This window comes from Fomitopsis serialis (genome assembly GCF_022376445.1).
Source record: "Fomitopsis serialis strain Sig1Antser10 chromosome Unknown B0H18scaffold_110, whole genome shotgun sequence".
Classification (NCBI taxonomy): domain Eukaryota; kingdom Fungi; phylum Basidiomycota; class Agaricomycetes; order Polyporales; family Fomitopsidaceae; genus Fomitopsis; species Fomitopsis serialis.
The window spans coordinates 1-126,621 of record NW_025955070.1 but is presented as its reverse complement, the minus strand read 5'-3'; the positions used below and the strand labels follow the sequence as shown (position 1 = coordinate 126,621).

General features: G+C 56.3%; 45 protein-coding genes across 45 annotated transcripts in view; 22 read left to right on the top strand and 23 right to left on the bottom strand.

Moving 5' to 3' along the window:
- B0H18DRAFT_1123957 (uncharacterized protein) overlaps nt 1–204 on the bottom strand; it is a gene marked incomplete at both ends in the record, with an annotated part of 1,397 nt that extends 1,193 nt beyond the window's left edge. The window contains one exon of the mRNA XM_048034781.1: nt 1–204. This exon is cut by the window's left edge and continues 235 nt beyond it. Coding sequence (XP_047887980.1) covers nt 1–204 — 204 coding nt within the window.
- Nucleotides 205–3,815: 3,611 nt separating this feature from the next.
- B0H18DRAFT_1137929 (uncharacterized protein) lies at nt 3,816–4,972 on the bottom strand (the record flags this gene model as incomplete). The annotated part of the gene is made up of 5 exons (XM_048035607.1): nt 3,816–4,190; nt 4,224–4,385; nt 4,636–4,659; nt 4,696–4,807; nt 4,935–4,972. The coding sequence occupies 5 exons, from the start codon at nt 4,970–4,972 to the stop codon at nt 3,816–3,818; spliced, it is 711 nt and encodes a 236-aa protein (XP_047887979.1).
- Nucleotides 4,973–7,602: 2,630 nt separating this feature from the next.
- On the top strand, nt 7,603–9,029 carry B0H18DRAFT_1036795 (uncharacterized protein). The gene is made up of 2 exons (XM_048030378.1): nt 7,603–8,505; nt 8,571–9,029. Exons 1-2 carry the CDS (start codon nt 7,996–7,998, stop codon nt 8,940–8,942), a joined length of 882 nt encoding a protein of 293 aa, XP_047887978.1. The 5' UTR covers nt 7,603–7,995; the 3' UTR covers nt 8,943–9,029.
- Nucleotides 9,030–12,786: 3,757 nt separating this feature from the next.
- On the bottom strand, nt 12,787–14,353 carry B0H18DRAFT_1214889 (uncharacterized protein; the record flags this gene model as incomplete). Its single annotated transcript, XM_048036603.1, has 2 exons — nt 13,199–14,353; nt 12,787–13,140 (listed from the first exon to the last, which is right to left on the bottom strand). Exons 1-2 carry the CDS (start codon nt 14,309–14,311, stop codon nt 12,787–12,789), a joined length of 1,467 nt encoding a protein of 488 aa, XP_047887977.1. The 5' UTR covers nt 14,312–14,353.
- Nucleotides 14,354–14,685: 332 nt separating this feature from the next.
- Nucleotides 14,686–16,797, bottom strand: B0H18DRAFT_1036788 (uncharacterized protein). The gene is made up of 3 exons (XM_048030377.1): nt 16,719–16,797; nt 15,519–16,651; nt 14,686–15,458 (listed from the first exon to the last, which is right to left on the bottom strand). Exons 2-3 carry the CDS (start codon nt 16,629–16,631, stop codon nt 15,060–15,062), a joined length of 1,512 nt encoding a protein of 503 aa, XP_047887976.1. The 5' UTR covers nt 16,632–16,651; nt 16,719–16,797; the 3' UTR covers nt 14,686–15,059.
- Nucleotides 16,798–16,988: 191 nt separating this feature from the next.
- On the top strand, nt 16,989–19,733 carry B0H18DRAFT_1123953 (SecY protein; the record flags this gene model as incomplete). Its single annotated transcript, XM_048034780.1, has 7 exons — nt 16,989–16,998; nt 17,049–17,116; nt 17,166–17,445; nt 18,484–19,106; nt 19,162–19,377; nt 19,435–19,626; nt 19,689–19,733. The coding sequence occupies 7 exons, from the start codon at nt 16,989–16,991 to the stop codon at nt 19,731–19,733; spliced, it is 1,434 nt and encodes a 477-aa protein (XP_047887975.1).
- A 569-nt stretch (nt 19,734–20,302) lies between these two features.
- On the top strand, nt 20,303–21,679 carry B0H18DRAFT_1123952 (uncharacterized protein; the record flags this gene model as incomplete). Its single annotated transcript, XM_048034779.1, has 4 exons — nt 20,303–20,935; nt 21,001–21,231; nt 21,279–21,398; nt 21,473–21,679. The coding sequence occupies 4 exons, from the start codon at nt 20,303–20,305 to the stop codon at nt 21,677–21,679; spliced, it is 1,191 nt and encodes a 396-aa protein (XP_047887974.1).
- Nucleotides 21,680–22,947: 1,268 nt separating this feature from the next.
- B0H18DRAFT_56965 (uncharacterized protein) lies at nt 22,948–24,034 on the top strand. The gene has a single exon (XM_048038635.1). It carries the CDS (start codon nt 23,135–23,137, stop codon nt 23,921–23,923), a length of 789 nt encoding a protein of 262 aa, XP_047887973.1. The 5' UTR covers nt 22,948–23,134; the 3' UTR covers nt 23,924–24,034.
- B0H18DRAFT_958624 (uncharacterized protein) lies at nt 23,989–24,488 on the top strand (the record flags this gene model as incomplete). The annotated part of the gene is made up of 3 exons (XM_048042713.1): nt 23,989–24,155; nt 24,178–24,274; nt 24,342–24,488. The coding sequence occupies 3 exons, from the start codon at nt 23,989–23,991 to the stop codon at nt 24,486–24,488; spliced, it is 411 nt and encodes a 136-aa protein (XP_047887972.1).
- Nucleotides 24,489–25,102: 614 nt separating this feature from the next.
- Nucleotides 25,103–27,157, bottom strand: B0H18DRAFT_1123950 (uncharacterized protein; the record flags this gene model as incomplete). The annotated part of the gene is made up of 21 exons (XM_048034778.1): nt 25,103–25,171; nt 25,225–25,288; nt 25,343–25,367; nt 25,447–25,510; nt 25,575–25,602; nt 25,671–25,730; nt 25,791–25,891; nt 25,945–25,990; nt 26,043–26,058; nt 26,124–26,138; nt 26,199–26,223; nt 26,281–26,324; nt 26,376–26,401; nt 26,451–26,476; nt 26,528–26,545; nt 26,604–26,613; nt 26,685–26,737; nt 26,793–26,829; nt 26,890–26,903; nt 26,958–27,036; nt 27,087–27,157. 21 exons carry the CDS (start codon nt 27,155–27,157, stop codon nt 25,103–25,105), a joined length of 891 nt encoding a protein of 296 aa, XP_047887971.1.
- A 310-nt stretch (nt 27,158–27,467) lies between these two features.
- Nucleotides 27,468–29,166, bottom strand: B0H18DRAFT_56925 (uncharacterized protein). Its single transcript, XM_048038634.1, has 3 exons — nt 28,347–29,166; nt 27,869–28,283; nt 27,468–27,772 (listed from the first exon to the last, which is right to left on the bottom strand). Exons 1-2 carry the CDS (start codon nt 29,022–29,024, stop codon nt 27,924–27,926), a joined length of 1,038 nt encoding a protein of 345 aa, XP_047887970.1. The 5' UTR covers nt 29,025–29,166; the 3' UTR covers nt 27,468–27,772; nt 27,869–27,923.
- Nucleotides 29,167–29,655, bottom strand: B0H18DRAFT_56864 (uncharacterized protein). Its single transcript, XM_048038632.1, has 2 exons — nt 29,612–29,655; nt 29,167–29,536 (listed from the first exon to the last, which is right to left on the bottom strand). Exon 2 carries the CDS (start codon nt 29,519–29,521, stop codon nt 29,309–29,311), a length of 213 nt encoding a protein of 70 aa, XP_047887969.1. The 5' UTR covers nt 29,522–29,536; nt 29,612–29,655; the 3' UTR covers nt 29,167–29,308.
- Nucleotides 29,656–30,302: 647 nt separating this feature from the next.
- Nucleotides 30,303–32,332, bottom strand: B0H18DRAFT_56917 (uncharacterized protein). The gene is made up of 3 exons (XM_048038633.1): nt 32,150–32,332; nt 30,901–32,086; nt 30,303–30,845 (listed from the first exon to the last, which is right to left on the bottom strand). Exons 2-3 carry the CDS (start codon nt 32,065–32,067, stop codon nt 30,519–30,521), a joined length of 1,494 nt encoding a protein of 497 aa, XP_047887968.1. The 5' UTR covers nt 32,068–32,086; nt 32,150–32,332; the 3' UTR covers nt 30,303–30,518.
- Nucleotides 32,333–33,441: 1,109 nt separating this feature from the next.
- On the top strand, nt 33,442–34,088 carry B0H18DRAFT_1036751 (uncharacterized protein). The gene has a single exon (XM_048030376.1). The coding sequence runs from the start codon at nt 33,855–33,857 to the stop codon at nt 34,059–34,061; it is 207 nt and encodes a 68-aa protein (XP_047887967.1). The 5' UTR covers nt 33,442–33,854; the 3' UTR covers nt 34,062–34,088.
- A 1,706-nt stretch (nt 34,089–35,794) lies between these two features.
- On the bottom strand, nt 35,795–37,584 carry B0H18DRAFT_1036748 (uncharacterized protein). Its single transcript, XM_048030375.1, has 4 exons — nt 36,692–37,584; nt 36,165–36,631; nt 36,054–36,107; nt 35,795–35,991 (listed from the first exon to the last, which is right to left on the bottom strand). The coding sequence occupies exons 1-2, from the start codon at nt 37,577–37,579 to the stop codon at nt 36,167–36,169; spliced, it is 1,353 nt and encodes a 450-aa protein (XP_047887966.1). The 5' UTR covers nt 37,580–37,584; the 3' UTR covers nt 35,795–35,991; nt 36,054–36,107; nt 36,165–36,166.
- A 3,377-nt stretch (nt 37,585–40,961) lies between these two features.
- Nucleotides 40,962–42,625, bottom strand: B0H18DRAFT_1036738 (uncharacterized protein). The gene is made up of 10 exons (XM_048030374.1): nt 42,604–42,625; nt 42,294–42,540; nt 42,183–42,240; nt 41,801–42,131; nt 41,736–41,749; nt 41,641–41,683; nt 41,524–41,585; nt 41,452–41,465; nt 41,256–41,400; nt 40,962–41,198 (listed from the first exon to the last, which is right to left on the bottom strand). Exons 2-10 carry the CDS (start codon nt 42,537–42,539, stop codon nt 41,164–41,166), a joined length of 948 nt encoding a protein of 315 aa, XP_047887965.1. The 5' UTR covers nt 42,540; nt 42,604–42,625; the 3' UTR covers nt 40,962–41,163.
- Nucleotides 42,626–44,754: 2,129 nt separating this feature from the next.
- B0H18DRAFT_1123945 (uncharacterized protein) lies at nt 44,755–46,536 on the top strand (the record flags this gene model as incomplete). The annotated part of the gene is made up of 4 exons (XM_048034777.1): nt 44,755–44,782; nt 44,896–44,944; nt 45,005–46,058; nt 46,183–46,536. 4 exons carry the CDS (start codon nt 44,755–44,757, stop codon nt 46,534–46,536), a joined length of 1,485 nt encoding a protein of 494 aa, XP_047887964.1.
- A 673-nt stretch (nt 46,537–47,209) lies between these two features.
- On the top strand, nt 47,210–49,237 carry B0H18DRAFT_1036714 (uncharacterized protein; the record flags this gene model as incomplete). The annotated part of the gene is made up of 12 exons (XM_048030373.1): nt 47,210–47,257; nt 47,314–47,366; nt 47,436–47,511; nt 47,565–47,682; nt 47,744–47,818; nt 47,871–47,978; nt 48,031–48,061; nt 48,115–48,256; nt 48,317–48,409; nt 48,464–48,572; nt 48,625–48,765; nt 48,816–49,237. The coding sequence occupies 12 exons, from the start codon at nt 47,210–47,212 to the stop codon at nt 49,007–49,009; spliced, it is 1,188 nt and encodes a 395-aa protein (XP_047887963.1). The 3' UTR covers nt 49,010–49,237.
- A 2,184-nt stretch (nt 49,238–51,421) lies between these two features.
- B0H18DRAFT_1123943 (uncharacterized protein) lies at nt 51,422–52,960 on the top strand (the record flags this gene model as incomplete). Its single annotated transcript, XM_048034776.1, has 9 exons — nt 51,422–51,721; nt 51,774–51,831; nt 51,883–52,321; nt 52,375–52,388; nt 52,441–52,483; nt 52,539–52,600; nt 52,658–52,671; nt 52,724–52,868; nt 52,926–52,960. 9 exons carry the CDS (start codon nt 51,422–51,424, stop codon nt 52,958–52,960), a joined length of 1,110 nt encoding a protein of 369 aa, XP_047887962.1.
- A 1,551-nt stretch (nt 52,961–54,511) lies between these two features.
- B0H18DRAFT_56601 (uncharacterized protein) lies at nt 54,512–55,205 on the top strand. The gene is made up of 2 exons (XM_048038618.1): nt 54,512–54,716; nt 54,777–55,205. The coding sequence occupies exon 2, from the start codon at nt 54,793–54,795 to the stop codon at nt 55,114–55,116; it is 324 nt and encodes a 107-aa protein (XP_047887961.1). The 5' UTR covers nt 54,512–54,716; nt 54,777–54,792; the 3' UTR covers nt 55,117–55,205.
- B0H18DRAFT_1036683 (uncharacterized protein) lies at nt 54,928–56,701 on the top strand. Its single transcript, XM_048030372.1, has 6 exons — nt 54,928–55,266; nt 55,287–55,837; nt 55,897–56,314; nt 56,375–56,547; nt 56,604–56,612; nt 56,670–56,701. The coding sequence occupies exons 1-3, from the start codon at nt 55,224–55,226 to the stop codon at nt 56,311–56,313; spliced, it is 1,011 nt and encodes a 336-aa protein (XP_047887960.1). The 5' UTR covers nt 54,928–55,223; the 3' UTR covers nt 56,314; nt 56,375–56,547; nt 56,604–56,612; nt 56,670–56,701.
- Nucleotides 56,702–57,105: 404 nt separating this feature from the next.
- B0H18DRAFT_1137879 (uncharacterized protein) lies at nt 57,106–58,154 on the bottom strand (the record flags this gene model as incomplete). Its single annotated transcript, XM_048035606.1, has 3 exons — nt 57,494–58,154; nt 57,159–57,388; nt 57,106–57,122 (listed from the first exon to the last, which is right to left on the bottom strand). Exons 1-3 carry the CDS (start codon nt 57,970–57,972, stop codon nt 57,106–57,108), a joined length of 726 nt encoding a protein of 241 aa, XP_047887959.1. The 5' UTR covers nt 57,973–58,154.
- Nucleotides 58,155–58,523: 369 nt separating this feature from the next.
- Nucleotides 58,524–60,325, bottom strand: B0H18DRAFT_1107477 (uncharacterized protein; the record flags this gene model as incomplete). The annotated part of the gene is made up of 5 exons (XM_048032715.1): nt 59,774–60,325; nt 59,591–59,707; nt 59,342–59,549; nt 58,888–59,132; nt 58,524–58,625 (listed from the first exon to the last, which is right to left on the bottom strand). The coding sequence occupies exons 1-5, from the start codon at nt 60,116–60,118 to the stop codon at nt 58,524–58,526; spliced, it is 1,017 nt and encodes a 338-aa protein (XP_047887958.1). The 5' UTR covers nt 60,119–60,325.
- Nucleotides 60,326–63,254: 2,929 nt separating this feature from the next.
- B0H18DRAFT_1137869 (RNA dependent RNA polymerase-domain-containing protein) lies at nt 63,255–67,146 on the top strand. Its single transcript, XM_048035605.1, has 3 exons — nt 63,255–65,801; nt 65,862–66,067; nt 66,117–67,146. The coding sequence occupies exons 1-3, from the start codon at nt 63,728–63,730 to the stop codon at nt 66,972–66,974; spliced, it is 3,138 nt and encodes a 1,045-aa protein (XP_047887957.1). The 5' UTR covers nt 63,255–63,727; the 3' UTR covers nt 66,975–67,146.
- Nucleotides 67,147–67,257: 111 nt separating this feature from the next.
- Nucleotides 67,258–68,698, top strand: B0H18DRAFT_1036676 (uncharacterized protein; the record flags this gene model as incomplete). The annotated part of the gene is made up of 5 exons (XM_048030371.1): nt 67,258–67,366; nt 67,416–67,516; nt 67,606–67,761; nt 67,800–67,937; nt 67,958–68,698. Coding segments are annotated over exons 3-5 (1,035 nt in total), but the record flags the coding sequence as incomplete, so codon positions are not given.
- Nucleotides 68,699–70,346: 1,648 nt separating this feature from the next.
- Nucleotides 70,347–71,656, top strand: B0H18DRAFT_56443 (Alpha/Beta hydrolase protein). The gene is made up of 2 exons (XM_048038615.1): nt 70,347–70,561; nt 70,626–71,656. The coding sequence occupies exons 1-2, from the start codon at nt 70,396–70,398 to the stop codon at nt 71,477–71,479; spliced, it is 1,020 nt and encodes a 339-aa protein (XP_047887955.1). The 5' UTR covers nt 70,347–70,395; the 3' UTR covers nt 71,480–71,656.
- Nucleotides 71,657–71,702: 46 nt separating this feature from the next.
- Nucleotides 71,703–72,786, bottom strand: B0H18DRAFT_958613 (Alpha/Beta hydrolase protein; the record flags this gene model as incomplete). Its single annotated transcript, XM_048042712.1, is given in 5 exon segments — nt 71,703–72,013; nt 72,033–72,227; nt 72,251–72,367; nt 72,448–72,567; nt 72,621–72,786. 5 exon segments carry the CDS (start codon nt 72,784–72,786, stop codon nt 71,703–71,705), a joined length of 909 nt encoding a protein of 302 aa, XP_047887954.1.
- Nucleotides 72,787–73,828: 1,042 nt separating this feature from the next.
- B0H18DRAFT_1036667 (uncharacterized protein) lies at nt 73,829–74,443 on the top strand. The gene is made up of 3 exons (XM_048030370.1): nt 73,829–73,993; nt 74,072–74,222; nt 74,288–74,443. The coding sequence occupies exons 1-3, from the start codon at nt 73,952–73,954 to the stop codon at nt 74,389–74,391; spliced, it is 297 nt and encodes a 98-aa protein (XP_047887953.1). The 5' UTR covers nt 73,829–73,951; the 3' UTR covers nt 74,392–74,443.
- A 335-nt stretch (nt 74,444–74,778) lies between these two features.
- Nucleotides 74,779–78,555, bottom strand: B0H18DRAFT_1123934 (RNA dependent RNA polymerase-domain-containing protein; the record flags this gene model as incomplete). Its single annotated transcript, XM_048034775.1, has 8 exons — nt 74,779–75,651; nt 75,704–75,784; nt 75,840–75,907; nt 75,965–76,049; nt 76,112–76,207; nt 76,245–76,303; nt 76,360–77,512; nt 77,557–78,555. The coding sequence occupies 8 exons, from the start codon at nt 78,553–78,555 to the stop codon at nt 74,779–74,781; spliced, it is 3,414 nt and encodes a 1,137-aa protein (XP_047887952.1).
- A 2,146-nt stretch (nt 78,556–80,701) lies between these two features.
- B0H18DRAFT_1036661 (uncharacterized protein) lies at nt 80,702–83,782 on the bottom strand. The gene is made up of 6 exons (XM_048030369.1): nt 83,605–83,782; nt 83,287–83,535; nt 82,959–83,236; nt 82,362–82,906; nt 80,883–82,304; nt 80,702–80,830 (listed from the first exon to the last, which is right to left on the bottom strand). Exons 1-5 carry the CDS (start codon nt 83,630–83,632, stop codon nt 81,059–81,061), a joined length of 2,346 nt encoding a protein of 781 aa, XP_047887951.1. The 5' UTR covers nt 83,633–83,782; the 3' UTR covers nt 80,702–80,830; nt 80,883–81,058.
- Nucleotides 83,783–86,760: 2,978 nt separating this feature from the next.
- B0H18DRAFT_958610 (uncharacterized protein) lies at nt 86,761–87,151 on the bottom strand (the record flags this gene model as incomplete). The annotated part of the gene is made up of 2 exons (XM_048042711.1): nt 86,761–86,972; nt 87,037–87,151. The coding sequence occupies 2 exons, from the start codon at nt 87,149–87,151 to the stop codon at nt 86,761–86,763; spliced, it is 327 nt and encodes a 108-aa protein (XP_047887950.1).
- Nucleotides 87,152–88,213: 1,062 nt separating this feature from the next.
- B0H18DRAFT_1087217 (Aldo/keto reductase) lies at nt 88,214–89,548 on the top strand (the record flags this gene model as incomplete). Its single annotated transcript, XM_048032148.1, has 9 exons — nt 88,214–88,244; nt 88,305–88,409; nt 88,469–88,611; nt 88,672–88,784; nt 88,838–88,919; nt 88,979–89,050; nt 89,107–89,249; nt 89,308–89,360; nt 89,436–89,548. The coding sequence occupies 9 exons, from the start codon at nt 88,214–88,216 to the stop codon at nt 89,546–89,548; spliced, it is 855 nt and encodes a 284-aa protein (XP_047887949.1).
- Nucleotides 89,549–89,648: 100 nt separating this feature from the next.
- Nucleotides 89,649–90,251, bottom strand: B0H18DRAFT_56259 (uncharacterized protein). Its single transcript, XM_048038614.1, has 4 exons — nt 90,235–90,251; nt 90,061–90,174; nt 89,758–90,010; nt 89,649–89,706 (listed from the first exon to the last, which is right to left on the bottom strand). Exons 2-3 carry the CDS (start codon nt 90,070–90,072, stop codon nt 89,801–89,803), a joined length of 222 nt encoding a protein of 73 aa, XP_047887948.1. The 5' UTR covers nt 90,073–90,174; nt 90,235–90,251; the 3' UTR covers nt 89,649–89,706; nt 89,758–89,800.
- Nucleotides 90,252–90,800: 549 nt separating this feature from the next.
- Nucleotides 90,801–92,811, bottom strand: B0H18DRAFT_1123930 (uncharacterized protein; the record flags this gene model as incomplete). The annotated part of the gene is made up of 3 exons (XM_048034774.1): nt 90,801–92,049; nt 92,107–92,180; nt 92,689–92,811. 3 exons carry the CDS (start codon nt 92,809–92,811, stop codon nt 90,801–90,803), a joined length of 1,446 nt encoding a protein of 481 aa, XP_047887947.1.
- B0H18DRAFT_1036642 (uncharacterized protein) lies at nt 92,697–93,492 on the bottom strand. The gene has a single exon (XM_048030368.1). The coding sequence runs from the start codon at nt 93,371–93,373 to the stop codon at nt 92,921–92,923; it is 453 nt and encodes a 150-aa protein (XP_047887946.1). The 5' UTR covers nt 93,374–93,492; the 3' UTR covers nt 92,697–92,920.
- A 193-nt stretch (nt 93,493–93,685) lies between these two features.
- On the top strand, nt 93,686–94,902 carry B0H18DRAFT_1107469 (uncharacterized protein; the record flags this gene model as incomplete). Its single annotated transcript, XM_048032714.1, has 3 exons — nt 93,686–94,230; nt 94,302–94,549; nt 94,615–94,902. 3 exons carry the CDS (start codon nt 93,686–93,688, stop codon nt 94,821–94,823), a joined length of 1,002 nt encoding a protein of 333 aa, XP_047887945.1. The 3' UTR covers nt 94,824–94,902.
- A 107-nt stretch (nt 94,903–95,009) lies between these two features.
- Nucleotides 95,010–95,813, top strand: B0H18DRAFT_56241 (uncharacterized protein). The gene is made up of 2 exons (XM_048038613.1): nt 95,010–95,412; nt 95,465–95,813. The coding sequence occupies exons 1-2, from the start codon at nt 95,189–95,191 to the stop codon at nt 95,631–95,633; spliced, it is 393 nt and encodes a 130-aa protein (XP_047887944.1). The 5' UTR covers nt 95,010–95,188; the 3' UTR covers nt 95,634–95,813.
- Nucleotides 95,814–98,538: 2,725 nt separating this feature from the next.
- Nucleotides 98,539–99,707, bottom strand: B0H18DRAFT_1036630 (uncharacterized protein). The gene is made up of 3 exons (XM_048030367.1): nt 99,184–99,707; nt 98,841–99,109; nt 98,539–98,783 (listed from the first exon to the last, which is right to left on the bottom strand). The coding sequence occupies exons 1-3, from the start codon at nt 99,627–99,629 to the stop codon at nt 98,584–98,586; spliced, it is 915 nt and encodes a 304-aa protein (XP_047887943.1). The 5' UTR covers nt 99,630–99,707; the 3' UTR covers nt 98,539–98,583.
- Nucleotides 99,708–100,381: 674 nt separating this feature from the next.
- B0H18DRAFT_56144 (uncharacterized protein) lies at nt 100,382–102,213 on the top strand. The gene is made up of 4 exons (XM_048038609.1): nt 100,382–100,804; nt 100,862–101,349; nt 101,405–102,043; nt 102,109–102,213. Exons 1-3 carry the CDS (start codon nt 100,588–100,590, stop codon nt 101,756–101,758), a joined length of 1,059 nt encoding a protein of 352 aa, XP_047887942.1. The 5' UTR covers nt 100,382–100,587; the 3' UTR covers nt 101,759–102,043; nt 102,109–102,213.
- A 327-nt stretch (nt 102,214–102,540) lies between these two features.
- On the top strand, nt 102,541–103,950 carry B0H18DRAFT_56103 (Alpha/Beta hydrolase protein). Its single transcript, XM_048038608.1, has 3 exons — nt 102,541–102,641; nt 102,707–102,883; nt 102,942–103,950. The coding sequence occupies exons 2-3, from the start codon at nt 102,718–102,720 to the stop codon at nt 103,781–103,783; spliced, it is 1,008 nt and encodes a 335-aa protein (XP_047887941.1). The 5' UTR covers nt 102,541–102,641; nt 102,707–102,717; the 3' UTR covers nt 103,784–103,950.
- Nucleotides 103,951–104,076: 126 nt separating this feature from the next.
- B0H18DRAFT_1036617 (uncharacterized protein) lies at nt 104,077–106,783 on the bottom strand. The gene is made up of 22 exons (XM_048030366.1): nt 106,706–106,783; nt 106,361–106,640; nt 106,226–106,304; nt 106,146–106,159; nt 106,053–106,089; nt 105,940–106,001; nt 105,861–105,870; nt 105,785–105,805; nt 105,700–105,725; nt 105,627–105,652; nt 105,524–105,567; nt 105,446–105,470; nt 105,368–105,379; nt 105,290–105,308; nt 105,193–105,232; nt 105,032–105,135; nt 104,924–104,983; nt 104,844–104,871; nt 104,716–104,785; nt 104,633–104,657; nt 104,452–104,583; nt 104,077–104,383 (listed from the first exon to the last, which is right to left on the bottom strand). The coding sequence occupies exons 2-22, from the start codon at nt 106,594–106,596 to the stop codon at nt 104,188–104,190; spliced, it is 1,266 nt and encodes a 421-aa protein (XP_047887940.1). The 5' UTR covers nt 106,597–106,640; nt 106,706–106,783; the 3' UTR covers nt 104,077–104,187.
- Nucleotides 106,784–110,147: 3,364 nt separating this feature from the next.
- On the top strand, nt 110,148–112,787 carry B0H18DRAFT_1214858 (uncharacterized protein). Its single transcript, XM_048036602.1, has 22 exons — nt 110,148–110,287; nt 110,343–110,399; nt 110,458–110,536; nt 110,591–110,604; nt 110,663–110,699; nt 110,749–110,810; nt 110,864–110,873; nt 110,923–110,940; nt 110,989–111,014; nt 111,063–111,088; nt 111,138–111,181; nt 111,232–111,256; nt 111,309–111,320; nt 111,388–111,403; nt 111,463–111,505; nt 111,559–111,659; nt 111,716–111,775; nt 111,828–111,855; nt 111,915–111,969; nt 112,026–112,050; nt 112,111–112,194; nt 112,272–112,787. Exons 2-22 carry the CDS (start codon nt 110,383–110,385, stop codon nt 112,336–112,338), a joined length of 849 nt encoding a protein of 282 aa, XP_047887939.1. The 5' UTR covers nt 110,148–110,287; nt 110,343–110,382; the 3' UTR covers nt 112,339–112,787.
- A 1,890-nt stretch (nt 112,788–114,677) lies between these two features.
- Nucleotides 114,678–116,002, top strand: B0H18DRAFT_1123922 (uncharacterized protein; the record flags this gene model as incomplete). The annotated part of the gene is made up of 5 exons (XM_048034773.1): nt 114,678–114,701; nt 114,758–114,785; nt 114,856–114,995; nt 115,298–115,709; nt 115,767–116,002. 5 exons carry the CDS (start codon nt 114,678–114,680, stop codon nt 116,000–116,002), a joined length of 840 nt encoding a protein of 279 aa, XP_047887938.1.
- Nucleotides 116,003–116,381: 379 nt separating this feature from the next.
- Nucleotides 116,382–118,261, bottom strand: B0H18DRAFT_1123921 (uncharacterized protein; the record flags this gene model as incomplete). The annotated part of the gene is made up of 4 exons (XM_048034772.1): nt 116,382–116,396; nt 116,452–116,532; nt 117,987–118,019; nt 118,067–118,261. The coding sequence occupies 4 exons, from the start codon at nt 118,259–118,261 to the stop codon at nt 116,382–116,384; spliced, it is 324 nt and encodes a 107-aa protein (XP_047887937.1).
- A 4,010-nt stretch (nt 118,262–122,271) lies between these two features.
- Nucleotides 122,272–125,923, bottom strand: B0H18DRAFT_958600 (uncharacterized protein; the record flags this gene model as incomplete). The annotated part of the gene is made up of 13 exons (XM_048042710.1): nt 122,272–122,349; nt 122,692–122,767; nt 122,809–122,947; nt 123,140–123,336; nt 123,388–123,480; nt 123,648–123,805; nt 123,855–124,079; nt 124,138–124,518; nt 124,567–124,800; nt 124,891–125,003; nt 125,055–125,186; nt 125,240–125,569; nt 125,626–125,923. The coding sequence occupies 13 exons, from the start codon at nt 125,921–125,923 to the stop codon at nt 122,272–122,274; spliced, it is 2,454 nt and encodes an 817-aa protein (XP_047887936.1).
- Nucleotides 125,924–126,621: the final 698 nt, after the last annotated feature.

Here is a 126,621-nt window from a genome sequence, read left to right as displayed (position 1 = left end):
CGTGCGGACGTGTATGATACGGAGCCAGTCCTTCATGTGCTCGTGCCATCTTTGATAGGTCTCATTAATGGTGAGCGGGCCATATGCTGAACCGATGGGAGTGAGTTCCTGTAGGAACTTCTCCGTGTGTTTGGGGATCAGTCGGATGAGCGCGGCAGCCTCGAGGATCACCCGAATGCGGTCAGACCATGCTGGACGGTCCATGGCGACTGGTGTGCTGCGCTAGCACTGAGTGCTGCGGGCGGGGACATGGTGGGAGAGACAACGTACCTGGCACACACTGATGGCCTGAGGATCGAAGGGAAGGGACTGGTCACGCCATCGTGCAGCCACACCAGTCACATGTGTCAAATAATATTGCACGTGACAAGGTGGACGCGCGCGGTCGTGCACGTTCACACCTTGACCATGGGTCTGGGGTGCGCGCACCATGTCATGCACGTCCAAACACCACTCACAAGGTGATCGCGCGCTATCGCGCGCGATCACCTAAATGGCATCTCTTGAGTGGACATACATGTTGCACGTCGAGAGAATAGACGCTGGCCTACATACCATTTAGGTGATCGCGCGCGATCACCTTGACCATCATATGTGCACGCACCCCGGTCAGTCATGTCCAAACACCGATCTCAAGGTGATCGCGCGTGGTCGCGCGCGATCACCTAAATGGCACAATTTGAACTGACATGTGCAGTACAGGTCCACTTAAACAGACGCCGATATAGGTGCGTCAAGGTGATCGCGCGCGATCACCTAAATGGTATGTATACCGGGTACACAATAGTAGTGTTTAGGTGATCGCGCGCGATCACCTTGAGGGTACTTTGTCAAGACACCTCCAGCATAGGGTTTAGGTGATCGCGCGCGACCGCGCGCGATCACCTTGGAGGCACATTTTTGTGCACATGCACCATACACACAGGGGAGAAATGTCAACACTTTCCTTATATGGTTATGCCCATATATAGTAATTACTATATTGGGCACCATAACCCCACCCTAAGCCTGCCATGTTTATCGAAAGTCACTATAATGCGCAGGTACGCACATCACCCCAGGGCGTGGTGGGCTTGCTGGATGTAAAAGAGAGGGAGGCAGGAGGCAGGAGAGGCGGGAGATCGTGGTTGTGGGCAGGAGATCGTGTGAGCGCCCGTCGGTGGCTGAGCAGGTGGCTGACGTGATCTCGCCTCCCCTGTCACTGCACATCACTGACGCACAACACGGAATGGACGCCGCATGCGGAGGGTGTAATGGATGATGTGGTACACCACAGATGCATGCCCTCTGTGGCACACGAGCAAGTCGGTGGGTGCCTGTGAGATCGGGCGGGCGCTCGGACTTGCCAAACAAGGCAATGGATGTGCGGACTCATCCGCAATCGCGCCATAGCGCGATTGCGGGTAAGGGTGACTGGCAGAAGGCAGTCGCAGACTCAAATGGAGACTGCATGTTACCCGCGTTCGCGTCATGGCGCGAACGCGGGTTATGCACGCTGAGATTCATGCTGCGAGGGTGAGACGTTTAATGCTCAGAACGTGAAAATGCCTTCCTCACCCATCCTCACCCCATCCTCACCCTAAGGATTGGTCAAAAAGCCCCTATAATCCTGCGGCTCTTTGCGAAGCATGCATCGCAGCACTCACTCCTTCCCGAGCGGCATGGCGAGAAGCGAACAAAGGATGATATCCGCCGTGATGCCGTCGAGGAGATGTACCGGCATTGCGAAGTCAATCATCTCTGCGAGGTGTGGGCTTACCTGTGGAATTCGTGGTATTCACGGAAGCGATGGCCACTGTGGGCACGCGGTGCGTACTCCGCGAGCATTCCTTGCAAGCGTACGACCATGATGGTCGAGGCTCTCTGGCGAAACTTGAAACAGCTCGTACTTCACATGTACAACCGCCCGCCTGTTGACCTCGCTGTTCACGTGATCATCACGAAGGCGCTTCCACCCTACCGTCTCACTCTCCGACGTCTCCTGCGAAGCGACCGCGAAGGCCGCGCACAGGCACTCACGACCATGCAAGAGCACTTCAAGCACTCGTGGGAGCGACTCATGAAGGTCCCGATCAAAGGCGCGTACACGACGGATGTCCACCGCTGGACATGCGACTGCGGCGCTCAGAAGTACCATGCCTACCTTCTCTGCAAGCACCTTGTTCGGGCCGCGGGAAACCCACCTGCCTTATGGTGGGTGCAGGTACACATCAGTAAAACATGAAATCCGTCTGACGGCGCTCTCAGGGACTTCAGAGGCGCTCAGATCGCTTCAGATCGCTCCAGATCGCTCCAGATAATCAGCCCTCATGACCTCGGATTTTTGCAACGTAACTTCGTCAGACACGATCCTCAGACACGTCAGAAAGCCTCTCAGACATCTCAGCTCAGCAGACATCTCAGCCAGGACATTAATAAACGAGCTAAAAGATATATTGTTATACTGATCACTGTAATACTACACAGACACTACACTATGTTCGTGCGAGCTACTTACATGCACGTCGAAGCTTCTGTTCGTCCGATGCGTGGAGGGTCGGCCCTCGTCGTGTCAATACGTATCGGTGCGTGATGCCCTTTTGGCCATGTGAAACCGATTCTTGCTAGCTGCCTATGCACGGTGTATTGGAGCTCGTCCGGTGCATGTGTATGTTCCTGCTGGTGGGCTGGTGTCACTCGGGCACACGCACGTCGGCGTTGTCTTCGTTGCGCTTGCGCTTGTTGTGCGCATGCACGCCGGGGCCGTCTTCGTTGGGCCGATCTTTGTGAACACCAACTCACCAGTGTCGTCTACGAGTAGAGGCCACAAGGCGTACTCACCTGGTTTTCGAGCCCTACTAATCATTGATCCATTCGGTTCCTGAACTCCGAACCACGTCTCACCCCTTTCCCTCATCCATCCCCATCTTGAATCGTGACGCACTGGATGGGTGAAACACAGTCAGAGTGGTGGTTTCTAGACGTGGTGAGTCTCGTGCCCATACAGTACTCGGTGTACCACTGACGCGAATGCTGCCTCGTTCACCCATGTGCATCACTGGAGTCAATGCACAGCAAACCGGTCGACATCGGTCACGCTTGCCATCCATGTACTCTCGCTTGTCTACCTACTGCGTCCACCTCTGCCGCAATCCCTAGTACGCAGACGTCTTCGCTGCAGGTTCTGACGCGTACTCGCGGTCGTCTGCACTCCTCGTGGTACTAGTACGTGTCTCGTCCTCTTCCAAGACGCAGCTCACAACGTCGTGTGCGGCCCTGCGTCTTGCGTGTATCGTCGGCCCCGAGCGACTCGATTGTGCGTCGATACCGGACGCGTCTTCAGTGTGCCGGTGAGTGTCCTTCCTTGCTGCTCTCGCATACGCAGCTGACTTTGTTCTCCCGCGTCCTGCAAGCGAGGACGAACCGGTCAGCACGGAGCACCGCCTTGCGGCGTAATGGAGCTACGAGTCGTGAGATACAGCAGCGGGTACAGGCACGGAATGTACGTACCTCGTCGTGCTGCATCTCCTCCACTCACGAACGCTCTGCGTGCGCGAGAGCCTCTGCAATCCGCAGCGTCATCCGTCCCTTCGCAGCACACGACGGTGTTTCCCGACGCGAGACGGGGCGGCCACGTCCAGTCCTGGCGTCGTCACCGGACACGTCGACTCCGCGGCACCACGAGCTGCCCTCCGTCGTTCTCGGCATGTCGGGTGGTGTTAGCTCGGTATGGAGGGTCCATGCGCACGTCGAGGGCACGGGAAAGCGGGGAGAGGCGGGTTGCTGGGGCTCTGGGCGTCCTGAGACACAGACGCCGTTGGGTGTTCGAGAGGGAACTAGACAGCGCGCATCAGGGCGGGGTCTGCAGGACCTCCGCGAGCCTCCAAGTCTGATCTTGGGACGTCACCGGAGCTTGTCACGGGTCTTGCGGCTGCGTAGTGGACGGGGATGAGGACAGGCTGGCCGCCGCCGTCTGCGCCTATGCGGGAAAAGGACATGCGGGCGTCGGCAGCGCGGATGTCGAGGGTGTTGGGATTCGGGATGTGGCTGAGTCGAGGACGTCGGTGTTGCGGAGGACGTCGAAGAGGAGCGAGGCGAGCTGGTTGGGCGACTGGCTCCCGAGGACCATGGGGCCCTGCGATCTTGGGGCGCCTCCGTTGTGTTCGTCTCCGTCCGGTCGTCCTTGCTGGGCATTTGCTTGCCGGGGTTGGCTATGGGGTCGAGGTACAAAGCGGCGGACTCACCTGGTCGTAATCCCTCCTCCCTACGTGTGCATCCCTTCGCGAGCCTCCAGCGATGCTCTTGGCGCGTCGCTGGAGCTCGTTGGCCCCGGTCGCGTACAGCGTGATCTTGGGCCGTGGTCCGGTGCACGCGCCGTCTCTTGCGGACGCGCCTGCCCGTGTGTACTGGAGGTCGGCGGCGAGCAAGCGAGGGCGAAGTTGTGACAGAGAGGCAGGAGGCAGGAGACTCGACGCTCTGAGTCGAGAGGAGCGGCGAGCGCGCGTGACGCGTCGTGGCTGAGGCGCTTTGAGGCGCTTAGCACTTGAAGTTTTCACGCCTCCTCCTTGCCTCCTCCACGTCGGCGTCGACTCGACTCCACCCTCTTGCGCACTAGCTCGCAGCCTCGCCTGTTAACCTACTCGCTCGCACGCTTACCCGCATACTTGCTCGCACGCTCGCCTGCCCACCCATCAGTGCTGTCAGTACAATACGCACGTAGCTCTGCTTCAACTTCCACGGCGATGACGACGCCGTGCCCGAACTACTCGCAGCAGGTGCGGATGCTGACGCGGTCCCCGATGCCTTCGCGGACGTGCTTCCGCTGCTACTGGAGCCCCGGACGACTTAGACCCAGACGACCCACAGACACGGAGGCAATCAATAAACGAACATCTGGTGCAGCACTGAGAGAACCGGATGAATATCGAGGTTAGACACCAGGGATGACAGCTCACAGTTCTTCGATGGACGTAGACTTGGCCACCATCTTCATGGTCGGGGAACAAAGTGCGTACGAGGACTGACGATAGATCTGACCGCACTTTCACGCTCGACATGTCGTGGTATGGCAAATATGGTGCAATAGCATTTGCATGTGCCCTCGATCCTGAATGTACCGTTTCGCGGACATAAACGGATAGATTACTAGGGCGAGGCATATTCTCATGCTCGGCTCTCCCCAACGACCACTACGTCCTGCTGCTGAGCGCGCTTTCATCTGACCCACGTTTTTGTATATTCCGGGAACGTCGCTGACAATTCATCCCTTTCGCCCGCAATCTCGCCCGCCCGCCTGCTCGCTTGCCAACCATTCGCCCATTCGCCCCGCTCTCGCTTGCTCTTGCCCACGCTCCTTCCCGCCCGCTTACCCGTGAAACCACAAACCCGCCTTCACCCGCGCGAAATCTGTACCCGGGCGTGTTATGGGTACGAGCTGAGCTCGGTATACCCATGCTCGGCCCTACGACAGTCCAAGTAGGGCACTGGTGACGCGTCAAGAGGGTCACCATGGCTGCGCGGTAGGTGAGTCGACCTCGTCAGTTCCGCGCAGAGCCTACCAACAACAACCCAGCGCCGACGAGCGCAATGTGTACCAGCCCGCCGAACACGTGTTCAACGAGCTCCAGCGGAATGAGCGAGAGCCGGCCGAGGATGAGCCCGGCAAGCAAGATGAGCCTGCTGTCGCCCGGCCCATACGAGTGGGATAACAAACGGCGCAAGTGGGATGGCAGACGAGACGGCAGACAGCGCGAGAGGGTGAGTACATGGGGCGGGAAAGACGACAGACGGGGCAAACAAGACGGCACACGGCGCAGACGAGACGGCACATGGGTCGAGAGAGGGTACACGGGGCGGGCGAGTCGGCAGATGACACGGTCGAGATGGCAGAGACACGAGCGAGGCCCTGTTAGACAACACGGGCGAGACGGCAGACGGTGCGATCCATGAGCCTGCGTCGACAGCAACTATCTACTTTAGTGTAGTTCCCCACTATGTATTCTCTGTGTACAATGCTCTCGAGTTGTCAATATACCAGTGGTGATTCTATGGCTACTGCAATTATTAGGAATTGAATAGATGAGTTTTGAGATGCAGACAGTACTACGACCTCGTTGGTTCATTGAGCTGTCTGACAAGATGAGGAATCTGAGCTATCTGATGCTCTAGTCACTCTAAGGGGTCTCCATCAGCCTCTCAGATGCTCAGAAATTGCCCAGTTTGCTGATGCCAGTGGTTTCATATTCCACCCTTCTACACAGTCCCCATCGACGGCAAGATCGCGCCACCCCCAGAACTGACGACGAAGCACGCATGGCTCAGTCGAATGCCCAGGGTGGATACCAGTACGTCGGACTCGGATGACTCGGACTCGGCGATTGTCACTGGCAGTGGTCATGGCAAGCGTGCGGCGGCGCCTCCCGGTTCGGTGAATATGTCCCGCGCATCTCAGGCGCAGGTGCCGGTGGCGGATACTTCAGAGGAATCGGGAGAGGAAGATTCAGTGCTGCCCGCCTTGGCAGTCACTAGTAGGTCATCACCGGTGAGTATCAATGTGCACTTCGGGATTACATGACTCGTATTCATTGCCGGGCACACCTACAGATAGATTCGTCACCTAACAAACCACCGCCTACCGGACGTGACGGGTTGTTGCGCGCGCGGGCGGGTGGAAGTGCAGGCTTTACAGTAAGCAATGCCACCCAATTGCAATGGTGCGCCAACACTAACACGATCGACAACGTCCGTGTCAGCTTGATGACGAAGACGACGTGGACGTGGACGAACATCTCCGCCTGTTACACCGCGCCGCTGATATCATTGAAGAACAATGCGACGCCGGTGCAGAGGGCCGCTTCGTCCAAAACGCCCTTCGCGCGACCCGCCCAGCCGTGCGTTGGGTCCGAGACATCGAGAAGCATGAGCGCAGACGAACCATGCCCATCACGAATACCCGCGAACGCGGGCAGGCGGCTCCTTCAAACGTTATAGGTTACAAGTATATCGCACGGCGCTGAATTGAAAGTCGTACTAGCTTGTTTGTTAGTATGTTATGCTTATCTTCCTACTTACTCGTCCTTACTACTCGGAGTCCTTAACTGTGGCGTGACTCTAGTAATCAGTATATTGCATAGTAATGAGTCGGTACAAAACAGTTGTAATGTACATAAGTATCCGTATAAACGCAGTCTACTATTCGCGCTGTAACGGGGCGCGACGCGACTTAGAGACGTTCGGGGCGATCGCGCCACAGCCGCCACAGCGGGGCTTGAAATGCCCTGCAAACCCGCTGGGATATTAACCCCAAGTGTTTCGAACTGGCGGTGTACCTCGTCCATCATAGCTGCACTCTGCTATCTTTTCTAGGGATCGCTGTGTCTGTTCTGATCACGAGGCGCAGCTCATTCTCGACGATAGAATGCAATCCCACCGTGACGCATCGGGGTTACAGTTGAACGAAGACGTATGGACCATCATCCTATCGTTCGTCCAGCTGGACGATGCTCGCAGTCTTTCCCTCACATCTAGAGCTATCCACTCCATTTCCAGGCGTATCGTCCTGTCGCGTGCTGAGACGACTCGACCGGGTCAACTGGACAAGGTATGCTCCTACATGCTACTAGGCAACCCTTGTCATCGCGCCTGCTGGCTACGTGAACTGCACATACACGAGTGTGCCTTGCAGATTCCGAATAACTCTTCGTGGGAGATGGAGCGGCGTGTACATAGGTCGCTCATTGCCCAGCTGCCGAGTCTCCTCGCTGCAGCACAGGACCTCCGCGTCCTAGCCCTCCCTTTCATGGAATTGTTGCTCGCACTAGAACCACGTCTCGGCGACGCCCTCGTCGCATTGGAGAGCCTCAAATCCGTCAACCTCGAATACATCGGGTCTCGCACTATGGAAGTGGCAAGAAGACTGAAGAGTTGTCCGTCAGAAGTCGTCCTCTCATTCATGCCAGAGCCGGACTTCGTCACTCTCAGTCATCTTCCTTTGCTCCGGAACGCGCGCACGGTAGAATGGTTGGACCTCCGTTTGGGTCTCTCGGACTTCAAGCTTCAGCTCGGCGACCTCGGCCAACATCCAACTGTGCGCGAGGTCTGCCTCTACCGTTGCGGCGCGCCTCCGATACCCACCTCTTTCCCAACATCGAAAAACTTCACTTTCACGACGAACATAATCCTCGCGACTTTACTCCGCAGAAGTGGGCGTGGCCGGTGTCCATGCCGCTGGTCAATCTTACGGCTTCACTCGACCAGCTCCAGTGCTTCGCAGGTGTGTCCGTCCGTCGTCTGTACCTTCATTGGCAACGCGCGTGCAAGGTCGTTGGCTTATCGAGCGCTCTTCTGTCCATCCGACCCCTTCTCTTGTCCGTCCAGCTCAGTCAATTTGACAAACTAGAGGGCCTGAGCGTTTGGGCAGGTCTACTCTGTGATATCGTTGGTCCGGTAGGGCGTCTGCGCCATCTGGAGGTCACTTTTCAGTGCAACACTAGCAAAAGGGGACGCTTGATGCCCTGCACATGGATGGTGCGTCCGCCGAGAGCGTGTACGTACCGTACCGCCCGCTCTCGCTGACCGTTCTTTCCTGCCAGGAGTGGCTCCTTCCGGTGATCGCGCAGTCTAGCCTCGTCGGCGTGAGGCTCGGTTTCGCCGTCGGCAGTACGACGACGTCCGAGCTGGACGAAATGCAGAAGAGCGCACCGGATATCGCTCGACAGGTCGCGGCTCGTGTTGCGTCGCTCCAATACGTGTGCGTCGCCATGGGTCCGCGCTCGTACGATCCGCGTCAGTACCATAGACGGGTCCTCGAGGGATGTACGTGGTGGCGAGTGCGCGGCGACGCGGGCCAGAGGTGCGTGGAGAGCATGTCGAACGAGTCGGGTGAGCGGGTGGAGAGCTACATGCGCTCTGCGGACTTCGAGCGGAAGTTATCGTTGGATGGGTTCATTCTCCCCGGTACGTAGTGCGGCATTGGAGAGAAGGCGGCGGCGGAGGCGGGCGGGCAGTTGGAGAGCGTGGCGGAGCATCCGAAGGAGGCTGCGAAGGAGGGCGTGCAGAAGGTGCGTGGGTTTGGAGAGGTGATTGGGCGGAAGACGGAGGAAGAGGGCGGGAGGGACGGGCGGCGCGACCACGATCTCAAGTATGTGAGCTGTTACGTCCCATCTGAGCGTGCCGTGCAGGCGTGTCATTGACTTAATGTTTTCATTGTCATGCTACTCTCCAGGCGCGACAGGTGCTCGGCGCGTGAGACGACGGTGTACCGAGCCACCGAGCTACTGAACGGATGGTTACGAGAGACAGAACAACATGCGCCGCCGCGTTCTCGCCGTGTGAGACGCAATGGTGGTACTTAGACCGTACGTAGTCACTTAGAATGTGGTTCAATCGACTTCGCTTCGCCGACTGGATGACTGCAGTAGTCGGTGCTGGCGACCTTATAGAAGCAGCTTGTCTGGGTGCTCGAGTACAAAATACGAGTATGTTAGATATTCTGCAAGTGTTATGGACCAACAAGACGATCAAGGGGTTGGGCGTCCGAGAATTAGCAGATGCGTGTCGACCTTGCACCTTTGAGACGCGGAGGAACATGGATTGTATTGCCACGTAGTAGTCTCGAGGCAGCGTAATTGTGTACGACAGTCCTACAATATTGGCGTAGATACATAGCCGGCAAAAGGTTGAGACAGAGACGCGTCTGTGGCGTGACCCGGACGCGTTCACAGCGGAGACGCGCAGCTTTGTCCACCACCACCACCATCGTTCATCGCATACCGCGCCCTCGCGCGTAAAAACGTTTCTACTGACTCCCTATGTCTCAGTGAGCCAGGAAACAAAAGCAGACATGAAGCGAGTGCTCGAACTGGCCCGCGACGACGAGCGCGACACGAACGTCTTCCCCTGCAAACGGCTTCGGCAGCTCCAGTCCGCCCTCGGCCAGCGGTACGAGAAGCGGTTCGTCCCTTCGTACCCCTTCGACGCTGCCCTCGAAAGTGACACCGATGCGCACGACCTCCCGCATCCGGACATCGTGCACGCGAGCCCTGGAGACACAAAGGCCGGCCTCGGATGGGCGACTGACGTGGCAGTGGGAGACGTAGGGACTTCGAGGTGCGTCGCTATTTTCTTGGACGCGCTGGTGGTGCTGTGCTAACGAATGGACGCGTATGATAGCTTCACACCGTTCCCTTTCATGCGGACGGCTACGAGCCGCCTGCTCCCCGCGCGCTGGGAGGACTCAGACGCAGAGAGCGACCTCGACTCTGAACCCGAGCATGGCGGCGATGCCGACATGGATCCCGAGTCGTCTCCGTCTTCCTCACCACCACCCGCGACTCCTCCGACACACGCAGGCCAGTTTGGCTTCACTTTCTCGCGCAAGCACGGCCGGGGATATACCGTACCCAGAAGGCGGGCTGCTGTCAGCGTACCAGTGGTCAGCTGCGCGCACCCCGTGCTCTGTTGTGCCATGTGCGGAATTAGGGTGGTGAGGGTGATGTGCGAGATCGGGATACAGGCGGAAGAGGTCGAGAACGAGGTGAGCCTGACTGTCTGCGCGAGGACGGCGAAGTCTTTAGGCCCTTTCCGTCAGAGTTATGCTCACGATGTCCAAGACTAGTAGCACGCAGCTCTCGAGTGCAATGAGCACGCATGTCCCTTCTTCCCATCCTTCTCCGCCGCCCGTCATGGTGTCTTCGGCCGTGGACGACGACGTCGACATGGATCTAGAGGAAGATGAGTCCATGGACTTGACCACGAGACCGCCCTCTCCGTGGATAGTGCAAAGTTGTAATCCACCACCGAGTAACTCCGCCACTCTCGCTTGCAAAGCGTCGAGGTCGACAAGCGCGGAACCAGCATCTGTGCTCCCAGCGGGACCGCGTCTCAAAGAACGAACAGATACGCAACCCGTAAGCTCCTCGCCGACGGCACCGGACAGAGGCAAAAGTGGGGCTATGCGCTTGCCCGCGTCGCAGGCGGCGGGTGCATCTACACAGGGCATCCGAGGCTCTTTCTTTCCGTGCGATCAGGAAAGACATCCCGGTCTACCCTCCCCCTCGCTCGACTCTGTTTTGGGCCGCCCGGTCCCTAAAGGACCTCGGGCGTTGACTTCGTTACAGACGGCCTCTCCGCGCTCATCAGAAACGCCTCTGCGCTCAGCCTCTGCAGCCGCAAGAAAGGGTGAAGCCCTGGACTCAGCGCAAACTACTTCACAAGCCCCCGTCCTTGGGACTCTGACGGCTTGCCCATCACCTCCTTCAGGTGTTCGCGCCAGTACGGGCTCGTCCTTTAAACCAGTTACCTCCGCTCACTCGGGTTCTTTGAAAACTTACCATACTGGTCCCGCTAAGATAGACGTGGTCGGGCCCCCACAACCCAAGAGCGAACCGCCGCCGCTTCCGCCCGGCGATACGATACCGAATGGCGTGACTTGCGGTGCGCATCCACCAGAGCCGGCTGCTCCACCGCCTCCTCTCCCGTCGCAGGCCCCTCCAGCGAAGCAGGCTTGGCATGTACCTCTAGCTAGTGCGTCGTACAGTCCACGGCCAGCGGCATCACAGCCCAGTGAACCCGTTCTGCCTCCGCCGCCCCTTCCAGCGCAGCCACCGAAGACAGTGATCGGTTCTTCAAGTGCGGTGTCGCATAGCTATTCGCCGTGGCAGGGTGTACCCCCGGGAGGCGATATCTCGGTGACGCGCAAGTTTCGTAGCCCGGGGCTTGGGACAGGAGCTATTGCGCATACAGTGTCGGGCTTCAGTGCGACGCACGGTCGCATGAGCGCCAGCCCACCGGAGCCGTCGCATCCACCGCCGCCGCTGCCTATCCTACCGCCTCCGCCGGAAACGTCTCTGTTACCGCCCTCGAGCGTGGGAGTGGCCGGCCCAAGCTCACGCTTGACGCCGCAGGGCGCTGCGCTCACTGACGAGGAGCTCCAGAAGGACCGCATGAGGGCAGAGAGACGGAGGCGCAAGCGGGAGCGGGAGCGGGAGAAGAAGAGGGAGTTCAAGAAGGAGGCGGCGAAGCAGGGGATCAAGCTGCCGCCGCCGAAGGTGAGTCTCCCGCTCCGGCGGGAGGGCAACGACTTCCAGTGCCCGATCGACTGTCGGTGGTTCAGCATGGTGGGGTTCCTCGGCCATTTGTGAGTATCTGTGTTCTGCGTCTGGGCCTGCAATGTCGTGACCACGGCTGCTTTGTTTTACAGCGATATGAAGCACGAGGGACGGAGTAATATGACGAGGCGAGTGAAGGACGAGCTGGTGAAGAAGGCGGACGTCGGCGAGTTCTGGAGGCAGTTCTGGACGCATTGCGACCTGCGTCCGGAAGAATGTACGTCGGGTATCTTCTTTTCCTTGCGCGTGTGCTGACCGATCGGACGTTTCCTCCCTAGGCCACCCGCACTACGTGCGAATCGACTATGAGAGTGTACACAGCACGTCGGAGGACATGGAGGACGGCGAGATCGTAGAAGCTCAGAAGAGCGGTAGTCCGTCGGGGACGAAGGTTTCGTGATGGTCAAGCAGCGTGGCGCGATGCGAGGTAGCGGTGATCTCTCAAGTAGCATATATTTCGCGGTGAGCGTGTGTTGCCCACTATAATTGGATGCTTGGTTGTTTTCGGAGCAGCATGTGTATTCTGCGCAGCTATGACTTTGCTACGCTGGCGCGGGATTGATGTGATGTTCACCGGTCGTTGTGAGTCGTGATATATGTGCGTTGTCGATATCCTCGGGTGGTACACGCACGTAAACAGAGCCATTCTATGGAAATACACTAGAAGACTGCGAAACGCGCGGATCCGGATCGTTGTACCCTACGCACCGGTGAAAACGAACCCGTCCAACGATAACTTCTGCTCAAAGGCCGCAGAGCGCATGTAGCGCTCCACCTGCTCACCCGCCTCGTTTGACATGCTCTCCACGCATCGCTGGCTCGCATTTTCCCCACGTACGCGCCACCAAGTGCATGTCTCGCGCACGTTGGCCCGGGGCCACCCGGGCTTGATGCCAGTGCATATGAACTGGGCCAAAGGCACATTTTCAGCAACTCGTCGAGCGGTATTTTGCATACTCCGCTGCCAGCTGGATGGCTCTGGTGTCTTGCCGACTTTGAAGTTGAGTCGCATACATAGGAGGCTGGACTGGGTGACGGCTGGGAGGAGCCAGTCCTATCAGGGGAGACAGTCAGTGTGAGCGTGCGAGATCATTCCCTGCATTCAGACGCACCATCCATAAGGATTGGTCATCCTCAGGCTGTCTGCAATCGAACGTAAGTTCGAGGCACCGTAGGCGCCCCACACTGGGGCGAAGGATCATTCGGAAGAAATCGATCCACCTCAGGTTGCTGGGGCTGTGCGGGTGGTCCTTGTAGGAGAAGTCGAATGATAGACAAACGGGTCTTGCAAACTGCAAGGCGTCGGCGAGTCGACCAACGATCGGATTGGAGGAATCGTGGGTACGATGCAGGAGGAGTCGACGAATTGGCGCTCTTGTGAAATGGATCAGATCCTCGAACGAAATGGCTACATCCGCCAGAGGGACAGATGCCGGCCACATCCAATTACGGAGAGAGAATTCGAGGGGTTGACATATGCCAAGCATTTCCAGTCTCTGCAAGTTGGGAAATACGTAGAACAACGGACATGCCTCACAATCGGATAGGTGGACCTCGCGTACGGTAGGAAGCTGTCCGAGCTGTCCGAGCACAAGCTGGATGAACGGATCCTGGCCTAGTATTTCGGACATCTGGGGTTTATAACCCTTTAGATGCAGTGTGTGCGCACTGCGGAACAAGGCGAGATGGCTCAGTGCAACGAGGTTCTTGACGACCGAGGTGTCGAAACCGAACGCGAGCGTTACTGTCCTTGGTCGGCTCTGCATCCGCGAGGCTACGTCGAGCGTACGAGATTCCACGTGTGTGAGTGTGACAATTTGCAGGCCTTCTAGCGATACGAGAGCGTCGCCGATGCGTGGTTCCACTTCGAGCAAACGGTCCACGAGGGGGAGAACTAGCACGCGGAGGTTGCGTGTCTCAGCAAGGAGACCTGCCAACTGTTCGAACAATAGCTTGGGCAGCGCTAAGGCCCTTGCTAGGGCTTCATAGTGTATGTGGAGTTCACGAAGCCAGGAGGCACGAGAACGAGGATCGCCTGACATAAATGCGCAGATTTTCGCGAGATGGCCTGATCGAGACGTCTCAACATGCGACAGGACGATACACCTGGCGATGGGATGGATAGCTCGAGATGTGAGGGAAAGACTGCGAGCGTCGTCCAGCTGGACGAGCGATAGGATGATGGACCATACGTCTTCGTTCAACCGCGATGCCTGAGATTGCATTCTGTTATCAATAATAAGCTGCGAGCGATTAGTACAGACGCGAGGCAGCAGAACGCAGCTACGACTGACGTGCACAGCGACAATCCCGTGGTCGTCGTGGATGTGTAGTACCTTGTGTAACGTACCAGTCGCGTGATAGTCGTGCACTACTATGGCAGCAGTGGCTGAGCCACCGGGATTCGCAACGACCGTCGATCACGAGTGAGATCGTGACTTGCGCATTCAATTTCGAGACATCATGATGCATGTGAGCACAAGTCGTCAATGTAGACCGTCTCGCGATTTCAACAGGATCATGGGTCGGCTGCTCCGAGTCGTCGCTCGACTGGGGGCTTGGACTTTTCAACACGACTCGCATCAGTAGTGTTCAGTATCCGGGCAAGTGTGTCGGCGATGACTAGGACTGCTCCAGACATGAACTGGATTGAAGTACACTACGCACGGTTTAAGTACCATGAATTAACGATGCGCGTCGTCTGTCTCTCAACTCTCGAGACACCCACCAACGCACTGTCTTGCTACCTTCCGACAGCGCACAAGTGAGTCGCATTGCATCTCAATCACCTAGTTCAACTGATATACGCCTCCAAGCCTCACGATGCCAGTTCTCCGCGCCGTGTACCTCCCACGCGATTGCGCGGCTCGACAGGTTTCCAAGCCTCGCTCGCGCCAAGTAACACTGCGTTGGCGCTGTCTTCATGTCGCTCAGCGAGTAGGGTGCGTCACGAGATGGCTAAACACATACCATCTAGGACTCAGCCAAGACGAACCGATCGAGGGTCAACGTCTCCTCAAACTCGGCCGAGCGCATGTAGCGATCGACCAGCGCCCCAGCCTCGTCCGAGATCCGCTCCACGCGTCGCTCGCCCGTGTCTGTGGACGTGGATATCCGCCACCAGGTGCACTCCCCGAGGACACGAATAAGGAGACCAGACTCGGAGGGCGCGTCGGGGTGTCTGTACCCGGCGACGATGCAGATGTACTGGAGCGAGGGGACGGAGTCTACGAGCATGCGGCGAGCCGCGTCCACCTCCTGCTGGGCACGGTGCGGTAGCTCAGGGGCGCCGGAGCGGGGTGCGCGGTTGAAGTTGAAGTGCAGTTTGACGCAGACGAGAGCGGACGGCACGAGGAAAGGAAGGAGCCACTTCTAGGATCACGGTCAGCGTGGGAGAGCGAGGCGAGAGTGAAGTAGAATAAGTAGACGCACCACGAACGGCAGAGGCCTCTCTGCACGCCGGAAAGACAGTGCCTCGAGCTCGAGGCATCGCAGCCTCCCTTCGGGGCCCAGGTTCGCTGTCAAGAACGATGCCCAGTGTTTCAGCGAGGCGGGCTCTCGAGGGCGACGCACACCAGAGCCGACGGACAGGCAGACGGGTCTCATCGCACGCAGGGGGCCGAATCCATCTCGCCGTGTCCCCGTGTTAACGTCCAGCCGATCCTGGATGTGCAACGAGCGGACGGTCGCGTTCGTGAAACCTTTGAGCGCTGCCACTGTCGCGTTGACCTCGACCAGAGGCACGTTCTGCGGCCACGCCCATTGTTCCCAGAACGGGACGTTGATGTCCGTCAAATACAGCGACTGCATGCTGGGGAAGAGGCGGTGCAAGGGGAGGACGCTGCCCCCGCTGCCGAGGCGGACTTTGCGCACGCTCGGATGGCTGCCAAGATCCATGCGAGAGCGGTACAGACGGCCGTCGAGGGGCCCGAGGCAATCAATGTGCACGGTGTGTGCGTTGTCGAGCAGAGGCAGATTGCTCAGCGAGGCGATGTCCCGGCAGTCCGGTGTCCAGTAGAAGAACGGCCTCACGAACTCGAGGGTCACGTCCGAGGGACGACTTGCCATCTTTCTGGCGAGCTCCAGTGTGGGGCGAGACATGCCGCCTAGCTTGAGGGTGTGGAGACACCTCAAGGAGATGAGAGCGCGGCCGAAGCGTGGCTCGACTTGGAGGGACCTGTCCATGTCGCAGAGAGACAGAATACGGAGGTTCGGCGCCGCCTCGAGTAGGTTGGCGAGGGAGGTGTGCACCGGCAACGGCTCAGGCTCCTCTGTGACGCGCGAGCAGTATTTCGCGGGGATGGAGACGCAGAGCTCGTGCAACCACCAGGCGCGATTGCGGGGGTCGGCGAGCTTGTACGAGCATATTGTCTGTACTTGAGAAAATGTGGATGGCTCCGCGCGAGACAGGACGGCGCGTCGAGAGAGCGGATATATATCGCGACACGTAAGGGACAGACTGCGCGCGTCGTCGAGTTGGGTGAAAGAGAGGATGGCAGACCATACGAGATCGTTCCATTTGTACTGTTGAATGGGATAAGCCATGGAGTTGCAAGTCGTTCCAGCTAATGAAACAGATAGAAAGATTAGTGCGTGTACCGCGAGCACGGCAGTTCAGAGTAAAGTACATACGTAGGGTGGCAAGAACTAGTGTCCCCAGGCAGACGTAGACAATTCCTTCAACCTTCGTGCCTCAGGATATCCTTGTCTGACGCGAGAACGAGAGGCCAGGAAGGTAGTACCTCGGGCAGCCTCGGGGTTACCTCTCTGGGAAGGTGTTATGGCATATTTGTGTGCCAGGTCAGTGGGACGGTGGCTACGTGTGGGCGCCTGTGAGCCAACGCATACAACTCTCTGACCTCCGCCGCTCGTTTGAGTTGGTTCCCCTTCACTCTTCCAGCCATGAGCGGTTGTAAGTCTCCCAGAAATACTCACCTTCCTCGAATGCTGACCCGCCGATAGTTCGGTTCCTCAACCTCGTCCGGCCATTCCTCCCTATTCTTCCAGAGGTCTCGTCGCCCGACCGCAAGGTGCGCCCGCATCCTCAGCCTGGAGAACTGACGATGCGACCACCCGCAGGTCCCCTTCAACCAAAAAGTACTATGGACGGCCGTCACGCTCCTCATCTTCTTGGTCTGCTCCCAGGTCCCCCTCTACGGCATCATGTCGTCCGACTCCGCTGACCCCCTCTACTGGATGCGTGTCATCCTCGCCTCCAACCGCGGCACCCTCATGGAGCTCGGTATCACCCCCATCGTCACCTCCGGGATGATCATGCAGCTCCTCGCAGGCGCAAACCTCATCGACGTCGACTTTTCCCTCAAGGACGATCGCGCGCTGTTCAGCGGCGCCCAAAAGTGTGAGTCTTGACTTTGTCTCGGCGGTTTGGGAGGGCGAGAGGTGGTGAGGAGGCACACACAACCTGGCATTTTCTGTCCTAGGACTCCCGGAGATGCTTGAGCCTCGAATGCCAGGTTCGGGCTTTCATCCGCGATGAAATCAGGCCTCTGCGCATGCTGTGATTCGTTGTTCGGACTTGAGATCAAGCATGGATTCGGCGGGCATCCCCGTCGGGATGGAGGGATGAAGCCTTACACTGCACCACTTGTGTCGGTCTGAGGGTGCGTGGGCAGCTGCGGCTTCAGACGTGTGGCTAGGTCTCTCAGAGACAGGTCATAGCACGCTGCGAAGTCATTTGCCGGGCACGACCAGAGCATCTAGTAGCCTGCCTACTGGCACTGGCGTGGACTCGCAGTCTTCGGACGGACGCGCATCACACTGCCTGTAGTCCCGCTGCAGGAGGACAGTACCACAGTGGATGTGGATGACCTACCCGGTTCTGCCATTCGGCCAGCCGACGATTGTAGGGAAAGGATTTACAGCTAAGTCCATATCGTTGGGCTCCGCGCCTCTCAAACACACATCGGCGGAGTCCAGCGGGTTTGATATGGGATCGTGCTGGACGCAGCGGACTTCGACGGCTAGGCTGAGCCAGGCCGCCGCGACTGTGGCTACGGTGGCCCAGATTGAGCGGCACAGTGCCCGGATTGTTGAATACCAACTTGCGACGACCTCCACTCCTATACGCGCTTTCGGGGCGGGGCCCAACGATATGGACCTAGCTGTAATGATATGCCGCTCCTATTACTAACGGCGAGAAAGTATGCGATGGACCCGGATGGTGGACTACACCACTCCGGCGCTTCGAGGCTTTGTGGAGAATTCATCTCTGCGTGTGCGGTCTTGCCACATGTCATCAGCTGGACAAGGACCTCATCTGTGCTGCATCGGGCCTTTCTAAACGCTCCCTTATTTTTTTGGATAATTCATTGGGCCTCTTCCGGCACAACGCGCTTTTCCTGTCTTCCGCTTCCACCTGCTCACGGGCTTTGCACAGTGTTCGCCCTGATCATTTCCCTCGGTCAAGCAACCGTCTACGTGCTCACCGGTCTCTACGGCCAACCCCATGACCTCGGCGCCGGCATCTGCCTCCTCCTCATTATCCAGCTGATCTCCGCCTCGCTCATCGTCATCCTCCTCGACGAGCTCCTCCAGAAGGGCTACGGGCTCGGCTCGGGCATCTCCCTGTTCATCGCGACCAACATCTGCGAGTCCATCGTCTGGAAGGCGTTCTCGCCGACGACGATCAACACCGGGCGCGGCCCCGAGTTCGAGGGCGCGGTCGTCTCGCTCTTCCACCTGCTCTTTACCTGGAACGACAAGGGCCGTGCGCTCCGTGAGGCGTTCTGGCGGGAGCGCCTGCCGAACATCATGAACCTCATCGCGACCGTGGTCGTCTTCGTGGTGGTCATCTACCTCCAGGGCTTCCGGATCGAGATCCCGGTGAAGAGCAACCGCTTCCGCGGCCAGCGCGGCTCGTACCCCGTCAAGCTGTTTTACACGAGCAACATGCCGATCATGCTGGAGAGTGCGCTCACGTCGAACGTGTTCATCGTCTCGCAGATGCTCGCCAGCCGCTTCCCGGACAACTTCCTCGTCAAGCTGCTCGGTATCTGGGAGGTGCGTGTGTCCGCTGTTTCACCTCTGACCGCGTCTGACGTACAAGCATCGGCAGCCGACGGAGGACTCGCACCAGCTCGCGGCCGTGTCGGGCATCGCGTACTACATGTCCCCGCCGCACACGCTCAAGGCGGCCTTCCTCGACCCGATCCACACGGCGGTCTATATCGGCTTCATCGTCACCGCCTGCGCGATCTTCTCCAAGACGTGGATCGAGGTCTCCGGCAGCGGCCCGCGCGACATCGCGAAGCAGCTCAAGGACCAGCAGATGGTGCGTTCCTCCTGTTCTCGTTCCGTTCGCCCAGCCTTCTGACTGACGACTGCGCAGGTGATGGCGGGCCACCGTGAGGGCTCGATGTACAAGGAGCTCAAGCGCGTCGTGCCCACCGCGGCCGCGCTCGGCGGCGCGATCCTCGGCCTCCTCTCCGTCGCGGCGGACCTCATGGGCGCCATCGGCAGCGGCACGGGTATCCTCATGGCCGTCACGATCATTTACAGCTACTGGGAGATCGGCATGCGGGTGCGTGCTTCTCTCCTCTCCCTCTCTTTGTGTATATCTGACGGTGTCCGTTCGCTGCGCAGGAGGCCGGCGGTCCGGAGATGGCAGCGCTGGGCGACCTGCTGTGAGCGGTGCGCGTTGGGCTGTCTGGCTGCAGAGGGACACGGACGAGCGGATCTGGGTCTGGCCCGTAAGAGTTATATGTTACTTCGGTGTCGGATTAATGCGAGACGACGGGCTGGGCACCGTGCGGTCGGCGGCGGTCGTGTAAAAGAGAAGTCGTCCTCGCTCCTGGTTTAGTTATTCAACGCTATGCTATCGCTCGAGGTGTCGTATGGACGCGTGGGCTCGGCGCTGGTCGTTGTTTCGTGCCAGGGTTCCTTGAGAGCGGTTTGTCTGCACAGGTCACTCGCGAGATGTTACTCGAACCTCTACATTTGGATCGCGAGATATTCTCCGTTGGCGACCTGTGTTCTCATGTCTTCTCGGACTTGACTCTGCACTTTTGCAAATGTACTACAGTGTACTACGCACTCGCAGCGTGATCGGTCATTCCGAATTCGGGTGGCTTAATGATAGTCACCGCTGCCGCCACTCCGTCCTCACGTCTCGCGACATATGTCCGCTCTCTCGATGCGTCGTCCTGTCTCGCGCGGAACCGTCCACATTTTCTCAAGTACAGACGGTGTGCTCCTACATGCTCGCCGACCCCCGCGATCGCGCTTGGTGGTTGCACGAGCTCTGCGTCTCCATCCCTGCGACAGACTACGAGCGTGCCGCAGAGGAGCCTGAACGTGAACCGTTGCAGGTGCACACCTTCCTGGCCAACCTACTCGAGGCAGCCCCGAACCTCCGTGTTCTGTCGCTCGGCGACATGGACAGGGCTCTCCAAGTCGAGCCGCGCTTCGGCCGCGCTCTCAGTTCTTTGGCGCACCTCCACACCATCAAGCTCGCCGGTGTGTCTCGTCCCACCTTGGAGTTCGCCAGAAAGATGACGAGTCGCCCCTCGGATGTGACCCTCGAGTTCGTGAGGCCCTTCTCCTCCTGGGTACCGAATTACCTGGATTTCATCTCGCTGAGCAACCTGCCTTTGTTCGACAAGGCATACGCCATGCAGATTGATTGCCTCGGGCCCCTCGCAGGTGATCTGTACCGCTCTGATATGCATCTTAGCAGCCATCCGAGCGTACGTATAGTCCGCCTTGGCAACGGGGGCAGTATCCTCCCCTTGCACCGGCTGTTCCCTAGTATGCAGTCGCTGTATTTGACGGACATCAATGACCCGTTATGGGACCAATGCGTGTGGCCGCAGCACATGCCTCTGGTCGAGGTCAATGCGACAGTGGCAGTGCTACGTGGCTTTACGAGCGCGTCCGTCCGCTGGCTGCACTCCAGGATCGGCAGGACGTTAACACGGGGACACGGCGAGATGGATTCGGCCCCCTGCGTGCGATGAGACCCGTCTACCTGTCCGTCGGCACTGGTGTGCGTCGGCCTCGAGAGCCCGCCTCGCTGAAACACTGGGCGTCGTTCTTGACAGTGAACCTGGGCCCCGAAGGGAGGCTGCGATGCCTCGAGCTCGAGGTGTTGTCTTTCCGGCGTGCGGAGAAGCCGCTGCCGTTCGTGGTGCATCTACTCATCCTTCACTCTCGCCTCGCTGACCACGATCATAGAAGTGGCTCATTCCCCTCCTCGCGCCGGCTGCTATCGTGTGCGTCAAAGTGCACTTCAACTTCGACCGCGCACCCCGCTTCGGCTCCCCGGGGTTGCCGCCCCAGGCGCAGCGGGACGAGGTGGACGCAGCCCGCTGCAGGCTGATCCATTTCGTCCCTTCGCTTCGATACATCTGCACCGTTGCCGGGTACAGGCCCATGACGCGTCTACCGAGTCTAGTCTCCGGATTCGTGTCCTCGGGGAGTGCACCTGGTGGCGGATAACCACGTCCGCAGACACAGGCGAGCGATGCGCGGAGTGGATCTCGGACGAGGCTGGGGCGCGGGTCGATCGCTACATGCGCTCGGCCGAGTTTGAGGAGACGTTAAGCCTGGATGGGTTCGTCTTGGCTGAGTCCTAGATGGTCTGTGCTTCACTGCCCTCTCATGTGTCCCGTACCGCGGTCTCGTCTCGTCGGTGAGCATCTTATAATATCAGAGACAGACGACGCGCCGTCGTCGCAATATCATATAAAGTGATGGAGCATACATGGTCATGTCGAGGGCTTCCGGATCGAAATCCCTGTGAAGAGCAACCGCTTCCGCGGTCAGCGTCGTATCCTGTCAAGCTGTTCTCCACCGATCATGTGCGATCCTCGGCCTCCTCTTCGTCGCGGCGGACCTCGCAAGAGTCGAATATGTTACTTCGGTGTCGGATTAATGCGAGACGACGACGGGCTGGGCTCGTGCGGTCGGCGGCTGTCGTGTAAAAGAGAAGTTGTCCTCGCTCCCGGTACTGGGCGCTGTTTCATGGGGTTCGTTGAGATCGCATTGTCCACTCAGCTTACCTTCGCGAGGCGTTCAGTGGTTTGAAGGAGTGCTGAATGTGGAGGGGGTATCATTTCCGGAACAGCCTCCCAGTGGGAGTCCCAGAGCTTGGTTGTTTGACGTGTCTGCGTGTGCGTGTGCAAAAGGATGGGGAAGGTAGTGCATTTTTGTGCGGATCCGTTGGCGGCGGTAGCGGTGTAGCGTAGCATAAGTACCGCCGTCGTTGGTCAACTTAGTTGCAGCTCAATTCTACCGGAATCACTCGAATCTCGGCCTGTGTTCACACGTCTTCTTGAACTTGAATCTGCATGCGCATTGCGCAAGTGATCTCTACCCTTAAGAGACGACAAACGTCTATTGTGCTCTCGCTCGCAGCGTGATCGCCGGTCGATCCGAATCGGTGTGGCTCAGCCACCGCCGCTACCTTACTTGTAAGTACTGCCACCACGCGGCCGATCCAGCACACAAGGTCCTATACAGCCACTCACGACGACCACTGGGTTGTCGCCACACACGTCAGTCGTACCTGCGTTCTGTTGTCCCGCCTCTGTACTAATCGCGCGTAGCATCAGAATGCAATCTCAGGCATCGCGGTTGAACCAAGACGTATGGTCCATCATCCTATCGCTCGTCCATCTGGACGACGCTCGCAGTCTTTCCCTCACGTCTCGACATATCCACCCCATCGCCAGATGCGTCATCCTGTCGCGTGCTGAGACGTCTCGACCAGGCCATTTCGCGAAGATCTGCGCCTTCATGCTAGGCAATCCTCGGTCTCGTGCCTCCTGGCTTCGTGAACTCCACATACACTATAGAGCCCTGAGAAATGAGCGCGTGGATGCGCGGCCCAAAAGCCTGTCCAAGCCGCTGTGTGAACAGTTGGCAGGTCTCCTTGGTTCGGCACGAAACCTTCGTGTCCTAGCTCTTACTCTCACGCATGATTTGCTCGAAGTGGAACCACGCATCGGCGACGCTCTCGTATCGTTGGAGGGCCTGAAGGTTATTCAACTCAAAACATACCATCTCGTGCACTCCATGTAGTAAGCCAGATGAAGAGCCGACCAACAACAGTGGTGCTCTCGTTTGACCTACGATCCTCGGTGCTTGGCAACCTCGTCGCTCTGAGCCACTTCGACTTATTCCGCGACGTGCACACCGTGGAGCTGAATAGCCATCCAGACTTGGATAGGGATTCATCTGCCCAGTTTCCCCTTGGGCAGCTTGGACAGCTGCCTGCTGTGCGTGAGGTCCGTCTGACTAGTCGCGAGGCATTGCCCGTGTTCCATGTCTTCCCCAACATGCATACACTGCGCGCGCATGCCTTCAAGTTCACTCCGCAAAAATGGATGTGGCCAGCATCTGTGCCCCTTCTGGACGTTACTGTCTCATTTCAGGAGCTGGTCCATTTCACGACGGCGCTGATTCGTCGACTCTACCTGTATTGCTATGCTTCATCTGATCATATCCTTGATCGACTCGCCAGCACCTTGCAATCTACAAGACCCATTTGTCTATCATGCACCTTTTTCCGCGACATGCAAAGCCCAGGCAGCCTCAGTAACTGGGCTGGTTTGTTCCAAACCGTCCTTTGCCCCCAGGGGCGCCTGCGGTACTTCGAAGTCACGTTTGATTGTACATGTGACAACCAGTGCCCATTGCTGTGGACGGTGCGTCCGAGTACAGTGAACCATCTCACCCGCTCACACAAGGATTCCCCTGTTAGGAATGGTTTCTCCCGGCCACCGGCCGGTCCAACCGCGACTCCAGCCTCCTATGTATGCGACTCAACTTCAGAGTCGACCGGGCGTCAGCAACTCTGCGATCCGAACGACCTTTGACCATGCATGATGCCGCTCAACGAGTGGCACAACATGTATCTTCGGTCCAGTTCATATGCATTACCATGGAGCCCACATCCTCTGCAGAACAGGAACTCAAGGAGTTCACTTGGTGGCGCGTGCATATGGATGCAGGCCAACGAAGCGTGGAGAGTATATCGAACGAGGCTGGCGAGCGGGTGGAGCAATACATGCGCTCTGCAGACTTCGAGCGGAAGCTATCATTGGACGGGTTCGTTCTCAGTGGTACGTAGGGTGGGATTACTGGAGAAGGCCGCGGCGGAGGCGGGCGGACAGCTGAAGGGCGTGGCGGAGCAGGCGAAGGAGGGTGCGACGGAGGGGGTGCAGAAGGTGCGTAGGAGTGCGTCGTGTAAGCGTGTCAATACCTTAACAATTTAACGGTCATGCTACTCTCCAGACGAGGTCCGGATGTGGGCGTACCATGCGCGGGTCGGACTCGGAGCGTATCTCGTGCGAGGCCGGCGCGCGCGTCGAGGAGTATCTGCACTCGGCGGACTTCGAGAGGTCGCTGAGTCTGGATGGGCTTCGGTTGGACGATGAGTAGGGTTGGCGGCATGTGGTGCGCCTGTCCGTCTCTGTTGCAACCGTGGCGGCGGCGGGCTCTGAAGGATGAATGGTCAATGCAGCCATTAACCTACAAGTGGTACCTGACACAGGCTTGATGAGGGCGCGGGATGAGTTTGGTTCGTGGTATCAGCTTCCGACTCGGCCACTATCCAGGCCATGATGAATTCGAGAGTCAGTTGAACCTGGATGGGCTTGCACTGAACGACACGCTGTCAGTTGTACATGTCTGACCGTATTCGCTGCGGTCTACTGAAATCGTCAGTGATCCGGTATTGCGGAGCAGATCAATGGCAACACAATCCCGCTCAAGTGCTTCGCTTCACGCGAATGGGTCACGGCCGTACTACGGAATTTAAGGGTGACGTTCCCGTGGATGGAATCATCCGACGACCCGCGAACACGCCTACTCACGCTGGCGGCGGCGTGGGCCACGTAGCCTTTGTATCGGCCCTATTGTGACCCCTGCATCGCACGTACTGAACCATCTAGCATCAAATTTGCTCGCTCGTCAGGCCGCGAGTTTAGCGGGCGTGTTTTACTTGTACAATCATCGCCTACTCTTACGTTCTGGGTAGCTACTTCATTCGAGCCCTAGACCTCACCGATACCCGTGAGGTTATTGGCCGCGGACGGTTCCTCGCAGGTAAGTCGCAACGCCACCTGGGCCCTGAAAACAATCGACGTGAACATCCGCAGCCTGCACGCGTACCGACCACTCGCCTCGTAACAGTCCTCTCGAACGTCTTCCGAGACCGAATATGTCGGCGCACGTTCAGCCTGCCAACGGGAGGTGAGCGACGGCGATCAGCAGAACGGCCCGGGCTTACTTACATGGCCAGTGCACTACTGAGATAGACTAGACAGTGGTGAACGGAGGTCAGTGACAACATGGTCCTCCGCGCTGAAAGCGACAGATTCAAGCGTTCAAGCCTCACCGGCACTCTGGGGAAAGTAGATGAGCGAGGTCGCTCCGTGGACGGAGCTGACGGGCAGCGACCACTGTCAATTGTGGTATGTGCGTGAGAAAAAGTAGGGGTTGACGTATCGAACGGCTATCACGCACGATGACGACCTGGATGGCTTGGAGGAGACTGCCGCGGATAATGTTCAAGTCCGCAGTCAACACCAGCGTCGTTTACATGACTATTCTTGCACTCACCATAGTAGAAGACTGCGATTCGCGGTGTACATGATCAGTCGGACCAAGATGTTCCGTGTGCTGTCGGGAGCCGTGAATTAACAGGACAACGGGACGTTATACATCGACACCGTGACGCACGCATCGTACCCGCTTCTCGCGCCGTATAGTCCGTAGCACAGGGATGCAGCGATCCAGACGTCCGCAGCCTGCGTGACAATCGGGGACGACAGCGCGAACATCTATGCTCGAGTTGAGCCTCGGGCGTATGGACGTCTACTGGGAATGTACTTACCTGTGTTTGGCCAGCGACGTCAAAGGCGTTGACCGGATGGTTATATCTGCGCATATTCAGTCGGTGCGATGTTCGAGAAAGGACACGAGAAGACGCACGCTTCATAGTTGACCACTAGCATACACCGTCGTCAGTCAACGGATGGTTCACGGGACAAGATATGAATATAGCTAAGGTACTTGTACATCCGATCACTACACGACATACGTCGGTCAGCTCAGGGTCTTGAATGCGGAAGATGAGCAGTAGCGCACCGAGCGACCCCACAGAGAGCAATACCTGCCCCGGAGAAACCGTCAGCACGGTGTATGCTCGGGTTAGCACGGCAAGGCGTACCGCGAAGTAGATGACCGGTCGACAGTACCATTTGCGGGCGAGAACTACGGGTAAGTGGATGAGCAGTGGCACCGAGCACCATTGACGGCGCTCACTTATTTTGATATTGAAAATGTAGAAACTGTTCTGCATATGCGACAAAATCTAGACATAGAGAGGGCGGGACATACCATTGAACGATGAACATGACGACGTACTAGGAGTATGATGATTAGCATACATCTACTCAGCCGAATGACTCACTCACAGAAAAGACGGTCTGAATCTACGCCGCGGTAAGTATGGTGAGCTGCTACAGAAAAGTCGATGCATGGAACACTCACGGTAAGGGTGCTGAATGTGGAAGACGCAAGCAGTAAGTCGCCAGTCACCACGTGGAGACGACGAGATCATACACCGGGTACCGAATGAAGGAAAAGTTGTCGGCGCGGTGCAGAATCAAAGACAACCAGAAGAGCTGCGTGTTACGCGTCAGACCTCAAGCGCAGCATGCGCACAGGAAGGGAGTGCACCTTGACATTCATCGCAACTTTGACCGTCTCGCACCCACTGCCAGTGGAAACTTGGTGTCGGTACGGGCAGACCTTGATGACTCGGTGAGCGACTTACAGCAGTATGGCCACCTACTCGTACGTTAGCACGTTCATACGCAAAATAAGGTGGCTCGGAGCACGCACCATGAGCCGCATTTGTGGCGGGTCTTCTTGGTAAGTCTTGAAGTAGTACGTGACCTGACCCAATGTGATCCCGTAAAGCCTGTTATTCCGTCAGGAGGGTCACGAGGACGTAGCGAGCTGCCTACGTACATGACGGAGAGTGCAACCCCATCGAAGATGAAACCCACAGATGTGTTCAATCCATATTGCAGATCAGACATACTTAGTGTGACGAGTACTGAGCACGTCCCTCTTCCGAGGGTGTCGCGGCTATATAATCCCAGGGTGGTCCAATTGCACGCCGGCACAGCCAACGTTGCTTAGAGTTCAGACAAATGATAACGCACAATGGTGCGGTGACGGACAGCGCATCTGTCGCTTCGAACACAGACGTGAGATGCAACGTCTGTCGCCTGAACAGGGGTAGTCCGGTTGGCTTGAGCGAGGGGGAAGACGACCAGGTGCTGCTACACCTTCAGGTCACGATTTGACCTCGCATAGATCAAAGTCTAAGCCTTGAGTCCGACGCAGCGTGGTGCTCAAGACACCGCTTCATAGTGAGGGTCTAATTTCAACCTGCTCGTCACATTTCGGTCGATCTGGCATTCCATTTGCCATTCCTGGCGACCAGAGTCAGAGGCAATCAACCGCCCAGCAGTGTCCGTGACAGACTCCGACGCTGCGATGCCAGCGGCCGTCTTTGAAATGATGCGGGAACAGCGAACGTCGCCCATTCGTAGCTGTCCTACGAACTTCTGTAGATGAAAGTGAACGGTGATTTCGCCGCTTGCCGGAGCGCAACACGAGTTGCGGTGCCAAGTTCGTATCCAGAGGAACTGTTGCCAGTGAGGGGAATCATCGTTCATTCATGAACGTCGAACAGAACCTGCCGTTCAATTCCTAGATCACAATCGCAGGGAACTGTTACTCACGACTATGACGAGAACTGGAGCACGCGACGTATGCGCAACAAAGGAAAGACCAGCTTCACCCATCGTCCAGCCTAAGCCCCTCCAGACTCATGGTCCTCTCGAACTCCGCCGAATGCAGGTACTCCTCGACGCGCTCGCCGGCCTCGCACGAGATGCGCTCCGAGTCGACGCCTGCTCGGCCACGGACGCGCCACCAAGCGCATTCGCCATGAACGTCCGTGTAGTGTGCGCAGAACGGATTGGTCTGCGGGTTGTGGTCGACTGAGATGCAGACGTAGCGGAGCGAGGGGACTGCCTTGGCGAGCGTCATTCGGAAACCGTCGAACTCGGACACGTCCCTGGACAGTGTGCCGACTTCGACGTTGAGGCGCATGCAGACAAGGGTGGATTCGCGGAGCGCGGGGAGGCGCAAATCCTGGAAACGAGGCGGTCAGCTCCGCGAGGACAGTGCACCATGAGCGTCGACGGCCCGACGCACCACCCCTAAGTCAGGTGTTTCCTCTCGCGGGTGACACTTGGCGGTCACCTCCAAATAGCGCAGCCGCCCTCCGAATGCCGGGCTTGCGATAGCCTCAAGAGGACCGGACCAGATGGGGAGGTCCGTGTTCCAAGGGGCGTCCCACCATTCGATGGCGAACACGAAGCAAATGGGGCGTAAACAAGCGGCGTTAAAGTCGTCCCCGAGGCCGCGTGAGGGCCCCGCGTGGAGGTGCAGCCGGCGGACGGTCGGGGCGCGCATACCCGCAAGGCACACAAGCTGGTCGTCATTGTCGGCCGTGACGTCGACCAGAGGGACTGACTCGGTGCACGCCCACTGCCGCCAGTCAAATTTTTCGAAGGACGTGTGCATGCTGTGCATGCGCAGGACCTCCATGCTCGGGAAGATGTGGAAGAACGGGAGGGGGCCGCTGCGCCTGAGCCGGACTTCGCGCACGGTCGAGTGCTGGCCGAGCTGTGGGAGCCCGAAGTCGAAGTCTGACGGTTGCTTGCACCTGCCATGGGGGGGCATGTCGAGGGAGGAGATCTCGACCACATGCGCGTTGCTGAACAAGGCTAGGTGGCTGAGCAGCATGATATACTCGTTGACGCTGTGCAAGATGCCCCACCGCCTGCGCTTGTCGAAGTCCAGAGACACGTCCGAAGGGCGGCTCACCATCTGGTTGGCGACGTCCAGCGCCCGAATGAGTACGCCACAAAGCCTGACAACGTGGAGCTGCTTGAGGGAGATCAGAGCCTCACCGACGCACGGGTCAGCCACCAGCAACGACTCTACGTCGGGCAGCGCGAGAGTGCGTAGATTCTGCGCAGCATGCAGGAGCCCGGCAAGCTTCCCAGCGAACGACGAACCCTCCGTGCTGCGCCAGCAACCAATAACGTCCTGAAGGACGTTGTGGTGTACGTGGAGTTCACGTAGCCAGCAGGCGCGATGACGCGGATCGTCTAGCAGGAAGGCGCAGGCCTTGGAAAGCTGGCTTTTCTGGGAGATGTCGGCACGAGAGAGGATGATACGGCGAGCAGGCGGTGAATGGTTCGAGAGACAAGGGAGAGATTAGGCGCATCGGTGGGATCGATGAAGGAGAGGACAGTGAACCATACATCCTCGTTCAGCACGTCGGCCCTCACTGATGGGTACCCGTGGCCCACTCGATCCATACTGGTCGCACCAGGCTGATATGGGCAGATCCATCAATCAGATCAGCGACAAATCACAGCAAGTACATGGTACAGACGTTCTTTACTCACCGTGACGATGTTGCGACTCGGTGCTACGTACGAGTATGTCGCCGTATGCGTCAAGATGTACTGCTGCATCAACAAGAAGAACTTAGCAGGGGCACGTGTTCAAGATAAGTGATCCCGATTTGCGTTCAAGTACGATCAGTGGGTATGCTCAATTGAGGACACTCGATGAAGTCATGGATACGCCGCTCGGAGCACGACACGAGCGTGCCACATTCATAGCCAGAAGGACTACATATTGACAAGAATTTATGACACGTCGGTCGCAACGGGAATAATCGTTCAGCGTGAAGTGGAAAAGCTAGTATCCATGAAACGTTCAGACTACTACTCAGTCACGATTGTAACGGACAGTGATTGCAAGGAGCACCGGAGGTGCCACCGAGTCCGCGGATTCAGGGAGCCGCGATTGCGTAGAACGAATCGAGTGAGTGGGCAGAAGCGTAACGAGGCCCAAATAGAATAGATCTGGGTCCACCGTCCACGAGATGTCTGCCGTAGGTTCACGAGCATGCAATGCCCACAATTGACGCGTTGACTTGGACAGGGTCGTTGCTTGTTGGTGTGGTTGTCAGGCACTGAGCACAGGCCGCTATTCTATCGTCGAACTTCATCAGAGGCGAGAATGGTGAGCCCCCACTCCCGTCCGTATCTCGAGGCTTAGCATCTCATAATTAAATCACAAGCTTCGAGTGGCAGAGATATGTCCGTCGGATTGACTGATGGAGCACGGACCTGCAAGCCGAATACGATATTTTGTTGGCTGTTGAGAACTCGTGTTTGCACGCATCTTCATTCGGTACAACAAAGGGCCAACACATCCCATCGAAGCAAGAGAGCAAGCGACATAAGTATGCTCCCCAAAGGAAAGACCAGGCCTACCCATCGTCCAACACAAGTCCATCCAGACTCAACGTCCGTTCGAACTCCGCCGAGCGTAGATACTCCTCGACGCGCTCACCGGCCTCGGGCGAGATGCGCTCTGAGTCGATGCGCGCTTTCCGCGCACGCGCCACCAAGTGCACTCGCCTTCGACACGCGAGTCGTACGCCCAGAGCAGATCGGACTGCGGGATTCGTCCGACGGCGATGCAGATGTAACGGAGCGAGGCGACGTTCTCGACGAGCGTGCGCCGGACCTCGTCGAGCTTCGTCACCGTCCCGGATGGGGTGTCGACGTTGAAGTTGAGACGCACGCAGACGAGGGTGGATTCGCGGAGCGCGGGGAGGAGCCATTCCTGGAAACGAAGGGGTTAGCACTGCGAGGACCGGGCAAGACGGGCGCCGACGCACCACCCACGAGGCGGGCATGTCCTCTTGCGTGTGGCAGTCGGGGGTGACCTCCAGGTAGCGTAGCCGGCTCCCGAATTCCGGGCTCGGAGTTGCCTCGAGATGGCCGGCCCAGATGGGGATGTCGTAGTTCCACGGTGCCTGCCACTCCTGGAGGGGAAACGCCAAGCAGACGGGGCGGAGATCGTCGACGCTGAAGTCGCCCTCAGGGCTGCGTAAGGGAGGCGCGTGGAGGTGCAGCTGGCGGAGGGTCGGCGGACGTGCGCCCGCCAGGCACACGAGCTGGTCGTCGTCGTCCGCCGTGACGTCGACAAGCGGGACGGACTCTGTCCACGCCCAGTCCTGCCAGTCGAAGTTCTCGAAGGTCTCGTCCATGCAACGCATGCGCAGGACCTCCATGTTCGGGAAGATGTGGAACAGCGGGAGGGGGCCGCTGTACCTGAGGCCGACTTCGCGTACGGTCGAGTGTTGGCCGAGCTGAGGGATCTCGAAGCTGAAGTCTGAAGGTTTTTCGAACCTGTCTGGGCGGGATATGTCGAAGAAGACGACCTCCACCGTGTGTGCGTTGCTGAATAGGGTCAGGTGGCTGAGCAGCATAAAATATTCGGCCATGTCATATGATGATGAAGGCGAGGCGAAGTTGAGATACACTTCCGTAGGGCGGCTAGCCATTTTGTTCGCGACATCCAGTGCGCCAGTGAGTATGCCAGAGAGACTGACGACCTGGAGTTGTTTGAGCGAGATCAGAGCCGCACCGACGCCTGCGTCCACCTCCAACAACGATTCCACGTGGGGCAGCGCGAGAGTGTGGATGTTCTGCGCCGCATGCAGGAGCTCTGCGAGCTGTGCAGCGATCGCCAACCCCTCCGCGCTCTCCCAGCGGTCCTCCAGGTCCTGCAGAGCGTCACCGTCTATGTGGAGCTCACGCAACCAACATGCTCGATGATGCGGGTCATCTAGCAGGAATGCGCAGGCCCTGGTAAGCTGGTCTTGCTGGAATATGTCTGCGCACGAGAGCACAATACGCCGAGCATGGGGGTGAATAGCTCGGGAGACGAGGGAGAGGCTCGGCGCGTCGGCGAGATCGACGAAGGAGAGGATCATGGACCATATGTCCGCGTTCAGCACGTCGTGCCGCGTGGGTAGGTGCTCATAGCCTGTTCCATCCATGCTGGGTCCGTCACACAGGCTTGTACAGATATCAGTCAGATCAGCGACAAGTCGGTTCAGAATCAAGTACTTAAGAACTCACCGTGGCGATGTTGAGACTCTGTGCTACGGTAACGTAGGTCGCCGTATGTATCAAGAAGTCGTGACCTTCCTGAGCATCTGCCTATCCCAGCACGCCACATTGTATTATGTAACAGATCGCATCGGCCGAGCCACAGACGCTCCTCCTCACGTTTTCGACGTTAGTAAGTGACGTTGCGGAGTCGATGGGAACGTACCGTCACAGGCTTGCGACTTGAAGATGGTGACGGGCGGCCGACTATGAACGCTGAACTTTGAGCATGTAAATCTGTCGAAACATTCCGTTCGCCATCATTGGACAGCAACCGCAAGCTCGTGCAGCTACTGCTGCATTGAATTCGAATTAACTGGGGGATCAGGCTCCGCAACGAGCGGTTTCAAGTTGCTTTGGCGACATGAGCCCTTCAGCTAAGCTGCGAGCAATCTCAACTGAAGCTGTAGATTGCGCAGTCTTGACGAGACGCTCGCCAAAGGAGAAAGAACTACCGTCCACTCCGTCATTCGTTGTCGTTCATGCTATGTAGGATAGCACCGGCATTCTTCACACAGAATCAGTCACGTACTGTGAACTATTCAAATAACACACGTACAGCTGATATGCTCCGAAGGTAAAACATCATTCCTCGTCACTGACTACGGTTGGAGACATCGCGTATCCACGACTATTAGGCTGGCAGTGAGCAATCCAGGGTGCAGGATACGATACGAGGCGCAACTTACATTCCGAGCGAGAATCACGGTCGCATTTGGGACATTCCAAGGGTCCGAACGCTAACGACTCGGGCAGACGTACAGGAAGCCCCTTTGGAGTATGCTTCTATCAAGCTGCCGCGGCCTGACTGTCGATTGCAGTAGAGCGAAGCCGCCGCATTCAAATAATACTCACCCGCTCATGTCTCCGACACAAGGTCGTCTTCGAGGGCAAAGCTATCACACAAGTTAGATGGCACCTCCCTTCGTCGACGTCAGACGACGCCCTCGTCAAGCTGACAATTCGTTCCGGTCAGTCCACTCACACGGCACAGAGGTATCAGACTGTAGCACTCACCATGTCCTAGCGTCGGTTTTGAGGCCTCATGTGTGACGCGTGGACGTCTGAGTAGCCTCAGCTGACGGATCCTTATCCCGCATCGCAGAATGAGCCTGGGCAGAATGCACGACCAAAGTAGAGTGCCAGTGAATCGCGGTCATATTCGGATATTGTACAATCACGGTACCTACGCATCACAGTGTCAGCACTGCACAGCTTGAACACTGCGTTACTAACTCACTTTAAAGCTGCAAAGTATCCGCGAAAGCCTCGCTGCGCATGTACTCATCCAGCCTCTGCCCCTCTTCCATACTAACCTCAACCAACTCCAATGCGCGCTCCTCGGCCGCCCCATCACCGGACTCCGACACAACTCGCCACCACCGCGCCCGTCCGCGGTAGCTCGAGCATCTAGGAGCATCGAAGTCCTCGACCATGTACCCACACGACACGGCGGCGTAGCGGAGAGTCGGGATCCGTTCCGCAAGCAGCCTAGGAGCCGCATCGCACAGCGCCTCCCACTCGCTGTCTCCGTACTCGGATTCAGAGTCAGCCTGAGGACCGGGGAACTCGTCTCGGACACTCTTGAGTTGCTCGACAAGCTTGAGCCTGACACAGATTATGTTACTCGCGGAGAGGAGCGGGAGGCATTTGTCCTGTGGCGGAATGTATCAGAATGGGGATGGAGGGTACGGTAATCAGTGAGAACTCTCCAGCCATCTCTGCGCCTTGTCGGCAAGGTCATGCATCAGCACGTCGAGGTATCGTAGACGCGCACCTGGGCGCTCAAATAACTCCGCAAGCCGCCTCCAAAGTGCCCTGTCGCCGTAGTGGAACCGAATCGAGAAGACCACGGGATGTGTCGCGCACACTGTGGCGATAACGATATTATAGAGCCAGGACCGACCGTGCTCGACAAAGACCTCGAGTACACGTAGGCGTGCGGAGACGTTGTCCGGGAAGGAAAGGGTATAGCTGTAGTAGGCCGGGCGGAACACCGAGCTGTCGTGCGTTACCAACAGGAAGGCTATATGGAGGCATGCAAGATTCGGGCACAACCTCACGAAGGCCAACGGATCTGTGTTGCTGAGCCGCAAGGTGTGTGTGCTAGGCCACAGATCAGCCGAGATTGGTGAAGGTAGTTCTGGGGCAGGTTTGTTCAGAAGCACGAGGTCGATCATGTACACTTCCGCTGTGTTCCGCAGGAAGGGTATGTGGGCGAGCGTATCATATTCCACTTCCTGCAGTGGCTCCCAAGCCTCCAGATGCACTACTTTCGGCTTGCAGGTTAGCCTCTCGCAGAGCGCAACAGTGTCCTCAGTAATACCGTACAGCACGAACCGGCGCAGGTCACGGAGTGCATCAATGGCATCGCAGAGCACACGCCCGCACTCAGTCTCCATAATCGGGTCCCGCAAATCAAAGGCCACGACAAGCGAACGCAGGTTTCGCGCTTGTACAAGGACGGCAGCAAGCAGGGAGTACTCATCGGCTGGATTGCGATGCTGGCGGTTGCAGAAGCGGATCGTGAGCTTGCGCAGATACCAAAGGCGGTATCCGTCTTCCCCGAGGATGAAGTTGTGGAATTCGACGCTCTGGGAAGAGTCTGTTCGCGGACGCGCCGCCGGGCGACGGCACTCATCGTACGTGATGCCAATGCGAGCCGACCGACGTCGCGCTGCGAGAGGAATTTGACTATGATGAAGAGGATGTCGTCATTCAAATTTTGAATACTAGCGACCATCATCCAATGTGCGAACCTCAGGAAAGGTGAAAGACATCAAATTTTAGCCTTGCATATGCACCGCTCAACGAACGAGCACTTACAGGGATGTGAAAGATTGATCTCCTCTCAGCGGATAATGAGAAACCTGTCCGTAAGACTTGCCAGAATTGATCTTCAATTGTCTAGTTGGTCGTGATTGCAGTCCTGCCGTTCAAGTTTACTGGCTATCGCAGCTCGCTCGGTGACAATGCTTGATGGGCCAGTTGTTGAGACGATACCTGCATGATTGTCATGACGAGTGTGACAGAACGAACACACTGGTACTCACCGTTATCTTGTTGAGTCGCTAGAGTGGGTTGGGCAGGGGTTTCCGGAGAGGCCTTGAAGCAACCGCGGCGATGATCGATCAGCGTCGGCCGCTCTGCCAGTGCCAGTGGTGTTCAACATTCACTGGACACAACTTCGCATGGAGCGCATATAAAGAGGTATACATACAATAGGAAAGTCCAATATGTCTGAGGGTACGCAACCAGTGGGAAGCTGACAAGAGAAGACGGCTTAGCCGCATGTTGTCAATAGCCGCATTCGGAAGAGTTGTGCAATTACGTAATCAATTCGTGTGATGGCGGTGGCGCGGCCCAAGACTGGCGGTTGGTCGGCCTGACAGCGATCTGTCGGTCCCGTCGATGTACATACATAAGTACTTCGTTCACGCGGTGCCGATCTGGCTCAGGCTGAAAAGTCGTGGGCCACTTACTTATATACAGACGCTTGCATGGGCTTGGTGTTGGCACCGAGCTCGAGACCATCCCGGATTCGGAACACCCGGCTTGATGGCGAGCACAGTCTCTCCTACGCCGACACCTGGTGCTCAGGGGACGGACCAGCGAGCGATGTGATTTCTGGACGATGATGAATGCAGCCTCGCGATAAGTTTGGGGAGCGCACAGTATCGACGATTAAAGGGATGCTGTGCCCATCAACGGCCTTGTGGAGAAAGGTAACAAGTCTACACGATGGGATATAGCAACGAGTGTTACAAACGAGTGAACAGTATTTCGGTGTCACGCTCCCTGCATCAGAGTTGCTACAACAGAAAGACGGACTTCGTCAAATCAACACTAAGACGAGGACTGTGAATGACTCTACCAATATCACCAGATCATCAGCGCGCATCGCGCCCATAGCATAACAGACATACACCTGCGCACCGCGTGATCTGCAACTGCGCAACCTGCATGTTATATGGCAAGTACTCACTTTTAGAACCTCAGAGTCCTCGCAAAGTCCTCGCTACGCATGAGCGCGTCGATCCTCCGCCCCTCCTCGTCGCTGATCCCTACCAATCGCGACCCGTCGAGTCCTTCATCACCGTCCGCCGACTCGGAATCGGAAGCTTTCCCCAAGCTGTGACGCACAACACGCCAGTAGAGTCCCCACTCTGGCTGCCAAACAACTGGCTTGTTTTCGTGACCATTGCGGTGGAATACTGTGTATCCAGATGTCACGAAAGCGTAGCGTAGGTCGGGAATCGCCTCCACGAGTATGGTCGAGGCCACGTCACGCAGATTCTTCCACGCCTTGTTGAACGAGTATGAACTAGTCCCCCGGATTGGCGGCTTGGAGGCTCTGGAGCCTTCACCCCAATGGACATAGTGCTCATATCTGACGAATTTGAGGTGCACGCATAAAATCCCGCAGTCAGCTAACAGCGGGAGGCATTCGTCCTGCAGGAAAGGCAGCAGTGTGAGACACGTCGTCAAAGAGGAGAGTCTCAGACGGCATACCAGCCAACTCTGCACAAGTGGACTGCTCTCATCTAGCAGCACATCGAGGTATCGCAGCCTTGAGTTTGGATGCTTGGCCAGCACCGCGAGCTGCGTCCAGAACGCCATATTGCCGAAATTGACCTGCATCGAGAGCACCACGGGATATGTCAGACGGACTGTCATGATGACGGTCCTGCTTAAATCGAACGACGTAAAACTGTCCGTATAAACATTGAGGACACGCAGACGCGCGGTGATGGGAGGAATCAGGGCGGTATTGCTGGTGTATGCGTAGTCTTCGTCCCTTGGGTTGTAGCTTGCGTACACACCGGCGCTATGGGTGTACGAGGACCAAAAAGACACGTCTAGACATGCAAGATTAGGGCAGAGAGAGACAATTTGCATCGGATCCATGTTGTTGAGACGTAGGTCGTGTGTGTTGGGCCACAGGGTAGTCGGTGGAGGAAGAGGTAGATGCACTTCAGCTTCCCTGTATGCCGTATGTATGTCGCCATAGAGAATTATCGTCGACGTGTTCTGTAGAAAGGGAAGAACGGGGAACATGGAGTTCTCCATGCGTAGTCCTCCTAGGGTGACCACTTCCGGATGACAGGTCAATCTCTCGCAGAGCTTTGTGCTTTCTTCGCCGATGTCGAATAGGACGACTTCTTGAAGATGATTTAGTAACGCGATGGCGTTGCCGAGGATATGCCCGTTCTGACTCGTCAGAAGTGTTTCTATGCCCTTCACGTGGAGCGCCCTCAGGTTGCGTGCCCTTTCCAAGACGCTGGCGATTCGCGAGTACCCATCGGCCTCGGAAATGTCCTGTGAGTTGTCGAATGGCTCATAGTAGACGGTGAGCCTTCTTAGACACTGAAGACGCAACCCATCGTCCTCCTCGAGCATGAAACTATGGAAGCGGAGGCCGGCACCTGGCGCCCCTAGCACGATGGAGGAGAGTATACGTCGCCTAGGAATGGCGCTGACGGCACGGGATACCAAGGCCAGCGTGGCAGCATCTTGGTGCGATAGTGTTGCAACGATGATGCTGAGGACGTCGTCATTTAAAGTGTCGAGACTGGTAGTAGCTGACATCTTGATAGGTGTGGTTCTCTAAGAGGGAATCAGCGTCATGAACGCGAAGACAGGCTAGAACTACCCACGGCGACTAGCGGATAGCAATCAATGTTTCCGTTCCGACTCGAATGAATCTGTTGATACTAAGCGTAAGCGGTGTGCCATACGCGACCATGCAGCATAAGACGAATCTTACTGGGAAGATCTACTGAGAGGTGAAAACGGGGAACGATGGTCGTTCGATTTCAAGCAGTCGCTGCGGCTTAACTACATATTGAATCAACTAACTTGAATGCGATCAGATATTAGAGAGGCAACGCGGCGCCAGCGCCCATACAGCGCGTCACCGGAGGAACAGCGTACATACATACAGTGAAGAGCCTTTAAGTCAGTGCCAAATCGGCACTAGTGTCGTAACTTTGCAGTTGCTGAGAGGTTGCTCGGGGTTGTAGTGCCAGTGGTGGTCGAACTGGGTCTCTGTCTGGATTAGGTAAGCTACGATCAATGTCGCGAGCACGTGGCTGACGCGGTCACAGTGTCTATGGCGGCACTGCTCTCGTCGACGGTCGTTGCCATACGCGCAGAGTTCAGACCTCCGAATCCCGAGAGACGCGTCAAGTGTTAACGTTGGCAAGGGATCGAGAAGAGGTCGAGATGATATACTGGTCACGGTGTGTTGGACATGTGCAACACCTTATATGCGCCAACTGATGCAGAGTCGAATGATATTAATTGAATATGAGTACAAAATCTCCGCATAACGTTCGTATAGAATTTGTGCAGCGCAATGTATTGGCCGTAGACACCGTACCCACCGCCAATTGCACCCCCAGACGGACCGTCCGTTGTGATTGCATCTCCCTACATCAGCGCATATACACAGCAGTGAAGGGACATTTCTTGCGCCATTTCTACCATGGTTGCGCGGGCCACTAACAACGACGGCTCGAAACGAAACGAAGAAGCTCAAAGTTGAGTCTCATGCAGGCTGGCTTGAACTCACGTTTACGAGCCATTTCTGCAGTCTTGAAGGACGCAACCGACGTGAGCAGTTGCAATGCGGTCTACACTGTGACCATGACCCCGCGCACCAAAATGAGCCCAGGCAGAATGCACGAGCAAGAGGCTAGTTCACAAGGATACGCAAATACCTACGCAATACAACATCAGCACCGCGCAACTCAGAGACAGTGTGGTCGAGTCACTCTAAAGCTGCGGGACGAATGTGTCGAGGTGCGAGGGAAAGCCTGCGCGCGCCGTTGACGCGGACGAGGGCGAGGATCATGGACCATATGTCGTCGCTCAGCGCATGATGCATGATGGTTCGTCGCCTGCATCTCTGATGATTGCTATCAGCGTACGAGTGAGGGACTACATAAGCGAAGATGAGCGCTAGCAGCGGACCTATGTAGTGCAGGGCGAACCGCGACTGGCCACAGCAGACGTCAATTACTGCCTGACGTGTCCGCTGTCGGACAGGATTGAGGGACAATTGGGCTCTCAGCCTCTTGGCGGCAGGTCGTTGCCTGCGATGGTTAGTGGTCAGAGGCTTGCCCGCACCGGAATAAGCCAGAACGGTTCGTGCGTTCGCGGTGCCGAAACTGGTCAGAATGGTATAGCTGGCATATCATCAAGGGAGGCAAGCACTCACCGCGTGCGTCAGTGTGCATGAAGCTTGACTTCCGTGCGCTGTGTCCGGCCTGTCAAGGGGCGTCTACTCGCCCGCCGTTGCCTGCCTCGGGCTCTCGCCCCGCCGCACGTCGACCTCTCGCTGCACTGCAGTCGTGGAGGCATCCCACTCTCGCCATCTTCCGCACCGTGCCCAGCCACGAGCGTCCGTGCTCGTGACTGCCCTAGTCGACCGTCGGCCAGCAGACGACTTGCGACGGACAGGCTCACAAGTGTCGTGCGTCGCCTGCGTCATCACCCGCACACTCCAGAACGTCTCTCGACGTGCAGAGCACTGCCAGCCCTTCGCGCACGACCGCATCCCCGGTGCCCGTGGCCAACAAACCGCACGCAGCGCAACCGCCGCGACGTGCACGTCACACGCGTTTCGAGCGCACAAGACGCAAGGAGCGCGACTCGCAATGGACGATCTTCTCTGCAGAGCGCATCCCACTCGCCGGGGCCCAACACCAGCAGTCTGCTGGACGGACGAAGCACCGTCCGTCAGCGGAGCACAGCACGAACGCGCGTGAGTACTCACCAGCGGCGCGTACCGACCACCACCCGCCACGACGAGCAGACGAGTGTCGTTGAACACGGCTCCGCGTCCGCGTGAGCAGCGTGCGGACGAGAGGCGAGGGACCTGCTCACCACGGGAGCGCACGCCAACCGCGGCTTCTCTTCTCCAGGCGACCGCGGTGGACGGATGTCGATCTGAGAGGACGGGCTTTGAGGGACGGAGGGGGCAGAGTGTCGAGGGAGACGCGGACGGCATGGGTGCTAGTAGTGCGCGTTCGCTGAAGGGGACAGGGAGCCTGAGGGATGGGCGATGACGAGGTGGAGTCGGCGTAGACGAACGGACGGCGGACGCAAATGCATGGCCGGGTCTCGTGCGGAGCAGCGCACGCAGTGACGCGCACTGGTTCGCGCGGTGAACGGCGGCGCAGCGGGTCGAGTGGACAGACGTGCCACGAGGCGACTGACGCGACCAGCGTGGCGGGCTGGTACGACCGGGGCCAGTGGCGGGCGCCGCAGACGGACGAGCGGTGGACGTAACTGGAGGCAGAGAAGGGCGAAGGTCGCTCGCGGCGACAAGCAACGACGAGCGTGGTGCGTTCGAAAGCTGACGCGCCGCGCTTGCCAGGCTCCCGCTCGGCACGGACACGCCGTATGGCAGCGCCGAGTACGACCAGGACGCGCTTGCCAGAGTACTGCGCCCTGGCTGCTCGCCACGCACTCGCGTCCACTCACGCTGGAAGACGTTGCAGAGCCGCATGAGCGGCAAAAGCCGTCGGAATGGAGTCGTCGAACGACGAGCCGGGGCGACCCCCGAGAGCATGGTCGGTCACGCTGCGCATGTACTCATCGCCTCTCCCCCTCTCCGTTCGGGCACGGCGCCTCTGGTTCTCGATGCACGGCACTCGTCCTCCGTGTGCAGATAGTCGCGCCCGACACGCCACCACTGCGTCCGTCTTCATGTGTGTGGGGAGCGGGGAACGCCCGACTGTGTACCCGGACGATACGGCCATGTGGCAGGAGGACGTGGGTTCGACACCGCTCTCAAGCACTGAATAGACTCCATACGTATCGTCTCGCAGGACAAGCATTTCCATTCATACCAATACCACGTCTCTGCTCGACATGGTGTATCGCGAGTCATTCAATCAATGACAAGAACGAATGTCTGCCGCGCATCCGATCGTAATATGCGCGTGACGACCTGCTGTCCCGGTGCACTACTCGACCTACCCCACGCAGAGATTCTCACCGACCTCCAAGTCTGCAGGGCACCTTGTCAGGGACATCGGGTCTGCAGATCGATGTGTGGGACACGTACCACAGGCGGAGTCGAGCCACGGGTTCAGCGCATAGAGCTGCGCGGCGGTGAGCCCGTAGTCGGACTCAATCTCGGCGCAGTAGTCACTGCTGGCAACCGTGTAGATCTTGTTGCACGCGGGAGAGCCCTTGACGCAGTACGCCTCCTAGATGGGGACGGTTAAGCAAGAATACGAGGTGAATTGACCAATACATACCTGCGCCTCGAGATCTTAGACATGCCGCAAGGTGAGTTGTGAGTAAGGACCGTACGGGGTGGAGAGACATACCATCGCAAGTCGACGAAATCTCAGGGTTCCAGCGCAGGAAGTCGCTGAAGGCGATGCCGTAGCTACATCACACGTCAGCTTGCTGGATCATACACATCCGTTTCGCTGGGCACTGACCTCGTATCAATGCTGATGCACGAATCGCCGGTCTGCACCGTGTCTGGGGGAGCTCTGAGATGGTTTATCCATGAATAGCCGAGATGAGCACTCACAGTACGTAGTACAGCTATCAGCAGAGTCAGTGATCGAACCGCGCGGAGACAAGGGCGGGACTCACTTGGTCCAGCTGCCGCTCGCGATGTTCGTATGCGTCGGGGACGCTGTCGACGTCGTCGCCGTCGCCGTGGTCGTCGTCGGGAGCACCGTCGAGGTAGTCACCGTGGCCGTGACCGTCGACGTCGGTGTCACCGAGCTCGTGCCAATGGTGACAGTCGACGTCGGCGCCGAGTCCGGGCCAACACACAGCACCTCGCCGATCTCGAGATCACAGCTCGAATCCAACCAAGGGTTGAGGGCCAGCAGTTGCGCCGCGGTGAGTCCCTCGTTGGCTTCCACGGAGGGGCAGGTGTCCCCAGAGACGACAGTGTAGAGGCTGGGGCACGCGTCGCCTGGGAGCCGGATGTCAGTTGATGCGACCAGGGAACAGTAGGAAGTCGTACCTCCGCCGCCGACGCAGTACGCTTCTTGAGCCGCAAGGTTCGTGCACCCCGTATTGAGCTTGGAGGCATCTGTGAGGACGAGGAACGAACAACCATGCTGGAGGGGCATACCTCCGGGTTCCATCGAAGCAGGTCGCTGAAGGAGATGTTCGCCGCGGCCTCCAGCATCGAGCACGTGTCGCCCGACACCGCCGTCGTGTACGACGTGCAGTTGGAGAACGAGCCGGGCGCGAGGTTGCCCGGGGCGTCGCGTGCCGACAGAGCCGGCGTGCGTCGGACGGGCAGCCAGTTAGCCGTGGCGCTGGACGCGAGTGCGACGGCGATGACTAGAGACTGCACGCGTATAGCAAAGACCATCCTGAAGTAGAGAGGTAGAGGTATGGTGAGTGCGGGTAGCAGCTCTGCCTGACTGTGGACGTACGTCTGGCTTATATACTGCGCGGAGAACGTGCGCGACCGAGATAGGCGCAGGCTTCATCACTTCAGAAGATTAATGTGACTGCACGCTGAGAGTCATTCCATATAACTTCGAGCACTGAGAGAAACGTACGTACTGGGAACATGCCGTGACACTGCCAGATGTTTCTGACCCGAGTGGACCCATCTAACAACGAACCACCCAGCGCAGACGTACGAATCATTGACCTGATCAAAATTGGGAACAATGAACCGCAGAACGTACCGCTGCATCGCCACTTTGCAAGAAAATGACTGGACTCTGACACAGGCAACTTGCAAGATCTGATGGAGGATGTTGATCCGTGCGACCGCGCCCACTGGCAGCCAATTCCATATTACTAGACCCAAATGCGTGCACAGGCGAAGGGTGTCGCGCTCTCGTTTGGCTTTGTTCACAGGCGACTCGGAGCCGCGCGCACTGCCGGTCGACCTCGGCTTAAACTCTCGGGCTAGCTCGCCCTCGACACTGCTCGTTGTGTCAGGATGTTGACGGGAGCGTAGAAGGGATACCAAGGCCAACGTACCACGCACGCACACACTTCCGTGAGGGGTCTAGGGAAGTTAGAATGACTCGGATTGAGAACCGTGTGGTCCACTTGTCTGCGATGGGCCGGCTTCGAGACGTCGAGGCTTTAGGATTTGACGCTTCAACGTCAACCCCTGGCCTCTGAGATTGCCGCTAACGGGGCAGTGTCTCCGATGACAATAGCTGCTGCATACGTACGGCACACATCAGCCTGATGTTCGTGGCGTTCCGCAGATGGGAGGATCACTCACTACATACAGCCATTCGGAAATGACCGCCTTCGTTCGTCCGGTGGTATGGGCACGAACCCTGCGTATCGTGGTCAGTCATTCAAAGAAAGCGCACTTACCAGTTGCGGGAGAGTTGCGGGAGCCCTCACATGCACAACTGAGTTCAATGACAACTGCTTTGCTGGAAGCTCGGATCAATCAATGCGTTTATCTCCGTTCTAATGTCCGCAAGTCATATGAAGAAGCTCCGCTTTTGGATAGGCTTCGAGTCCCATCGGCCTGTCACTGGCCATCACCCGCACCGTACGTACCGTTTACATACTAGTTACATAGTGCCAACCAGTACTGTTTTCTTTCAACTGCGTCCTGTCTCGGTTTCTCATCGCTGGCAACCTCAGGCAGGATCACCGTAAATGCTACATTCCAAACGCACTGGCACGACTCGGATGGCTTCAAGCCCTACTTCTTGACGCAGACGCACTAACGTAGCTTGTCACTGACGCGTCTCGACGACGCATACTTACTACGGCGCACGTTAACTGGACGTCTGACAGGCATCAGCGCCGCGGTCGCAACCCCGAACTCCCTGTCCGACTCATCCGGGTCCGCGCTGCCTGGAACTTTTACCCACAGAATGTCTACTGGTACGAGTGTCACACACGACCGGCTTATCCACTGTGCTCACGAGGTATCTCACTGCGTATTACAGCAGTATTGACAGCGACCGTACGCACTACACCGCCGCTGTCACCGATGGGGGGTCCAGATGCGGCGTTCCATACGAGCGTGAGCTGTATACTGTTTTTCTGACTTGGTTTGTCACTCGAGCGCACTGCACGTACCCGAGGTTGTGGTACGTACCTTGCATTCCAACACTGTCTGCATGGTCGTCGTCGGCATGGTTGGTACATATGTCCCCTACTTCCCTGCCATGATATCTCACACTTTTCGCTCCGCAGGTCGCCTGTCTCTCGCTGCTCACCTATTGCGGCCTTGTCTACGTCCGCTTCAAGTTTCAGCGGTTCGAGACTCTGGAGCATGGGTGAAGGGCCGAGGTCGATATATTGATCGTCATCGAAACGCGGCAGGTTGTAGATGCGAGACCGGAGACGCTGGCGAGATGTATGGATGTCTTCGTCATTCGCCACTTATAGGCTATCATATGCATGCTGCAGCTTCAGTAGGTGGCCTAGTACGCAGCATGCTAGCGTCAATGGCTGTTAACTCTGTTAAGCACTCGACACACTACTGCCAGTCATAGTCACGCCACGCCACTGAGCCTATTGTTACGTAATCGTATCTCACTGGCAGTGCCGATCATTCCAGCCTTCTTTCCGCCACGATATACTCACTGTACATGGCATTCCGCTGGGTCAGTGACGATGGTAAGTCATTCCTAGCGTACAACTCTCACAGTGTTCCATAACATGCTCTGTGACCTATCATGGCCAGGGATCTGAACAAGCACGGTCAACTGACGATACTTCCATTCTCGTAGGCTTGACTCTTCCAAATTACAGGTTGCCTGACTTGTCGTCTACACCCACGTACGTGCTCGATAGGTATCAGGCGCACACGCCACTTGACCATTTCTGTGACACTTATAGATCTGCATTCGGAACGATGGTCGCCAACATTCAACTCTTGAACGAAGACGTCCTCAGCGTGATACGTTGCGTTCCTCTCGCAACGCGACGCTGGTCGGCTCGCCTTGACATCGCGCGCGATGGGTGCCGTCGCCCGCCACGCGTCCTCTCTTCCCTACGAGTCGCAACGCCATCCCGGAGCCTCGATTTCCACGACTTCATACTCGGGGAAGACGGATACCGCCTTCAGTATATGCGTAAACTCGCGATCCCACTCCCGCACATCCACGACTCAGGCGACGAGTTCTCCCTGCTTGCTGCTGTCCTCGTGCGAGCGCGAAATCTGCGTTCGCTTGACGTGGTATATCATTCGGACCGCGGGGCTCTGGCGACTGAGGGTGGGCGTGCACTCTGCGATGCCATCGTCCTCCTCCATGATCTGCGCGAGTTCGCGCTGTGCGGTGTTACCGAGGACACCATGGCGCTCTGCAAGAAGCTGGCCTGCAAGCCGAAGGTCGTCCGTTTAGAGGCTCAGGAGTGGACTGCCGAGCCGCTGCAGGACGTGGATTATGCCACGCTCATCCGCATACCCTTCCTACAGCACGCAGCGGAGGTGTTCATGGCCTACCTCGCGCTTCTTCCCAAACCTGCCCCAGACTGGTCAGCGCTGTGGCCTAGCACACGCACCTTGCGGCTCAGAAACATGGATCCGCTGGCGCTCGTAAGGCTGTGCCCGAATCTCGCGTGCCTCCACATAGCCTTCACGCCGATGGTGGACAATTCGGGATTCATTCCGGATGACCGACTTTTCCGCTACACCACTTCCTTCGCGCACGACGTCACCGCACGCCTACGTGTCCTGGAGGTCTTCGTCAACCACCAATGGTCCACGCTCAAGGAGCCCCTCATCACCACGGTGCGCGCGACACATCCCGTGGTCTTCTCGACACAGTACTACGAGGGCGACAGAGAGTTTTGGGGGCGGCTTGCCGAGTTATTCGAGCGTTCAGACGCGCGGCTGCGCTACCTCGATCTGCTGATGCATAACACGGTCGCGCTCGCGCATGGATGGCTGGTGAGTCCCGTCGTTGCGCTCTGTGCCGTCCACCGTCAATCCCACGTGTTCCGCTGCAGGACGAATGCCTCCCGCTCCTCTCCGCTAGCAACATCCTCTGCGTCCGGCTCAGGCTCGTGGATAGAGTCGAGCGCATCCGAGTCGGGTCCCCGCTCCCCGCCTGTCGCCCGAAGCCGGCCCCAGTTTCAACAGCAGAAACTGGAAGTGGGAGCCGCTGCGCGATGCAGCTCCTAGGCTACTTGCGGAGGGGATCCCAACCCTCCGCTACGTCGCCGTGTCGTCCAGTGGGTACATGGCCCAGGACACCGATGATCCTGGATGCTCGAGCTTCCGCGGATCGCCGCGGTGGTGGCGAGTTGTGTCGGATGTGATGACCAAGACGCGCGCAGTAGAGCTGATTGAGATCGGTGCGGAAGAAGGGCAGAGGCTAGATGAGTATATGCGCAGCGAGGCTTTCGCGGACACTTTGCAGCTTTAGAGTGAGTCGAGTACACACTCTCTGAGTTGCGCGGTGCTAATGTTGTGTTACGCAGGTAGTTTTGCTGCACTCCGCGGTCAGATAGTAGCAGCTCGAAGGTGACAAACTCCAATGTGGCCTCATCGTGATGTACGTATGCCCGTCTTACATCGTTGTCGTTCAGAGCCTCGAAATTTCCCTGTCAAGGCGAACATCGCTCAGGATGTGTGTTGCGTCTCGTATTTCGCTCACAGCTTCATGACTACGACGATCGACGAGCGTCACGGGTTCGCATAGCACAGTCAGTCGCTTACATGATACTCGATAGACCGACAGTTTTAGGATAACTTGACGGCTTACTGCCACAGTGGGATGCGGGACCTCGCGATCACGCTTGCCGAGGACATGGAAACTATTGGAAGATAATTCAGTCATACTGTCGATGCTATCCTAGTCCTAGCTAGCATGTCCGCTTGTAGCGTGAAGCGATACTATGATCTGTACAGAGCCTTGTGAGCCAATGCAACGGCGAGCGTACTTATATTGTGCGAAAGATATGCTTGTAGTGTGTTACGTCATTTGTTAGGATCAAAGGCCTTTGCCAAACAAGCCGTTGCCGTGGCGCTCGGCGCCTTCAGGCTACTACAGTGCGGCACCGGCAGCTTCGACAGTCTTCCGTCCTATGGCTGGCAGAATGGCACCGGTTATGAAGCCTATAGACGGAGAACCCAAGAAGCGTGTCGTGTGTATTTCTTTTGCCTGGCTTACACTCCGAGGCTAACGGCTGTTCCCCGCTAGTGCTACTTCTTCGATTCGGACGTGAGTGGATTCCATTATGGGCCCGGTCATCCGTGAGTCGCGTCCTATTTATATGTATTTGCTGGTCTTCAATATACCTGCGTTGTCGTTTATAACTATAGGATGAAGCCTACACGGATCCGGATGTGCCATTCACTGGTAATGAACTATGGCCTCTACAAGAAAATGGAGATCTTCGTGCGTACATAAAGGCTTTTGATTCGCACTGCCTAGCTGAAACGGAAGTATAGCGTGCCAAACCTGCGACGAAACGCGAGATGATGCAGTTTCACTCCGACGACTATGTCGAATTCCTCAGTCGAGTCTCGCCCAGCAGCATGGGCAATTATACGAAGGAACAGCACAAGTGTTCGTGCCTATCCTGCTTACTCGCGTACATACTAAGAGGATTTATTCACCTTTTGTACAGACAATGTCGGCGAGGACTGTCCGGTTTTCGACGGCTTGTTCGAGTACTGCGCAATATCAGCGGGAGGCTCTATGGGTGCGGCATGACGCCACAGCCCATTTTCATCGACTCACCATTATCATTCAAGAGGGCGCTGCTCGATTGAGTCGCGACAAATGCGACATTGCAGTCAATTGGGCGGGCGGGCTCCATCATGCAAAGAAAAGTGAAGCCAGTGGCTTCTGCTACGTCAATGGTTCGTATGTGCGGCACGTCTCTTTACATTGATGACTCTAAAACGGTTTTAGATATTGTGCTAGGCATACTTGAGCTGCTGCGGTTAGTTCTCCTTCGACTGATCTCACACAAGAATCTCAAGCATCGTTATTCAGATACCACACGCGTGTCCTGTACATCGACATCGATGTGCACCATGGAGATGGTGTCGAGGAAGCCTTTTACACCACAGATCGTGTGATGACCTGCAGTTTTCACAAGTACGGAGAGTTCTTCCCGGGAACCGGCGGACTGCGGGTGCGTGCATCTGTCACTACGTCTCACTGATTTGTCTCAATGACATACATCTTAATACAGGATGTGGGCGTTGGTAAGGGCAAGCACTACGCTCTCAACTTTCCCCTTCGGGACGGTGTCACCGATGAGAGCTACAAGAGTGTATTTGAACCGGTACTGTGATTGACGGCGGGAATGATCCCCGTGTCTCACTGACAGCGTTTTCAGGTAATCCGATCTGTCATGGAACACTTCGACCCAGGCGCTATCGTTTTGCAGTGCGGTACCGACTCGCTCTCCGGTGACAGAATAGGCAGTCTCAACCTGTCCATGAAAGGTACGTGATGCATGCCTGCCTCGTACTACATTGCGATATTGAGGTCATGAAGGCCACGCCAGCTGTGTGCAATTCGTGAAGTCCTTCAACAAGCCATTACTCATCCTCGGGGGTGGCGGTTACACTATGCGTAATGTCAGTCGGTGCTGGGCATACGAAACCGGTCTCGCCGCTGGCGTCGAACTCGGTTCAGGTGAGTGCTGTGTCCTGTTGCCGCGGGTTTTACATCAATGTATACGCCAGAAATACCGATGAACGAATACTACGAGTATTTTGGACCGGACTATGAACTCGACGTGAAGCCGTCCAGCATGGAGGACATGAATAGTCCTGGCTATCTGGACCGTGTCAAAGGCATCGTACTGGAACATCTCAGACATGTTGGCGGGCCACCGAGTGTTCAGATGCAAGGTCGGCGAGACATCCTCGAGTTCTAATAATCAAGTTGACAGGAGATTAGATGTACCCCGGATGCCCTTGGACGACCTCGTAGATGATCTAGACGAGGACGAAGACATGATCTCTCGAGACGAGCGGCGTCCGCGGCGTTTGTTAGATGCAAGGCGTCAAGCCGATGGCGAATTGTCTGATTCCGACGACGAGGGGGAAGGCGGCAGACGCGACCGTGCCAGTCATGCCGAGCGCGATAACGTGGCCACTGGGACGGTCGTCGTGCAGCAGTAGGCATTATGACTACCGGCACGACCCACGGCGTGGGACCTAGCGCGGCGGCGCCCGTTGCCAGTGCCCCGCCTCCAAGCATGACCGTCGGGTCGTCTGGGCAGTCCGACATGGACATCGATGACGATTCTTCCGTTGGACAGACCAGCGTCGCTGCCCGAGCCAGATCGAGGTCAAAGCCTCCTGGGCCTGCTCCCACAAATGGCACAGCAGTCGACCCGGCGGCGGTGAGTACAGGCACCGGCTAGTCATGGGAGGGTATTCTGTATTCATGTACTCAGGGTGTACTATTACTTCGTCGCAGTTCGGTCAGTTGTCGTTGTATTTGCTTCTCTGTTCGCTCAGAAAACTCATGCATGGTTTCCTCACTCCTAGCATTACCACATACCAACGCATTTGAAGTGGCGATACGGCCATATCTCTATCAGCTCCTGAGGAACTAGTCCAGGACCTCGCAAATGCCATGGCTCTGCGTGATCAGAGTCACGTTGCATGCCACAGACCACGCCAAGTGCTCACAAACATCGACGCAATATGCCAATCAGAGTATTTCCTTCGCTATGATATCTTGACGAGACCGTGACTGAGATGGAAGGACAGTCTCCGGTGCCGCCTGCTGCCAGGCGCCGTGCCAAGGCTGTATGGCAGCATACATAAGTACCTACTACTACTAGCTGCACGTCGGCCTTGGGTCACAGAGACAGAGACGGGCGATATAAAAAGTGCGGCAAGTCATGTAGCTGTGCAGCGATGGACTTGACTAGAAGGTTGAGATCGTACTTACATAAGTTACGCAATGGTCAACGACAACGGAGAGGCGGATATCATTGTCAACGCCACCGCCACCGATTACGTAAGAGTACAACTTCCTCCTCCTCCTCCTCCTTCTGCCACTAGATGCATTGTCGCAACATTGCAGTCCTCTCTTATCAGTTTCTCACTGGCTGCATACCGTCAGGAATTTGCTACTTACGTTAGTGCGTCAAGAACCGGTAGGGAAGCCATCGCGCGGTGGAACGTAAAGTCGGTCATGCTTGAAATGGCTGGCCAAGCTTCCCCGAGATGCTCGTTCACGAGCCCTCAGTGATCCAGCCTGAAGTTGCCGGCGATGAGAAACTGAGACAGGATGCAGTCGAAGTAGAAACGCACTCATTGATCCGAACTTCCAGCAAAGCAGTCGACGTGGATTGTGCATGTGAGGCCCGCTCCCGCACCTGGTAGGTTCGCCGAATTTTCTGAATCTCTGACCACGACACGCAGGGTTCGTGCCCATACCAGCGAGCGAGCGAGGGAAGGCGGTCATTTCCGATTCGCCGAATGACTGTAGTAGGTGAGATTTCCATTTGCGAAACGCCACGAACGTCCGAGTCAGGCTAATGCCACATCTGTGCCATACGTATGCAGCAGGTTATTGCCATCGGAGACACGTTAGCGGCAATCTCAGCGGTCAGAGCCTTCGTGTGGTTGACGTTGAAGCGTCAAATCCTAAAGCTTCGACGCCTCGAAGCCGGCCCATCGCAGACAAGTGGACCGCGCGGTTCTCAATCCGCGTCATTCCAACTTCTTTAACCCCTCTCGGAAGCGTGTACGTGTGTGGTACATTGGCCTTGGTATTCCTTCTGCGCTCACGTCAACACTCCGACACAACGAATAGTGTCGAGGGCGAACCAGCTCGAGGGTCGAAGCCGAAGTCGACCGACAGGGCGCGCGGCTCCGAGTCACCTGTGAACAAAGCTCAAGAAGGTACGACTCTCTCCGTTTGTGCACGCATCCTCAGTCAGGCGGGGGTCTGGCGATATGGAATTAGCTGTCACCGTCCACTGCCAGTCCCAGGTGCGGTCGCAGGGATCAACATGTTGCCTTAGAGTCCAGTCAATCACTTGCAAACTGGCAATGCAGCGGTACGTTCTGCGTTTTATTGTCCCCAATTTTGATCAGGTTAGGGATTCATACGTCTGCGCTGGGTGATTCGTTTTTAGATGTAAGTCCGATCGGGTCAGAAATGTCTGGCAGTGTCACGTTCCCAGTACGAACGTTTCTGTCAGTGCTCGAAGTGGTGCGGAATGACTCTCAGCATGCAGTCACACCAATCTTCTGAAGTGATGAAGTCTGCGCCTTTTTTCGCCCGCGCACGTACCCCGCGCAGTATATAAGCCAGGTATACGTCCATGCTCAGGCAGAGCTGCTACCCGCACTCACCATACCTCTACCTCTACCTCAGGATGGTCTTTGCGATACGCGTACAGTCTCTAGTGTTCGCCGTCGCGCTCGCGTCCAGCGCCACGGCGAACTGGCTGCCCCTCCGACGCACGCCGGCTCTCTCGACGCGCGACGCCCCGAATAACCTCGCACCCGGCTCGTTCACGAACTGCACGTCGTACACGACGGTGGTGTCGGGCGACACGTGCTCGATGCTGGAGGCCGCGGCCAACATCTCCTTCAGCGACCTGCTTCGATGGAACCCGGAGGTATGCGCTCCCGTATGGATGTTCGTTCCTCGTGCTCACAGATGCCTCCAAGCTCAATACTGGCTGCACGAACCTTGCGGCTCAAGAAGCGTACTGCGTCGGTGGCGGAGGTACAGTCTCCCGCTGTTCCCTTGTCGCATCAACCTGACATCCGACCCCAGGCGACGCGTGCTCCAGCCTCTACACCGTCGTCTCAGGGGACACCTGCTTCTCCGTGGAAACTACCGAGGGGCTCACCGCGGCGCAACTGCTGGCCCTCAACCCGTGGCTAGATTCGAGCTGCGACCTCGAGACCGGCGAGGTGCTGTGTGTTGGCGCGGCGCCGACGTCGACCGTCGCCTCTGGCACGAGCTCGGTGACACTGACGTCGACGTTCACGGTCACGGCCTCGTCCTCGGCGATAGCGTCCCCGTCCTCGTCCTCGGCAGTAGCGTCCTCCTCGGCGATAGTGTCCCCCTCCTCGTCCTCGGCGATAGCGCCCCCGTCCTCGTCCTCGGCGATAGCGCCCCCGTCCTCGTCCTCGGCGATAGCGCCCCCGTCCTCGTCCTCGGCGACAGCGTCCCCGATGCCTACGAACATCGCGGGCGGCAGCTGGACCAAGTGAGTCGACCCCCTGTCTCCGCGCGGTTCGCTCACCGACTCTCTGCTGCCAGCTGCACTACGTACTGTAGGTACTCATCTCGTCCATCCTCGACTCCACCCTCTCAGCGCTTCCCCAGACACGGTGCAGACCGGCGATTCGTGCACCAGCATTGATACGAGGTCAGTGCCCACCGACAAGGACGCGTGTGTCCCGGCGAGCTGACACGTGATGTAGCTACAAGATCGCCTTCAGCGACTTCCTGCGCTGGAACCCCGAGGTTTCGTCGAATTGCGATGGTACGTCTTTCCACCATCCGCGGTCCTCGCTCACGACTCACTCGCGGCACATCTCAGATCTCGAGGTGAACGTACGTATTGAACATTTCACCCTCGCGTTCTCACTGAATAATGCCTTTCTAGGAGGCGTACTGCGTCAAGGGCTCGCCCGCGTGCAGCAAGGTCTACACGGTTGCCAGCGGTGACTACTGTGCCGAGATCGAGTCCGACTACGGGCTCACTGCCGCACAGCTGTATGCGCTGAACCCGTGGCTCGACTCCGCCTGTGGTACGTGTCCCACACATCGCTCTGCAGACCCGATGGCGCTGACAAGGCGCCTTGTAGACTTGGAGGTCGGTGAGAATCTCTGCGTGGGGTAGGTTGAGTAGTGCACGGTCGTCGCGCGCGTGTTGTGATCGAATGCGCGGCGGACATTCGTTCTTAACAGTGATTGAATGACTCGCGATACACCATGTCGAGCAGAGACGTGGTATTGGTATGAATGGAAATGCTTGTCCTGCGAGACGATGCGTATAGAGTCTATTCAGCGCCTGAGAACGGTGTCAAATCCACGTCGGTCCCTCTAGCACATGGCCGTATCGTCCGGGTACACAGTCGGGCGTTCCCCGCTCCCCACACCCTTGAAGACGGACGCAGTGGTGGCGTGTCGAGCACGACTATCTGCACACGGAGGACGAGTGCCGTGCACCGAGAACCAGAGGGGCCGGGCCCGAACGGAGAGGGGGAGAGGGTCGATGAGTGCATGCGCAGCGTGACCGACCATGCTCTCGGGGGTCGCCCCGGCTCGTCGTTCGACGACTCCATTCCGACGGCTGTTGCCGCTCATGCGGCTCTGCACCGTCTTCCGGCGTGCGTGGACGCAAGTACGTGGCGAGCAGCCCGGGCGCAGTACTCTGGCAGGAATGAAGAGGATCTCGCGTGCTGCCTAGTCTCCCCAAGCAGACGTAGACAATCCTTCAGAGCTTTGTGCCTCGGAATAGAAGACCGTCCGCAGACCGTTGTACGTGTGCTCGGCATGCCGCGTTCTCCGTCGTCTGGACGACAGGGACAGGCTCGGGGTCGTCGTGTGCCATGGTGGCAGAACGCGGTGACCGTCTGGTCTCTGGGTCAAGACTCGTCTCGTCGCGTCGCTAGTCCCAGCCACGCGCGCGGCGGCCGCCTCGTTCCATCCGCGCTTCAAAGCGACTGGCGAGACGCAGTCCTAGTCAAAGCCAGCAGGCCGCGTCAGACTGGAGAGAGAACGCACCAAACGTGAGACGGACAGCGCCGTTCGCAGGGAGCCCTGTCCGGGAGGCCTCTCGAGCCTTACGACGACCATGCTCGTTGCTCAGCCGGTGGCCGGGCTGCTGCGGCTCGAGCACGAAGTGGGCGGGCCAGTCCGGTCTCGCGGGAGACCTCCGTACGTGCGAGGAGACACCCGGACACGCGCACTTGTGCCCGTTTTTGAGTGATGAATGCGTCTCCGCATGCTGCCCCGCGCCTGCTCGTCTCCACCGAGCAATTCCGTCCAAGTCGTGCTCGTGTCCACGGGGATTGGGAGCGGGAGCAGACGGGCGTCGGGGGCGGGTACATACCGTACGTCGAGTCGCGCGAGCGGAGACGGCGGAGAGGCGGGCGCGAGTGAGCAGAGCGCGGCGGGGTGGACGGGCAGGGCGTCGTGGAGCGCGGCGGCAATGGCAGCGGAGACGGCGGGCGGGTGATGACGCAGGCGACGACGGTCGACCAGGGCGGTCACGGGCACGGACGCTCGTGGCTGGGCACGGGGAGGAGTCACTGCGGACGACGGCGAGCGACGAGCGCACGACTGGAGTGCAGCGAGTGCGGCCGGGCGAGAGCCCGAGGCAGGCAACGGCGGGCGAGTAGACGCCCGATGACGCAGCGCGCGACCGACACCGGATGCTGTTTCTCTCCGCCATGATCTGCTCAACTTGTCGTAGCAATACAGGTCAGTGTCGTCCTGAGCGTATAACACTCTCAGCCATCCAACACAGTGCCCTGTGACCTGTCATTGATACGTGCCCAGCGGTTTGAACGAGCACTTCCTGGACTGCCAATACTTCCATCCTAGCAGGCTGGACTCTCGCCAACGGCCAGAGACTTGTCTCCTGCACCCATGTACGTGCTCGTTAGGTATCAGGTGTACACGCAGCGTGACCATTTCCACAACACCCATAGATCCACACTCGGAACGATGGTCACCAACATCCAACACTTGAACGAAGATGTCCTTGACATCATAGTTGCGTTCATCTCGCAACGCGACGCTGGTCAGCTCGCCTTGACATCGCGCACGATGAGCGCCGTCGCCCGGCCGCGTGTCCTCTCTTCCCTACGAGTCGCAACGCCACGCCAAACCCTCAGTTTCCACGAATTCATACTTTGGGAAGACGGATACCGCCTTCAGTATCTGCGTAAACTCGGATTTTCCTCTGGCACGGCCACGACTCAACTGACGACTACTCCCCACTTGCTGCCGTCTTGGCGCGAGCGCGAGACCTGCGTTCGCTTGACATGACGTTGTTGGACCGCGGGGCTCCGACTGTGGCTGGCGGCCTCTGCGATGCAATCGTCGCACTCCGTGATCTGCGCGAGTTCGCGCTGTGCGGCGTTACCAAGGACAGCATGGCGCTCTGCGAGAGGTTGATCTGCAAGCCGAGGGTAGTCCGTCTCGGGCCTGGGGTTCAGCCAAGCGTATGCAGACAGTGGAATATGATAGGCTCGTCCACATACCCTTCCTGCGGAACGCAGCGGAGGTGCTCATAGCCGACCTGGGTCTTCACAAAACTGCCCCAGAATGGTCAACGTTGCCCTTACCAATCTCGGCCGATCTGTGGCCTAGCACACATACCTTGCGGCTCAGAAACATGGATCCGTTGGTTCTCGTGAGGTTCTGCCCGAATCTCGCGTGCCTCCATATCACCTTCAAGTCGTTCGCGAACGACTGGTTGGTATTCTTTGCGGGTGACCACCGTTTCCCCTATACCGCTTCCTTCGCGCACGATGTCTCCGCGCGCCTACGTGTCCTCGAGGTCTTCGTTGAAGGCCGAGGGCCCATGCCCGGGGAGACTGTCGTCGCCACGGTGCGTGCGACACAGCCCGTGGTCTTCTCAGTAGAGTGCTACGATGGCGCAGCGTTTTGGGGGCAGCTCGCGGCGTTATTCGAACACCCGGCTGCACGGCTACGATACCTGGATGTGCTGATGCATGGCGATGTCGACGATGCGCAGAAATGGATGGTCAGTCTCCTCGCTGCTGTCCGCACCGTCCAATGCCGATCTCACGTGTTCCGTCGCAGGACAAATACCTCCCGCTCCTCTCCGCTAGTAACATCCTCTGTGTCCGGCTCAAACTTGCCCTCGACTCCAACGATTTTAATGTTTCTTCTGACTTCGACTCCCACTCTGACACTGGATATGACAATGATGGCAAGTGGGAAAAGCTGGGCAATGCGGCTCCTAGGCTGCTCGCAGAAGAGATCCCCACTCTCCGCTATGTTGCCGTGGCCTCTGGGCGCATGGTCGTGAACGCCGACTCGGATATTCCTCAGGGCTCAATATTCCGTGGGCGAATGCACCGGTGGTGGCGTATCGATGCTGGCGAGGCGGTGGCCGAGAAGCGCTCAGTGGATTTAGTAGAGATCAGTGCAGAGGAGGGGCAGAGGCTGGATGAGTATATGCGTGGCGAGGCTTTCGCGGATACTTTGCAGCTTTAGGGTGAGTCTGTGACGCAGTGCTCGAGTTGCGCGGCGCTGACGCTGCGATGCGTGGGTACAGTACTGGTAGCCTGTTGTACTATATCCGAATATGACGGTGATTCACTGGCATCACACTTTGCTAGTGCATTCTTCCCGTGCTCATTCTTCCTCGCGGGATAAGGATCCGTTAGCTGAGGCCACTCGGACATCCACGCGTCATACATGAGACTTCAAACCCGACGCTAGGAAATGGTGAGTGCCACCAGTGTCTGATACCTCTATGCCGCGCGAGTTGACTGGCCAGAAAGAATCGTCAGGTACATACCTAGGCTCTCGCTCTGGCGACGAGCGCATGCTCAGCCTGACTCCGACAGACCACCTACACGTACCCACTCGTAGTGCCAGAGTTTTGTCTACATAGGGCCCTGCCCTCGCGGACAATAAAAGAATTCAAAAAAACGTTAGCTTGACGAACACATAACCTGACTCGATACCCCTTCGTTCTAGCAAGACCGGGGCTACCATGTACAGTGATGTGGACACATGATACTAAGACTAGGCCATCCTATTCCCCGAATACACAACCATGTCTCCGATGCTGTTTCGATTATCTCGCGTTACGCGTTCAATGGTCCTCCAGCCCGGCGGCTTCCCACCTTCGCCACAACTCCATTTCATCGAAGTCTACTTTGTGCTCCCAGCACTCGACTGTGTACGCGTAGCATATCTCAGCGATTCGACGGGCATTGGGATTGGTTATTCTGGGTATCTGTTTCAGGCGAATTATTTGGGAATTATAGCCCGTTCTGCCTATGAGATCCGTGAGCCTGTGGGGTTACGATAGGTGCAGCAGCAGGGCTTACTTGGTTTCCAGATTGCCGCAACGCGACACGCGGTCTCCCACAATTCTCTACAATCGACATCGGGTTCTTCAAGTGCCAGCTTGCCGAACTCGAATACCGCTGCGCTGTTCTCAACGTGGACCACAGGACAATTGTGGTTCATCACAGCGGTCTCAAAGTCGATGATACCGGCACCTCCGTCGCTCTTCTTGCGAAAGTTACCTGGCCTCAAGTCTTTGTGTTGTACGCCTCTTTTATGAGATTCGAGAACGGCAGACATCAAGTGAATCCTGTCATAGACAACGCCTTCCTGATGAGATCTATCTCGCGAACTATCCAGGCATGGTTCAACGCACCTGAATGCCTCGTCCTCGTGTGCCGACTTGTTGCGAGTCAGAGGTTCCCCGAAATCTTCAAGCACTAAACAGGTAGCTAGCTCGCCGCCTAGTTCTCCCTCGAACAGTCCATAGCAACGGGGTATAATATTCCCTTGAAGTTCTTCCAGTGCGTCGTAGACTTGCTTCTCATGGTGCAGTGCCGATCGCTGTCGCTTGCCACCGTAAATCACTTTGCAGATGACGGTCCTGCGATTGATGATCTCCCCATTGTAGGCTGGGTGTTGCATGAGGACACGACAGACCGTGCGCGTACGCTCGCCTGTTGCCCAGTGGACCAACTGCACGCCAGTGGGTACATTGGTTGAATCTGTAAGTGCTGAGACCTCGAGAGCACAGCCGTCGGGGTCATCGACTTTCGTGAGCGTATTGAAGTCGGAAATGGAGGGGATGAATACGTGAGCATGGGCACGGGGCCGCTTCTCTGACACCAAGGGCATGGCTGAATGGCTCGGAGGAACTCAGGCTCGTCTGAACCAGAGAGGACAAGCGACATACTTGCAACGACTGATGGGAGGTCGACGAAGGGAGGTGGCATCCCACTTGTGTGATCTCTGCGCTCGAAGACGACCTTGTGTTGATGACGTGAGCTGGTGAGTATTACTTGAGTGCGGCAACTGTGAGCTAATCTGAGTTAGGCCCTGGCAGCTTGAGGGCGGAACGGGGACCCGTGTACGTCCGTCGATAGCGTTCGAATCCTTGGAATGCCCCAATGTGGCCGTGATTCTCGCTCAGAATGCAAGTTGTGTCATATCGTATCCTGCATTCTGCATTACTCACTGCCGGCCTAACAGTCGTGGATAGTTGAATCTTTTGGGAGCATATCAGGTGTACGTGGACCGGTTCCGTAGCTTTCAATATGTGACTGATTCTGTGTCAAGATTGCCGGTGCTAGTATCCTAGAACCCATATATAGCATGTCCAACAACGAATGACGGTATGGACAGTGATTATTTCTCCTTTGACGAGTGTCTCGTTGGGACTGCACAACCTATTGCCTTAGTCGGGACCGCTCGTAGCATAGCTCAAAGGCCCACAAAAGGCCCGCGTGGTCAAATCCCGGCCTGTGGTCGACCGCCATCTTCCAGTCACACTGGACATGGTTGTTAGTTTGGAATCGATGCTCCAACGTCAGCGTCGAAACCGTATGCCAGATCATGTCGCCGTCACTCGCCCTTCTCGCTATCAGAAGCCCAACGGTCCGACGTACTATGTACCTCCGAAGCTTCGTAGACTCACTCACACCCGGTCACGTCTCTCGCGAGTCGTTCTCCCCTGAGTTGAGCACCTGGTGCGCACAAGAGTCGCCTTCCCAGAGTCCATCCCGCCGTCGGCCGCAGACGACGCGTGCTTACGATCGCCGTCTGATGGTCCGGCGAGAATGCAGGCGCCGGCGGGGCCGTCGACCAGTCAGTCACCCCGCGAGCAAATCGCGTCGAGAGTGCCGTCGGAGGCACGAGATGCGGGTCTTTGTATGGTGCGTTGTGTACATCGCGGAGAAAGACCGCCTTCCCACCTCCGGCTCTAGTCGTCGACGAGTCCGTCGCGTCGAGTCCCAGACTCCCGACGCGATTCACGACGGTGGGACCCGGAAGGCAGCCTGTGCGTGAGCGTAACCCTCTGACCGGGGCAAACACGATGGATGATCAGCCAGTGAGCAAGACGGGTGGGCGAGAGTGACCGTAACGTAAGCGTAGTCCTTCCGAGAGAGCAAGAGACTGTTGCTCACATGTGGGCACCTCACACGCTGCAGGCGCACGCGTGCGGACGTTCTGGCGTGGCTCCGACGTGAGCCGAGTGATCGCACACCAGACGTTACTCGCCGTTCTCGCCAGCGGAGGCCGGACGGTGCGACATGCGTCCAAGGCTTCGTGGACTCGTTGTGGAGGACGCACGCCCGGTCGTGCACCGCATTTTCCCCGGACGTGGCTGGTGCGCGCTGGCGCGGCTTCGCTGGCCTACACTTCGCCGCGGACCGGCAGCTCCTCGGTCTGCCTATTGCCGTGGCTCCATCGTCCTGGTGCATGATGGACGATCTCAGTCTCCCCAGATACATACAGTTCGCTGCTTGACCTCGCCCTCGTCGTCTGCGTCGATCTCGGCGAACTTGCATTTGAACAGGCTTAAGTCATATGCAGATGATGGGGCTGGAGTAAAGGAGGGGAGACAGTCGTCCTGCGGCGGCAGCCATTGGTCAGATGGGCGGAACAAGAAGGATTTGGGATGGGCGAGCGGACGTACCAGCCACATCTGCGCATCCTCGATGTCATCGTGCATCAACACGTCGAGGCAGCGCAACCGCGCGCGGGCGTGCTCGAACAGCTCCGCGAGCCGCGCGAATAGCTCTGGGTCGTCATAGTGGAACTGCACGGATAGCACAGCGGGGAAGGTAGCGCGTACGTCGGTATTGATGGTGGTCTCGTCGGGCGTGTGCTTAAGATCGACATGACCATGTAAGATGTCGAGGACGCGCAGACGACCTGCGACCCAGGCGCCGGATGTGTTAAAGCCGTAGAGACGGTCCGCCGGGTAAAGTCCCGGGTTCCTCTCGCTCACGAACGCCACAGGCATGTGAGGTTCGGTCATAGTGCAATGAATGACAGCTAGTGGATCAATAGTCTGGACGTGTAGCGTGTGTACGCTGGTCCTGGGAAGTCGCACAGCGTGATGAGAGATGCGTTCCGCAGGACGGGGAGACGGGCGAACGCGGTACTCTGCCTCCAGATACGGTGCCAATCACAGGATGTCTGGGTTTCAGATGTACTGTTGTTAGCTCCAGGTGCCACATATCCGTCTGCCGGTGTACTGTGCCGTGTATGATCTGTGGTAACTTGGCTGTATGAGTCCTTGTACGTGGGTAGCGTGGAATCCCTGGTCGTGTACCCGGATGATACGGCCATGTTGCACAGAGGGACGGGACTGTGTGTTCAAGGAGCTAGGGCACCGCAGAGCACAGCACCTCCCGCTACCATCTGCTTTCCTCGATCTCGGGGTCCAGCTGGAGATGTACAGTGCGCACTTAACCACTGGGCAACCGGCGTTTGTGACCTCGAAGACCGTAGCGGCAACATGGACTTGCAAACTTGAATGCGAACTTGAGCGTGACGAGAGACGTGTTCCGCAGAAGAGGAAACTGGTGTACCTCACCTCCAGGGATGTGACACAAGTAGTATAGGATGACGGCCTCTAGACTATTACGCTCGGCTCAAAAGTGAGCCTCTTGCAGAACGCTATGCAAGCACTATGCCCTGGGGCCCGCCGAGGATGCTCTCGCAGACGTCGGTTCGACTCGTCGTTCGCCGATGACTTTATTCCGACTGCTTTCGCCAATCATGCGGCGCCGTAATGTTGTCGGGCGTGAGTGGTAGAAGTAAGTGGCGGGCAGCCGAAACTCAGTAAGTCCTGGTGGATGACAGCTGCAGGATCATTATTGCTGCGTTTGGCAATGGCAGCGATGATGATACAGTGATTACGTAAGCTGTGGTAGCTGCCAATGAGCGCTTGCGCGCCCATGTTTCGTCCTGCCACTGCCAGCTGCAGAGTCTGAGGTTTGCACTAAATGTCACTACTACATCGGTACATGCTCATCTTGTCTTGGATAGACCATCACTCCTCCGCCGACTGTGACAGACTGCCTACGACCACCAGATATGCAGCCCGCAAAACACCATGCGCTGAATGACGCTCGTCCACCTCGACGACGCGCGCAGTCTCTCCCTCGGAGCCCTCCATACCGTTGCCCAGCGTATTGTCCGCTCGCGCGTGGAGACACTCGGACCCACGCAGGTTGTGTAGGCATACACAGTATTCCTACATGCTAGAAGGACCCCGTCATCGCGCCTGTCAGCTGCCCGAGCTCCGCGGGCGACCCATCCCATGAGCGGTACGAGGGAAGGGAGGTCCTTCGCTGCCCGTTCTACCAGCAAAATGCACGACATCATTGCGTGCTAGCCCTGCCGCGCGTGGAGGAGGAGCTCGAGGCGAAACCGAGCATCGGCACCACGCTCAGTAGAGCGACTCTGCTGCGTGGATCTCTGCTGCGCATGCCTGTCCTCGCACGAGCTGGAGGTTGCCAGCAACATAGTGAGTTGTCCTTTGGAGGTGACTTTCCCTCGCTCTTCTCACTGAACATCTCGCTCGGCTATCTACCCTTGCTCAGCAACGCGTGTACAGTGCGCCTGCGTGACCTTCGCTCGGACCACTTCCGTTCGAAAGTCCTTCGGACTTCGACTTCGAGCTCAGCCGGCTCGGTCAGTACCATCACAGCCGCCTTCATGAAGGACGGTATAGTCCAGCGGGCGGCTCCAATATCTATAACTCCCCGTCGAGTGCGAGCCGCAACGTGACCTCGCAGAGAAATGGGTGGTGCGTCAGAGCATGAGACACGTCTCCTGCATCTGCTGATTTCATGCTCCAGAGACGGCTCGTCTCCGTGTCAGAGTCCCAGCGGTCTGCACTGGGCTCAACTCCGAGCTCGCTGCCTTCGATGCATCCCTGGGAGCGATCCGCACGGATGCGGTGGACGAGGTCCGACAAAGACTCGCTCGCACTCGCTTTTCGCCGCAGTACATACCCACCGCAACACATGATCATGACGAGCATGCCGTGGATCCGGAGGGACGCGGGTGGTTGCGCACTTGGTGGCGGGTGCGCGGAGATGAGCGATGCGTCAGAGTTTATTGTCCGAGGCCGGGCGAGCGGATTGACGGGTATCTGCGCTCTGAGGAGTTTCAGAACAATCCGACGCGACGCGACTCTCACTTGAAGTGCAATCCACTTCAACTTCGGGCCTCGGGACGCCGGATCTCTCGCAACGGCTGTTTCTCTCATCTTAGCAGAGACAACCAGTGCGGTACGTGTCCTCCGCTTTTCTAAAGTGCCCACCTCTCGCTGAGGCTCGATTGTACTTGCTCGTCAACTTCGGAAGGTGCTGCTCCAGTTTGCTGAATGCTTGATGGGCGAGGTCTCTTGTCTCTGGAAGTCACCCGGATTCACTGACGTCGCTACGGTAGCTCGCTGCACGCATACTAAATTATGTGAAAGCTGAGAATGGAGAGGCAAGCGTCACGTCGATGTCGTTACAAACGTGCGTCAGTAGTATCATGCCATGATCAACTGACTGACCTTCGTCCTTATCGCGCACAAGCATCCTATCTAGTCCTCGAAGGATTCTGTGATGCTTTAGGTCTGCAGCATCTATAACAGTGCGTATGTACGCAACGTTCGTCGAACGTTCACCTCATGTGTCCCATTTAGACTCGCCGTGCTTCTGCGTTGAGCGTTGAGTGATTTCTGCGTGATCGTGCACCTGGGATGGCTCAACCCGTCGGGCAATACGCAATACCCAGCTGACGAGACGTGGGAGTCTCCTACGCGGCAGCAGTCCATTAGGGCAGTAACATGTTCGAGAAGACTGATACGGTATGTACCCTTGTCCTTGTGACCGACAATTGTAATTCATGGTGGGAAGCGTTACCAGGTTTGGACCCCCATGACACATACCAACTGTGTCGCCTTCAATCGGATCACCTCATCTCTTCTGCTGCGCAATTGATGGAACACTATCGCCACTGATAGGACCGGCCTCTTTTGATAAGGATTATGTGAGATACAACACCTTCCTTTCTTGGTATAAGTACGCTCATCGGAATCCCGAGCAGACCGTAAACGCGCGGAAGACATCCTTCGACGTCTACTGTGTCGCCATGGAGGTATTCATGCGAGCATCCCCTTCAGCACGGAACAACCCCAGCTGAAGGAGCTCCTCGCGAGTATATTTCACAGTGCAGACTACGCTCACCACTCGTCGCAGCCCCTGAACTTCGAATTCGCATATACCGCAAGGTGACCAAGCGGGGCACCAGGAATGGCATAATCACGCTTCCCACTGCGGAGGTCGGTGAGCAGTTCCTTCGCGACTACGGAGATGATTCGCCTCGCGGGCACGATCCTTTCGGGCCATAGTCTTTTCCCATAGCAAGCAGGCGCCCAATCGTCAAGTCTTGGGGTTTGTGCAACAGTCGCCATACAAACCTCCTGTGGTCCTCCCGCACAGGAATGGATCTATGATACCATCAAGCGACTTCAATTCGGGTGGATTGCCGTGACGAGGAGTATTCTGTGGAGTGGGAGAGGAAATTCACTCTGCCTGGCTCGGCGTACCTGGACTACAACGAAGACAGACGGCAGTTCCGGATGGCGGCCATGGAAACCGAGTGCACGCGCTTCATGGCGATCCGCACCTCGCAGGTGTACTGGACTGCTGCGACCCCGGACCAGTTCGGCGAGTCGTCCATCTTCTTTTCCCTTCTCTATCCGCCGTCATTCGAGGAAGGGCCCGCGGACCCGGACTTCGTTGATCCGGATGGTTTGACGTTTGGGGACCCCTACTCGCTGCGGGAGCTCCTCGAGGTCACGAAGATATTCCGGTTGAGGAAAGTCGGGTTTGACAGAACCCACGATCTCGTCGCCCCTTACACCTCCATTGCTATCCGACTCGTCTGCGAATCTACGTCAGACATCGCGGTGTACCGGGGCTTGTGCCGACGCGCTCGCCTTTCTGTCGACTCGTCCTCATACACGGTTGTTCAGCGCGGACTGTTCCACAGAACCATTCGCGATACCTACAACGCTTGGATAGAGACATTGGACTTTGCTGTGGCCTCTCAGGTCATAGCGCTATCGCGCAAACGGCTCGTGGACATGCGAGAGGTTATGCAGTCTCTGCGCCCCGTCATCGATGTCCTAGTCCCTGAGCACGGCCCATATGTGACGAGCACTCTGCTGGCCGACTTGAAGACGCGAATTGAGGCGCGTGTCTGGTACGGCGACGGGATCGACGTGAACCAAGACACTCTACAGGAGCTCGTCATAACTTGTGCTCGGCAACTTCTGCGTACCCCGCTACCACCATTACCCCACGCGGATCTCTTCCTTTGTACCCACCTCTACATTACCCCTACCACAACAGTCATCGAAGGCCCCTTCCCCGAACAATCCAACCGAGTCATTCGGCAGTTCTGGGACAACAGGGACAGCTTCCTTCGTGTTCACTTCACCGACGACAACCGACTCGCATATCGCTACGACTCCGAGATTAATCTTCGGGAGCTGATCGGTCAACGTGTCAAGCACTTCCTAGTCAAAGGCTTTATGCTCGCAGGGCGACACTTCGAGTTCCTCGGCTACTCGCAATCCGCCCTGAAGAATCACTCTGTTTGGTTCGTGAGGCCGTTCAAAGCAGCCGACGGTCGCACCATCAACGCAGCCGCTATCGTTGCTGGCCTCGGATCCTTCACAGATAACCCGTACGATCCAGAGCTCATCTACTGTCCCGCTCGATACGGTGCTCGTATCTCGCAGGCGTTTAGCTCCACCGAATCCTCAATCGCGATCGCGGTGGAGGAGATGGAGATCGTTGACGACATCAAGGACAGGACGGGAACGTACTCGTTCACTGATGGAAATGGTACGATGTCTCTCCAGGTCGCGCGAGACATAGCGGCCGACCAGCGGTCGAAAAGCCGAGTCAGACGTGCATGGCGAGGCGCCATTCCTCGTGTCATACAAGTGCGCATTGCTGGATCGAAGGGGATGCTCCATGTCGACCATAAACTGGAAGGCCGGAAGATACGCTTACCCCGCTCAATGGTGAAGTTCGCGGCTCCCACCTCGAATAGCATCGAGATCGCGGGGCTATTCGAGGAACCCTCCCGCTTCTACCTCAATCGGCCGATGATCATACTTCTGGAGGGCCTCGGAGTGCCGTACGAAGTCTTCCAGAGGCTGCAAGACGACACGGTCCGTGCGACCCATACGCTCACGGACTCATTGGCGAACTCGGGATGGCTTCTCGACATGCACGGGCTAGGGGGCTCGTTCAAGCTTGCATCCACGGTTCATCGCTTGCACCAGCTCGGCATCTCAGTCGCCTCTCTGACTAGGAGAGGCCCGTGGCAACGCATGATGACGTTCGCCGTCAACCATGTACTGCGAGAGCTCAAGTATCATGCTCGTATCCCAGTACCTGGCGGATGGACCTTGGTCGGGATTGCAGACGTTCACGGCCAGCTACGCGAAGGCGAGATCTACGCCTGTGTCAAGCCTGCAAATGGTCCCGAGGTGTACCTTGAGGGACCTACGCTGATCACGCGTTCGCCGGCGATTCATCCGGGCGACATACAGGTCGTACATGCGATTGGCAAGCCACCGGAAGGGTCAGATCTTGCTAGGGGATGTTTGAGTAACTGCGTCGTATTCTCTATACGAGGTGTGTCGTGTTCACTTTGCGATCGTACGTATTAGATTGTGACCTCGACTATCAACCCAGGTGACCGGCCTTTGGCGTCGTATCTTGGAGGGGGAGACCTCGATGGCGATATGTACAACGTCACATGCGTTCCTCAGGACTTGCTTCCGGCGACGAGTAGACTTCAAAAGCCCGCGTCGTACAGCCCTGCGCGTCGTAAAGTACTGCAACGTCCGAGCACCGTGCAAGACGTTGCCGATTTTGTGTCGGAATTCATTATCAGCGACGTGCGTGCGATCGTTTTATCTGTGAATCTCACTCACATGGCTCATCTAGAACATTGGTCTCATTGCGGCGACGTGGCTCACGGTCGCGGATAAGGAAGGGATATTCCACTTGGATTGCCTCAAGCTCGCAGAGCTATACAACGCTGCAGTTGACTATCCAAAGACGGGACTGCCAGTCAATATCGATGCTATTCGCCCTATCCAACGGCGCGTCTCGGAGAAGCCAGACTGGTATATTCCGGAGACGGTCATCGGCTGGCAGCCACGATACTACGTGAGCAATAGTGCTCTCGGTCGGCTCTTCCGTGCTATCGACCTGCCGCCCCTTGAAGAGCGCAGCACCGAGTCGTCTTACTTCGACCTGCCCGAGATAGACGAAGGGAAAGGGATCACGCTCGACGAAGTTCTCGCTGACATACGGGCCAAGCCGTTCAGCCATCGCAATCTTCTCCGCCCGGTTGTCGCTGAAGTAGAAGAGTACCTGGGCCGCCATCACCTCGACGAGGCCCTGGTGACGAAGACGTGGGATCTCTTCACGGCGTATGCATCTCGCCTCCGAGGGACCTGCGCGGGGCATGTTGTTGCAGCATCGCGCTCGGCCATACTCTCAGAGGAGGAAGTCGTCGTCGGCACGATAGCGGCGAAGTGCGGGCAGAATCGCAAGCGTGACGACATAGTCGCCAAAGTTCGCGAGCAGACAGCGACGCTCGTGAACGGCATCTGCGCGGAGTTGTCTGGAGATGGCCAGGCTGATGCGCCAACGCACTTGAAGCAAGCCTGGACGGCGTACAGGTTGTCGTGCACGCTGTCGAAATGGTTCGGTGGACAAAGCTTTGGGTGGATCGCATTAGGGGAAGTTTTTGACGCAATCCGCGAGATCAAGGAAAAGAGGGAGGAGACAACGTAGACAGAAGCCTTTGCCTTTGAGATTGGAAGACACGGTGTCGGATGATCTTGCTACTGTATTATGTCACACGTATGACGATTGAACATAATACCGACATACACATGTGTCGTCGTTGCGACGTGTACAAAAAACCAGTGACTTTACTATGCCAATACGAGCCTTCTTCCAGTACTCGAGCTTCGCGAAGGAACTCATCTGAGCGAACCTTGTACTATTAGATCACACGCCACAACACCTAGCTTACCTAATCACCCAGTCCAGACGCGACCTCCTCCTCCTCCTCCTCCTCCTCCTCCTCCTCCTCCTTTTAACTTATCCAGTTCTCTGACACCAGGCTTGGCCTTCAATAAATTTGTGGGATCGTCAATTGTGCATACAAGCGCACGAAGTAGGTGCGGGAAGGTGGAGCTGTGTCGGCTCAAATGTAACCAATGCTAGCAGTGGTCCTCAAGGCTGCCGACGTTCAGGAAGGGGACCGGTATCAACCGATCATTTAGCCAGGCCGAAGAATCAAGAGACCTGTACTGATACATGTAGATTAGGTGCGTCTTACAGTGCCAGCTCGCCCGAAAGAGTGACATGTCTGACCATGCTTACGCCGATGCGGCTGCTGTAGACTGTATAAACGGCGATGGCAGTCGGCTTCCAATCATTGAACGACGATATACTCATCCTGATTGTCGCGCTCATCTCGCACAGAGACACGCAATGCCTCGCCCTGACTTCTCGCACCGTTAACTCCGTCGCCCGGCGGCGCGTCCTCTCCTCGCTATGCCTCAAAGCCCCAGTCAAGAACCTCGAATTCCACAACTTGTGCTCGAAGAGGATGACGGACAGCGTATACAGTACTTGAACAAGCTCACGGTCCTATGCTCAGAAGACCTTTGGCGTCATGAGTCTGCCGACATCTACTCGCCGCTTGCTACTGTCCTGGCGAGGGCACGAAATCTACGGGTGCTTGTCGTGTCCGAATTAGAGGTCAGCTTGCGGTGGGAGGTGGGGATGTTTTGGGCGACGCAATCGCGTCGCTGCGTGGCTTGCGCGAGCTCGAGCTGCGCTGCGTCGCCGCGCGGGGTATGGCACTCTGCGCGAGGCTGGCTTGCAAGCCAAGTACAGTCCATCTCGAGGCGCTGTCGCTGTACTCAATGACACATCCTCGTGCCCAGGTACAGCCTGTAGCTCTCGCTGAGCTCGAAATCCTGCGGAACGCGTCGGCGATCACGCTACACAACTTCCGGCTTGAATGCGACGACGACTCGGACGTACCGCTTCCGCAACCACACACCTATCAATGGAATCACGCTCGTAGTTTGAGCCTAAGGAACATGGACCCAGTTGCCCTTGCCCCATTGTGCCCGAACCTCGCAGACCTTCAAGTTGCATTCTGGGAGGTAGACGACGATGGCCGCGGGACGGTCTACGGCCACGACCACCATTACACTCGCACTGCGGAGTTCACAGATGATGTCGATATCACCTCCCGCGTGCGCATCCTGGACATCTACATCAAAGTGAACTGGAACTGCGAGAAATCGCAGATCTACGACACCATTACCCTCACGGTGCGCATGACGCTCCCCGTCGTGCTCTCTGTGCAATGCCACTATGGTGACACGACGCTGTGGGCGGAGCTCGCAGAGCTGTTCGAGGACCCAGATGCCCGGCTACGTTACCTCGATGTCCTCATGCATGATGACAATTGTGGGCGAAGGAATGGCTGGTACGTCCGCTTACCCCAGATCATCATTGCTCCATCCATTTGATGTGTGAGTACTACTGCAGAACGAGTGTCTCCCTCTACTCTCCGACAGCAATATCCTCTGCATCCGCCTCAGACTCGTTGACCAGCTCGACAGAGTCATCGATGCGACGGAGTTCGAATCAATGGTCGACGATTCAGATGACGACGGGTTTGTGAGCAGCGACTGGGAAAACATACAGAACGAGGCACACCAGGTGATCGCGATGGCGATCCCGTCACTCCGCTATGTCGCTGTGGCGAGTGGATACATGGTTGAGAACAATGCTGCACCTGGAGGGTCGAGCTTCCGCGGAGAGGCACGGTGGTGGCGCTCGTGGGCGACGAGGAAGGCTCGGAGGTTGCAGGATCACGGTTGGCGGAGGCCGATGAAGACGAAGAGGACTCAGGGGATGCGGAAAGTGGTAAAGGAGAGGACTCGTTGGTCGAGATTGATGAAGATGAAGGGGAGCAGATCGATGAATATTTGCGCAGCGAGGCCTTCGCGAAGACCTTGAAGCTGTAGGGTGAGTCACTTCAGTTTTTGATGTGATGTCGACGTTGTACTCAGGGTCCCATCAGTATATCGGCGGATTTGTGCACACCTCGACTCGTCCGTCCTCGCCCAAGATTCAGCACGCCGTGTCTCGCGAGTCAGATGTGAACTGTATCAAATCTGTCACGAAAATGAGTTCAGCGACAATATCGCACCAGCACACACTGCGAGCTTGCCCGGAAGAGTAGTCCGTCTGACATATCCTGTGGTTCTCTCGATACAATTCCATGGCGCCAACTTTGATCTGTGGACGCAACTCGCCGTATTGGCCAAGCGTCCGGACTCGAGGCTACGCTACCTCGATGTGCTGCTGAACGACAACAGCGGACTCGTGCAGACTTGGCTGGTATGCCATCCGGATCTCTTGTATTCTTTGACGTAGTGTCTTACATTTTTGCTTTTCTCGCAGGAAGAGTGTCTCCCACTGTTGGTTGACTGCAGGCTCCTCTGCGTGCACCTCAGATTCGTTAAAAACACAAATGATATCCTTTTTGACAGCCCAGCCTGCAAAGAAGGCAAATCAGATGATTGGTTAACGCACAGTACGTGGAAGAATATGCGTGACGCAGCCTCGACCTTGCTCGTGAAGGCGATCCCCGATCTGCGTTATGCTTCCGTATCGTCTGGGTACGCAGTCATATATGACATCCATCTGGGGGAAAAGACGTTCGTTTGGCAGACACGGTGGTGGCGAGTTGTCCATCACAGCTCAGAAACAGCCTCTATCTCGGCAGAAAGCACTGAAGGAGGTGGATCGGCACTGGTAGAGATCGGTGAGGAGGAGGGGCAGAGGATTGATACGCTCATGCGCAGCGAGGATTTTGCGAAAACTTTGTGGTTGTAAAAGTGAGTCTCTGTCAAACAACGTATGGGTGGCGCATTTACAGATGATGTGTTACGCAGATGTCTGTGGGCGCGATACATGGTGATCTATGCAGACGTGCGAAGAAGCTGTATGTAATCACGACCACGCAAAAAGGAGCTGAGTGACCGAGTCCGACTCCGACGTGCGCGTCTTCTCCAGAAAGTAGCGCCGCTTTGCACATATAATCAAGCACGTTGCCAGTCTCGTACTCACTATTCCGCTGATCAATCTTCTACTCGTGCACCACATCATTGTAGTCGGTATGCAGACAGTGACTTATTCGCGCGTAGGCTCGCTGGAAATCCAGCTAGACATCAGGCTTCCCCCTTCTCCGACAGCAGGTGCCTTGCCGGCTGTCGTGCATTTTCATGGTGGCGGAATGACCACGGGTGCACGGTCGGGATATGACTGCTGGCAGTGGCTGATAGGTACAGTACCCCTCCTGCGTGACTGCCATTCAATCTGACTGAAACTGTGCTCATTCTGCCTCAGACTCGACGCTAGACAAGGGCATGATGTTCATGTCTGCCGATTACCGCCTTATTCACCCCTCCACGGGCTTCGACATCATCGAGGACGTCAAAGCGCTGATGAAATTCCTCGCAGACCCGTCCTTCTCCGAGAACCACCTCCCAGCAGGTCTCTCGCTCGACGCGAGCCGCATCGGCGTGGCCGGCGTGTCTGGGGGTGGCTATGCCGCCCGCGCGGCAGCGATCTATGGCGAGCCCAAGCCTCGGGCAGTCTACCTGCTCTACTGCATGGGAGGTGACCTCCTCTGCGACCACTGGGTCGCGGATAAGGGCGACTCCATCTTTAACAATGCCCCTCCCATCCCCCGTACGGCCGTCGCGCACCTCCTGGACGCGCCCATTTCCCCGACGGCAGGCAGCGCTCTGACACCCGGTCCCGGGAAGTGGCACGACGAGCAGGGACGCATGTCACTCTTTCCGTACTGGGGGCACACCGGAGAACTGCTCGACTACGTCCTCGGCGAGCCCATCTCCGCGACGCTTCGCGCCCTGCCCGCCGCCAAACGTGCCGCAGCTGTCCCTGAACGCCTTCGCCCCGCACTGCTGGAGACGCAGATCGACGTGTCGTTCCCGCCGACGTTCCTCCTCCACGGCGACGCGGACGTGACGGTTCCCCTGTCTGAGTCGCAGAAGACGGTCGATCGCCTGCGTGAGCTTGGTGTGAAGACTGAGCTGGAGATCGTTCCCGGCGGAGGGCATGCGCTCATGATGCAGGTGGCAGTCCCGCCTGAGTTCTGCCCTGGAGCGGCTGAGGCTCATGAGAAAGGCATGCAGTTCCTCGCTCGCGAGCTGTTGGATAGTGTCACTACACGGTAGGATGCAGATGCAGCACTAGCATGCCATTCGCTACGAGTTACAAAGCATCGTACCTTGGCTCTCGGCTCCTGGTACACGCAATTGGGCCGTCCCGACTTTTGAGGCCATAAAATGATGCCTGTTTGCCATCAGCCGGCGCATTAGTTTGTAGTGACGAGCCCGTGGTGACTCGTGAACAATGTAGCATTTGCTGGGCATACAAACACTCTTATATTTGGACATCTCACTGCACTATTATGACGCCAAGTGGCGGTCTCTTATGCTGCGTGGCGGCGTATCTCGTCCTCCAGGAACTCCCGCGCTCGTAAGCCTCCTGAGCGTCAGGTGTCAGTGTAGGAGGGACCGTCTTCGCCATCAGGCCATGTGTTCCATCCGGGATGATCTCAAGCTCGGTGCGGATACCAATCTCGCGCAAACGTGTGTGAGTAGCCCGAGACTCCTCGGGAAGAACGATCCCGTCCTTCTCCCCGTGGACGAAGTACGTCGGCGGGAATGACTCATCCACATGCGCCTCGAGGATCGCGGACGCAGGTGCTGAGGGATGGCGGCGTACCGCTCGGACTCAGGCAACGCGCGGAGTGACTCAGAGACCCTCTCGCCAAGGAGGTAGTCGACCATCTCGCCCGTGCGCCACCATAGAACAAGAGGTTCACCCTCCCCTCATCGTCGGTGATGGCCCCGTTCGCGCGGATCTTGATCGCGGCTCCAGCGAGCGGCGCAGGCGGCGGTCCAGAAGGTATGCGAGGGACTCGGCGGTGATGCGGTCGGCACCGGGGAACGGCATGTGCATGTCCGCGCCCTTGGGCGTCACCCAGAAGTCGCTGAGCATCGCGCCGCCCGCGCCGAATATAGATACGAGCGCGATGGGCTTCGGCCGGGCGTAGATCCCTGCAGCGCGGGCGAGGTAGCCCCCGGCGGAGCCTCCGATGGCGACGACATGCCTGACGGGAGGTAGATCTCCGAGAAACTAGCTTTTGCGATGAAGGCGAAAAGAGTCTTCATGTCGTCGATGAGGTCGAGGCCGGTGGACGGCCATATCAGGCGGTAGTCAGTCGAAATAAAAAGGTACCCTCGCGCGAGAGCAAACCCTGAAATAATGTCAGTCCGCACATTAAAGCTTGCTTTGAAGTGGAACGCTTACGTCGTACGAAGCTCGCCACCCCAGCAGAACCAGGCTCATCTCGGGAGCCTGCTACTAATCCGCCGCCGTGGATGTAGACGACGGCAGGTAACGCGCCAGTAACATTGGAGGGCACGTCCAGGTCAAACTTGATGTCCGTGACACGAGAGTAAGTAATCGCTTGCATACCTGAACCTTGGTCGAAGCTAAGCAGAGAAAATTACGGTCAGCGAACGGCCACCACTTGACTCTGATGGACCAGAAGTTGTACCTCGCTAGGTGCTCTTATGTTGATGCTCATTGCTGAACGTCTTTTGAGCAGGCTGGCCGTTCTATTTACATAACGGGGAACCAATCTGTGTCAATGTGAGTTTCACACACGTCTCATCAACGCACACGTACGACTACGGCCGGCACTGCGCAGGCTCAGCGAGAGGGCTCCCGTTGATTCCTTTCCCGCCAGCGAACGCTGCTGATCGGCTGCATCGCAATGGCCCAACAGCTGTGCAAATATCTTTGAGCGCGCGCATCGGGGGTCTAGTATCTTGCATTGCGAGCGCGCCGTTGACGGCAGAAGTTCCACAAATCGCATTCGGGCAGGTTATGTCCGAGGTCGGAACTCGCGGGTGTGGCTCTGTCAACACATTTTAGTCAGAGGCAGCAAGACCACGAACGAAGTGGGGAACAGCAGATGCGTACTCGAACGATGAAAAGGGCTACACCCAAAAGACGGGAATTCAAGACGCTCAAATGACGAGACTTACCTACTTCCCGACGACGAGATTGGCCTATCGCCTTAAGAGGACCTATTGACCAAGATAAATAGCCTTACTGCTAGATGCCAGGGCATAGCCTCGACGGATGGCAGGTGACGCAGTTACCAGCTGGGGAGACATAACCAGTGTCAGTGCCTGTTATACCACAGGATGAATGTAGATGTTTTCGATGGGGTTTAGGAGCGCATGGGGTGGCATAGGTCGACGCTCGGGAGCCTTTAGGGTTGTAGCTGGTCTGAGACAGAACGGTGGCCCGTAGACGAGTTCACCGGACAGCATAGCTGCAAGAAGTACATTTCAAAAGATGCATATACGTGTGCAGACTCGGATGGCGGGCGACGAAGGCAAGAACCGAACGTTGCCTTGTGGCTGACCCCGGACGACGCCGGGAAGACTCGGTTAGTCCCGAGACCACGTACTTACTGACTGAAGCTGTTGCATATCGTAATCCGATTAACATCGAAAGTACCCGAGAGACAAATCCAGTTTCAGGCCAACACGATGTAGTGCTTAGTCCAGGAGGCCACGGACGATACGAGCGCTGACGCTCCGAATGCCGACGCGCTGACGGTCAAGATGCTGACGGTCAACTTCGGCGTGATACACACGACCTCCGTGGTACGTACGGCCTGATCTCATTACACTACAGCTCTTCATACAACCCGGTGTACAATCAATCTGACGTTGCATTTGCAGGCCTTTCACCACATCGTCAACTACCTCACCTCGTATCTAGAGTACTCGCAACCTCTGCTTGCAGATGTCGAGGCGGTCGTCCGGCAGGAAGGCTGGTCAAAGGCGGCGCTTAACAAGATGCGAAAGGTCGATAGCTTCGAACAACTTCGGCGCAAGTGTGCCTTCTCCACAGTAGCCTATGTGCGCCCTCACACAGCATGTTGACTGCGTCCTCAGGCTCTCTTCAATGCAAGGCTATGAAGGACTTCGTAGCTCTGATGGGACGCTCTTCCCCAACGGGGCGCTCATCGCTGCATGCATGCGCGCAACTTACACTATGAGTACGCGAACCACGAGGACTCAGACAGCTTCCGCCCGTTCCGTTTTGCTAAGGTCCACGATGACGACGGCGAGGGTGCGTACACATTTATCTGTGACAAAGGTTAGGATCGCTGACGCAAGGGATGAAGCCCCATCCGTTCCTTCGCTGTGAATGAGCTGAAGGCAATGCTCGCACACGTCGTCACCACTACTATGTGAAGCTCGCGCGGCAGTGTACGCTCCCCGGGTGAGGTGGTACGGCACAGCTCTGGTTCCTGTCTCGAAGCTAGCGTAGGACCTTTCCTGCACATCCCTGTCATCATAGTATGCTATTTCGCAACAGCGCTATAATTGTACATTGATCAGCATCTATGCCTGGCTTCTCGTGCAACGCGGACGACATCATTTCAAGCCGGAAGACCCCCAACGCTTTCCCTGTCCTCCTCCTGCACCTCACGGATCGCGTCGAATAGTTCGCCAAGCGCGATCCAGCCGAAGCTCTGTCCGCCAAACCAACCAGAGAGCGTGCACGACACTCTGTACGCCGTCCAGGCTTGCTTCAAGTGTGTCGACGGAGCGATACCCTCGTCTCCGGACAGTTCCGCACAGATGCCGTTTACGAGCGTCGCCGTCTGCTCGCGCAACTTGGCGGTCATGTCAGTGCGCTTGCGTGTCTGCGCGCACTTCGCCGAGATCGTCCCAATGATGACTTCCTCCTCCGAGAGCATGGACGAACGGGACGCTGAGACGGCATGCGTGGCGCAGATCTCCCGGAGGCGAGAGGCGTAAATAATGAAAAGGTTCCAGGTTGTAGTCACCAGAGGCTCGTCAGGGCGATAGCGCCCCAGGTATGTTCGTACCTCAGTGGTCACGGATTGGAGAACAGCGCGGTGGTTGAACGGATTGTCGGTTATGTCAATGAGAACATCTTGCAGCGTGACCCCGCCTTCCTCGTCTATCTCGGGCAAGCCGAAGTAAGACGACTCCATGTTTCGCTCTTCTTGGTCGGGCAAGTCAATGGCGCGGAACAAGCGACCGAGAGCACTGGTGCTCTGGTAGTATCTCGGCTGCCGGCCAGTAATTGTCTCCGGCATATACCAATCTGGCTTCTCCTGGGTGAGCTTTTGCATAGGTCGTACTTCGTTGATAGACACCGGCAGCCCGGTCTTGGGGTAGTCGACTGCGGCGTTGTGCAGCTCGGCGAGCCGGAGACAGTGTGGGTCGAAGATCCCTACTCTGTCGGCGAGGATCAGCCACGTCGATGCAACAATGCCGACGTTCTAGTGGAGGTCAGCCTGAGTTGACTTCGAGAGCAAGGTCAATGTGACGCACGTCACTGATGATGAACTCCGCCACAAAGTCAGCAACGTCGCGCATGGTACTCGGTTGTGGAAGTATTTTGCGTTGGCAGGGCTATACGAGCGGGTCTTTGAAGTCGGTGAACCGGAGGGAGTAGATCCTGCGGTACACAAGTGACATTGTACATGTCTCCGTCGAGATCTCCACCCCCGAGGTAGGATGGCAACGGCCTTTCACCTGCATATCCACCGTGGTTACATTCATCCACACCGGTGTAGACTCCGCTGGACGCACCTCGGGTCGAGAATACAATGCAGTTCTTCAAGTCTCCCTTGGCGAGATCCGACCCCTCCGGTGGCTTGCCAATCGCATGTACGACCTGTATGTCGCCCGATGAATCGCGGGCGAGCGCGTGATCAGCGTAGGACCCTCAAGGTACACCTCGTGTCCGTTTGTAGGCTTTACACGAGCGTAGATCTCGCCTTCGCGTAGCTGGCCGTGGAAGTCTGCGACCCCGACCAGGTCCACCACCAGGTACTGGGATGCGGGCACGATACTTGAGCTCTCGCAGTACATGGTTGACGGCGAACGTCATCGCCCGCTGCCAATAGCCAACCGCGTTCAACTCGGCAACTGAGATTCCGAGCTTATGAGGCGTTGAACCGTAGATGGAAGCTTGAATGAGCTACCTAGCCCGTGCATCTCGAGTAGCCATCCCGAGTTCGCCAACGATTCCGTGAGCGTATGGGTCGCTCGGACCGTGTCGTCTTGCAGCCTCCGGAAGACTTCGTACGGCACTCCCAGGCCCTCCAGAAGCATGATCATCGGTCGATTGAGGTAGAAAGGGGATGGCTCCTCGAACACCTGCGCGATCTCGATGCTATTCGAGGTGGGAGCCGCGAACTTCACCATTGAGCGGGGCAAGCGTATCTTTCCCCCTTCCATTCTATGATCGACATGGAGCATCCCTTTCGATCCAGCGATGCGCACTTGTATGACCCGAGGAATGGAGCCTCGCCATGCACGTCTGACTCGGCTTTTCGACCGCTGGTCGGCCGCTATGTCTCGTGCGACCTGGAGCGACATCGTACCATTCCCGTCAGTGAACGAGTATGTGCCTGTCCTGTCCTTGATGTCGTCGATGATCTCCATGTCCTCCACTGCAACCGCGATCGACGATTCGGTGGCGCTGAATGCCTGTGAGATACGGGCGGCATATCGAGCGGGACAGAAGATGAGCTGGGGGTCGTACGGGTTGTCTGCGAAGGACCCGAGCCCATCAATGATCGTCGCCGCGTCGATAGTTCGACCATCGGTGTCCTTGAATGGTTTCACGAACCAAACCGAGTGGCTCTTGAGGGCAGACTGCGAATAACCGAGGAACTCGAAGCGCTGGCCAGCTACGGAAACGCCCTCGAGGAGGAAGCGTTTGACGCGTCGGTCGACCAAGTCTTGCAGGTTGATTTCTGCGTCGTAGCGGTAAGCGAGTTGGTTGTCATCAGTGAAGTGGACGCGAAGGAAACAGTCCCTGTGATCCCAGTATCGGCGAATAACTCTGTTCGATCGCTCCGGAGATGGCCCGTCCGCAACGAACGCGCTAGCGGTTACGTAGAGATGGTTGCACATAAAGAGATCGGAATGGGGTAGTGGCTGAACACGAGCTTTGCGGTTAAGTTGTCGAATGCAAGTGGTGAGCAGGTTTTTGACGGTATCTTCATCGATATCGACTCCATCGCCATACCATACTCGCGCCTCTAGTCGTGTCTTGAGGTCCGCGAGTAACGCGCTCGCTACGTCTGCTCCGTAGCGTGAGACCATATGGTCGACGTTGGGACGCAGAAGCTGCACGACCTCCCGCATTGCACGAGCCAGTTGCTCAGCAGCACCTCGAGTTGGAAGGCGACCGCGAAATCCAGCGTCGCTGTCCATCGTTGGTAGGCCGCCCGCACCGAATCAGAGAAGAGACCGCGGTGCACGACAGGGTAGGGAGATAAGTCGACGGGAAGGTGGGCAACTCGGCACAGTCGCTTGTATATCGCAACGTCAAACGCATTGCTGCAGACGAGACGGACGGCGATCGAGGTGTAAGGAGCGACGGGAAGGTGGGTATCGTCAAAAGCTCCTTGTCTCTTCCGTTGGATCTTGAACGACCGGTTACCAAGCACTTCCAACAGTTGGCGCATGGAAAACCCTCGCAAGAAATCATCAGTCTCGTCTTCGTCAACGCGCTCTGGGTCAGGGGGTCCAGCCTCGAATGACGGTGGATACAGTAGCCAGAGGAGGATGGACGACTCGCCAGATTGGTCTGCGCTCGCGGTATTCCAATAAACCTGAGAGGCACGAACCGTCATGATGCGTGTACGGATCGCATCCATGACTTTCAGTTGGAACTGCCTCCTGTCTTCCTTGTACGTCAATAGAGCAGAGCCTGCGGTAGGGAAGCTCGTCTCCCATTCCACGGAGTACTCTTCGTTCCTGCATACCCACCCAAACTGGAGCCGCGCGATCGACACGCTATCGCGTGAGTGTGGCGGCTGCGAAACAGTTGTCGGGGATTGATAGGGTTTCCCTAGTATGGCCTCGAGGACTCGGCGGTTGGGCGCGTTCCTACCACGCTCGAACGTGATAGTAGCGAGACCATCGTGCCTGGTAGATGAACCGTCTCCATTCTGCCGGAGGAACTGCTCACCAATCGCTTGGGTCGGGACTGTGATGATCCCGCTCCTCGCACCCCGCTTGTTCGCCTTGCGGAGAATACGAACTTCGAAGTTCAGCGGTCGCGAGGAGTGCTGTGTGTAGTCAGAGCTATGGAAGATGCGAGCGAGGACTTCTTTCAGCTGGGGCTGCTCCATACTGAACGGAATCCCTCGCATGAAGACCTCCATGGCGGTAAGACGGGCGGTTCGAAAGCTGTTGTCCGCGGGTTGACTGTTCGATGAACATGATAAGCGTACATATACCCCAGACGACGAAGAAGGCGCCCTACGATTTGGCTTATCGATGAATGAACAGCGCGGAAGACTTGAGATAGTGTTTCATCGGCGGCACAGCGATAGGGTTTGGGTTGAGGGCACAGGCAAGAATGGCAAGTTCATCAGGTGAACTAGACCACGCACAACACTGTACTATCAAAGTGATTGAGTCACCTTGACACACCGTATAAGGATGCACCTACCTCGATACAAGTAGAACGCGATCGTATTTTCGACTTCCCATGCGGAAGACCTGTCGCGTTGGGTTAGCTATCGTGCGCCGACTCGCATAGTAGGTCATCCCCGCACTCGCACCTCTATGGTCGCTCGAACGCTGTTTGACGACACTAATAGCTGGAAGCATATCGTGAGAGCGACGTTGGAACACGTGTGAACACAGTGGAGTGAATGGACGACCTGGGGCGATGCTGTTATCAAGGTTTGAAGTTCAGGTGGGCGTACTGCAGAGAACTAGGCAACACCAATACCAAAGACACGACGTACTCTGGATCATGAACAACGAAGGCGCACGTGCGCCTGCTTTCGACAGGTAGCACCCAACGAATACAAATTGAAGCTTCGGTACGAGCGGTACCAAGATGTACGAGGCTGTGAGCAGTTCGAATGTCATGGGATAAGACCGAAATCCACGCACCCTACACCTAATCTCTCGAGCTCAGCCGCGCGTGTATATGTACTCGAGCGAAAGGACAAGGTTTGCAAGTGCGGGTCGAGACGCGTCCAGTATGCTCTGATTCGCCAGATGACCCAGGGTCGGCGCATCGATGTCGAGTCGTAAGTGCCATACAGACCCTGCGAAGTGCACGATTTCAGGGATGAATTATCTCTAGCTGCATCAACGAGTCAACACAGATCTGTCGATGACAATGTACGCGGAAATGCACCCAAGAAAGAATGTTTTCATGTCCCTGACGACATGGGGCGGGTCACGTCGAAATGCCGCGGCCAGTCTCTTGGGCCTGTGGTAGCCAGTAGAAAGGCTGCTCATGTACGGAGGTCATTCCCAGTGTCGGCGTCCTGTTTCCCTGGGATGATGGATGAGCATGTAGGCTTCAACGAACAGAGAACGTCGAAAGAGCGCGAGGACAACGAGACGTACGCCCGCCGTAGGTGCAGCTGACGGCCCGCACTCGTATCAAGTGCGCGAGATCGTTGACAGCAGCGGTAATGTCGACTAGGGGGTCCGACGCTAAGCATTTCCTCCACGCCAGCCAGACTTGCGTGCCGAAGTTCTTCACTGTGCACAAAGCACTCGACCGCGTATTTGGAAGGAAGTGGAACAAAAGCTCACCACCAAGTTTCAGGCCGAGCTCACGCTCCGTAGGATGTCGGCCGAGTTGCGAGAGCATTAAGTCGGGATGCTCGTATGAGTAACAATTAGCTATTTCTGCAGTGCGAGCATCGCTAGATGAGGACAGGAGCGGCTGAAAGTGAAGAGGTGCTCAGCGAAATTAATCCAAAACGGTCGAGGTTCATCTTGGGCGACTCGATAATATTCAGCGCGCGGGAAAGTACGCCAAAAGGCTCGACTAGATGGAGCCGCTCCAGAGATGAGAGCGCCACCAATGCTTGGTTCTGCTTGTAGCGACTTAATAGTAATACACGTAGGCCCTGCGCCGCATTACGATTGAGGAGACTCGCCAACTCAACAGGGAGCGACGTACGCACCACGGTACAGTCACACCAATCGTCGCGCAAGGCGCAATAGTGTATGCGGAGCTCACGCAGTCAACGCCAGTAGCGATGAGGTTCCTCTACAATGTCGGAACATACCTTCAGAACTTGGATTGATTGAAACATCTCTGCGCGCAATACGTCGTTGCGCCGAGCAGTTCTACAGCCTGAGAATCCTCGGAAGACGAGGGAACGATTCCGCGTGTCTTCAGTGTTGAAATATTGACAGTCGAGAGATATATCGGACCAAATGTCGCCGCAACGGGAGTCGTGAATCGTATCTCGTGGTTGCGCGATCGTAGTGCTCCTACGAGCAACAGAATGCGTGATGAGAACGAGCTCGCAGAGCGCGATGACATTTACTGCTGCAAGCTGGTGCAATAATCGGAAGGAGGGACGGTTAACCTGCCACTAGTCCACCACGCGTTGCTTGCACTTGTTTGCACGAAAACACATTGCCCCAGGCCCCGCTCATTCCAAACTTGCCAGTGGACTGACGATAAGTAACATGAGCTCAACGAGAACATATGGTCCATGACACTCGCCTTGCAGTGATCATTTTGCATGCTGGCGGAGAGATTAAAACTATTCCGACAGAACATGCGCAGGCGCCGTAACTACTGTAAGTTGGCCTGCTCCCTCAGCTCTCAGCGCATACGGTAACGTCACGCTCTACTTGGACACAAAACTGGATTGACATGATGAAGCACGTATGAATGTCCTATACCACACCGTCGACCCAAGACCTCCAATGCCCCGCATCGCTACCCATACCAGGGTGTGCAGCTTTGAACATAACGGACTTGTCCGAAATGGTACTCCCGACATCGGCATGGCGTGAGCCGACATGGAGGAGCGCATCCCAACTATCCACATCCTTCGTTGCGATAGGTCCAAGGATCGTCGACGACAGACCAATGACCACGATATCGTAGCACCCAGGATCAACGGTGGACTCGTCGTCACGACGTGCCCCGTGTAGGCTGGTCCGCCTCTCGATACTGAAACTCCCTTCGTCACGCTCCACAAACGGTGCAAACAGGATGCGAACAAGTGGTTTTGACGCAACCCGACCTGCATCCCAGATCCCGAGGGCGTATGGATCCATGGCAGCAAACATCCCGTCGAGATCCTCTGTCCGCCTGCTCTGAGTCGTCTTGAGGAGTACGAGATGAAGCGTTTCGGACCTCGCGTCGGACCCATCCGTCATCATCAAGACAGTGTCTACGCCAGATCCGTCATTCGCGCATAGAGGGGCAGCGCCGCGGGCCAGGAGTGCGAGGAGGTACTTCGCTCGGAGGACGTCAGGCTGTACGGAGATGAAGTGATTGAAGTGCATGTTGCAGCTCTGGAAGTCTGCGTGAAAGCAACGGATGGTTTCCGCCTGATGACGTTCGCTCGCAGTCGCATAGGAGTGTCCCTCGTGGTCGAACGCAACTTCGAATGGCTTGAAGAGCTTTCGAAAGAAAGCCGTTGACGACATCAAGCGGCGGTTCTCTTTTTCGTCAACCGGGCAGCGGGGAAGGCCATTAGGGAGCGGGTCTCCGACCGCAGCGTCGCGCGCCGCGATCAGGAGCGCTTGCAGGACCACGTCGCCTTGTTGTCCCACTCCGATCGAGAAAGCATCAAAGACAGCTCTGAGAGCCTGCGGAGTATTCATGGACCGTATGCGCATCGCGAAGTACGCAGCCTCGGCGAGCAGAGGCTCTGACGGAGCTACCGAGACTATATCGCCGGACGTTGGGTCGAACGCGAGGCATATACGCAGGTGGTGCTGGATCTGTTCCTGCTCTGCGCGTTGTTCCGACGGCGTTGCGGAGACCAGCGGTAGAGCCAGGCGGTGCGACAGGCACGCAAACGTCTGCGCGTCGGTCAAAGGGCCGTCAAGGTGGTCGGAGTTCAGCAGTAGGCGAGCCGCGATGTCGATCAGTTCCTCCCGCACCCCGACATCCCAGAGACGACCAAACCTGTGAGACGTGATGGTTCTGTCAACTACGGGATGCATGGAATCATGAGATACGCACGCGGGTCGGCCTAGATGTGCCATGTACTCGTTACTAACCACGCGTCGAAGGGAGAAGCTGGCAACGGATATCCTCTGCGCCAAGACGTCAAACCCAAGTTCTGTGAAAGGACGTGTGGGGCGCAAGTGTCCTCCAATGGATACAGGTCGCATAGGGCGCAACACGTCTCCGGGTGCACTCGATAGAAATACGAAAAAGACGGACATACGCGCCAAACGACAGAGAGCTTCACGCATCGCGACGCACAATGACTTGTTGATCGTTCTGGATATGTACCCGTTTTCGTGTTCTGTGCCCGCGTCCTGCAGTATGGGTTCTGCGTTGTCAATAGCGACTAGAAACAGCGGGAGCTGCCGCTCAGGGCCTGTGGTCGAGAGACCGGTTTCGTTCGTACCAGTCGTACCGCACATGGAGACACGTGTGAGGTGCTCCCTCAGTTGGCGGCACGCTGCCCTGGGTGAGTAGGGCTCGGGAACGGGCTTTTCTTTGGTGCCCCTTGGACCAAAATATGTATAACGACTCAACACTTCCGGGTAGCGTTCTTGCTACACGAACAACTATCAACAACGCTGGGCGCATATGTAGCGCAAAACGTACCTGTATAAGCGCCTTGGCATATACAATCACATCATCATAGAAGTCTGCTCGATAATTGTCGAAGTGATCGTCTGGCACTTCGTGCATCTTCTTGTTGAAGGATCTCAGCAGCGCGTCCATTCCCGAGGCACATTCTTCCGGAAAGTCGCGCTCCAGTACAAGAAGAGTGTGCTGGAATAGAGCCTGGATGAAGGCACTGCAACGGTCAAAGGCAGTTCCATATTCGGACCAATCTTTGAGCCATGAAAGAACATAGTCGTCCGGAGGAGGATGCAGAACTGGACGGAATATCAGGTGTGAAACGATGGTGGGTGTGGAGCATCTCTACCTGAGGACAACTTGGTCTTTCCGAGACGACGCACATTTTTGTATCCCAGGGACACAGGGATGACGAACATGCTCTCTGCAAGTGCACGTATCACGGTTGATTTTCCCGTCCCGGCGGATTGAACAACTGTTATGAATGGCTCACAAAACCCGCGCCTTGTAGAGTATTCTTGCAGCTCATGCACGAGATCCATATGGAGATCTCCTGGCACATAGTTCTCACTCCATGTAGCCCGTGCATACTGGCGAGCTGGTATGGGGAGATTGACAGTCAACACCACTGCAATGTTGTTTAAGATGTGTGAGCAGTTCTGCTCACCGACGTTGATTATGTGGCAATCATCCATTGGTGTAGTTCCGACAGTGATATTCACCAGGTACCAGTACTTGGACCGTGACCGTAGGACGTCAGTACTTAGTATAGTACAGCTCAAGTCGAATAGGAGCGGACTCGGAAGCGGCGCGGTTCTGACCTCTCAGTGAAAGCTTGACCGGTTGACCGCTGAAGCTCGCTGAAGCGCTGACGCGCGACGTGGCAATGAGCGCCCGTTTGCAGCGCAAACTAACCTAAACTAACTGCAGGACGCGGTGACTTGTCTAAGTATATACTTGATCCCCGACTCCGACCGGAAGGAGGGAGGGCTTTGTCGTCCGTCGGCTCGGATCTTCATAATTATCACTAATTTTGTCAATCGCTACAGACACTTTGAAAGGTAAATTTGTGCAATATAGCCTGTTCATTCGCCCATTCAACGTATATTTCCTGTGTTGGTGTGGAAGCCCGAGACGCCCGGGCGGCGAAGCCGCCGCGGGCGTGAGGGCCTCCATTGAGTCTCGATACTGTTCGAATGGTAAAATATTACAGTACATAAGTAATATGTACTATAATGCAATTGCGGTAGACTGAGTTCCATCCAGGAGTCGGGGGATGGCGCTTGCGCCGCTACGATTAAGTATCATCGACGGCGATACAGCAAATTGTGGCCCAACGTGATCCGGCTTTATCTCACTGTCTCGGAACGCACGCACTCAGTACTCAGTACTCGGCTCTTCACGAGGTCAGTCTCTTGTTACGCTAGTTCCGCGACAAATTATGACTTGGATGTTGCGTGACGATACGATTACGAACGCCCAACTCAATACCGACGTGAATTTACTTAGTACTTAAAGTCCGCCACGGTACGTCCGTACCATGATCAGGGCCCGTGTATGCGCTTTTCAGGATCGTTCCCAATGCTTTCATATGCCATTGGTATGTAGCCATCAAGCAATACATTACATGAGTCATAGTACTTAGTATCAATCACGCCACAGCCTACTGCGGAGAGTGTACATGGCGGCCGATGCGACGTGTCCATGTCACTCTGCCGAAGATCGTGTAAGCCATCCCCTCTCCAGATTGATCCTAGGCTGCTCTACTCGCATCATAATCCTCAATGAAGCCATTCCAATGCCGGAGTCCTGTGCCTGCACCTGGGGTCATAGACCTCATCTGATCGGCTTCGGCATCGCTTACACTTGCGTATAGCTTATCCCATCCATATGAGGCATCAAGAAGTGATTTCCAGACGTCCTGCGTCTGGGGGGTTATGGGCCCAAGTACTCTTGGAGACAATCCCGCGATCCATATGTCGTATGCGTCGAAGGTTTTTGTTTTTCCCGCATGTTTGCCATCTTCGGATTTGCTGACGATCTTCTCGGTCTTCGTTATGCGAACCTTGCTCTTGATATCGGGGACGGCAAGCGCAAACACTATCCTTATGATCGGCTTCTGGGGCTGATGTGTAAAATTCCAAACAGTCAGGAGTGTTACAGTACTCACCAACCAGTACCCTCACTTGGGATGAGCTCGAATGAGAAGAGTGAGCTGAGGAATGGGGGAGAGGGCGGACTTCTTTTATACGTAGAGCTCCCAGCGCTGCACAAGCGGCTATCGGGAATGTCCCAAGAGTCTAGAGAAGCAGACGGGCAACGAACACGGGAATCTGCGGCGTTCGTGTACCACACACCAACAGTACACCGCATGCCTTCCCGCTGCAAAGTCATAATACTCGCATCTATGGAGTGAATGGGCTCCGTAACAACCGTAGGTCCACCTTAATATTCAACAGGCATTTGAGTCCCTACGAGATCTTTGCGACATTAGCGTATGCCGTGAACATTGTGAGCTGAAGGAGAATATACCGTGCGGCGTGAGGATCACATGTTGTTTGTCCGAGTATTGCCAGCTTAGCTGGCGGCTGTAGAAGATCCGGGTTACACGCATCCTCTACACTGGTAGCCGAAACAACAAGGTGCGGACTGTCTCAGATTGACGCACCTGGCCCGGGTGCACCCACACGCGACCCGATGGGTACGGCGAGACGTCGGAGACGAGACGCACGGCGGCTCGCGAGCGGATGAAAGCTTGAGCGAAAGACGTATCAGCACAACTTCAATGCAAACTTTAGGAGCCCGTTACTTAGCTGCAGAGAACAAGACGAACATTACTGGCTGCTTCATGCCTGCGCTATGGTGTCAGTAGTGCAAGCCCTTCACAAAGCTTGAAGTCCCGTCTGTGATAGATATCATATAGAACCGTTCCCATCGCTGCAACGTCCGAACGCAGGCGCTCAAGGCGCTTCGTGGTGGTCTTCCAGCATCGGATTCCCGCAGATCTACATGCTATAGCGCGCATGAGTGACAGTGCATGATTATTGACAGTGTGAATGCGGTGCTGATCTACGTGACTTACATAGTAAGCATACGGAGAGCGCCCCGTACTGTGCCCGGTCGGGATCTCGGTCGGGTTAGGTTTCTTAGCGGTGAGTTGAGTACCACAGGCGCGACTCTTGGGCAGGACACACCGAAAGTACCTGGTTAAGTTGCGATAAATTGTAGGAATTCTAGCCCGACATAGCAGTACTGTCGATCGGCACTCGCACTAGGTGAAGTCCAAACCAACCGTAAGTCTCCTGATTCACCAAAACAGTGGGCACTGCCAGCATTGCGCCAGCAGAGATCGGGGAACGTAGATGCTCTGCGGTTGCTCTGCGGGTTGCTGTCAAAACGTCCGAACGAAAGAGGCGCCTCGGGCGGGATCACATACCTCAGTGTCTACTCGGATCTTTCGGCCATGGAGTGTAAGCGATTTGTAGCCCGCCCGGATGCGGGACGGGCCTGATTTTCGTACCCAATGGGCAAGCGTGTCTCAGACTACAGAGGATTGTTTACCGCGTCGGGTATTCCACAGACGTGGACCGGCTACTTGTCATGCATATACTCACACAAGTCACGCACTAAGTTCCAGGCGTTGAGTGGGACCGGCGACGCTAACATGTACCATAGTCCTGGCGCAACTGGATGCGTGACGAGCAACACTGCAAAACAATAATGCATTCAAGTCCTTCGATATTACACGATGATCTCAGCAACGTGACATTCTGCGACATAGATCACCAACAGTCCATACGTACCAGTGGCTCGTACAAATCGATCAATCGACCTCCTCCTCTTCATTGTAAGTGCTCTTCGCGGGTAGCTTGTCGGTGCGCCTGAACGGCTTGCAGTCGTCTGAGCGATCGATGTCCAGCAGCACGCCAAACACGACATTCTCTCCTCCATCTTCAGCCTTCCCTTCGAGAATCTTGATGTTATCCTCGGATACATTCCCGTGGAGGATACCCGCTTTGTAGTATCCTTCGTGCGCTGAAACGATGATAGAACAACGAATTAGAGCGAGTCTGACAATGCGGAGTACTGGCATACGCACCAAGTATCGCGCAGAGCATTGCGGCGACCATCTCCCATGAGCTGCGGAACTCGCTAAGGCGCCGCGGCTTCACTTTGATGATGTGCGGTGATAGTCGGCGGAGGGGAATGCTCATGTTGTAGGCGAATCAGCAAGAGCCCAAGATGTCAGAGGTCGGTCGTCGTTACTATACAGGAAGTTCGTTTATTGCATGTTTGCAGGTCATCGCATTTTCAAGCAACAGGACACTGGCAAAAGGGACGAAATGGCATTGTACGAGCTGAGATGCCCTCTAGGTGAGCATATCCTCTCGGAGCCCTGGACAGTAGAAGGGTGCTGCGCAGATGCAGTGGTAGAATCGAGAATTGAGGAAGTCGCAGTACGCTCAATGCGAGTATCACGATACAGTACGTGGCCCAGTACTAGTGTAGTCGCAGGCCGGCGGTTTAGAGCGGGCCAACGGAGGATACGTACCTATGTACAATGTGGAAACCCACCCGCCCCAGATCAGCGCGCGAGAGCTCAAGCTGTGCCTGCCGAAAGAGGTGGAAAGACAACGATGCAAGAGACGAGGAGGAGAGCGAGGAGGGGTGGCGGGCCACACTGTGCCAGTGACCAAGTTCCATATACGACCGCCTCCCCACTCAATAAGGTCGTGTTTAGGGTCTGCCTACGGAGACTAGACCAAGTTCAAGTTGGCCACACGTTGGCCACACGCGTACGGGCGCTTTACACCTGCTTATGTAATCTTAGCAGCGCTCGCTCTTCCGACCAAATTCCTGCCTGTGGCACTGATCTAACCTGGGTCCAGGGACTCCGGAGAGGACGACCACTCGAGCCAGGACCGCGTGAAACGAGAAAAGAAGTGTGAAGTATCCAGTAGATTGTCTGCTAGCGTGAGTGCAATGCCGTACTTATCATCTTGGTCAGTGAACTGGCATCAGTGGCCAGCCTACAAATTTGCTTATTCGGGCATTGTCGTGTCGTTTATTGTGTCGTTTGCCCCGAAGCTCTCACTGCTGCAGCTAGTATCATGTAGACGCGGAAAATGGAGACGGTTCATGATGCCAACTGTCAGAGGTAGACACGCCGTGAGTCCATGGAGACAACATGGCTTTAAAACCGAGGGAGTGCTGGAGCGTATCATCCGACTCCCGCCTCTGATCAATTTTTGGCCACAACACTCGTAGACGCAACGATGTTGTGGGCTCCTCTCACTATGAACGATGGTTGTATAGTGTCCTTGATGATTTTCCGGCTGCGCGTTAACGATATATCATGATGTGTAGGGAATCGCATCCCCAGGATCGCCTACGGCACCTGGAGGCGCGGCAACGGAGAGGAGGCAATCGCGTACGTCAGCAACGCGCTCTCTGTCGGTTTCACTCACATCGGTGGGTCGTTTGATGCTGGCATGCACTTGGATCATTGCTCACCGTGTTTTACACCAAAGATTCCGCCCAAGTATACAAGAACGAAGCGGAGGCCGGAGCGGCTATTCGTGCGAGTGGACTGAAGCGCGAAGACATATTCATCACCACGAAGTACTCTAGCCTTGCGGACATCGACACGTCCATACGGAACAGCTGTGACTGGGTAAGATCGCTATCGAAGCTGTCAAGAAGTGGTTGAAGAAAACTTACGTACCTTGGACAGTTCGGCGTCGATTCCGTGGACCTCTACCTGATTCACGGACCCAACCATGCCAAACCGGACATACCGACAATCTGGAAGAAGATGGAGGGCATCAATGAGGCAGGGTTGGCGAAGTGAGTAGACGTACTTCATCGGCGCTCTTGTGAGGAACTGTTCCCGGTTGCAGGAGTATCGGCGTGAGCAAGTTCATGGTCAGCCACCTGGAGATACTGTTGGAGAGCGCAAATATCAGACCTGCGGTCAATCAGGTCAGTCGTCGTGCGAACGCCATGTTCTTGATCTATGCGTACTGAATGGGAAGCAACAGATCATGGTTCACCCGCAAGTTATGCATATACAAGGGCCTGTCATCGAGTTTTGCAAGAAGGAAGGGATCGTGGTCGAGGGATAATGTCCGCTTCTGTGCGTGACACCCTTGAGAACGTTGGCTGGGAGCTGATTCCAACATACAGTCCTCTGATACACTACTCCGATGGCCTAGTCGCCAGACTCGCACATGAGATAGCGCAACGCCTGGGCGTCAAACCGGAGCAAGTCTTGATTGCATGGTCAAAGTCGAAGGGCGTCGTGGTAGTGACGTGTGTATCGTATCATCGTACGTATGATCGTCGACCACTCACCAGGAGGTGTTCGTAGTTCGAGCACGAAGAAGGAGCGCTTGGAGGATATATTCTCCGCAGGAGAACTCGGTACGTCTTCACCCTCGCGTCGCGATCCGTCGACAGCATTGTTAACCACTCACTTGTCTGGATGTATCCTTCAAGAGCTTTCGCCTGAAGACATCAAGGCGATCGACGCAGCGGGATTGGCCGATACTCAAGAACTCCCCACTCCTGCAATGTATGCAAAGAAAACTGTGTCGTCAACGCCATCGTGAAGTCAATTCAGGGTCATGGCCCGTCATAATTCGACGCGTCGTGACGCACTCATCTGGTTGAAGAAACGGCTGATGCCTAATCATTGAAGCATATAAGTACATAACTAGGGTGACGTTCGTGGATCATATGTGCAGAAGTCTTGTATAATACTGTGGCACTGCGAGGCTCCGCTTGTCAGTTGAAGACGGTCGAGAGACAAAGGGCGTACCTGCCACTACAGTTCCGAAACTTGGCCATCGAGTCCGAGGTTCTCAGAGACATTGCTCTTCGAAGCGTGACGATGGCCAAGAGAATCGACGTTGTTTCCACATATAAAGTGTCTGCGGGTCGCCCCGTTGTCGAGATCCAGGAGGACGCCGTAGGTGCGGCTCGCTCCCGTGGGTGTCGTTTCCTCGAATGTCATGATGGCCTCCGGGTAGATATTCCTGTGGATGAACCCAGCCTCTAGTACCCTTTGTGCGCTGGAGCCTTCTCAGCAAGAAAACGGGTATCCGCGTGCATTACGATGTACCGGTAATAGCATCAGCCATGGTGCGCACGAGTTCGAGGGAGGACCTGAACTCGATGAGCCGTCTCGGACGCACGCGTACTGTGTGCCAGTTCGGGTCCAGTTTAGCAGTCATTTCTGACGGACAGCGTTGAGACGAGCAGGTCGTCAGTGGAGAACAGGATGGGGCGGACAAACCGGAGGCCTTCACGCAGACGTTCAATGCGCACGCCGCAGACGCCACCGTCATGTTCAACTGTGAGTGGCACGTTACACGTGACCGTTCAAGAAATCATTGTTCTATGTCAGCGTCGACTCGTACGCCTTGCAGTCTTCTAGAGGCCCGGGTGTAGCCATACTATGCTTGTTGATGCTGAGATACGCCGTCTCGTTTTTTCTTTCCACGAAGGGCGCGAATAGGACGCGTACCAGAGGCTTCGACGGCAGAGTCGTCCACCACGCGTTGCTTGCACTTGTTTGCACGAAAACACATTGCCCCAGGCCCCGCTCATTCCAATGTACTTGCCAGTGGACTGACGATAAGTAACATGAGCTCAACGCGGAAATATGGTTCAAGCGACTCGTCTTGCAGTGATCATTTTGCATGTTGGCGGAGAGATTCAAACTATCCCGACAGAACATGTGCAAGCGCCGTAATCACTGTACTTGGCCTGTTTCCTCAGCTCTCAGCACATACGGTAACCGTGACATCACGCTCTACTTGGACAAAACAGAATTGACATGATGAAGCACGTATGAATGTCCTATACCACACCGTCGACCCAAGACCTCCAATGTCCTGCCTCGCTACCCATACCAGGTTGTGCAGCATGGGACATAGCGGACTTGTTAGAAATGGTACTCCCGACATCGGCATGGCGTGAGCCGACATGGAGGAGCGCATCCCAGCTATCCACATCCTTCGTTTCGATAGGTCCAAGGATCGTCGACGACAGACCAGTGACCACGATATCGTAGCACCCAGGATCAACGGTGGTGGACTCGTCATCACGACGTGCTCCGTGTAGGCTGGTCCGCCTCTCGATACTGAAACTCCCTTCGTCATGCTCCACAAACGGTGCAAACAGGATGCGCACAAGGGGTTTTGACGCAACCCGACCTGCATCCCAGATCCCGAGGTCGTATGGATCCATGGCAGCAAACATCCCGTCGAGATCCTCTGTCCGTCTGCTCTGAGTCGTCTTGAAGAGTACGAGATGAAGGGCCTCAGACGTCGCGTCGAACCCATCTGTCATCGTCAAGACAGCGTCTACGCCACATCCGTGACTCGCGCATTGGGGCGCAGCGCCGCGGGCCAGGAGTGCGAGGAGGTACTTCGCTCGGAGGACGTCAGGCTGTACGGAGATGAAGTGATTGAAGTGCACGTTGCAGTTCTGGAAGTCTGCGTGAAAGCGACGGATGGTTTCCGCCTGATGACGTTCGCTCGCAGTCGCATAGGAGTGTCCCTCGTGGTCGAACGCAACTTCGAATGGCTTGAAGAGCTTTCGAAAGAAAGCCGTTGACGACATCAAGCGGCGGTTCTCTTTTTCGTCAACCGGGCAGCGGGGAAGGCCATTAGGGAGCGGGTCTCCAACCGCAGCGTCGCGCGCCGCGATCAAAAGCGCCTGCAGGACCACGTCGCCCTGTTGTCCCACTCCGATCGAGAAAGCATCAAAGATGGCTCTAAGAGCCTGCGGAGTGTCCATGGACCGTATGCGCATCGCATAGTAGGCAGCCTCGGCGAGTAGAGGCTCTGACGGAGCTACCGAGACTAAATCGCCGGACGTCGGGTCGAACGCGAGGCATATACGCAGGTGGTGCTGGATCTGTTCCTGCTCTGCGCGTTGTTCCGACGGCGTTACGGAGACCAGCGGTAGAGCCAGGCGGTGCGACAGGCACGCAAACGTCTGCGCGTCGGTCGACGGGCCGTCAAGGTGGTCGGAATTCAGCAGTAGGCGAGCCGCGATGTCGATCAGTTCCTCCCGCACCCCGACATCCCAGAGACGACCGAACCTGTGAGACGTGATGGTTCTGTCAACTACGGGATGCATGGAATCATGAGATACGCACGCGGGTCGGCCTAGATGTGCCATGTACTCGTTACTAACCACGCGTCGAAGGGAGAAGCCGGCAACGGATATCCTCTGTGCCAAGATATCAAACCCAAGATTTGTGAAAGGTCGTGTGCGTGACAGATCCTCTCCAATGGACTTAGGCCGCACGGGGCGCAACACGTCTCCGGGTGTACTCGATAAAAGTACGAAAAAGACGGACATACGCGTCAAACGGCAGATAACTTCAATCCCGACGCATGATGACTTGTCGATTCTTCTGTATACGTACCCGTCTTCGTGTTCTGTACCCGCGTCCTGTAGTATGGGTTCTGCGTTGTCGATGGCAACGAGAAACAGCGGCGGCTGTCTCCGAGAGCCTGCGCTTCCGGTCACGCCAGTTGTACCGCGCATGGAGACATCTGTAAGATACCCTTCCAGTTGGCAACACGCTACTATGGGGGATAACGCTCGAGAAGCCGCTTTTCTTTGGTGCTCCTTGGACCGAGGTATGGATAACGGCCCAACAGTTCCGGGTAGCGTTCTTGCTGCACAAACGACTGTCGATAATGCGGAGCACATACGCAGTGGCAGTACGTACCTTTAAAAGCGCTTTGGCGTATTCAATCACATCAGCATAGAAGCGTTCTCGATAGTCGTTGAATCGATCGTCCGGCGGAACATCGTGCATCTTCTTGTTGAAGGATCTCAGCAGCGCGTCCATCCCCGAGGCACATTCTTCCGTAAAATCACGTCCCAGTACAAGAAGAGTATGCTGAAACAGAGCCTGGAGGAACGCACTACAGCGGTCAAAGGCAGTCCCGTATCTGGTGTCATCTTTGAGCCATCGAAGGACGCAATAGTCCGGAGGAGGATGCAGATCTGGACGGAACATCAGGTGTGCAGTGGGACCGTGGTGGCTGCGGGAGAGTATCTCTACCTGAGGACAAGTAGGTCTTTCCCAGTCGATCTACATGCTTATATCCTAGGGAGACAGGGATGACGAACATGTTATCGGAAAGTGCACGTATCATGGATGACTTCCCCGTCCCGGCGGATTGTACAACTGTTAGAAATGGTTCACAAGTTGACCCGCGCCATGTACAGTATCCCTGCAGCTCATGCAAGAGATTCATATGGTATTCTCCTACATAGTTTCCATTCCATGTAGCCTGTGCATGATCGTAAGCTGGTATTGGGATTTTACGGTCAACACCACGATGCTGTTTCAAGTGTGAGCAGTTATGCTCACCGACGTCAAGTATGTGACGGTCATCCATTGACATAGTTCCGACGAGTTTTCCCGGAAGCGACACTCACGGCAGACCAGTGGAATGCGCCGCCGTAGAACAGTCGCATATACAACACAGCTCAAGTTGGACAGTAGGCGGTGTTCGTAGACAAGTACTGACGCGGCAGCAAGCGCCCGTTTGCAACGCGGCAGTGACCGTAGATTCAGATCTAGAACGGATCTGAACGGATCCGCGGATTCATCCCTCGATACCAAACAAAACAGTGTCTCCTCATACATATTGGTCTCCTCCGCTAAGTGCTTACTTTGCTATCACTGGCTTCCCAAAGTCCTGGTATCTCGAGTCATGACTAATACCTGGCCACCACCTGTCGAAATTTTGGCGGTGTACTACTCGCCTGACGAAGCCCTCATCCCGAACACTCTGTCTGCTATCATGAATACAGCCACGGAAGATGAGGACGTAAGAATGGCTCTCCAGTGTATGAGTCTTGTCCAGACTCCGAGAGCGGGTCCTGACGACATGCACGTCGACTCGGACAGCGTTCAAATGCTGCACGATCTACTCGACCTCTCCGATGAATCGTTGCCGCAACGATTTCATACTTCGCGGGACTCGTATAATGTCCTCTACTTGCACAAGCTGAAGTCCGACGGCAGCAAAGTGGTGTGTAAGATCGCGACAGACTGTGACGGAGAGAAGTTGTTGCGACATGAGGCTGGATTTTACGAGGACAAAGTTCTCGCCCCGTTTCGTGGCAAGGAGATCCCCAACTACTTCGGATTCTTTGAAGGAGAGTGGGGTGCCGGCGGCAAGATAACATGTCTGGTGCTGGAGCACTGCGGGGTTGCGTTGTCGAGCGAGCTGCATAAGCAGACACTATCATTCAGGTATGAGGGCATCAACTACGAGTACACGAATTGAGCTGACGACAATTTGGCTGCTGTGACGGCGTCGACAGGAAGGCAACCGTTAGGGCCGTTGAGAAGTTGCACAAGAACGCCGGCGTGTCGAGAGGAAGTGAATACGAGCACGAGAATGTCATACGCAGGCCGAATGGACAGCCTTGCCTTGTGGACTTCGCACATGCACGTCGAGGGCACAAATGTTCAACCGAGCCAATTGACTGTGACTACGTGCAGGCAGCTCCGTACGAAAGCTGTCAAGAGCTGGAAGAGGTCGCCGAGGATGCATGGGCATGGGTATTTCGTCAGTGTGGCATGTTCTCTCAGTGACTGTTAACCTTCCTCATATCGGGACTTCTATGTTTTCAGATAAGGTCTCCGTACCAGCTCTTGGGATTTCGATGAAGTATGACAAGGATAGGACGGCGGAGCAATATTGGTCCCAACATAAACGACCTGTGTTACACCGGAAGGTACCCGACGAGGAGGGCGTGGCACAGATAGAGAAGGCCCTCAAGGAGTGGGAAGAGGATCTCAAATGCAGGTTAGATCATCTGGCTGAACTGCGCGATGAGTAGGGCAGTTTAGCCTGAGGTCACGTCGCATGCTGTGTATAGACACTAAAGCTGTAAAGGGCGAATCAAACAAATACGGGCTTCATTTCCAAGCGTGAGCGATGCCAGCGTGGTAGGGCTCCTTACCTACTGCTGCGTAGAATCGACGGTAAAGACTGCAAGTAATCGACTCTGATCTTGCTCGACATTCGCGACGCGGGTGTGTTAGCCATCACGTGAGCGTTTCTCGACGCGTGGGTTCCGCGGCCTGAGCCTGCTCCATTCAGCCTTAGTCCATCCTCACCCTCACCTTTCATCCTTCGTCGCGCGACTGCACGCCAACCCTCTCCCCGTCGAGACTGCCGGGGCGGAATCCCCACTCAGAGCTCATGCCCATAGTACAATTTGCGCCGTTCTCGTCTCTCGTCCAACCGGCATTCTGGCACGCGCTCACGGACTTCAAGATCGATGTGCTCCGGCTCTCTGACGATGCCATAACGATCCATGGCTCGTATGCCGCCGGTCGATCCGTCAAGGATCGCGAGTCTGGCGCCGAAATAGCGCTCGGATGTAATCTCACAGTCGGGGGCGAGTCGTTCTCGAAGGCGGATAAGTGAGTGGCGGAACTGTATCCCTCGAGTGGACGCATGACCTGTGTTTTGCAGACCACCAGCTCATTCAGCGTTGGTGACTGGCGTGTTCAAGAACTACAATACCGTCGAAGAGTTCAAAGCAGCAGACAAGACCGCGCTGTTTGCACAAGTGTCGGACGAGGTACGTGTTCGTTCCACTCTGAGTCTCTCCCACTGCCAATGGACCTACGCGCATATATGATGTATGTGGGATTGTACTGCGTCGTCAATCGCTGCGTCATCCAATGAGTTGAGGATCGCGATGAGCTAGATCCCCTGGGTTTTCGGGTAGCATCACGGCGATGAGCGCATGGATCCTCGCTCTCATGTCTGGACGCACGGAACCACCGCAATGAGTTTGTACCAGTCACAAATTCGCAGTTCTCGTGGCGTCGCCGGGCCAGCAAGACTTGGAGCGCGAGCACTACCAAGGAGACTACGGACGTCGTACTCCTTGTGTCTTCTGCAGCGTTAGTGTCCGCTACCTTGATAACAACCTGAGCACTGGTTCGTACTGTTCGCCAGCCCGGGTGAGACAGCGGCAGTGTCAGTAATGCTTCCTTGTTTCCGTTGTTGACATGTTGGCGAGGAAGGCGAGTGAGCAGCTGCAGGCTAGTCCCTGCATGTGAATGATTCAGTAACCTCACATGTGCACGCCCAACCGACGATCTCTGCCTGACAACTGCTCTTCATAGATCTGGAAGACCATAACGGCAGACCGGACGACGGCGCGGCTCAACCACTTTCTGCTCATCACCTTCGCGGATCTCAAGAAGTACAAGTACTACTACTGGTTTGCCTTCCCCGCCTTCGTAGTCAAGCCTGCGTGGGAGATCCAGGAAGACTGGAAGGCCGCGTCAGAAGAGTTCAGCGACTCCTTCGTACGTCGACTGTTGGCTCATGTCATTTCTCATGTGCGCATTGACGAACCACGCATTCAGCTATCTGCGATTGAAGCGACACAACTGGCTGCTCCACGAGCTTTCTTCCTCGTCCGGCCGAAGGCAGGCAGCGACGCGCCCGAGATCGCCCCCGTGGAAGAGTACGACCAATTCTTCGCCAACGTCGCCCCCGAGCAACGCACCATCGCCTTCCTCGACCCCTCCGCGACGCCCTCCAACCCTGGCTGGCCACTGCGCAACCTCCTGACCTACCTCCATACCCTCCACCCAGCACCGTCGTACCGCATCCTATGCTGGCGCGACTCCGAGCGCCCCTCTAGCGCACCGTTCAAGAGCCGCTTCGGCGTCGTCTCCCAGGGTACCGGCGACGTTGCGGTGAAGACGGAGAAGCCCGCAGCGGTGGGCTGGGAGAAGAACGTCCAGGGCAAGCTGGGCCCGCGCGTGGCCGACTTGGCGCCGATGATGGACCCAACGAGGTGAGCTATCCACTCAGATGTGGGGTGAGTTATATGCTCATGCGTGTATGCGCAAGGCTTGCGGACCAGGCCGTAGACCTGAACCTGAAGCTCATGCGGTGGCGCATCCTGCCCGCGCTCGACCTTGAGAAGGTCGCGAACACGCGGTGTCTCCTCTTGGGTGCCGGCACGCTCGGGTGCTATGTGGCGCGCACGCTCATGGTTCGTCGCCCACCATCGGGCATCTGGTATCCTTCTGACATCGTTCATCTGCGACAGGGCTGGGGCGTTCGCACCATCACCTTCGTCGACTCCGCCCGCGTCTCGTTCTCGAACCCCGTCCGCCAGCCGCTGTTCGAGTTCGAGGACTGCCTGAACGGCGGGAAGCCCAAGGCGGCGTGCGCGGCCGAGCGGCTCAAGAAGATCTTCCCCGGCGTCGTACGTACAACCCTGTCCATCTGCCTGCCTTGTCGAGTCTCACACTACCCCCGCGACAGAACTCCTCCGGCCACAACCTAAGCATCCCGATGCCGGGCCACCCGATCCCGCCCGCGTCCGTCGAGCAGGCGAAGAAGGACGTGGCGACGCTCGAGAAGCTCGTGGACGAGCACGACGTCGTCTTCCTGCTCATGGACTCGCGCGAGAGCCGGTGGCTCCCGACCGTGATGGGCGCGGCCAAGGGTAAGGTCGTCATGAACGCCGCGCTCGGGTTCGACACCTTCCTCGTCATGCGCCACGGCGTCCGCGCGACGCTCGCGAAGGGGGACCGCCTCGGGTGCTACTACTGCAACGACATCGTCGCGCCTGCGGATGTGCGTGTCGGGTGGCTGCATGCGTCGAGGAAACCTGCTGACCTGATTGTGTGCAGTCGTTGACTGACAGGACGCTCGACCAGATGTGTACCGTCACTAGGCCTGGCCTAGCGTCGATCGCCGCGTCGACCGCGGTGGAGGTGCTCGTCTCGCTCCTGCAGCACCCTGACGGGTACGTTCGCGCACTGCAGTCGTGATCTCATCTCACTGCTCGGGCTTACAGCATCAACGCGCCCGCCCCGCCGCCGCAGAACCAAGGCGGCGAACCCGCGCCGGGGACGGAAGGCGTGTTGGGCATCGTCCCGCACCAGCTCCGCGGCTTCCTCGCGCAGTTCCGGAACATGCCCATCACAGGCGCCGCGTACGACAGGTGCACGGGGTGCAGCGAGACGGTGAGCCCGTGCGGCACAGCGTGCGGCTAGATTCGAGCTGACATGGGCGTGTAGGTCATCAAGGCGTACGAGACGGAGGGCTTCGGGATGCTCCTGAAGGCGTTCAACGAACAGGGCTTCCTCGAGACCTTGACGGGGCTCGACAAGCTGTATGATGAGGGCGAGGCGGCGCTCGAGGCTGTCGGGTGGGACGAGGATGAGGGCGAGGACGACTTTTGATGGATCTCATGTCAATGATAACGACGGAATGCGAAGAAGGCTGGTCGGAATGTAAGTCAGTGTTGTACTCATACCCGTCGCAGTGTAACGTTCGCCCACATGTATGTTTGCTATACCCTGTATCGATTGCTTCACGTTGCTTTGAGTGCACGTATAGATGCGAATAGATGTGACGAGATATGTGCCGCGGGCTCAGCCAAGGTTGTTTCCCGCATCTCGAGACGCGTCGAACCTATCGTATATCACCTGATCTGATCATAAGAGCCTCCGTGTACTCATTACGAACGCTTCCAGCGCCGGCGTGTGTGGCTGTTCAGGGAAGTGAGCTATATGCGCCTCAAAACAGGACTCCTGGGCAGCTGGAAGGTTGCCTTATTCATCGCGCTCCACTGCATCGAATAACTCTTTTCTGTCGTTCATCATCGTCTCGTACTCCTCGATAGCTTTTGCTATCAGCGCGAGACCTTCTTCCCTAGTGGTCTTCATGATGTCGTCGACACTCTCCCAGTAACTCTCCAACGGCTCTCCAGTGTAGTACAACGGCGTCCCCAGCTTCGGGACCTGGAGCATCGCTGAAAACGGATAGACATCGTCAATATGAGATGGTCCCAGGCGCTCGAGTGCAGATGTAGACTGACTGTTGTACCACGCCCATGCATCTTCAGCGACGGCCCGCAGCTCTCCACATAATGGATAAAGGCCTCGAGGAGGAGACGGGATGTCAAACTCGATTTTCGGGCTCCTGCATGACTCGAAGTGGTAGCGTGCGCTGGAGAAGTCGACTATGCAAGGCTGGCCAGTCGGCCGACGTATTATATCCTTGGACTCGTAGAATCCGCCCTTTATGATATTGACCGGCCGCGAGTGCAGCTTCTCGAAGGCCCTCACGGCTGCCTCTCTGTCGAGTCATCGCCACAGCGACGAAGAGATGATGAGGCTCGGGCGTTGGACTGGGAGAGGACGGTCTCGTACCTGAACGATCTCTTCTGGTTCCGCAGCGCACTCGGCAACGCATCCCCACAGTACTCCAGCACCAGGCACGTCGCTGCATCGTCTTCCGAACCTCTTTGAAAGAGTCCATAGTAGTTCGGCATCTCGCTGCCTCGAAGCACGGCGGTCGCTTGGGCTTCGTAGAACTTAGCCTCATGGCGCAGTCTCTCCCCTCCGCTGCTCCCCACGGCCATCTTACAGACGACCTTGCTTGCATCAGACCTCAGCTTGTGCAAGTAGAGGGTGTTCTTCGTTTCGTGTGAGTAGTGAAAGTGGTGTGGAAGCGAGGAGTCGGAGATGTGAAGCAAATCGTGCAGCATTTGACCACCGCGGCCGTCAGAGTCTGCGCCCTGAGGTGGGACGAGACGCATGTACTGAAATACCTTCCTCAGATATTCATCTTGGAGCTGGCGCTGGGTCTTATCCATACGTATGAGACCGCGGAGAGTACTTGTCAGGAAATGGGAAACAAGACGGTGCACGCTCAGCGAGTGCTGCACAGTGGCACGTGGAACGTTGATCGAGACTACCGCATGTTCGTGTTGCGTTCAAGCTCGGACATCATGGCCACTCCTCCGGATCCCAGGCAAGACAGCGTCGCCGACGACATTCGCACCCTTACCACCATCTTGCATCGCATTCGCCCTCATCTAGCCAGTCCCGCCACCGCACAGACCCTTGTTCTGCCCAAGTCGCTGCAGAGCACCGCCCGGCTGTACAACCACATCGCCACCGTCCTTACCACTGGACGAGAGAAAAGGGATTGTGGGGGTGCTGCAGTGCGAGCCATCTCTCTGACTGGGGCTGTCTCGAAAAGCCATGGAGCCTCAATCGTAGTGTCCTCCGACGAGGATGAGACAGAGACGTCTCAGAATCCTCGGCCCGCAGCCAAGGGTGCACATCGCTCTAATAACCCGCAGGGGGCAATCGCTATAAGCCTCTCGAATCCGAGGGGACACGGCCCAGCTGAGTGAGTGCGTTCAAATTGACACTTTGTCACGCCGTTGTGTGATAGAGAGTTGCTGCAATTCAAGGGGCGCTGCGAGAGACCTCTGTGACAACGTTACAGAGTTGTTGGAGGCGTTGCCATTATCCGGGCAGGAATTCCAGCTCTTTGTCATACATCGTTCTCTTCCCAAAATTCGCCATCGTGTCAAGCTCGAGCGCACTTTCTGGAAGAAGGATTCACTTGGAGCGATCCTCCATGGTTGGGGACCCCAGCCAGGCGACTCTTTAATCGACGGCCTCTGGTTTCCCCTTGTCCTCACCTTAGCAGAAGTGTTCGAACAAACAGTCCCGTGTCCGTTGCAGATCCGAACATCCGATGAAGGTTGTCACCGCAAGGAATGGCTCTGTGATGCCGCAGGTGCCGCAAACTGGCTCAGGATGATACGAAACGCCTTTGTAAAGACCGTCCGTGACGTTGAGGACGCGGTTGGAGCGAAGCTGGAGGATACCGCCACCATGGCCGCGGCGGTCAACATGTCGAGGCTCAATGCCATGCTCTGCAACGAAGGTACGCAGTACCTGTTCACCTTACCTTCTCTCAAAGAGAGGATTGCATCGGCGACCGTACCTGATGTACGGTTACCATCCTACTTTGGTATGTCGCCCGTCGGTCTGTCGTCTTTCCGTCGCTCCTTAACCCGGCCTGATGCAGCACAATCGCACCCCCGCGTCAATCTGCTGAACGACGATCGCGCCTCTTCTGTACAAGTCTTGGAAGCTATGGATGAAGTCAGCACCGACAGCGGTGAGGAGAGTGAAGACACCACAGCAAGTTTCGCCCTTCGCTATATGCGCTCCATCGTGGCGTGGGTTCCCGCCTCGAGGTCCGTCCACAGCAATCTGTCCAAGTTGGTGCGGAGCAGCATACCCGCGACGATCCACGTGGTGAACAGCCCGCCTCCCGTGCCTTCGTCGGTGTCGCCACTCGACGTAATCGCGAGGAATCTGCCCGCCGCACCGGAAGGACACACCCGAGCAAAGGCGCGTGTCATTATGGAGGAGCTGGGGATTCCGGAGCAGGTCAGGGGTGCGGTGCACTCGGAGGCCGCGTTGATGGCGTTCATCCATCGCGCCCGGGACCGGGGCGAAGGATCGCTCGTCTCCAGCCCCGCCGCTCACGACCTCGACGACGCTCTCCAGGTAGGTTCTCGTGTATCTTTCTATTTGCGCGACTGAGCGAGCTCTCTGCCACGAGGGAACTACGGGCGTCATCGGCTCCGCGGTGAAGTGTTGCTGGTGCTGCGCCTGGCTCGCAGAGCATCTCGCTCGCCACACGGATCCGCACCAGACGTTCACGTTCAAGTTCCACGTCGCGGGATCTCATGGCAGGATCGGCCCTTGGGCGCCGCCAACCGGCGTGCCGTCTGCGGTCTTGGAGGAGCTGAGGACGGTACTCCAGGAGAAGTTGAGTTCCGCACTCAAGCTCAAGACCTATGATCCGAAGGCCGAGGGGGTAGCGTCTGATAGGCGACACGGCGGACCGGCGTCCACAACTACGGACGAAGAGATTTTCATGTCGTATGCTTCGAACCCTGCCCATGACGAATGAACTAGTTTGCACAACTTGCCCGAGACAGACGAGGAGGGCGGGATCACGGATTCACGCTGCAAGACGTCTCACTGACATAGCCGACAGCCCGTTGAGCCACCGCGCTCTTCTCCAGCCCGTGGCCGCTGAGGTACGAATACCTGGAGCGCTGTCGCTCCGACGACCACATTTCGTGGAACCTCTATGGTCTTTACGCGTCTCGCCCGAGCCTCCGAGAGATCTGTGCCACGCGTGCCGTCTCAGCGTCCCGCTCCAGTGCGCTGGAAATGGATAGCCATCGTCAATGTGAGACGTTCCCAGTTGGCACTCGAACGCAGACGTATACTGACTGTCTGTCGACTCATGCGCAGGCATAATCAACGACGGTACGCCTCACCCGATGCAACGCGGACCTGATCTTTGGCTCCGGAGAGGGTTGTCGTCGAATCTATAGGTCCGCGCCTCGGCAACACCCGTTACGCATGGACCCACAATGCGCTCAAACTATGTAGATATCACTTGCCGTGACTAGCATATGAAGTTGTTGGTTGAGTTACTTATGCAAGGTGAGTGCTGTAGTAGAAGACTAGTTTTGAGTGGTCATGACCGACGCCAGTGCCGCGCGGCTGTCGGTCCATCAATGCCCGAGTGGCAAGAATCCTTCACCCAACCCTCGTCCGAGTCACCATGACTCTGATAGTGCTCCTGCCGATAAGCGACTGCGTCGCTGCTGACAAGGGGTCGCATCGCGCCATCGGTCTGATCTCATTATGCTCACTCATACGGGCTCAAGCGTCCGCGTCAATAGTATCTCAGGATGCCGCATATAAGAATTGCATGTACTACATCCTCGACAGCTAACACATCATTCCCCAACAGGTCGTCCAGGTCTTACCATCCACAGGTGAGTGACTGTTCATACATGACAGCGAATTCACTGAGATCAATATGATTTGCCTCTCCTCTCAGTACCGCACGCAATGCTGACTGTCACTTACTCTCGTGTCGGTTCACTTGACATAAAGCTCGACATCGAAGTACCAGCGCATCCGAACTCTGGTGCCCTACCAGCAGTCATATATTTCCATGGCGGTGGGATGGTCGCAGGCTCTCGCAGAGACGCTCTGTTCCCGGAGTGGTTCAGAGGTACGTGCAGGCACTGTGCAGTAAGCCGGACGTTCTCAACCTTGCTCTGCCTATGCAGAGTCGGTGCTAAAGCGCGGCTTCATCTTCGTGGCGGCTGATTATCGACTCGTTCATCCGTGCACCGGCTTCGACATCGTCGAGGATGTGAAGATGCTCTTCAGATTCCTCGGGGACGAGTCTTTCTCGACGAGGCATCTCCCCGACGGTATGTCGCTCGACACGGCCCGCATCGCGGTCGCGGGATTCTCAGGCGGAGGCTACCCCGCTCGCGCTACGGGCATCTACGCGAGCCCCAAACCAAAAGCCGCCCTCTTGTACTTCGCACAAGGAGGCGACATGCTCAGCGACCAGTGGGTCGCAGTCAAGGACCACCCCATGCCCGTCTACGGTGCCGCAGTCCCTCCCGACCCAGAGATGCGCGCCCAGCTCGCAGGTGGGCTGCCTCCCATCGCTGACGCGCCGTTCCAGCTGCGGGGAAACGGGTCTCTACTTGATCCCGACGGGCGATGGTACTTCTGCCCGTACTGGTTCAGGACAGGGGATTTCCTGGACAACCTCCTCGGCGAACCCATGTCTGCGGGGCTGCGCGACCTGCCTGCGTCCGAGAGGCTCGCGGCGGTCCCTGAGCACCTGCGTCCTGCGCTTCTGGAGGCGCAGCTCGACGCGACGTTCCCGCCGACGTTCCTCGTGCATGGCCTGGCCGACGGTGTGGTGTTGCCGTCGGAGTCGCAGGCGACCTACGACCGGTTGAGCGAGCTTGGCGTTAGGGTGGAATTGATCATGGTCCCGAATGCGGACCACATCCTGCTGAGTACGGCAAACTTAGCGGTACTGGCAGATGGTGCGGCCGAGGCGCAGGAGAAGGGCATGGACTTCGCCGAGCACGAACTCAGAGCATGATAGGTTGCCATTACACCAGAGTTCCACGTACGACATGTAACATGTCATGTCGCCTTATCCTCTGTAGTGAAGCCATCAAACAGTTCTCGAGCGAGGAACGGCATCCCCTTCTCGTGAGCCTCAGGTCGCCCAAGAACAGAGCTCAGGCAGCACTATCTACACCGTGAGCAAGGTGGATATGGCGCGAGCTGACAATATATAACACATGCCAGTTATTCTATTCATTTGCTGTGATTTGTCCTAGTCATGCATACCTCGTCATTTTGACTGCCAGGTCGCAGACCTTCTCGGCAGCGACATCGGAGTCATATACCACTGGCATGTGGAACGTGTACGCGAGCCCATATAGACATGTGTGACTCATCACGAAACGACAGCAATATGTCCGTAATACTGAGGAGGTCTTACACAGTGTTGCTCCGACTGAGGGGCTTGTCCGTCAACAAACTCGGGAACAGATGCGCACCGTCCACGGCAGACATTGGCCCGCTATCAAATGTACTCCACTGGCCGTCCACGAGAACTTCCCTGGTAACCAGAATATCGACAACAACAGAGGTGCGTCTGTGTTTAGGTTTCCTTCCGAGCAGTGAGAAGAAGCTATTCAATCAGGAAACAGTATCACTCAGCGCTCCTCCCATATCGACGTACTGACCTCAAAACCGTACCTGGATTCCGGGGAGCCCACGTCTACGGCGTCGCTATTGTTGAGTAGTTCGTCGATGCTCATATCGGGCGGTTTCTCCCACATCATCGAGATAGCTCGTCGTTTCTCCCTCAGATGCTGACGGACGTTCAATCTAGTATAAACTCAGGGCTTCTCTCAGTAGAAGAATGAGTCAAACGTACACTGCAAGTAATGCATTGACGTATACTGGGGCAAGCAGTCGATCAGAACCAGTTTACTGCACATATTTATTGTATCGACTTACCCGTGCATGACGGCTCATGTAAGTGGAACAGGTCCACAATCATATGGACGTCGTGCCATTGTGGGACATACTAGTTGAGTCAGATCGATCAGCGCAGGTGCCTCTGCATGGTTCGTAACTGGACTCACCGTAATGTATTGAACAAACTGGACGACGCTGTGACGAGGAGATCTTGAGCGCGACACCTATTCCACAGTGAAGCACGTACACGATGAGAAGCCCACGGTTGACAGTGTATATGATTAGCTTGGATAGAATAGCATGGGCCCTGTGACCGCTTGAGTATGAGTTCATGAATGGATCGTGAAGACAATACCCGTCGACCGTGTAGGTCTTTGCACCCTGCAAGATAAGACATAAAGAGACAGTGATGTACAGATCAGTAAAGAGCGCGGTGACAGCTTGTACGCTTCCTGATGGCTGCAGTGGTCACGATCGTTTAATATGCTTTACCCACATGAGAGTTGAGATACGTACGATGACGTCCGAGAGTATGATGGGCACGCTCGCGTCTGCGCTGAAGACAGGATGACTATCGTCGACAAAAGCAGAAGGCACTCTGAAAGACGCTTACGTAGTTTCATAAACGAAGACTACACGCGTGAATGCTGTCAGCTGCGACGATGTTCGCGCGAGAGCATCTTCTACGCACCGAAGCCTGCCGCTAAAGTCGCATAGCAGGCGGTTGAGGTACGCGCAATATGACTAGACATTATGACTGAACACGAACCTGCGGAGAGAATTGCAAATGTGGCCTACACACACGGAAATGTGAGTTCACGCTGACCGCGTTAAATGACGTACTCACGGCAACGAATGTCAACACAACGCGGCCACTCTTGTGGGCCATGACTGGAGAAGTGAACAATGAAGCTGTCAGCCGCCTCTGCCGCCGGTGGCAGTTTACTTACGCTTCCAGATGTTATGGATGAAGAAGCTACACGGAGTGTCAGTAACGACCTTGAGGTAACATAACCTACTCACAACTGCACAATGAAGATCACGACAATCTGAAGATTACATGTCAGCGTGGGCATGCTGTGCCTGTGCGCGAATTCGGACTGCTTACTGAGACCACGCAATGGGCTATCTGTCAGACGTTCAGTGAATCCGGAAAGGGCGATGAGAGATTACAAGTGACGTGCCGTGCTTTTCCTGACAGACGTTCATCAGTGCAAAGATAGACCTACCATCTCTATAGGCAATAACGGAGTAGTGTCTCACCCTTGCTGTTCTTCTAGGGACATCGCGTTGGCGTGATTCCGTACCAGATACCACCATTCGTTCTATCGTTGTTGGGTGGTCAGAGTTTCCCTTACAAAGGTCGCGCAACTGACATTCGTCACCAGTACGGCTCTCGTTGTATCCAGTGCCCTGTATCGGTGTCAGATTATCAACTATTATATGAAGACAGCATAGCAACTACGAACCATAATACCCCCACCTGTGATCATCGGTATCCGCATAAGCCGCAGTAGCGCACGTGTCCTCGTCGCAGAGCCTTACACACCAGAATCTTCAGCACGACGCTGTCGCCTGGGTAGTTCCAAAAATAATACAAAGTCTGAGCGAGTGTACACCCGTATACACTGATTCAATCTCAATCAGTTCGCGGTACAGGGAGCAAGGGAACGGCTGAACGTACAGCATAGAGAAGACGATCTCGACGAACACTCCTCCTATGGGGGCCGTATCGGGATATCCATGACTATCACCCATGCCGAAGATAAAATGGGAAGCAGAGAACTTGAACGGGCGTTGGCAGCGCGGGGATGGAGGCGTCAGATATATACTGGTGCAGCCTTGTTGATCAACCCTGTCATTCAGGAACTCCAAGTGGTTGTTGCCTCCGGTTGAGATGAAAGGACGTCTCGTAGCCATGAGCAACCGTGTTATCTTGCGCACGACTTGAAGTGGTCCTACAACTGTCAGTAACAGATCAATCAAATAGAAGGGTGGAATGAAGCGATGACCGTGATATGTCACTTACGGATCGAGTCGTAGACGGCTTACGAACATCTTGAAGTGATCCCCCAGAGCCCGTTTAAAGGGCAACTTCGAACATGGGTCTCCATTTCACGCAGACGCAGACTCGGATGATGTATGAAATTGGAGCGAACAGAGTACGCGTCGCAGTAGTCCTGGAGTTTCACGGCGCTAGATACGACGCCGTGCTGTACCACAGCCCTCAGTTGTCCGAGGGACCTTGACATTGTGAAAAGCAAGGTCGTACGAGCTGCATAGCACGAGTGCAACGTTGCTCGGTCGGCGACTGATCGGCCACAGACACGCGAGTGCGGCGCTGACGTTCAAACGCAAACGCACTCTGATACGGTCACTTCGGTGACTGATCTCGGCCTCTGCGAAAGATGCCCACGTTTCTCGAGTCGCTGCACAGAGATTCTTCTGCTACTCCTGCCAAATGGATTTGGAGTCAGGTCAGATGTTCCATGTTTTGCGCGAACCACATTTGCCCAAAGGAGTTTGCGTCGAAGGGGATGCTCTGGGCGAACTTGTGATTGCACCTGGTGGGAGTATGATCGCATTGACGCATAGCCATGGCATCTGTTTCTCACAGGTTACACGCACCCCGGAATGTCCGTGCGATTACTGGCCATGGACAGACATGGCCGTAGACGTCGTGAGAGCGCAGTGTACAGCAGTGAGCCAGTACTGTCGGCCTTAAGAGGTTTGTATCATACGTGCAAATGGCATTGACATACCTCGCTTGCCTCTTGACTTCCGGAGCCCATTTCTAGGTTTAGACGAGTCATAATTTGCACGTATGAATGAAAGTAAGTCGTGCGTACCTCTTCGCAAAGATAGCACATACACCGACTACGCCATTTGTATCCGCGGTGCGATTATTCACATTACGTACTTTCAGCCACGAGATCGTTCACGCCACGACACTAGGCGTCACAGACACTGATCATCGTGCGGCAGATGAGATAATGCGAATGTCACGAAAGGTCAACGCACTGCCCACCTACCACGTAGTCCGAGCCCCGACAACATCCTCTAGTGAGCCTTGTTCGTGGAATGAAGAATGATGTAGTCTAGGCCCATAGATATCCGGGGGGAAACCGAACGAAGCTTATACAGTCTTGATTCTGTGCGAGGTTTCCTGGCCGCTGAGTGGTTCGTCTCGGAGTTTGCGGCAACAAGTCACAATCAAACTTGAACTATCCGTGCCGTGGCGCGTCATCAGCATTTTGCGACGGTAGGCAGCAGAGTGGCTATGAACGAGCAAACGGAGCTGTCACATGACACCTGTCGAAGTGATTGCTGCTACGTACAGCAGTGCACAGTACTGCGACGCATGTCCCGAGTCAAGCCTTGGTCAAGCCAACGATCTCGTCGGAGGCGGACACGCGTGCGGTGGCGGTGGCGGCTATGTCGGCACTCTCCGGTGGCTGTTTAGATTCAGATCGTACCAAACGGCGGTACGTGTATTATACGCTGGTACTGAACCAACTTGTACTGATTTTGGTGCATCCATGTCGAATAATGTCAGTCGGCAATCAAACCACTATCAATTTATGCGTAACAAACGTGTCAATCGCCAAACTTGAATAGGCATCAATGAGCGTGATGTACTAGTAAGTAGTAGTCTAGTAGTACTGGGATTGCAACAACAATATCACATTTCATGACCTTCCTTCAATGGTTCAATGTTATAGTAGAAATAATATATAAGTTTGTGCATGAGGAGTAAATCTGATTTCAAGATTCGCAACACGCTCAAGCATGCGTGCGGTACCAGTGAGTAGATATTGAAGACCGGGAGACTCGGAGCGTTCCTTATAGTGTTTGGCAGTCACCCTTCGACGATTACGCAGAATAGACTCGTATATGACTATTATACTACTATCCCAGCCATGGCTGGTCAGCGAACCTTTTTCAGTAGCCCAGGATCCGAGACGATGATGATACGAAGGCAACGAGCGTTCAGTACAGTTGCAATCGCAGATCCAGGCTCCGCTAGAACTACCGGCATCGGCCGACTGGGGTGACGACGGGCAAGTTCTGTCGTAAGTACGAACGGGTCATTGCCATTACACTTGCACTTGAGACATATCTGGTACATATCACCTTCAATACAGCGTGATTGACTACTGTTTACGGACCCTATGACTCCAACGCTTGCCTCGCGCTGACCTCCACTGGCAGCATGCCACTTGCTATTGAATACCTCGAAGTCTAGCCCGCCCGCTCTATCTTGGATTTTAGACTCGCAGAACCGCCAGCGGACCACCTGTAGACGGTTTTGTCGGTTGCCAGGCCCAGGGGAGTCGAGAAACGCAAAGCTCCACAAAAAAGCCCTAGCGCGCGAGCCTGAGGCAAGCTGCTGAACGTTCAGTTACAATTCCATCGACGGCAGTAGCAAAGTTGCTTTGAGACGAAGATGTGCAGAACACTACTTATGTACGTTGGTCACACTTTTTATGCCTGCTGTCAGTGCTGAGCGCTGATCATTGGCTGTCTGACAGCGTGGACATTACTGACCTGCGCGTCTGCAAGGCGTAAGCCTGTGCACTCGATGCGAATGGAGAACGGAGAGATAGTCGACCTGTGTCGTACCCCCATTCGGAGCTGAACACCGAGCACCCGCTGAAGGCTATTCGCCTTTCATTGGATGATGTTGACATCCCCGTAACGTCTCGGACGGTCCTTATCATCTGGAATATCCTCGGGCTGATCGAGCGAAGCGTCCGAGTATGTACGATGGGAATGCATCTACCTCGAGATTTGACATTCTCCGCTTCCTTCCAGTGCTTGTCTCCAGTGTCCGCAGCTCACTTGAGCGACGCCTTTGGCCTTTGGGGTCTTGCCTCGGCATGGGATATTCACAGAAAACATGGCGGCGCTCATAGCGACGATCTAGCGCTCCTTACGTGCGTGTCAGAGTCCTCTGATTACATGACGGCTTCTTGCTCATCGTCAGCTAACTCCTGTGGCAGGTTAACGTACAGCCAGATCCACAATCCACAAGCAGGGTAGCCGAAGGCCCCACGCGATCACGATGAGCAACGATCTGGGATACTTCCTTGGGGATCTAGAGCCACGGCCTCCGCATGGCATGTCTGTCGCTCGTTCTCACACAACACGGGTCCCGGGAAGTACGAAGGAACACCTTCTTTGTCGGTATGCTGTTCCGTTTGACGTCCAGCTGTTCGGTCCGCAAGGCAGCTTATACAAGCTCACCGCTCCAGCGAGCCACTCTCGTGACCTGCATACGCGCATTTGTCACCCTTGGCCACCAGTTTGTACCTCGCGTTCGAATGGTCCCGGAGGAGCGCAACACTCCATCTTGATTAGAAGAAGGGAAGCGCAGCATCTTTCGTTCTCGGAATCAGGCATGCTCGGTGGCCGGGGCATGCGGTAGCTCAAAGTATCTATTTGTTGCACTCATCGTGCGGGCACCCAGTGTCCTCTCCATCTCTCAACCAATCCGCGCATTGCTTGGAGCGAGGCCGCCGCGATACGCTCGAATTGTTGTGTCTCACGTACGGAGAGCTGTTCGCATCTACCGCACGGTCGAACACGCTATTAGGGTATAAACACGGTGGTGAGTACTGACCTGCTTGTCTAGATTCCCCAGTTCAACATGATTACGAGCGAAGACATGAACGCGTCAGATGCGTTCACGTCTACCGTGGTGGGATGCTCCTTTGCTTCATGTAAGTGTGTAACTCGCTCGCTCATTGATTGTACTCACCCGTCTGGCATTGCTGGCAGTTTCTTCGGAGGCACTCTAGGGCAAAGCATCTACTACTTCCGTCAGTTCACTCGTGACGGGCTCACTCTGAAGGGCCTGGTAAGTCTTCAAGCTATCTTCTATGTCACTCACTCATTATTTTTGCCGTCATAGGTTGTCAGTCTTTTGTGAGTCTCGAGTGGACCTATAAACACGGAGCACAATAACACAGTTGGACTACGACAGCCTTTTAGACACTGTGAAGGCATTTCTCCACGCACAGGTTACTCGCATTCGTCTCAGTTCGCTGCTTGTCTCATCACAATTCATAGTTGCTTTCGTACTGGTTTGTCAACCACCATTCCGACGCTTCTATACTATTGTTACTTCCGTTGTGAGTACGCGACCGATATATATTCTTGACATGTGAGATGACCCATCGCACAGGTCGTACACGGTATGTACAACCGTATGTCTTGTACTCGTCGAACTAAGGCGCCTTTCAGGTCCACTTCATCATATCCGTAAGTCATCCATCTCCGTATATGCGTACAGGTCTTCATGTATAGTAGACAACATGTGTGTTTCTCGTGCAAGGGTGAGCTACGCCCCTCTCAATGTTCTTCTTGTGATTGATCCTCAATAGTCTCTATATCCGTAACATATGGGCTTGTGAGTAGTAATAATAATCTGATGTACTCTGAACCTGACTACTAGATAGTACTGCGAGGCCGGTGGTACCAGAACTATGTTACGGGAGTGGGGGTAGGTCACTCTCCTCTTTGACCGAAATACGTATTGCTGACGGTGCGTAGGTTGCTCTGGCCACTATATCTTTGGGTACGTTTTTGATCTGCGACGCGCTGAAGCTCTACTCAATCGCCGGTCGAAGCATGCGGGCTCGGTGAGGCATTCTCCGTACGACTTAGATCCGAGCGAGTACTCTCTGACATAATTCTGCGAGGCAATAGTCGCAGCTCACGACATGTACGTCCTTTAGCCCATGGTGAACCCACATGATGATGACAATCCTGCGTTTCGGTCAGTCTTACGAGCATAAGCGACGTCGAAGCCATTCAACGCGTCGAGGTAGTGTTTCGGTGTCTAGCGCTAGCCTTGGCTTACATTCCGTATTTTGTCAGGTATCGGGTAGGATCGAGGGTTACACGGCTGTTGCAGTCGATGTTTACATAACGGCCGTCCTTTGTTTCATTTTCCACCGCGCTCGGACGGGGTACGAACCGTGAGTGCCTACCTCCTTTTATGACACGGGCAACATATAACCAGACTACACAACAGGACGGAGAACCTCATCTTCAGGCTCATGGCGTTCACCATCAACCGAGGTATCCTACTCTTGTAAGAGTGTCGTCGGTTTGTGTCGGGTTGTGCGCTCACCGTATCATCGCAGTGTGATCCAGCTGTTAGTGATAGTCACGGTTCGTGTATTCACCGGCAGGTTTGTACTTCTAGTATCGCTGCTGATGTCATGCAACAGTACAGGCCTAACGGCACTCAAGCACTCGACGGGGTTTACTGCTTTGCCGGCACTCGTACGTCGTCAGCCGTAGTCCGAACATGTAGCTTCCATTGATACCGACCTCGCCAGTGAACGTCAACTGCGCCCTCGCTACGTACGTTTCTCTGCGACCACACGTGGATATACGCATCTGATTGTTCTGACCATCCACCAGGTTGAACGCACGATCTGGCAGAGGCGACCTGATCGCAAGTCAACTGAGCAGCTTCGACGCTCACTCCGGAACGTCACCGGCCGGGTAAGTCTATTCGATCAATTCAAGCCAGCGAATCTCACAACTGATATCACAATTTTGTCATTCGCGACTTACAACAGAGGCCATGACGAGTCGACGGACGACTTGCACGATAAGTTGCAACGGAAGGCGAGCGAAGAGAAGTAACAATAAGGCTCCTAGCGATATAGAGAGGAAAGTACGATAGGCATCTAGCCTAGGATAGTGGATAATGCGGATTGGCCTCACCTCGACAACGTGCGCTGATAGACGGCGGAGAGAGACTTTTGCGGTAGCCATGTTGCGTGAAAGCCAGCCGGACGTCAGTGACCGTTACTCTAGGGAAAGTTCGTCTAAATGTCTGTTTCCAGGTCGCCTCGTCTCCAAGTAACAATTGCAATAACACAGGCCATCAGCCGGTGTCGGTCAGCGCAAGAAGCCCCGGGGTAGGCCTACCGACCGAGGATGGAAGACAAGAGAGGAGACGGAGGTAGAGGACGGGACCACGCCGCGCGCAGAGGAAAGCGACTCGGAGGCACCAGCGTGCAGCCACAGTGAATGGTACAGAATAGGCGCCTTAACGTGATCCCTCGGTGACAGGCCACAACAACTGCGCGTATGTTTTGCTCAGACCGCCACACCGAGGTACTCTCAAAAATGGCCAAAATCCATTTTTATATTGTGGCTTGCAAACTGGCCGGGTCGTGAACGTTCATTCTAGACGGGAAGAGCCAGACAGAGTGCTTTCTGAGGACCGGGCGGGCGGGCGCTTCATACACTCGGTAAGTTCGAACCTACTACGTAGCCTCGATCTGCTGAGTAGCTTTCACGAAGTGCCCGGTCTGAGCGAAACGATTGTCACCACTGTCTGTGCGACACGGCCTAGGTACTCTCGGAGACTCTCGGTTTATGTCCAGCGTGGCAACGTCGATCTAGGGTGCGGATTGCGGAGCTGGCCAAGCGTCCTGATGCTTGACTGCGTTACTGCGACATGACTGCGTTAGCGCAACGTGCCGCTGCACGATGACATCCCGCTCGCTCAGAAAAGACTGGCCTGGGTATGCCTCATTCTGTATGCCTCTTCGAGTCTCCCTTCTTACCACCCATCCCACGCGCCTCGTCACTGCCACAGGACGAGTGTCTCTTGCTGTCTTCTGAGTGCAGTAGTATCCTCTGCGTGCGGCTCAGGTTCGTCGAATCCGTCGGGAACACCCGCAACGAACATGGGCGGAGAGCACTCGGGGCCAACTCTGACAACTGGTTCGCGGACAGCGAGTGGTCCCCGCGTTGTTTGCGAACACAATCCCGTTACTCCGTTACCTCGCCGTGATCCCCTGGGACATGGTACAGGACCACTTGCATTCGAAGAGGTGACATTTGTTGGACAGCTATGGTGGTAGTGTGTTGCGGATCGAACGCAGGCTCCAGGCTGGCGGGCGTTGACGAAGACGCGCCGAGGCTATGACAAAGCGGAGGGATCAAAGATCGATGTGTACATGCGCAGCGAAGCTTTCGCGGAGATGATACAGCTGTAGGGTGAGTATCGAGCGTGTTCCCTGTCCGGAAAACACTGATATAAATGCGTAGATGCTGTGCGTGAACGACGACTATCCTGATGATATATTGGTGTACTCTCTTTAGTGCTATACAAGTGACGTCTGTCTTGTATTAACTGACCAAAAATCAGTCCCGACGCACTCCGCATCCCATTGCCTTGTAGGGACAGGGGCTCGCTATCCTTAATATTGAAGGCGTGTACAGGTACTAATCGGAGGACCTCGTCCACAAAACCGCAACCTCTCATGATTTGTACGAGTCTGTGTATTCTGTACTACAGGTGCTGATGTCTCGAACGCGGAGACCGGGCGGCAATTGAGGACCATACAATTGGGGCTAATGGCTCAGACGGATCGTTGTGCGAACACTGAGTATGAGACATGGATGGCAGGGATGCACATAGGCGTAATGCGAACGTTACTGTATGTGACAGGCGCGGTGAAGTGATGGTTCAATGGTTAGGCTAGGATTAGTTTACCTTGTGCCCGGCGCCCAATGCGAGTGTTCGAACGAAGCACTTGAATCGGATTCGGATTGTGAAGTTCGTATGCCTAATCCCTATACATCGTACTCAATGGATGCTGTTGCTCTGGAGGATCGTCTTCTGTTCAGCGAATGCTGCCGTAGAGTGATCAGATTCTCACCGGCCAGCCACAGAGTCTGCGTCCTCTAATCCTCTGTTGGGACCGGGGAGATATGGTGTGACTAGTGGCTTTTTGCCTCACCTGTCAGGTTCATTGCAAATGGTGGACGAAGCATGACGTGCGAATCTTCTGAAGAAATATCCCTCGATGGTCGGCATGGCATTCCGGGCTGTACGATAAATTACTATTGTTAGAAACATGCTACACCGATTTAGCAAAAGAACAAAGCGGAGACGCGACGCCCGAAGAGCATGTGAGAACAAGCGGAACGACGGTCGACGGGCGCGAGTGTCCCGGGCGCGGACGATGCCCGAAGGGCAATCGCGTGAGGTAGGTACATCGAAAACTACGGTTTATATACCCTGACCTCCCTTATCTTCATTCAGGAACTATCTCGGCCGAGCTTGCGAGCTCGTGCCTAAACGCATGTTCCAACACACTCCCCCGAGCGAAGCAAGCGAGTGCTCACGCGCACTCCCCGCAGTTCGACATCCGGCACTCCCCCAAGCTCAAATCCTCGTCCATCTCGCGGTCATCCAGCTCCGACACCATTTCCAACACTCCGACATCCAGCCGAGCATCCATGCTCATGCGAGCTCCGACGGGCGACCCTTAGGTGCGAAGGTAAGGCGTACACGTACGGCGGCGCGATCCTCGTCCAAATCCGGCAACTCTTCAACATCTAGTGCAGAGCAAGGGTCCGCCGAACCCGCGCGGGTCACGGGTAAGGGTCACCAAGGGTAAGGGTGGGGGTCAGCTTCGGCCAACCCTCGCACCCGTAGCCATACCCGTGGGCTAAGTTCCTTCATTGGACAGCTGGGCGACTCAGACTTTCGACGGCGAACACCGAGTGGCTTGGAAACCTTATCAATGAACTGCTATACACAAGTTCGCAAGCCAGAGCGGTCTCTCGGGTCTACCTTTAGGCTGAAACACAAGGTTCCACTGCCACGATGCCTAAGTCCACCTCTACCCCGCCTTCTCGAAGCACCGAATCATCGGGGAAGCGCGCTCGAATTCCTTCGGAGAAGGGCGCAGTGTTAGCAGCAGCAGCAGCAGAAAAGACCAAATCGAAGAAGGTACTCACCACTGCGGCGCCGAAGGAGCCTCCGACGACATCGAAGAAGCAATTGGCCGTGGCAAGGAAAGTTCTCAAGCCAGTGCCCGTGAAGAGCATGGCACCCGCGCCCGCCAAGCCTGGTCCACAAGTCGCTGACATCGTCGACGAAGATGACACTGAGTCGAGCGATGATGACGACGATATTGTCGAGGTTGATAGCTCTGGGCGCCGCAAGCAAACGGCACCCGCGAAGGAAGAAACTCCTGAAGAGGAGCTCGGTGAGTGTATGCTGTGTCCGAAGAACCTGTGCTCACCATGACCTCTCATTTGCACAGAGCGTCTTAGCAAAGACTGGGTTGCACCCATCTATGCCTTTTACAAGCGCGAAGTTACCATACACATCGCTGATGACGGCAAGCGTGCGCACGTCTTCGAGTGCATCAGGAAACCCACCCCATGTGAATTTGTGCAAATTCACATAAATTTGCATAAACTTCCTGGACACCCCATTTACTTGACCCCCCCGATTTCCTCGCACAAATTCGCACGAATTGATGTCCAACAGTTGTGAATTGCGAGTAAATGCATGCTCAATCATATCAATTGGATACTTCAATTCACATCGATTGGCCAGCTGTATTTACATGCATAATTCGAACCACTAATACTTTCTTCCACCCTTTCCCGTGTACCCGTACCATACCCGGGTTCACCGCCGGTATCGGCGGTGCACCACGGGTTGGCTTCCCTCGGTGGTACCAGCACGGGTTCAGGCTTGTTGCCTGCACCCGCACCGGCCGTCCTCATTATCCTCATGCTCCCCACTCACCATGATCCTCCCTGCTCGTCATGCTCCCCACTCACGGTCCTTCCCACTCACAGTCCTCCCCACTCACGGTCCTCCCCGCTCGCCCATGCTCCCACTTGCGCATTAATATTCCCACCATCCCTCACCAGCCCTTCACCTGTTGACAAGAGCATCAGCTCGCTCGCGTCCGCTTGTTTCCCATCTGTACGTACCGTCCGCACGCCTTCCGCCTGGACGCTGTGCCCGTACCCACGGCGCACTCGTCGGCTGCGTTTGCACGCGGGGCACTGGCCCTACGCGCTCGCGGTCAGCGTGTGTTGGGCACGTTCTGGCACTGCCCACCGTCGCCATCTCCTATCTCCCGCTCACGCACGCACAGCCCATTTGTCGGCCGTGCTTGCGTGCTGGGCGTTCGCCCAATGCGCTTGCGGTCGGTGTGCTGTACGCGGTGCCGTGCCGTGTTGCCACACCCGGTCCACCGACTCGTCCTCGGCAACTCCTCGCCCGTCTGCCCGTCTGCCCGTCTGCTCGCTTCCCCACCTGTCTGCCTGCTTCCCCGCTCATCTGCCCGCTTTCGTCCCTATCCGCCTGCACGCCCGCTCATCCATCTGCCCGCTCGACGCTCGTTTGTGCGCGCGTTCATCGGCCGTGCTTGTGTACTGGGCATTCGCCCAGTACGCTCGCGGTTGGCATGTGTCGTCCCGCGCTCGTGTCCCCGCCGACCCGCCTGTTCGCTCGTGTACCCGCCCGCCCGCCTGGTCACCTGCTCGCCCTCACCCGTGTACTTGTCAGTCCCTGCCTGCTCACCTGTCCACCCGCTCGCCTGCTTTCCCGCTCGCGTTGCGCGCATTCGTCGGCTGTGCCTGCGCGCTGGGCATTTGCCCAGCGCGCTCGCGGTCGGCGTGTGTTGGGCGCGTCCTGGCTCTACTCTCCATCGCCGGCTTCCTTCTCCTGCTCTTGCGTGCAGCCCGTTCGTCGGCCGTGCTTGCGTACGAGGCATCCGCCCTGTGCACTCGCGGTCGCCGTGCGTGTCTCGCCGGCTTGTGTCGTCGCCCGCCCACCTGCTCGCCCGCTACTATGCCCTATGCCGATGCGTACGGTCCGTGCGTCAGTCGCGGTTGGCATGTGTTGAGCGCGGCCTGGCCCTGCCTACCGTCGCGGTCACCCGGTACTCCCTCACGCGCCTGCGGCCTTGCACCCTGTCCCTGCCCCTTCCGACGCCTTCAATCAAGCGCCTGTGGTCCGTTCGTTGACCGTGTTTGCGTGCTGGGCAGTCGCCGAGCCCGCTCGCGGTCGACGTCCGCATCGTGCTTCAGGTCGCCGCGCCCTGTGACTGCATTCAGCTCCCTCGCTCGCGTGCGTCTACGCTCACCTCTGTTCGCTCGTCCCTCGCTAACGTGCCTGCCGTCCCCTCATTGTGTGTTCTGCGCGCCCCCGCCCCGCCCACAGTCGCGAGCGGGTGTGCCATAGAGCTGGTGCCAGAGCAGACAGACGGCTGGGCGGGCGGACGCGCGGGTGGAAACGCAGGCCTGTAAAGGGGTAGTCAGATAAGCACGGGTGACGAACTCACCTGCGAGCCTTTCTGCCCTCTTTGGAGTTGCTTGCCCCTTCGTTTTGTCTTCTCATCGAGTTTCTGCGGGGCCCAACGCGAGCGCTCTGGATAGAGTGCACTCGACGACCGGATGTGCGACGTGGCGAGGTGAGTCATGTGACCGATCACACTCAGGGCAGGCATACTATTACTTACTTGCAACTTGTCTGACTTCTTCGTCTCGCGCTGCTGGGAGACAGGTGAGAGCGATACCACGCGTTCACCTGCTGTCTCACCCAGCCACCGTTCTCGCCCGCCGTCTCGCTTGCCCACCGTCGTGCTATCTCCATCGCACGCCCCACCGTCTCGCAAGCCCGCTGTCTCCTGCGCCCGTCATCTCGCGGGTTCGCCATCTCGCGGGTTCGCCATCTCGCGGGTTCGCCATCTCGCAGGTCCGCCATCTCCCGCCTGCCGTCCCTCTTGCCTACCATCTCGTACACCTGTTGTCTGCCCGCCGTCTCGCCCGCCCGCCGCCTCGCTCGCCCGTCGTCTCGCCCGTCGTCTCGCCCGCGTGCCGTCTCGCCCGTCGTCTCACCCGCTGTCTCGCCCGCGCGCCGTTTCGCCCGTGCACTCGCCGCCCTTCTTGCCCGCGCCCTCTTGCTCGCGCCCTCTCGCCCACACCCTCTCGCCCGCATTCTCACATGCACCTCTCGCCCGAGCTCTCCTCTGTGCTCGGCCGGCCGGCCAGCCACTCATCCACGCGATCGCTCACTGGTCCGTGCACCCACTTGCCGACGGCGCCGCTTTCTTGCTCATGGAACCGTGGACACTGCGTGGACCCGCCGTGGCCCGTTTTCTGCGCGTGGCCTACGTGCGATCGCCCGCGCTTACGAGATTGTCGGCGGTGACTTCGAGGGTCACGGTAACGGACCATGAGTCGGTCTCCTTTCCATCTGTGACCCTCTCGTAGAGACTTGTACCGGCCCCCAAGACGCCCACATCGGGAACTCCGAGGCGGGTGCTTCAACTGGAAGTGCACACTTCGAAAATTTTGACTTGACATCACGCGCTGATCGTCCCCGAGGCTCGCCCAACTCGATTCCCGCCCTCTCCCTGTCAAACTCTGTTACGACGAGCAGCTCTCGCGCAGTGCTGGACGACCCTAGTGACTAGGTTGACGATGCACTGTTGTACTGGCCACGCAACCCGCCCACGAGCGAGCGGTGCAGGGTGAGTCGAGACGCGCACGAGCCTGTAAGCTAACGGCGAGCACAGGGCGCAGCAACGCATACGTCATCCACGAGCACGCAGGGCCAATGCCCTGTGTGCAGACGTAGCCGACGAATGGGCGGCGGGTGGATGAGCAGACAGACGAGCAACCAGGCGGGCAAGCGGGCACGAGAATGAGCGGGCGAGTGGGCGGACGGGCGAGCGGGCGGACGGGCGAGTGGGCGGACGGGCGGACGGGCGAACGGGCGGACAGGCGGACGGGCGGACAGGCAGACGGGTGGACGGGTGGACGAACGCGCGGGTGGGCGGCAGGGCGAGCAGGTGAGTGGGTGAACAAGCGGGCTGGTGAGCAAGTGAGTTGACGAGAAACCGAACAGGCGGGCGGGCAAACCAGCAAGCAGGCAGGAAAGCGGACCAACGGGCGTGCTGGTAGCCCGAGGCTGGCCAGTGGGAAGGCGGGTGCGCGAGCGAGCGGGCGAGAGTGCAAGGGGACGGGCACAGGGCGCGGACGAGCACCACGCGCACGGCGACCGCAGGCGCGCTGGCCGAATGTCCAGTGTGCAGATACAGCCGAGGAACGCGCAGGCAGGTAGGTGAGGAGGCGAGCAGGTGCACCAACAAACGGGTCGGCGAGACAGTCAGTACGGCCCGGATGGGCACAGCCGGACGAGATGAACTGTCTGTACATGTACTGTTGTGTATTGTAGTCACAGCTGATCGAGGCACCCAATGTATATAACATTTCTCGACGTGTATGTACATGAGAGCATTTCAGTCTATTCGAGAGGCGTTCGCAATGATTTACAAGCCATTCGCAGCGACAAGCGCGCCGCAGCGATTTGCCGCCGATTTGCGCCACATTCGCGTAGGGGGGGTTTCCTGATGTGCATGAACCATGGCTGCAATGTCACCATCAAACGGTGGCTTGACAAGAAAGACCGCTCGTCCACGAGCAATCTACGCAGACACGTCAAAAGATGCTTCAGCGAGGAAGCTCTGGATGCTGCGGATGCGATCGGGACAATCAAGAAGGCCCGCGATGACGTGAAGACTTACCTACGATCCGGTGATCTCACGGTGTCATTCACTCGCACAGGCAAGGGAAAGGTAACCTACTCAGTGCGTCAGCATACGAAGAACGAGACTCGGTAAGCATTGACATTGATGGATAGGAGACGAGTACTTACTTACACGAGTTATCAGTGCTGAGATCGTGCGCTGGGTTGCCGAAAGCCTGCGGCCCTTCACGATCGTCGAGGACCGCGCATTTCTGAGCCTCATGAAAACAGGGAGGCCAGAATACTATATTCCATCTCGCTGGACGGTCGCGCGCGACGTTCAGCGTGTCTTCATCCGCACGCGTGCTCGTATTGCGAAGATGCTTCAGGTCAGTACGCGAAATCAATACATAAAACTATCTTATAACATACCTTAGGATTACGACGGCGAGCTGAACTTCGCTACCGATTGCTGGACCTCACCCAATCACAAGGCTATGGTAGCCTTCTCCGTCCATTTCGAGCACAACGGTGTTCCCGTTCGGCTGAACCTCGATCTCATTGAGCTTGCGAAGTCTCATTCAGGCTTGAACCTCGCGGGCGTGTTTGCAGACATGCTCGAAGACTTCGGTATTAGCAATAAGGTACAGGCAAAACACGAGCTCTCAAGCATGGACTCACCAAGGGCTCCAAACAGATTCTCTCTGTCACTGCAGACAATGCATCGTCGAACGATACCATGATCGACGAGCTCTGCCAGCTTGTTGGGTCGTTTCGAGGCCAGGCGGCGCGCGTTCGCTGCTTCGATCACATCCTCAATCTTGTGGTGAAGACGTTGCTGCGGCAGTTCGACACCACGCGAAGCAAGAAGGGTGCCGAGGCTGCAGCCCTCGACGCAGCAGAGGCCGTCTTGCGCGAGCTGGCAGATGATCTTGAAGGACCAGAGGATGATGACGACGTTGTTGGGGAATGGGATGTCAGTGGACTCAACGATGACGATGATGACAATGTCGAGGGATGGGTGGATGAACGGCAGGGCATGACGGAGGAGGAGATCAAGGCCCTAGATGCCACAACGCGCCCTGTCAAGCTCGTGCTCGCAAAAGTTGGTTAATACTGGCTGTAATGATATCAGATCAGCGACTCACCTTAGGATAGCTTCGCCGGCTCTCGCAATCCATCATCAACTCCACGACCAAGCTCCTTCCAGCCTGGCACGCGATGCTTGAAGAGCTCGAGCTGGCAATAGAGAATATGCCACGCGATGTTCGCACGCGCTGGAACTCGACCCATGGGATGTTAGCATTCACGTTAGAGTACCGTGATGCGGTCAACGGACTTACCAGTGACCGGACGATGGACCTGCGGCGGTTGGAGTTGAACGACGACGAGTGGGAGATCGTGACTCAACTGTGTGACGTTCTCAAGGTTCGTCACGTTTTGTCACTCAACACGAGTCTCCGCTAACTGCCGGCACCTCAGATATTCGTCGACGGGACGGAGTTCTTCTCACGCGACAGCCCCAACCTCGCCATGGTCATCCCGGCCATGGACCTCCTTGATGAACATCTTACAGACTACTCGCTCAAAGCAACTGTGCTCCCGTCAATCCGCGCCGCAGTTGGTCTCGCCAAGAAAACGTTGAACCGTTACTACAGTAAGACTGACGAGTCGAATGCGTACCGTATTGCAATGGGTCAGTACATGCCGCACTGCCACTGCCGGCCTCTTCATTATACTAATTTCTCGTAGTCTTGCATCCGCGTCACAAGTTGAAATACTTCGAGTCTGCGCGGTGGGAGGGTGGCTGGATCAAGACAGCCGAACAGCTTGTTCGCGATGAATACGCAGACTGGCTGTCACGCCATGGCAAGAAGGATAGCGAGGTGACAGGCAGCGAGACTGAGCAGAGTGAGGACGAGCAACCGCCTCCAAGGAAGAAGGTATGTGTCTTCGTTCTTGTACGTGGCCGCTGCTCACACCTTACAGTCAAAGAATATGTTCGACAACATACCTGCTCCATCAGGAAAAACTCACATGGCTTGCCAAGCCTGACAAGCACTGCAAGACTTGCATAGTCAATAGGTCTTGGGCAAGGTAAGTCAAATGCTTGAGCTGCGTGACCAAGCAGAAATCAACATTGTTCTGATACTGGTTGCATGCTCTTCTTGTATTCAAGCAACTGGCTGACTCAATTCTTGATGGTCTTTTCAAGTTCCGTCCGTCTACCCAAGCCTTTCAAGTATTCTTGTTGCTTGGTTTGACTAATTCACTCATTGGTTGGTATTCCAGATAATCGCTTGGCTATGCATTGCATTACCAAACACATAACCAGAGACACGGATCACCAACTATCGTACACATACACACAGTGTGAAAACGAAAGCGTACAAAGCAACTACAAAGCAATGGCGTCGGAGACCCGGAGACGCCGAGAACAGAACAGAAGAAGCCGTAGCCAACCTCAGATTCCTCCAAGTGTTGAAGTAGATGGTAGTTGTGTGATTCTGTTGAAATATGAGGTCGAGAAAAATTGTCTGGAAAATGATGAGACAATACTCACGCAATGTGCATGAGATCTTAGTGGTTGTTCACATCACCTACTGTACTTCTTCTGGAGTGGTAAGTAGAACGCATACACGGCTTTGGTCAGTGTCCAAGTATATAAATAATATAAAATAAAATCAGCTCACCATCGTCATCGTTTTCAGCCGACAAGTCTTGTGGGTCAAGCTCAGCAGTTTCCTGTTCAGCTGAACTTCATACATACTGTGTTAAAATGTGTAGTTAAGGTGAACAGATCAACTTACCTCCGGGTTTCCCAGCCAATGGAGACGGCTTCGACGACAGCTGCTTCGAGAACGACGGCTTGGACCCGGTCCGAGACAGCTTCGACCCGGACGGCTTCGACGATGGAGGCTTCGACGATGGAGGCTTTGACGCAGATGGCTTCAAACCGGACGACGTCGACGCGGACGGGTTCGACGCGGACGGGTTCGACGCAGACGGGTTCGACGCAGACGGGTTCGAGCAGACGGGTTCGACGCAGACGGGTTCGACGCAGACGGGTTCGACGCGGATTCGTTCGACGCGGATTCGTTCGACGCGGACGGCTTCGACGTGGACGGCTTCGACGCAGACGGCTTCGACGCGACGGCTTCGACGCGGACGGCTTCGACGCGGACGGCTTCTTCACAGACGCTGCTGCGTTGCTAGGGGTAACCTCGACGACCTCGACGTCACTCCAGGATATGAACTGTTCTTCTGCACCGCTATTACCGTCACCTTCGTCTGCCTCATCCTTCAACTTCGAGGCCTTCTGTTCATCGACCAGTGCGCTGCATTGACAATAAACCCTGATCGACTGACAGCCATGGTAGGCAACTTACCTGATGTTAGTCCAGATTAACGTCTTCATGGACTCATAAGCCTCCGGGGCATTCCGCTCGAATTGATCTAGTACGCCCATGATATTGGCCCACCTATCAATATGTCAGCAATAAGTCATGCCTAGATAGCAGTGATAAAACACTCGCTTGGGCGCATACGTCTTGTTTGTGAAGTGATGCTTCCCAGTCACTATGTCTACCAACCGGCCTCAAGCTATATTGATCAGCATAAATCACTTGTTTAGTTGCAGAGTGCTTACGCATTGCAGACGAGAGCAATGAGGTTGTTAGGAACCTCGGCAAACCGGTCGTAAGCCGCTACAGAGGCAGAATCCCTGGAGCCATGGAACCAATGCTGAACCATGACGTCGGAGATCGCTCTGTGGTGGAAGGGTTTCTTGCGATTCACAAAGCTCGCCTGTGTGCCATCAAGAACGTACATGAGCCCTTATATTTGATTCGCTTACCTTTGTGTCGACCTCATAAGCGTCGTTCGCCTGCCAGGCAATGTCGATGTCACCAAAGATGAAGTTCGGCAGTGAGAACTTCCCCTGCATGTTGCATTTGAGAAGGAACGTTGCCGCGGCAACTCTGCGCTGTGTCGAGAGGCCGCCGAGGGCATAGGCATTCTCAACCACGGTCGTCGCCTTCTTCTTGACCTCGTTACGGAGCTGACATGCGCCCGTCCACACCTACACCGCCAGACACAGCTGCTATGAATTGATCAAAACAATGAATCAATGTGCTTACCACGTTGGCGACATCGCCGCGAAGACGGTTGGTTCCTCGGGCGCCCAGAACCTTGAAGCCACTCGAGAGGTATGATATCTTCTTCCCATTTTCGGCGCGATGAGCTCGAGCATCCCTTATTGCACGCTTGATGAGCGTGTGTTTGACGGGCAGCTGGCTACTGTTCTGCATTTTCTCGGACGTCCATGCGTGTTCTAGAGAGAGGCGGAGTCGGAGGTACATCTGTGAGCAGGTGACGATGGGCTTGACGGTCTCGGGCAGATCTCTGGCTTGTGCTCGGCGGCGTCGTCCTACGGACTTCCCTTCGTTCGAGTTGCCGCGACCACGACGACCCCCCTTGCCTTTGGAACGCTGGCTCTTGTGCTTCGGAGCCTTGACAACCTGCAAATCGTGGTATTTTCAAGTAGTAAACGTGGGACGGTGACTTACGATCACTTCATCATCACTGTCATTTTCCATCTCTTTGCCCTCACTGCCTTCCTCCTGGTCGCCGTCACTGCCCGACTCGTAGCTTGCGGCATCGTCATCATCATCATCGTCGTCATCCTCCCTCCCCATCTCACTCTCCGAACCGGTGTCGCTGTCCAGCCAGTCGATCGCCTTCTTCTTCTGGTCGATCGCCTTGCCCTTGTCCTTCTTCCTGTCGACCACCTTGTGCTCATTCTACGTCAGATCAAGATGAACAAATGAGATGAGAATATTACTTATCTTCCTTGGAGGCGAATCAATGACAACCGCGTCCATACGCCAGACCTTCTTGCTTTTGGCAGGCTGCGTGAGAGCGGTGCGACCGTCATCAGGGATCTTCTTCGACGCGCGCGTTGACTTCCTAGTTTCCTTGTCCTGTGCAGCTGCCGATCCAGCACCTATAAAACCAAAAACAGATTAGTATATGAGTTAATGATAGACCGGCGTACCTAGAGTCCCAGCCAGGCTCAGCTCGTCTTGGTCGAGCATAGGCTGAGTATCGTTCATGGTCCTGTCTTCGTGGTCACTCTCAACGTCCCTCGTCTTTCTCTTGCCGTACGCAGGCTTGGGTTTAGGTTTAGCTTGCAATCAACCTATATCAGTTGCATAGCTATAACCATTTGATAGCACTCACCGCGCGGAGGGCGTTCATCTGGCTCGACTATCTTCGCCTCCACCTCCCCGTCCTCCTCGATAAGCTGGTCACGGTCTTCGTCGTCGCTGCTATTGATCACGATGCTCTTCTTCAGCTTCTTGCGTCTCGGCTGCTCGTCGTCATCCTCCTGGTTCGCGCTGTCTTCCGCGCCGCCTTCCGCGCCGCCGCCTTCCACGTCGTCTTCCACGTCGTCTTCCACGCCGTCTTCCACGCCGTCTGCCGCTCCTTCTTCCTCCTCGCTGTCCTCCTCTGCATCTCCGCGAGACGCATCTTCCGCCAGCACCATGGCTGTACTCGTCTTCTGTATGTCTACGTATACGTGAAATAAGTTCGAATTAGTTTGACAGTGAGAGTGAAAAGCTTACTCGACCTGCGGTCTGCGACCGCCTGCTTCTGCGCTTGCTCCATTTTTGCTCTCAGGAGGTCGTACATCTTCTTCTCGGAAGGCGACAGGACGTCGCCCTGAGAGGCCTTGCCATCCCCTACCAGTGTCTCTTGCCTGGGACGTTTGGAGCCCGTGGCGACTTCCTTCAAGCCTTTCGTGGCGCTTGACTTTTTGGATGTCGTGGTTGACTTGGGCGCAGCCTTCCTAGCCTTGGGCTTCGCAGTCTGCTGGCTTGTTGACTGGCGTGCGGCGTTGCGTGCGGACTGACGAGGAGGCATGTTGAAGTACTGAACGATTACAGCGAGTGATGGGTGAATGTTAGCCAGCAAGGATATGCATCAGATAACACGCCGCGTGAGTAGACTCCCAAGTCCGAATCGCCGCTGGGGAGGTTCGGGAAGGCTTCCGCCGGCGGTCGTGGTAGGGCGAGATTCTTCCGATGATAGAGACTGCACGCATGGGACTGTTCGAGGTTCTGGAAGAGTCGTGGGACCATATTGGTCGCGCCGAGCTGATAGAGTTCTCGAGCTGTTCAAGTGTTTCGGGTTTCGTTACTTATCCTGTACTTGATTGTAATATGTAGCATCGTAGACTTGGTTTCATTAACGTAGTACTACTACAATGATAATGGTCAATAGGTTCGGTTCGTTCTATCTGAAATGATCATTGGAAACCCAGCCATTGCGATCATCAGCCGTCCACTTCGACATCTCTCTGTCTGTGTGTAAAACAATGGAGGAACGACATCCAGTATAGTGTAAATTGAAATGGGTGAGTTTGCAGGATGGAAAAACGACTAGATCTCCATGTCGAAGCGGAATGACTATTCCCGCCTCGAACAGGCATAACTCACCACCTGAAAAATCTCCAATGGGCAAGACGAGGCAAACACTGTCGTCCTTACTGTCTCTGTGTGCTCGGGTGACCACGTTCAAGTTGACCACTAGGCCTACGAACGGATTAACCACTGACACAT

Bases quoted from the DNA above. Each gene is read 5' to 3' on its own strand.
- B0H18DRAFT_1036667 (XM_048030370.1), top strand. From the start codon at position 73,952: ATGCTGACGGTCAACTTCGGCGTGATACACACGACCTCCGTG. The intron at 73,994-74,071 runs GTACGTACGGCC...TTGCATTTGCAG, and splicing joins TGATACACACGACCTCCGTG to GCCTTTCACCACATCGTCAA. The intron at 74,223-74,287 runs GCAAGTGTGCCT...CTGCGTCCTCAG, and splicing joins TAGCTTCGAACAACTTCGGC to GCTCTCTTCAATGCAAGGCT.
- B0H18DRAFT_1036642 (XM_048030368.1), bottom strand. From the start codon at position 93,373: ATGTCAATGGATGACCGTCACATACTTGACGTCGGTGAGCATAACTGC.
- B0H18DRAFT_1036683 (XM_048030372.1), top strand. From the start codon at position 55,224: ATGGCGCTCTGCGAGAGGTTGATCTGCAAGCCGAGGGTAGTCC. The intron at 55,838-55,896 runs GTCAGTCTCCTC...GTTCCGTCGCAG, and splicing joins ACGATGCGCAGAAATGGATG to GACAAATACCTCCCGCTCCT.
- B0H18DRAFT_1214858 (XM_048036602.1), top strand. The intron at 111,856-111,914 runs GTTCGTGTATTC...GTCATGCAACAG, and splicing joins AGCTGTTAGTGATAGTCACG to TACAGGCCTAACGGCACTCA. The intron at 111,970-112,025 runs GTACGTCGTCAG...CGACCTCGCCAG, and splicing joins TTACTGCTTTGCCGGCACTC to TGAACGTCAACTGCGCCCTC.
- B0H18DRAFT_56917 (XM_048038633.1), bottom strand. From the start codon at position 32,067: ATGGATGGAACAGGCTATGAGCACCTACCCACGCGGCACGACGTGCTG. The intron at 30,846-30,900 runs GTGCGTCGGCGC...CTTCGTTTCCAG, and splicing joins ACATGCCCGCCTCGTGGGTG to GAATGGCTCCTCCCCGCGCT.
- B0H18DRAFT_1036788 (XM_048030377.1), bottom strand. From the start codon at position 16,631: ATGGCTTATCCCATTCAACAGTACAAATGGAACGATCTCGTATGGTCT. The intron at 15,459-15,518 runs GTGCGTCTACTT...CCGTGATCCTAG, and splicing joins AGAGGCCTCTGCCGTTCGTG to AAGTGGCTCCTTCCTTTCCT.
- B0H18DRAFT_1036738 (XM_048030374.1), bottom strand. From the start codon at position 42,539: ATGGTCTTTGCTATACGCGTGCAGTCTCTAGTCATCGCCGTCGCACTC. The intron at 42,132-42,182 runs GTACGACTTCCT...TCCGGCTCCCAG, and splicing joins GTACTGCGTCGGCGGCGGAG to GCGACGCGTGCCCCAGCCTC. The intron at 41,199-41,255 runs GTACGTGTCCCA...GGTGCCCTGCAG, and splicing joins GTGGCTCGACTCCGCCTGTG to ACTTGGAGGTCGGTGAGAAT.
- B0H18DRAFT_56864 (XM_048038632.1), bottom strand. From the start codon at position 29,521: ATGGATCGAGTGGGCCACGGGTACCCATCAGTGAGGGCCGACGTGCTG.
- B0H18DRAFT_56925 (XM_048038634.1), bottom strand. From the start codon at position 29,024: ATGGTGAGCCGCCCTTCGGACGTGTCTCTGGACTTCGACAAGCGCAGG. The intron at 28,284-28,346 runs GTGCGTCGGGCC...CCTCGTTTCCAG, and splicing joins AAACACCTGACTTAGGGGTG to GATTTGCGCCTCCCCGCGCT.
- B0H18DRAFT_1036661 (XM_048030369.1), bottom strand. From the start codon at position 83,632: ATGGATGATTGCCACATAATCAACGTCG. The intron at 83,536-83,604 runs GTGAGCAGAACT...TCCCCATACCAG, and splicing joins TTGCCACATAATCAACGTCG to CTCGCCAGTATGCACGGGCT. The intron at 82,305-82,361 runs GTGCGTATCTCA...CACGTCTCACAG, and splicing joins GCACATCTAGGCCGACCCGC to GTTTGGTCGTCTCTGGGATG.
- B0H18DRAFT_56443 (XM_048038615.1), top strand. From the start codon at position 70,396: ATGCAGACAGTGACTTATTCGCGCGTAGGCTCGCTGGAAATCCAGCTA. The intron at 70,562-70,625 runs GTACAGTACCCC...ATTCTGCCTCAG, and splicing joins CTGCTGGCAGTGGCTGATAG to ACTCGACGCTAGACAAGGGC.
- B0H18DRAFT_1036630 (XM_048030367.1), bottom strand. From the start codon at position 99,629: ATGGATAAGACCCAGCGCCAGCTCCAAGATGAATATCTGAGGAAGGTA. The intron at 99,110-99,183 runs GTACGAGACCGT...ATGACTCGACAG, and splicing joins AACCAGAAGAGATCGTTCAG to AGAGGCAGCCGTGAGGGCCT. The intron at 98,784-98,840 runs CATCTGCACTCG...ATCCGTTTTCAG, and splicing joins GTGGTACAACAGTCAGTCTA to CGATGCTCCAGGTCCCGAAG.
- B0H18DRAFT_56601 (XM_048038618.1), top strand. From the start codon at position 54,793: ATGGTCACCAACATCCAACACTTGAACGAAGATGTCCTTGACATCATA.
- B0H18DRAFT_1036617 (XM_048030366.1), bottom strand. From the start codon at position 106,596: ATGGCTACGAGACGTCCTTTCATCTCAACCGGAGGCAACAACCACTTG. The intron at 105,568-105,626 runs GTAAGTAAACTG...TCACTTCTCCAG, and splicing joins CATCCATAACATCTGGAAGC to TCATGGCCCACAAGAGTGGC. The intron at 104,658-104,715 runs GTAAGTCGATAC...TGCTTGCCCCAG, and splicing joins ACATGAGCCGTCATGCACGG to TATACGTCAATGCATTACTT.
- B0H18DRAFT_56144 (XM_048038609.1), top strand. From the start codon at position 100,588: ATGATACGAAACGCCTTTGTAAAGACCGTCCGTGACGTTGAGGACGCG. The intron at 100,805-100,861 runs GTATGTCGCCCG...GGCCTGATGCAG, and splicing joins ACGGTTACCATCCTACTTTG to CACAATCGCACCCCCGCGTC. The intron at 101,350-101,404 runs GTAGGTTCTCGT...CTCTGCCACGAG, and splicing joins ACCTCGACGACGCTCTCCAG to GGAACTACGGGCGTCATCGG.
- B0H18DRAFT_56103 (XM_048038608.1), top strand. From the start codon at position 102,718: ATGCTGACTGTCACTTACTCTCGTGTCGGTTCACTTGACATAAAGCTC. The intron at 102,884-102,941 runs GTACGTGCAGGC...CTGCCTATGCAG, and splicing joins GTTCCCGGAGTGGTTCAGAG to AGTCGGTGCTAAAGCGCGGC.
- B0H18DRAFT_1036795 (XM_048030378.1), top strand. From the start codon at position 7,996: ATGGTTGGACCTCCGTTTGGGTCTCTCGGACTTCAAGCTTCAGCTCGG. The intron at 8,506-8,570 runs GTGCGTCCGCCG...CTTTCCTGCCAG, and splicing joins TGATGCCCTGCACATGGATG to GAGTGGCTCCTTCCGGTGAT.
- B0H18DRAFT_1036751 (XM_048030376.1), top strand. From the start codon at position 33,855: ATGGGGATGGAGGGTACGGTAATCAGTGAGAACTCTCCAGCCATCTCT.
- B0H18DRAFT_56965 (XM_048038635.1), top strand. From the start codon at position 23,135: ATGAAGAGCCGACCAACAACAGTGGTGCTCTCGTTTGACCTACGATCC.
- B0H18DRAFT_1137869 (XM_048035605.1), top strand. From the start codon at position 63,728: ATGGCGGCCATGGAAACCGAGTGCACGCGCTTCATGGCGATCCGCACC. The intron at 65,802-65,861 runs GTGTGTCGTGTT...CTATCAACCCAG, and splicing joins CGTCGTATTCTCTATACGAG to GTGACCGGCCTTTGGCGTCG. The intron at 66,068-66,116 runs GTGCGTGCGATC...TGGCTCATCTAG, and splicing joins CGGAATTCATTATCAGCGAC to AACATTGGTCTCATTGCGGC.
- B0H18DRAFT_1036748 (XM_048030375.1), bottom strand. From the start codon at position 37,579: ATGCTCGAGGAGGACGATGGGTTGCGTCTTCAGTGTCTAAGAAGGCTC. The intron at 36,632-36,691 runs GTATGCCGTCTG...CCTTTCCTGCAG, and splicing joins CACTTGTGCAGAGTTGGCTG to GACGAATGCCTCCCGCTGTT.
- B0H18DRAFT_56241 (XM_048038613.1), top strand. From the start codon at position 95,189: ATGCCCATAGTACAATTTGCGCCGTTCTCGTCTCTCGTCCAACCGGCA. The intron at 95,413-95,464 runs GTGAGTGGCGGA...TGTGTTTTGCAG, and splicing joins TCGTTCTCGAAGGCGGATAA to ACCACCAGCTCATTCAGCGT.